The sequence below is a fragment of the Engystomops pustulosus genome, chromosome 1 (assembly GCF_040894005.1).
Source record: "Engystomops pustulosus chromosome 1, aEngPut4.maternal, whole genome shotgun sequence".
NCBI lineage: Eukaryota > Metazoa > Chordata > Amphibia > Anura > Leptodactylidae > Engystomops > Engystomops pustulosus.
The window spans coordinates 48,250,813-48,372,539 of NC_092411.1; the positions used below are offsets into that span (position 1 = coordinate 48,250,813).

Below are 121,727 nucleotides of genomic sequence, written 5' to 3' on the forward strand. Positions count from 1 at the left end.
GCTAAGGCGGTCCAGTCTTTGAAGGTCGGCTTACACTACAAGCACTGAAATTATGATATGTATCAATGTTTCTTTCTATTGTCAAGAATTGGAAAGTGTAATACAGAATAATGTTAGAAAATGACATTCTGATGAGTTGCAAAACCACGTACAGAATAAACAGCCATCAGCAGGGAAGGGCAATCCTTGACTACATTCAGGGCTAATCTATCAAGCATTAAAGCTATGCACTGCTGAAAACTATTTCTGCATTCTGCCAAGAAGAAAAGCAAACAGCCTATCTCATTGGCTAAAAATAAAACCCTTCCTTTAAGCGGCCTTACAGCAGGTCTCTGCATAATAAATGAGTAATGCATCTCTCTGTGGATTACTGTACATAACATTCTAATCATATCGCTCCAGGAACAGGACAAGCCTAAGGCACTGCTCCTCTGCTCCCTGACTGCAAGGTAAGGAAGCCGGGTTTCCTAAAACATAACATTATTATAGTAGCACAGTGTATTTCCGGTGGAGGTTAGTGCGGTGCATGTAGCAGAGCTGGCTATCATTGGGAAAACATCTTTCTGAATGAGTCTCAAGAGGGCAGCAGTTTTGAAATGTTTTTGCATGACACTTTAAAAAACATGTGTTGTATAGAGTTTGTGAAGGCAAAGAAAATCTAATGGACAACTTTTTTTAGCAGTTCTGATTTTGTCTTCAAAAACCTGAACAAGTTAACACAAACTAAGGGTAACTACACCCGTTGCAAACTACCTGCAGATTTTCCATGTTGCATTTCTGTGGGGTAAATACGCTGCATAATACGTTAGCATTGTAGTGCATGGGATTGATGATAATCCCACACACACACTTTGTGGAAATGGCACCTTCCGCTGTGGACCTGTTCCTTAATGGTGTGGACCCTGATGCATTGCAAAGTTATACTTTCCCCACTGCAAGATCACGCCTTCAGAAACAAGACAATTTCATCTGGTTTCTGATGCTTAGGGAAAGGATGCGGGATTATCACAAGGGGGAATCCCCACAACCATCTTGCAACGTGTACAGATACCCATAGCTTGCATCACTATTTCAGTGCACAGTAAAATATTACATTAAGCTCTACTACTGTTTTCTCTTTTTCTTGTCATCTATGTGAATTTAGATGTAGTGATAAATATTGGGAAGTAATTTATTTCCATGGCATGGTGATTGCTCACCTTTTCTGCTGTACAATGTCAATTTATGACTCCAAATACCAACAGTAGGGATGCTGGCCAAGGCAAAGGTTTCATGTACTGTGCCAATGTGATGTACAATGTAAAATAATGGCACATATAGATTAGGGGGAATTTATTACTGACTTTCTGACAGAAAACTGACTTTCCCATGCTGAGCCTGTTGCACCTCATTTATGAAGTGTTGGCACCACAATATTGGCGCTTTTCCGATACTTACATAGTTTTACTATAATTTGGTAAATTGATTAATGCCCCACATTGTGTGCAACCCATGGAAATAGACCCGTATGTTGGTCCAATCCCATGGACTGCACTGATTGCACAGGACTGGAGTCCTTGCATCATACAGAAATATAACGCAAGGAATCCTTGTCTTCTGGGTGAACTGTAGTTCCGATACTGTAAGAACTATTGCAAGGCTGGGGTCACATCTGTTGCATATACCCCTGCAATCTGGCACAACAAAAAACACCCAAAATTTGTGCAAACGTTATTCTGTGTCTCCCACACCTTCTAACATTTACATTGCAAAGAATGAAGGCCAAGGGTAAATATTACAGAAATATTTGACCACCAGATCAAATCATTAGGATTTTGAGGATTATTTGCAGCATGTGGTAGAGATATACAAAGACAGTACCGGCAAATGATTTTGTGTCTAAAAGTGCTTTAATCCTAATAAAATGAATACGTCTTATAACAACTATTAATACAACTGATTTTTAGGGCAAAGTTGTCCAGTGCCATTTAGCAATACATTCTCTACTCTTCTTAGGCTCAAGCTCACTGAAGGTAGATCCCCTAAAGAATATGTGCAAGCTCAGCCAATCTGGGGATGCATGTATATGAGGAATAGGAGGGGGAAACAGCTTTTTAAAAGAAATATACAATCAGGCATCTACCAAATGAGCAAGATCTGATGGTAGATTCCTGCTTCTGTTGTGATCCCTGAACTGTCTTTGGTTAATTCTTTTACCTAGTCTAACTAACTAAAATCTTTATCTTTCTGATATGCAAATTACTTTTGGAGACTACTGGGACATGTCTAAGCGCTGGAAGCTAAGGCTACTCCACACCCCAGTAGTGCTGTTCAGGCACATGCGCAGTAAATGCAGGCTCACCAGATTTTAGTAAGAGTAGTAGGAAGGATTAGCCAAGGAGAGTGTAATGATGATAATAGAAGCAGGATCCAGTTAGTAGATTCCTGATGGTAGATTTCCTATAATGTGTAGTTTGCTGACAATATTATTGATGAACTGTCATATTTAACAAACAAGTTGTTTGCAGAAATACAATACAAAGGTTGCGATGACAGCAATAAATGTGCATAGGCTGCTGACCTGCAGAATGTAAGGGATTAGTAATGTCAGCGTAGACACACGCCTTACCATGGAGACTGTTGTGTTTACACATTTATCAGTAGTCTTACTGGTCTTATATGAAACAGGCTAATAAAATCACTGCAATACTTTCACCTTTCAGAATCTATAGCCATGACAAGTAAATATTGAGAAGGAAGTAAAGTATTACTGCCATGAGTCACGTTCTTATCTCACAATGCAGATATTCTTCACCTGTAACCCGCCCATCCACACCCTCATCATTCTGTACAACCTTGTAGAGATTCCTTGTATCTTCAGGGTAAATTCACAAAGTGCATATAAATTTTCATTGGAAAGTACTGTAACCAGTTTTTAGGTGATACATGTTGAAAATACTATGTTTCCCTGTTTCGATGTAATGTCTAATATACAGTGTCAATGCACCCTGAGGTCGTGTTCACACTTAGCGTTTTGGATTCATTTCCATTGCATTTTGAAACGCTTTGCAAATGCATTCCAAAACATGTATTTATTTTGCCAAATGTGTTTGCAATGTGCGTCAAGGCACAATAAAAATGCTTCCAGAATGCACTGTTTTTTTTTTAATAATTTATTTCACAAGGTCCATTTTTTTGGCGCACAAATTGTTCAGGTTATTAGTGTGATTTTAGATTGTGTCGCAGGGCCTTAGTTATTTGGTGCATGATAGGGATTTTTATGCAGGGCCCCAACAGCCCTCTTGACTTTTGTAAGGTGAGTCCTAATTAACCCTTTCATGATTGAACATAAAAACTAAGACACACGTCAGTCTCTTAGTGTATGTCAAGATCTTCTCCCGTTTAATATCTCAAAATCATAATATCACAGACAGAAGAGTAGGCGTGAATAGTAAACTGTAAAGTTATTGGTCATCAGCACATTCTGGGGAAAAAAAATAATTAATTGTGCTCAGTTCTCAGAGACCTTGTACACAGATATTGTTTATACTAATTTCCTCTGCCAGAAGGAGATAAGTGGACTCCAGAATCATAATATCATGCAGCATCGAGGACAGACTGACTTCTCATTAAATGTCAAAGGGTATTAGCTGACAGGCGATCAAACAGGTTACATAAAATGAAGTTTGAATCATGACATTAACTGGACAGTGGTCAGGGAACATGGCCGCTGTATCTAAGATGGCGGACAGTAGTCAAGATGGCGTCCGAAACCATTGCGATCTCCTTAACAGTGCATAAAAGAAAATGTCTGAAATGACTCCCCATTAAAGAAGGTGTAATAGTACTTGGTAGACTTCCTTTTTGATGGTCATATTTTGCGCTATGAATTGCACCAAAAAAGTATTGGAAAAACTTGAAGTTCAGGAAAAGTGTCAGGATCAAATAGATGCACAACAAAAAAAGTTGTGAGTGTTGGAACAGAAGCTAATTGCTGGACATGTGCTAGCCATTGTTTCTACTGCTAGCATATCCCAGTCTCTTCTATGGACTCATGCCTATAGCAGAGGAATCCATGACCCCATGAATGGATTAAGACTGGGCTGTATGAATATTATAACCCGTACAAGTCTGGGATCACTTACTACATATGGTACTAGAATGAAGCTTCTTGGAGAATGGAGGATACGTCCCTTCTGTCTGCTTTCAATCTGTGCTTTCAAGATGTTTGGAGGACCTTCAATGGTCCTAAAATGGCTCTTGTGTACACGGTATTGAGAGCATTAACGTTTGTATGAGGATTTCGTAAGTGGAGGTCCTCCTCAGTATAGAAATTGATGGGTGTTTTGAGTGGCCCTGGGCATGCTGCCCAAACCGCCTGTATTATAATCCACTGCTGCATGGCCCTATGACCTTTGCAACAGCAGACTGCCCAAAATGCAAAAGATAGAGCAAGTCCTATTCCTGCACGAGTATGCATCCTGGGCAGTCTTTCTCAGCTGTCATTGGCATGTCAGCTTACCACACCCATCGATGACACACGGTAGGCAAACAACAATCCACAGGACCTTTGTTTGTATCCTATATTACAGCCCAATAAGGCTTCCTTAGGCGCCATGCACACGACCGTCGGGGGGACATATGTTTGTTCATAGGTCCCTCATAGACGGCAATGGCCGCATGGAGAGGTGCTGCACCGTACCGCTCACTACACAAGGGAAAACATAGCACATGTCCTATCTTTCTCTGTGTTAGGGCGTTGTGCGCCATGTATCTCTAGGGAGAGGGGAGGGGTCACCCATTCTCCTCTCCATGGCCCCGAACGTGTGCCCGCTCGGCTAAGGCATGTCGGTCACACATTCGTGTGCATGTGGCCTTACACTGTAAACTATTGTTTGCTGTGTATGTGTTATTCGTCAATGCACCATGGAAATGGTAAGAGACCTGGAAGGGGTATTGGAGGCAAGGGACACCATATGATTTTTTATCTTTATTCATAGTTTTTGCATCTTGTTTTTATTATTGGGGGGGGGGTTATAATAAGGGCTTATTCACATGGCCATCTGCGGGGACGTACATGCGGCCGCAAATTGGACGGCACATGAGTGGCACCGATCCGGGCTGCACACCGCAAAAAGATAGAGCATAGCATGTCCCGCTATTATCTATGGAGGAAGGAGGGGCCACATCCTCCTTCACTCCAGCACACGGTGGTAAGCCTGCACAGCGTGTGAATGTATCCTAACTTGTTTTGGAGCACCCGCTGACTTTAGACGTCAGAAACACCCAAAGAACCTAGGAAGAAGGGAGATGCGACCTAGCATTAGACCTAGTACAGGTCTGACAGGTGGTCATTCCCCCTCTTGTAGATGCCCCAGTTACAGGGGAAAACTTGTAAAAGAAAAAGAATAAAGTAAAATTAAAATGTATAACCTCATGGGGGACATAAAAAGTAAAAACACACATATCAAAAATTAACAAATACAGTATTCATAAAAATAGATTTGCACTTCCCCATATAATACAAAAAGTCCCCCGCTACACTACAAAAAACACTGCCATTGTCTTCCCATTTGCCCAAGACTATACATATTGGGGGTCATTTACTAAGGGCCCAAATCGTGTTTCTACAGTGATTTACCCAAATTTTTCCGTTTTGCGCCGATTTTCCCTGAATTGCCCCTGTTTTTTGGCACACACGATCGGATTGTGGTGCATTGGCGCCGGCATGCACGCGACGGAAATCGTGGGCGTGGACGAACGAAAACCTGACGGATTCGGGGAAACCGCCGCATTTTAAAAAAAAAAGTGTCGCTGGACACGCGCTTACCTGCACTCGGCCCGGCTTGGTGAACTTCAGTGCATTTCGATGAAGTTCAGCGCAGCAGCGACACCTGGTGGACGTCGGAGGAACTACCTTAGTGAATCACCGGAAGACCCGAATCCACCGCACAGAACGCGCAGCTGGATCGCGAATGGACCGTGTAAGTAAATCTGCCTCATTGTATATCAAAACAACCGTAACAAAGTAGGGAATTCATTGATAATAATCATTTTGAGCTCATTTGAAATTTTTAAAAAAATATGGACTATAAATGACAAAAAATACTTTTTTTCACTTTTAACCCCAAATAAAAATAAGGTAACAGGCAAAAAAAAAAAGTTAAAGTTACGAAAATTTGCTTAAAATGCCAGGTCACTAAAGCCTTTTCAGGCCGCATCACTATGGGGTTAACAGCGCAGATGGTGCCTGTTTTCTTATTGACATGTGATTCGTTGACATATAATCTTTTTGCTATATATGTTTGTGCAGTCTATAGTAGAGCATTACAACCATTTACAGGATGCCAGTTTCCTATTAATATGATACAAATGTGGTATTGCAACATGTCCACCAAGGCTTACTTACAATCCAGCTATGGTACAATCCAGCTATGGTACAATCCAGCTATGGTACAATCCAGCTATGGTACTCATGGATGTATCAGTCTTAGGCTGGTGTTAAAGGGAAGGACTGTGATGTTAAGCAGAAAGCCCAGGGACACTTGTGGAAACAGTAGTTCCTATATTGTCCAAACCAAAATTCAAAACGAAAATCATTAATTAAATGATACAGTACAGGCTAGGCTGTAGTAGTATTGGCTTTAAGTCAGCATGAGTGTTAAGTGATTAGCGCTACAGCCTTGCAGCTCTGGGGTCCTGGGTTCAAGTCCCATCCAGTTCAACATCTGCAAAGAGTTTGTATGTTCTCTCCACTTGTGCGTGGGTTTCCTCCGGTTTCCTCCCACACTTCAAAACTTACTGGTAGGTTGATTAGTTTGTGAGCCCCTTTGGGGACAGGGACTGATTTGATAAAAACTCTGTGTAGTGCTGCGTAATTATTATTATTATTTAAGTCCTGCTATTCTTCCGGTCTAGATGACTTTTTCAGGCTGGTGCCTGTGAAGTATCCCCTTAATTCTAGAGCTAAAACACTCTTCTTCAACCCTGCAGTGGTGGTCTGCAGGCTGGAACTCTGTCTTCTCTCTTACTCCACAAAATTTCTATCACCAACTTGCACTCAACAACAGCAGCCTGAACCATGGCAGAACCCATTTTATAAACTATGGAATACTTTCTCTAAAATGTTATGGGCTGCCAGCCAATGATACAATCTGTTTAATAACAGGTGACCTCCAACAGTAAACATTGTAAAAACCTATTAAAATATGTTAATTCACAAATACATAACATAAATACCAATACAGCTCAGATATATAACTACAAGGCTCTTCTAAGAATAAATACAGAAACAGGTTTTTTAGGCCCTGGACTACACGAAATGATTACCTCACTTTAAACCCACAGTAAATTCCTTTGAATCTCAGCAGACAAAGCCATGTACAGCTAAGATGGATGTATGATATAAGATATATATATATATTTACAAGCAATCTAAATTATAATTTATTCAGTATATGGAAATGGTTATGCCCTGCAATTGACTTCTGCAGTCATTTAAGAGAAATAAAGAATATAAGTGGAATAACCTTTCAGAACCTTTCAGAGTGGCTGGCTAATGCGGCCTTCGGCACGCTGTGGTCACGGTGCTTGGTATTGGGACCGGAGGACAGGCCTAGAGCCTGGCATGTCTTCAGCAAGAATATTGGAGGAGCCTGTGATGGTGAAGCAGCCTGATCCAGGGATCACACGGAGGCACATTGTGCAAATCAACTCACTGTTCTTTAATTTGAACTTGAACATCAGGCAACGGCCTAACGTCAACAGCAGGTTCAGCAGGCTGGAAAGCTGGTAGGAGACGGCTGGTCCAAGGGAAGGGTTGCTCATAGCTTGGTAGTAGCTGCAGGCTTGGCTGGGTAAGATGAAGCCAAGTCCGGAAAGTGGAACTCTGTTCTGGGGATTAGTCCCCTGACTTGCCCATGGTGTCAGGCAGCTGGCCTGAGACACCGCTGCTTCCTGGTAGTGCATCTGGATAGCAGCATTTGCAGGAGCTGCACACTGGACTTGTTTCTCAAATGCTGACCGAACCCTCAGACCATGTGTTCTCGCCCCCCAGAAGTTTTTACACTCCCGTAGTGAGGTGGCAGCACTCTCAATATCAGCTTCCAGCTTGCTTTACAGTAACAACACAGCATATCATTGGTTACAGACAATTTCCCTCCTAGGCAGTAGCTCCAGCTATAATTACAAAATTTTTTGGAGACCTAGTGAGGGGATCAGGTGATCAGTCTCCCTAGGCAGCTCCTAACATGGAAATGGCGCTATTTGCAACAACTACCCACCCTATGCATTGGCAGTGTTGTTGAATTTGCTTTTCAGCTGTGATTATTAGACCACTAGTTTGCACCATTTTCCTCCATCCTTTGTACTGCAGCTCTGCTTGTCCAAATGCTGAATATGAGCACCTTTCTACATGTTTGTTAATATATGAGAAATACAGTCACATTTCCATTTGTACGTTGCAGATTCGATTAAATATCCAGAATGAAATGGTGCTGGTGCCCGACCTATTAGTAACCTTTCCCAGGGATAGACAGTTGTTATGTTTTGCCTAAAAAGCAAAAGTGTAAAAGTGAAATACTCAAAGTGAGCCTGTCAAGTAGGCCCTTATCCCCATGACCACTTCTTCTAGCTACAACCTTAGCATTATCAGCGGACACTGCACTTTCGGTGAACTCTGTCGGACAGGTAAGTAAATATGCCCCAACTTAGTGACAGTCAGTGACATAACTAGAAGCTGATGGGCCCCAGTGCATATGGTTTATAGTTCTGTGTGATTTATAGAACCAGTCTTCTCATATGGGAAAGTGACATCTTATGGGCCCCTAGGCCTCTTGGACCTGGTTGCAACCTCACCCCCTGCACCCCCTAATGTTACACCCCACACCTCCTTAGTCACCATCGCCAAACCTGAACTGTTTAGACCAGGTCTGATTTGGTGGAGATTGTAACTATAGAGTCCTCCGGAAAAGTCTATATTACATACAGTGGTCCAGGCCATTCATAACATCACCCGCCTGCTGCCCACCCCACTCCCACAAAAAAACACAAAGAGTGGCAGAGATTGGGCTTGTTGTATGGCCTCTTTGCCAGTTTTCTGTCAGAAAGGGAATAATAAATGTGAGGCAATGTGTGAACGCAGCCTAATTATTCCTCTTATTAATTGATGATGGTGCCTATGCTTCCTCTTCTTTACTATTATATAGGGAGGAATAGGCCAGGAATTCATCACTGTCAATTAATTCTATGCTACAAACAGGGCATATAATATCAATCAAAGATCATGTACTATTTTTGTAACATATTAATGGTATAATAAAACTCCTACATCTGTTATAACATTCATTACTTTTCTTATTCAAAAACTTGTCTCCTTTACTCATCACAAAATATCATCTCAAAATAATGCAGAATTAGAGCAGGTCATTACCAAAACTACAGGTGCCAACTAAAGGTCTTTAAACACTGGTACTGTATATCAGAGGGCAGATTTGGGGCACTATAAACCTCTAGTATGGCCAGTGCAGTTTTCCAGTTACAGTTTTGCTATACTATTATGTTTTGTAACATGCCGAGTTTTGGACTGCTTAGAAATATTTGCCTAAGGGCCTGCTCCTCCCCTATCTTACTCTTTTGTGCGATTGGCTAGTGGTAAGACATACGTATTAGTAGTCAACTCAAGGAAAACATTCCAAATCTTGTTCTGAAGAGAAGGTAAGGATATTTTTGCTTTTGGATATTGTAGGATATGGTTTTCCATTTTACTTTTACATAATGTTGAATATGTTTTCCATGCCGTGCATGTATGGCAGCTTTTCTGTGTAACGTGTATTTGTACTTATGCAGGAACCTGAATGACAACTATTTGTCTTCTAGGTTTCGTTGTGCGAAATGTCATAGTGAAGAGCTGCTAGATGTTTTTCTGGGAGTAGGGAGCATGCACAATGGTGTATGTCATCAGTAGAGGGGGATGGAAAGCCATCAGGTTGGCACAGTTTTAGAAATGTGTATAGTTTTCAGGATACATGGAAACTGCAGTGAGCTACTACAGGTCAAAGAACAGGGAAACCTGTCAGAGCATAGTGACCACCAAGGAATACACTGCAGGAACTGTGCAGTAAATGGGGGGCATTTATCATTTGTGGCACGCAGGGCCTGTGTATTTGGCAGACGAATTGTGCTATAATTTACGCTTGATGTTAGATAGTGGAGCGAGGTGGAACGAATTGCCACAAGACCAAAAGGTTTTGAACTGTGAAGATGAAATTTAACTCTTATCTTTGTGTACCACCAATTCGCACCAAAAAAAAATTAAACAAAAAAAATATACATATATCTTTTAAACAAAATGTATCAATGTATAATATCTAAGACACTACATTCCTCAACACATGGATGGCTCTGTTCCAGTCAACCAGAACTGGTAGAGACTGATGGCATCTTTATCAGTTGATTTCATTGGCTCCATTTAAACAGGGGACACGTGAATTACAGTCTTCCAGACATGACCCGTTTGTCTTCATAGATTGTAAGCTCTTGAGAGCAATATCCTTGCTTCTATTGTTTGAACTGATGAATGTTCTAACATTCTGTTTATATATATATTTACAGTGGGGACATTCATTATTTTTGGTGCTAGATGTTCTTTTTTACCACCCAATTTTAGCAGTTATTTGCACTGGGAGAATATATATTGTGGCGCACGAACCTGCCATCAGGAAGGTCATTTTTAAAGGATGACAGGTATCATAAGCTTCTGGCAAGTTGATTAAAAAATACCTTTATCGTACATCTGAATAATTCCACTGCTTTTTAATTATTTCTTTAACATTAGCTGCTCCCTGCCAGCAGTAATTAGTGATTCCTGGAGAGGGGCGTTCTAATTATACAAGTCATCTTGTCCCCAATTTCTCCTCCCCCTCATTCTCACTCATTGCCCTCCCCCTCCCTTACCTCTTCCCTGCTACCTCCTCCCGCTTATGTCATCTCACCACCATAAGCAATTTCCACTTTAACTATCCCCCTATCCCCAGGACTCACCACACATTGCTGACAGGGAGCCAGATAATGTAAAAAAGCACGGGAATTATTTAGATGCACAACAAAGGCATTTTTGAAAATCAACTAGCCAAAGGCTTTTGGAACCTGTCATCATGTAAAAATGACCTTCCTGATAAAAGGTTCTCTTTATTATTTTTGGTGCATCATAAGAAGAACAAATAAGCATCGAAAATGTTGAACCACGTGTGGGGCGGAGCTAGTCACTGCACTGAAAGGCAGCTTAGACTGTGAACTCCATGTGTGAGAGGCTGGAAACCTGAAGCTACTTGGGCAGAACAGCCATAAACATGGTAAAATTAGGTGGCAGCGGTATGGGGAATAAGTATAGCCCAATACAATTGGAAAAAACTGAGGTTTCAGTAAGAAATCCTGGGAGAATGCCGATCTCAATTACCACAGGCCGAAATCTAAGATGGCGTCGACAAATCATGTGCATTCCGACACGGACGCCACTTGCTCGGCATCTCACAGACAGCCCTGAAAGTCATAATCACCTCAGCTCTATAGCCTATCATGAAAGAGCTAAATGAAATAAAGATAGAGGTGAGGCACATGGGGCACAGGGTAGAGGAGCTGGAGGCAGCCCAGGAGGAAATGACTGATTATGCTGAAGCTGTGATAGAGAAGCTGAAAGCAAAAGATGATCAGATCAACCAGGTCATACTAATGCTAGAAGATCAGGAAAATAGGAGTAGGAGGAAGAATATACGCCTCAAAGGTCTCCCGGAAAGCTGGGCCTCAGACGCACTACCTGCTATCATGAAACACATTTTCAGTCAGTTTATAGGAGAAGAGAAAGCGGCAAGAGTAACCATAGAAAGAGTGCACTTAAACCAAAGCCGTCCGCAACAGATCTACCACGTGATGTGATTTGCGGCCTATTGAGCTATATTGACACAGCGGCCATACTCCAAAAAGCCCGGGGAAAAGGCTTGCAATACGAGGGCGCCAAGCTGGTGATTTTTCAGGACCTAGCAGCTACGACCCTAGCCAAGCGCAGGGTGCTACAACCGCTACTAGCAAAGCTCAGGGAGCAAGGAGTCCCATACAAATTGCTATTCCCCTTTGGGCTTCACTTTGTGAAGGATGCGCAACAAGTGACCATTCGACATCCATGGGATTTAACCAAGGCGTGGAGATATCTGGCGGTGGACCCGATAGTAATCCCATCATGACTACCAGCAAACGACAACATTGAGCTTCTGCCGCTGAGATCTTCATCTCCATGGAAAACTGTGTAGCCTCCGAAGCCCCCAAGAGAACAGAGGAGTGCGACACACCATGAAGGTTCTCCCTTAAGTTTCAGTGAGCCCCAATATAAAACACTACTGTTTCTAATGTTCTATTGTATTATATTGCATAATGCTGTTATGCATATTGTTATGTGATATACATGAGGTTTCCAGCCTGAAAACTCATACACCTACTTCAACAAGATGGAAGTAGAGATCCCCCTCGCACTCCAGCGCCTAGGTGCAAGAAGGGTGGACCCCCGAAATTTAAGGGGTCAACACTATTCCTGAACCACCTCATACAACTGCGGATCATACCGCACTGGTTCTTTGTTACTTTTATTACATGTATATCCCCCCCCCCCCACCTCATCCCAACCTCTCCCCCTATCTCTCATCCGCCAGAATCTGCTCTGGAGATGTACACTACACTGGGCACGGTACTACCGTACTTAAAACCCTTCACATGACTAGTATAAAAGTTTGCACTTGGAATATCAAGGGGATGAACTCCCAGGGTAAGAGAACCCAGCTCCTGCTCCTATTAAGACAGTTGCAGACTGATGTAATTTCATTACAGGAGACACACTTTAGAGATAAGCACATTCCGTGCCTACCAAAAACGTTATTTGACAAATGGTACCACAGTAGTCACCCTACTTCTGCTTCCAAAGGGGCTACTATTGGTTTTCATAAGAATTTACCATTTACACACCGTGACTCCTAAGGTGACACAGAGGGCAGGATCATGCTTGTTAAAGGCCCTATTGGGGATCATATGTATAACTTTGTATCATTATATGCTCCGAACGAGGGACAAAGCATGTGGTTATGCAATACTCTAGATACTATTAAAATGTTCTCTGAGGGCACTCTCATAATAGGAGGTGGCTTAAACATTACATTGGACCGACTGACTGATTCCTCTACTGGACACTCTGCAGTATCCTTTAGTGCACTACGAAGGATTAAGATAGCATTACAAGATTCCCTGTTGATAGACACTTGGCATCTGCTTAATCCTACGTCCTCGAATTTCACCTTCCACTCGGGACCTCATGGTTCATACCAGAGGTTGGATTATATTTTCACACAATCTACAGGTATACATCAGGTTGTAGGTGTGATATCCATCTCGGACCATGTCCCTGTTTAAACAAGCACACTTGCTCATTAGAGACCGGACCTGGAGACTTAACAATACCCTATTAGAAGATGCATCCCTACTGGAGGAACTCAGTAATACAATGACGTTATCCTTTACAGACAACAAGGACTTAGTCAAAGATCCCTTGGTTCTGTTGGAGGGACTAAAAGTCCTCACTTGAGAGTAATTAATGAAAATGGGGGCCAGGGGACAGCTCATAACTGAGTTAGCAGTACTAAAGAGGTAACATAAAAAATCGCGAGGCCTAGCAACACAAAAATAAATGCTTAGGGTAATGGAATGTTTGAAAGACGCACTCAATATCCAAATTGCCAAGATCTACGCCAGAGCATAACACCGCTTCTACGCTCATGGAGACAAATGTAGCAAAATTATGTCCAGATTACTTAAGAAAGCACAAGCCAGAACTTATGTATCCTCACTTAACACTACCACTGGGTCAAAGGTGTCCAGTGCAGATGAGATAGCGCAAGTATTCCGCCAATACTATACGGGAACACTTGAAAGGTTCAATTATTTAGCCAATTTTAAGGTGAATTTAAATAAGTCCGAAATTTTAAACATTACTCTCACGCAGCATCTAGCGGTTAAACTAAAGCCGACATCCCCATTGGCATGGCGAGACGACCATATAAAAACTCTGGGCATCAAGTTACCCAGTGATATCAAAAAACTAAATGAACTAAACCTTTCCCCATTAGTAACAGAGTTAAAATAACTCCTAGATACGTATAACCTCCCCCATATTTCTTGGATGGGAAGGAAAGATGTTCTTAAAGCATACATACTTCCCATATTGATGCTACCAATCTTGATTCCCAACATATTTTTCACAGAAATACGGTAACTGTTTTCACATTATTTTTGGAGAGGAAAGAGACCCAGGCAGGCACACACACTTCTCACCCGCAAAAAATGGAGAGGCGGACTTGGCCTTCCTGATGTGCAAATGTACTATTTGGCTGCGCATGCTTCAAGGGTGGTAGAGCTCAAACAGCGAACAGATGAGGTGGACACATTGGCAACAACTTGGGGAACCACCAAGAGGTACCTCCAAAGTAGGGCATGAATACCCCCCTTCCCAATGGCATAGTCCTGTCTATGTTTAAAGTGTGGAATAATATTAACCACAAGCTTAAGATCTCACCGTACCCCTCACCATTGATGCCAGCTCCCATGACTGTGATGGACAAATGGATGGACACCCCAACTTGGTAGACAAAATACGAAGACGTGACTGTTAGGGAACTTTTACAGAAACTATACTCAATTACGGACAACGAACTTAAGGACAGAACACAGGGGCACAATTCATAAAACTACAACTCAGATCATCGTGTTGAGCTTTTGTTAAAATATTTGGGGCACCAAAGGAACACCCCCTTCTGGACATAGCGGTTGCGGTAGGGGCACCAAAAGCTCCAACGATATCTTATCTCTACGATAGCATAGGTACGGCTAAGGCTCCAGATCATCCTCTATATATTTCGTCTTGGGAGAAGGAGCTGGGGGTGACACTACGAGAAGGAGAAAATATGGATACTGAAACATCCCTATGGTTTTTCCCGATGTGTACGTCTTCAAGAAAATCACTTTAAGTTACTTGCACGATGGTATAAGACAGCAGACTTATTGCATAGATTGGGTCTGCATGAAAATGGGTATTGCTGGAGATGCGAAAAAGAAGTCGGAACACTCCAACATATCTGGTGGACATGCTCAAAATTCCAAGACTTTTGGAAAAAGGTGCAAGACATGATTAGCATGGTATGCTGCACTACCCTACTACACAATTGACTCTCCCACTGGTGTGTCTGGGGGTATCCACCTATCATCAACACGCTTAATCACCCACTTGATCTCAGCAGCAAAGGCTCTGATTCCCCTATATTGGAGGCAAACAGACCCTGTCCATCCCCTCATGGTAAGGAAAAGTTTCTCAGTTAGGACGAATGGAGGAACTCTCCAGCTGGTCTTCCCATACACACTCTCAAATCAGCAAGATATGGTCTTCTTGGAGATGGTACATGGAAGGAAAATCACCTCCTACCCCAAACAGTGCCAATTTAGGGGACCCCTAAGGTAAACTCAATCTTGCTACCCAACCCTCGAGCTAACACTTTGACCTAAGGGGAAGACACAGAGGTGGTGTGCTATAGACACTAGTGTGAAATTAATACAAGCGTAATATTAACACATAAAATGGATGAGAGATCAATGAACGGCTATAGGGAGCAGATGCAGCGTACTGCATCCCTCCCCACAGCCCCATTGAGCGCATACGTCTCTTGGCAGGAGGGACCCGGTGATGTCAATGTTAGGACAGTGACATTACTGGGGGAACACCCTGTTCACCAGCAGCAGCATGTACACCCTTCCCCCGCACATTAAAGGGCAGGGGCGGTCCCCAGGTGACATATCCCACTGTATAGATCCCACTGGCGGAATCCTCCTGACGTGTCCTTACAATGTATGGCACATAATGAGGTGTGAACTCAGTCTATGTATTATATGGTCTCAGACATTGGTCACCTGGTTCTGTATGTTTGAAAAAATTATTTGGTCAGCACAAACTTCACATGATTGTCCTTTCAGTAATGGGACCATCCTATTTGACCAAAGACGTGTCTTGTGTGACAGGTATTTGCTTTTCCTGTTTCACCATCTACAATGTTCATGAAGAAAAAGCTTATTGCCCTAACAAAACAGAATGTGGCTAAATCACCTAAAGGGAAATAGCTAACAAGGTATTGGGCATAGAGATGAAAATCTGCTTAACAAACCTGTCAAGCAACATTACACAAGTATACAATGCCCTTTCTCCTGACAAAAGCTGTAAAACTGTAACAAATCATATGCTATATACTAGGCAGGAGCTGATTAAGACTGTCATGGAACCTGGGTTGTATGACTATTACAGCCCCTACAAGTTTGGAATTCACTTCCTATTGGGGAATGGATGATGCCTCCTTTCTGCCTTCTTTCAGGCCTCTAATGCCTCTTGAGTGCATGTATATTAAGAGAACCTATGTATGAGGATTTTATGAGTGGAAGGTATTTCTGAGTATAAAATTTGGTTGGTGGTTTGGGTGGCAATGCCTGTGACCATGCCTGTGAGATGGTGCAGTTGATGCAAGGAGTCTCTTCTCCCATGCTCTGCCATGCACTATGAGAGAAGATCCAGACATTAGATCTGGATCCTATATCCCAGTGCACAGCGACCATGTGACGCCCCGCATCACCTGCACTGGTGGTGGCAGTGTGTACAGGTACATGCTGTTATAGAGATCAGTATCTTAAAGAGACAACGGCACAATTTATCAAGGAGGGAATACTTGGACTGAAGATCCCTGGCAGGAGTCCAATTATTCTGTCCCCAAAGGCAGCCCTGCAAGAAATTTCCATTTATATTACATCGCCAGCAGACATTTGAAATAGAGGGGTTTAACTTATGTAAAAGTTCATGGTACCATGTCATTAATATTTAATACTGATTTTCTACAGAGAGAGCTTTTCTACAGATAACCCTCCAAATAGAGACCGGTAACTCCCTACCTATCCAATGTTCCCATCTATGCATATACAAGTGTTCATGGTTATGGGGTATTCACAGTGTAAGAGAACTTTATAAATATCAGAATATGTTCATCGGATGCAGAGCGTTGCATCTATATTTTTTGACACTTTTACTGTGCAAAAGTTTTGCTATCAGGACTGGTTTACAATCCAAAGTTTTCCCTATGTGACAGTAAAAAGATGTATGTGCTGTATCTAGGGTGAATAAGGTTTTAATTTGATAAACAATGCTACATTTACTTCTTATTGACTTCCTAGACAGTGATTATGCAGCATGCTACAAGTTCCTGAAAAAAAGTATAATTGTGGTATCAAGAATCATGTTACTAAATTAAGTAGTGATAACGAATTCCAAATTCTGCTATTTGGCCAATTCTGCCATATTGATAGCTTAAATCAACTCCATCCAGGATGAGAACATTGTGAGTTAGCTGCAGCAGAATCAATGCCAGTTTACCCATAAGGATTTACATTAGCAGCAAAGCATGTTTTTTCCATAGACTTTGCTTTGAGTATCCCCAGCTTTTCAATAGTGTGGCCAATATGGTCACTCCATCCACATTGGTTTTTTAGAGGCAACCAATAGATATCACTTACTGCATTTTTTGGACTATAAGGCACACCGGATTATAAGGTGCACCATCAATAAATGGCTGCTAAAACCTCTAGGTTCATATACAAGGCACACCGGATTATAAGGCGCTCCTGATTATAAGGATGAATGACCAGCAGGTGGCAGACCTGTGCTCAGTTCAAGGCAGCTGTTGTCTCTAAGTATGGTTTACATATAAGGCGCACTGGACTATAAGACGCACCTTTAATTTCTGAAAAAATCAAAGGATTTTGTGCCTTATATTTTGAAAAATACGGTACCTTGGTACCTTGAATTCTACAACAGCCAGAGACTTGCCTAGATTTTAAGCATAACTTGCTTTAGATGAAATTATACTTATGGTAGATGCCATATCACTTGCCTGCAGGTAGCCTAAATCTTTCGGATCGAGACTCCTCCATCATAAACTGATTTGTAAAGAGCTATGGAATACGATGGTGCTATATATATAAATGCATATTATTATTTTTATTATTTTTGTGCAGCCCTGCATTTTTTTGTGTGCCTAAAAATGTGTAATTTATATGTCAGAAAAATGTAATCGATATTTCAATGAATTCCCCCAATTGTGTTTGTCATTGAGTATAAATAATTCCCATGTTTCTATTTTTGTGATGGTGCAAATGCTGTGCATTCTACACGGAGAAGGTAGGCAGCGCGTCACTTCCTAACTTTGTCCACTAAGTGGCAGCAAAGGACAATTTCACAAATAATACTTTACTTTTAAAATTTTTACAAAAAACTACAGTGAGGAACCTGCATCTTATGTTTCATGTGAGTGGGACTCTTGGGCACATCCACATGGCTTGTTTTAATATGGATTCTGATCTGAAACTCACATGAAATCAATGGAAATCTGTGTTGGTCTTTAGAGGGTATAGATTTGTTTCCATGCATACTTGAAATCCATGATGCAGATGTCCAAGTCATGGAAAAAAGTACCTATTTAAAGGGCCAGTTTGGGACCTACAATTAAAGGCCTACAAGTGCTGCAGTTTATAATCCTATTCATTTTACTGGGAGATGATCCAAAATAGCCCAAGCAGACTACTACACAGTGTATGAAGCTGTCTGCTTCTGGTTTCATACATTTATCAAATATCACCTGATCATTGTAAGGTCTAGGCATTGGATCTTCAGTTAATAAATAGGTAAAGCGTGTATAGTATAGTGGTCAGAACATATTACTGTAGATCAACTCCCATTTATTTAAAAGGGAGCTAAATTGCAGTGACTCTATTCTGCCACTATAAAGAGAATGGTGCTGTCTGATTCCTTTTACAGCTGTTTTGTGGGTTTGCTGGGTAAATTAACCCCTTCTGATGTGAAGGACATATACTATGCATTGGGTAGCACAGAAAAAAACCCTTTACAACATATTGGGGGTCATTTACTAAGGGGCCGATTCGCGGTTTCCCGACGTGTTCCCCGAATATTTCCGATTTGCGCCGATTTCCCCTGAATTGCCCTGGGGTTCTGGCGCACGCGATCGGATTGTGACGCATCAGCGCTGGCATGCACGGGACGGAAATCGGGGGCCGAACGAAAAGCCGATGGATTCGGAAAAACCGCCGCATTTAAAAAAAATAATGTGTTGCGGAGCTTGCACTTACCTTCACTAGGAATAGGCCGGTGAACTTGAGTGCGTTCCGATGCTCTTCAGCGCAGCAGCGCCACCTGGTGGACGTCGAAGGAACTGCCTTAATGAACCCCGGCCGGACCCGAATCCACTGCAGAGAACGTGCCGCTGGATCGCGAATGGACCGGGTAAGTAAATCTGCCCCAATATCTGTCAGGGCAATTTATTGTATTGTAGTGGATTATAATATAGGTGGTTTGGGTAATAGCCAAAGCCTTTTAGGAAGCCCACGGTCACCCAAATTTTATACTGAAAAGGACCTTTACCCATGAAATCCTCATACATCTGTTCCTGCTCTGAATACACATGTACACAAGAGCCATTTCAGGACTTTTGAAGGTCCTTCAAAGGTCCTGAAACTGTAGATTGAAAGTTCCTCAAATCTTTAAATGGTCAAAAACTCCTTTTGGACCCCCAAGTTACACTCCATGATGTCCATGTGTGTGGCACTACTCTTTCTGTTGGTAAAGCTTGTATCCCCCCCTCACCCCATCATGGTGACACTTGCCAGGCTTGTGTACACACTACAGCTCAGCGGCAGAGGGTGCCAGTCACACCAAGGAATGCTGTCCTATCTGTCTGACAGGTCTCCACAGCACTGTCACACCCTGCTCCATAGAGAAGGTATAGGGTTAAGCTACCATAACACTAGGTCGTGTCTATGTTTACATCTATCGCTTATTTCATAATTGCATTTAAAAAAACCGCTACGTGTGAACAGCGGTGTAATAAATCTGAGGTAAACAGCAGGCAGAGCCGTGACAGAGCCTGGGCAGAGGCAGCCCCTTGGCAGTAGGACAGCAGCAAACTAAGGAGGGGCCTCGGCTGTAGGAAAAGCTGCTTCATGCTGTAGGAAGTCTATGTCCTCTGACTTTTTTTGTGTATTTTGCTGCAGTTCACAGTGCGAGTGACGAGAAGAGCGGTCGGAGCTCTGTGCTGACATGCCAAACAAGGGGAAGAAGCCCGCCGGAGGTGCCAAGGGGGTAAGTGCAGAGCCTGAGGGCACTATGCAGGTAACGGGAGGGGGCAAGTACATGTTTCCACAGTCACAATGTTTGTACGGTTGAAAAAAGACATATGTCCATCAAGTTCAAGCACAGAGTGAGTGATAGAGCAGGGCGGCGGGCATCCCTGGGCGCTCCTCTCCTGCCCTGTGCTGCTCGGCAGGTCTACTATAGATATATATGTGTGTACAGTGCAGCCTGACACATGTGAGGGAGGGTGAGGAGGAGATGCTGCAGCTTGCAGGGTGTGGTGCTGCTGTCTACATTCTCTTATACTGAGTTAACCCCAAAACACAACCCTCCCCGTGTCATGAAGCAGAGGGCAGGGCTCTGCCCACATCACTCCCCTCAGCCAGAGGTGTCTGCTCACAACTTCTACCTTATTCTAAGGAGTGACCAGAAACTCTAACCATGGCATTTGCGAGCTGGTGGTACGCTACTGTGAGTACATTGTCCTGTGTGTGGGGGCAGCAGGTGTGCCATGCAGAGGGGCAGCACATAGTGGGCACCTCCCTTCCATGTAACAGGGAGGGCTCTGAATTCTTCTCCTGTCTCAGGGGAGCTCCATCCAAACTTCCCAAGCAGCTATGTGTTACATTGTATGCCAGTGTAATCCTGGACGCAACATGATACTAGTGGCTGGCACCCTCCTTGGCAAAGGCAGCTGGCAGCGTGGTGTTATGGGCCACGATTTACTGATTTAAAGGGGTCCTACAGACTGTGTTTATTTGCGGGGATTATCTTTAATGCTTTGTCCCTGGCATTTAGGAAATAGTGTATCCCCTTTAGCTCTGATCTGCTCACACCCATTTTTTATATGACATTTTAGGACACCAAAAAACGCCTTAAGGTGTACCACCGCCTTTATTTGTGAGATGTCTTTATATTTTGGGGCATTCATAAGCCAACCAATCATCACCAAGATAATAGGGCCTAGCTTTACTGTCACTTTAAGATTCAGTGTCTCTGAGTTTATCCTTGCTCTGCAAGACACAATACACATCAATGGATTCTCCTCAAAGAATCTGTGACTTCTCTCTGAACAGTTGAATGCAGTCTATTGTTCTCTGTTATCAACCATTTCAGGTGGGAAGAGAATAATGTACCACTAGAAATGTTTACTGACATGTGTGAATGTATAAGTGATTGTATTGATAAGATCTACTGTTGTAAGTGTCCGCTTAAGTTCCCCTGCTCCTTTAAGAAAAAGGTAACTCTTAAAATACCACTGACATTCTTCTTCTTTCTTATCAGATGTTTCAGTTTTGGTTTTAAAATGTCAACTTTTGGATCACGGTTGTATTTTGCAAAGACAACCCCTTTGTTTGAAATTCTGCATGTTAGTAGAATAATGTAGATAGTGATTTGTGACCATTGCTGGGAAATGTAGCATCTCATGACAGGCATACAGATAAGAGACCCACCTTGTAATGTGTCAGGGGTCTCAAAAAGCTGAGGGATCACAGACCTCCCCCTGTTATAGCCATAATTCCTGATTATGCTTTGAAAAATTTTATTTTTGTAATGAAATAGCCTCTTTATCTGATTCCTGTAAGGTCTATGACTCTTTATTAGGCCACATTATATTAGAGGTGCAAGGTCTCAAGCAAACTTTGTTTTGTCTGTGTGCAGGGCCGGTTCTAGACAAAGTGGGGCCCTGGGCAAAACTAAAAGTGGGGCCCCAAAATATAACTATTTTATGACCAGTCACAGTCAGTAAGAGGCTCCCTTTAGTATGGTAAAACAAACTGTAATTTTGAAGAATTTTATAGGAGATAGATCATATTGAGATTGATGGGCAGCACAGTGGCTCAGTGGTTAGCACTACAGCCTTGCAGCGCTGGTCAACATCTGCAAAGAGTTTGTATGTTCTCTCTGTGTCTGCGTGGGTTTCCTCTGGGTCCTCCAGGTTTTCTCCCACACTCCAAAAAATTACTGGTAGGTTGATTAGAATGTGAGGCCAGGGACCGATATTTTCTGAGAGCAGACACTTGCCCCATTTCCAAAATTGCATGAAAGAGTTTATAGACAGAGGCGCCTTCATGCAATTTTGAATCAAACTGAAACATTTAATAAAAAATATTTAAAAATTGACTTTGATGGCAAGAAATTTGTTCCAAACAGAAAATATTTACCTTTGCATCTCCTAAATGTAATAGATGGACATGTGTAGAGTTCACAAATGTGCCCTATTGATATGTTCACATAAATAAATCCACATAATATCATTAAAACTGTAATAACTAAATATCTGCTTTTCAGCTACAAATTTTAAGACAGTCACAACCTGCAAAATATAGCAATAAAACAGAATAAAAAGTAAAAGCGCCATAAAACCTATAGAATTATAAACCTATAGAATTATATAAACCTATAAAGCAGACAACCAGACGATGCATTTGGCAATTAACATTCAAAATTTCCTCTCAAATATGTAAAATCCAGAATAGTTATATAAAGAAAATATAATTTCCTACATTCACACTGCTGTTGCCCGTCCGTACCGTACCGTAGCGGGCAACGGCAGTGCATGGGGAGAGGAGGAGGAGGAGGTGAGCGCAGCAACTACTATCACAAAATAAAAGGCAATAAGAGAGAAAGTGTGTTCTTAGATAGTTCTGCATAGAGAAGGGTTAAAAACTTGAATATTAGTTGATATTATCCCTTCTCAAAATGTAGTAACATATAAAGTGAATATTTCCATTATCTGTGAGGTGCAGCAGCTCCTGTGTGCAGTGATTTCTCCCGCAGCCTGATGGCTAAGAATCTGGAGGGGGCTACATTTCGGGGGGCTGTATCTCTGGCTCTGTGAAACATAGAGCCTCACTTCTTTATTGCTATGAAAGAAGAGAGTCTCCTCTTTTATATGAATCTAAATTTGTGTTTCTAAGTGTCAGGAAAACGGAGATATTAACTGTTAAACTGCCATTGGGAGTGATTTTTATATATAAAAATGGCACCTGATATTCTCACTTTAAACCTGAATATCTCTGGATCCATAGCACCTAGAAACACAATTCAAGATTCATTTGAAAGAAGAGATTCTATTGCCTACCCATAGCGCCGGCCCTGTCTGTGTGATATCCGTTTTTTTAACTAATCGTACACTGACATATATGTATCAATGGACCCATGCACATGTATTTTTATGGATTCATGTGGCTATTGAAAACTCGGAGCAGGTCCCGTTCCTGCCCCTTTTTGTGGCAGTCTACAGAAGTTTATGGGAACATAAATAATGCAGATGCCAGATGGATGTCATCCGTATTTGTGGATCTGTTTTTGTAGATACATAACTTGGCAATGGATAACACACTGAGAAAATATTCACAAAATATTGACAAAGACAGCTTAATGTCAGTTATTCTTTTGAGATAGAAACCTATTGATCTGTGTCCTATGTGTTTCTTTATCACAGATGATGGTTCTGTAGGAAAGCATGTTCCATTTTTGTAGGCCCAACTAAAGAGCATTATTAGGTCTCTCACACTTCTACAAGTAGATGACACTTTTACACGGGAGTGATAAATATATATTTTTGTTAAAGCTTATTTGTTGTTGATGAAAAAATTCTACTTTTGTAAATGCATAAAATGCTTGGTAGCGGAGCTTATACTTAATGGGACAGATCTATCATTAGGCGAGGGCTTACTCCAATTTTTTTCAGTGTCTTAGGAGCTCTACCAGGGGCCTAACTACAAAGATAGCAGCCATAGCAGCTGCTACGGGGCCTGTAGGGTTAGGGGGCCTGGCCACCCGACTTATACACTAAAGAATGGAGGAAGTGCACCATTATTTACAGTGTATATGGTACTGTTTGTGTGTTTATACTGTACATATGTGTAAATATGGTGTGTATATATTAATATGATGTATATATACTATATGTGTGTGCATTTGATGTTATATATTGTATGTAAAAGTGTATAAATGTATATATCAGTGCATATATACTTGAGGAAGAGTGTATAAATGTGTGCATTAATGTGTGTGATTGTATAAATACTGTACATGTGTGTATACAGCTATCTATATTTTTTTAAGGGGGGTTAGGGGTCCCATTCAGGAGTCTGTTATGGGGCCTATTCCCTCCTATTTACGCCCCTGAGGTCTTATTTTAGTGGCTTAGACAGTTTTTTTTTTTAAGTGTTTTTATTTTAAAACATAAGCTGTTTAAAGAGGATTTGTAAAAATTTGGCGCTACAAGTTCCTATGTTTATTTTTTTGGCAGGAGTGGAGTGGATTTGTACCTTAATTTGTGACTTCATAAATCTGTCTGCCATATCTGGATTTACTTGATAAATCCTCAGTAACTTGTCTGAAGCAAAAAGTGGAGTAAAGTTTGTCAACTCTCAAAAAAAAACTTTAATGGTTGACCCTCTGGATTGATGGTAGAGATTGGCATTACTAACCATTTTTATGGTTATTTGTTCAGATTTATCATGGCAGAGGTGTTCAGCCTCTGGTAAGACCCTTTCAGGTGGGATCACAACCAAAGACAAGACAAAGTTTGTTAATAAATGATTTGTAAAGCGCTAAGGAATTTGATGGCGCTTTATAAATAAAGATTATTATTATTAAATTTACAACCCTGAAAGCTTACTATCAAATCCCAGCGTAGCCCTATCCTGAAGCGGATGGCTGCTATAAATAATCATTCTCTTATAATGTTTTTTAATTAGTTTGAGGACATAGCATTAAAGCCTTTGCCTATATTATGTAAAGTAAAGCGCTATGGAGATAAGTAGTTTTTAAAGTCATTAAATATAATTATAAAATTGCTAAACGCAATTATCATCAGCGTCATTTTACTGAGCGATTCTAATTTAAAGTGTAATATTATGAATAATTTTTTAATTATCAGGTCCCTCAGCGTCATCTTATTGGACGGTATGTTAAGACTTGAACTAATGAAGTTCTAGTGGCGGATCATCCAGTAGTAATAATTTGATGTTGGTTCTAGTTAAATGATATATTTGTTTAAAGGGGATGTTACAAATAATACACAAAATCAATAAATGAGAAGTTATGCATTTTTCCAATATACTGTATATGCTTGATTATAAACCGACCCGAGTATATGCCGAGACCCCTAATTTTACCACCAAAACTGGGAAAACATATTGACTCGAGTATAAGCCGAGGGTGTATTATACAGCTAGCCAGCCCCCATGTAATATACAGCCAACCCCTGTAGTATACAGTCAGCCCCCTGTAGTATACAGCCAGCCCCAAGTAGTATACAGTCAGCCCCATGTAGTATACAGACAGCTCCAAGTAGTATACAGTCAGCCCCATGTAGTATACAGTCAGCCCCAAGTAGTATACAGCCAGCCCCCATGTAGTTTACAGCCAGCCCCATATAGTATACGGCCAGCCCCCATATAGTATACAGCCAGACCCATATAGTATACAGCCAGCCCCCATATAGTATACAGCCAGCCCCCATATAGTATACATCTAGCCCCATATAGTATACAGCCAGCCCCCATGTAGTATACAACCAGCCCCAAGTAGTATACAGCCAGCCCCCATGTAGTTTACAGCCAGCCCCATATAGTATACGGCCAGCCCCCATATAGTATACAGCCAGACCCATATAGTATACAGCCAGACCCCATATAGTATACAGCCAGCCCCCATGTAGTATACAACCAGCCCCAAGTAGTATACATCTAGCCCCATATAGTATACAGCCAGCCCCCATGTAGTATACAACCAGCCCCAAGTAGTATACAGCCAGCCCCCATGTAGTTTACAGCCAGCCCCATATAGTATACGGCCAGCCCCCATATAGTATACAGCCAGACCCATATAGTATACAGCCAGCCCCCATGTAGTTTACAGCCAGCCCCATATAGTATACGGCCAGCCCCCATATAGTATACAGCCAGACCCATATAGTATACAGCCAGCCCCCATATAGTATACAGCCAGCCCCCATGTAGTATACAACCAGCCCCAAGTAGTATACAGCCAGCTCCCATATAGTATACAACCAGCCCCATGTAGTATACAGCCAGCCCCATATAGTATACAGCCATCCCCCATATAGTATACATCTAGCCCCATATAGTATACAGCCAGCCCCCATGTAGTATACAGCCAGCCCCAAGTAGTATACAGCCAGCCCCCATGTAGTATACAGCCAGCCCCCATGTAGTATACAGCCAGCCCCATATAGTATACAGCCAGCCCCCATATAGTATACATCTAGCCCCATATAGTATACAGCCAGCCCCCATATAGTATACAGCCAGCCCCCATGTAGTATACAGCCAGCCCCCATATAGTATACAGCCAGCCCCCATGTAAAATACAGCCAGCTCCCATGTAGTATACAGCCAGCCCCCATGTAGTTTACAGCCAGCCCCCATGTACTATACAGCCAGCCCCATGTAGTATACAGCCAGCCCCCATATAGTATACAGCCAGCCCCCTGCAAAGGGCATAAAAAAATTTAAAAAACGTAATACTCACCCTCTGGTGTCTGGATCATTGGCGGGAGAGGCTCCCGATCTTCGTGTGGTTCCCGGCAGCTCCTCTTCTCTCTTGTTTATTCGCTCTTTTCTTCTGATGACATCACAGCGGGGACGCCGCCGCATCATAGTGTGCACCCGCCAGCAGATCACATGGACGGAGCTGCCGGGAACCGCACCAAAGATCGGGAGCCTCGGGCCAAAGATCGGGACCCGCGCAAATGATCCGGACACCGGAGGGTGAGTATTAAGTTTTTTACTTTTTTAATTGACTTATAAGCCACGGTGAATTTTTTCAGCACATTTTTTGTGCTGAAAAACTCGGCTTATACACAAGTATATGGTACTTTCTGTATCAATCCCTTGTGGTTTTCTAGATCTCTACTTGCTGTCAATCTTAAGCAAGCTTCATTGTTTACTTCCTTTGGATAGGAAAAGTTAGACAATTTTCAAGTATAATTTCTTATTATAGTTTGCGATTTATCATAAGTGTCTGAGATCAGAACTGGTCTAGTTGTTCTAGTTGTTCAGAGCTCAGTTTTTATTTGACCACAACTGTTTATAAAATGAAAGCTGAGCTCTGCTTGGTTTTTATGGGTGACTAGAACAGTTCTGCTCTCAGAAACTTCTGACAAATCTCCCCCTAGATCTCTGCTTGATGTCATTTTATAGGGAGCTTCATGGTTTAATTCCTGTGGATATAATCGCTCCATGATTATGTGATGTCACACAGGTACACATCTCATTAATTTCACAGAAAGTAATCAGAGCTGTGTGATATAACAAGCCATGCACCTGTGTGACATCACATGACCATGGTGCGGTTTTATGCACAGGAAGTAAACAATGAAACTCCCTGTAGAATGACAGCAGACATTATTCTACAGAGAAATTATCCAGAATTATCTGAAATCTTTTTATCAAACAAATGATACATCCCCCTCCGGGGCCTAGCCTTTTCTTGGGGCCTGGAGGCAGCTGGGGCCCAGAATACCGGAGTGGCTGGCAATAGCGGCCTATGGCGCGCTGATGTCACGGTCACCGCATACCTCCCAACCGTCCCGTTTTTGACGCGACAGTCCCGTTTTTTGGGCTCTGTACACGCGTCACGGGTGGTTGGGAGAATGTCACGGATCCCCCCCCTCTCCCCCGCTTTGTCCCGCCTCCTCCTAGCCCCGTAGATAAGAGCTGCAGAGCAGCGGAAGCATCGGAGCCAGGAGGAGGCGGGACCAGCCCCTGCTACCTCCTCACATGATGAAGTCATGTGAGACTGTAGCTCCGCCCCCGTCTGGCCCCGCCCCCTCCGCGAGTTAAGTCGGAGCCCGGGAGAAGGAGGTAAGAACCTGAGAGGACCTGAGAGGACAGGGGGCTACAGGAAGAGGCACTGCAGGGCACTGTTGAAGGCTGCTGGGGGACAGGAGGAGGCTACTGGGGGACAGGAGGAGGCTACTGGGGGACAGTGGAGGCTAATGGGGGACAGGAGGAGGCTACTGGGGGGCAGTGAAGGCTGCTGGGGGACAGGAGGAGGCTACTGGGGGACAGTGGAGGCTACTGGGGGACAGTGAAGGCTACTGGGGGACAGGAGGAGGCTACTGGGGGACAGGAGGAGGCTACCGGGTGACAGTGGAGGCTACTGGGGGACAGGAGGAGGCTACTGAGGGGCAGTGAAGGCTGCTGGGGGACAGGAGGAGGCTACTGGGGGACAGTGGAGGCTACTGGGGGACAGTGGAGGCTACTGGGGGACAGTGAAGGCTGCTGGGGGACAGGAGGAGGCTACTGGGGGCAGTGAAGGCTGCTGGGGGACAGGAGGAGGCTACTGGGGGACAGGAGGAGGCTACTGGGGGACAGTGAAGGCTACTGGGGGACAGGAGGAGGCTACTGGGGGACAGGAGGAGGCTGCTGGGGGACAGGAGGAGGCTGCTGGGGACAGGAAGAGGCTTCTGGGGGACAGTGAAGGCTGCTGGGGGACAGGAGGAGGCTGCTGGGGGACAGGAGGAGGCTGCTGGGGGACAGGAGGAGTCTACTGGGGGACAGTGAAGGCTACTGGGGGACAGGAGGAGGCTGCTGGGGGACAGGAGGAGGCTGCTGGGGGACAGGAGGAGGCTGCTGGGGGACAGGAGGAGGCTACTGGGGGACAGGAGGAGGCTACTGGGGGACAGTGAAGGCTTCTGGTGGTCAGTGAAGGCTTCTGGGGGACAGGAGGAGGCTACTGGGGGACAGTGGAGGCTACTGGGGGGCAGTGAAGGCTGCTGGGGGACTAGAGGAGGCTACTGGGGGACAGTGAAGGCTACTGGGGGACAGGAGGAGGCTACTGGGGGACAGGAGGAGGCTACTGGGGGACAGGAGGAGGCTACTGGGGGACAGGAGGAGGCTGCTGGGGGACAGGAGGCGGCTACTGGGGGACAGTGAAGGCTGCTGGGGGACAGGAGGAGGCTGCTGGGGGACAGGAGGAGGCTGCTGGGGGACAGGAGGAGGCTGCTGGGGGACAGGAGGAAGCTAATGGGGGGACAGGTGAAGGCTGCTGGGGGACACCGGAGGAGGTTGCTGGAGGACACCGAAAGAGGCTGGAGGACAGGAGCTGCAGGAGGAATATGGAGGCCACAGGAGGAGGATGGAGGTCACAGGAGGAGGATGGAGGTCACAGGAGGAGGATGGAGGTCACAGGAGGAGGATGGTGGACATGAGCTACAGAAGGAGGATGGTGGACATGAGCTACAGAAGGAGGATGGAGAACAGGGAGATACAGGAGGTGCAGGAGCTACAAGAGGAAGCTGGAGGCCACAGGAGGAGGATGGAGGACAGGAGCTACAGAAGGAGGACAGGAGGAGGATGGAGGACAGGGGGGCACAGGAGGAGGATGGAGGACAGTAGGCTACAGGAGGAGGCTACAGGAGGAGGGAAGAAAGGACACTACAGGAGGAGGATGGAGGGCAGGAGGAGGATGGAGGACAGGAGGATACAGGAGGAGGATAGAGGACAGGAGGAGGATACAGGAGGAGGATGGAGGATACTGGAGAAGGATGGAGGACAGGAGGATACGGGAGGAGGATGGAGGATACTGTAGAAGGATGGAGGACAGGAGGAGGATGGAGGATACTGGAGGAGGATGGAGGACAGGAGGAGGATGGAGGATACTGGAGAAGGATGGAGGACAGGAGGAGGATGGAGGATACTGGAGAAGGATGGAGGACAGGAGGATACAGGAGGAGGATGGAGGATACTGGAGAAGGATTGAGGACAGGAGGATACAGGAGGAGGATGGAGGATACTGGAGAAGGATGGAGGACAGGAGGATACTGGAGAAGGATGGAGGACAGGAGGAGATGGAGGACAGGAGGAGATGGAGGACAGGAGGAGATGGAGGACAGGAGGAGATGGAGGACAGGAGGAGGATAGAGGACAGGAGGAGGGTGGAGGATACTGGAGAAGGATGGAGGACAGGAGGAGGATGGAGGATACTGGAGAAGGATGGAGGACAGGAGGATACAGGAGGAGGATGGAGGATACTGGAGAAGAATGGAGGACAGGAGGATACAGGAGGAGGATGGAGGACAGGAGGAGGATGGAGGATACTGGAGAAGGATGGAGGACAGGAGACCACAGGAGGAGGATACTGGAGAAGGATGGAGGACAGGAGGAGGATGGAGGATACTGGAGAAGGATGGAGGGCAGGAGGAGGATGGAGGACAGGAGGATACAGGAGGAGGATGGAGGATACTGGAGAAGGATGGAGGACAGGAGGATACTGGAGAAGGATGGAGGATACAGGAGGAGGATGGAGGACAGGAGGAGGATGGAGGATACTGGAGAAGGATGGAGGACAGGAGGCCACAGGAGGAGGATACTGGAGAAGGATGGAGGACAGGAGGAGGATGGAGGATACTGGAGAAGGATGGAGGACAGGAGGAGGATGGAGGATACAGGAGGAGGATGGAGGACAGGAGGATACAGGAGGAGGATAGAGGACAGGAGGAGGATACAGGAGGAGGATGGAGGATACTGGAGAAGGATGGAGGACAGGAGGATACGGGAGGAGGATGGAGGATACTGTAGAAGGATGGAGGACAGGAGGAGGATGGAGGATACTGGAGGAGGATGGAGGACAGGAGGAGGATGGAGGATACTGGAGAAGGATGGAGGACAGGAGGAGGATGGAGGATACTGGAGAAGGATGGAGGACAGGAGGATACAGGAGGAGGATGGAGGATACTGGAGAAGGATTGAGGACAGGAGGATACAGGAGGAGGATGGAGGATACTGGAGAAGGATGGAGGACAGGAGGATACTGGAGAAGGATGGAGGACAGGAGGAGATGGAGGACAGGAGGAGATGGAGGACAGGAGGAGATGGAGGACAGGAGGAGATGGAGGACAGGAGGAGATGGAGGACAGGAGGAGGATAGAGGACAGGAGGAGGGTGGAGGATACTGGAGAAGGATGGAGGACAGGAGGAGGATGGAGGATACTGGAGAAGGATGGAGGACAGGAGGATACAGGAGGAGGATGGAGGATACTGGAGAAGAATGGAGGACAGGAGGATACAGGAGGAGGATGGAGGACAGGAGGAGGATGGAGGATACTGGAGAAGGATGGAGGACAGGAGACCACAGGAGGAGGATACTGGAGAAGGATGGAGGACAGGAGGAGGATGGAGGATACTGGAGAAGGATGGAGGGCAGGAGGAGGATGGAGGACAGGAGGATACAGGAGGAGGATGGAGGATACTGGAGAAGGATGGAGGACAGGAGGATACTGGAGAAGGATGGAGGATACAGGAGGAGGATGGAGGACAGGAGGAGGATGGAGGATACTGGAGAAGGATGGAGGACAGGAGGCCACAGGAGGAGGATACTGGAGAAGGATGGAGGACAGGAGGAGGATGGAGGATACTGGAGAAGGATGGAGGACAGGAGGAGGATGGAGGATACAGGAGGAGGATGGAGGATACAGGAGGAGGACAGGAGGAGGATGGAGGACAGGAGGAGGATGGAGGACAGGAGGAGGATGGAGGACAGGAGGAGGATGAAGGACAGGAGGATACAGGAGGAGGATGGAGGATACAGGAGGAGGATGGAGGATACTGGAGGAGGATGGAGGATACTGGAGGAGGATGGAGGATACTGGAGAAGGATGGAGGACAGGAGGAGGATGGAGGATACTGGAGAAGGATGGAGGACAGGAGGATACAGGAGGAGGATGGAGGATACTGGAGAAGGATGGAGGACAGGAGGAGGATGGAGGACAGGAGGAGGATGGAGGACAGGAGGAGGATGGAGGATACTGGAGAAGGATGGAGGACAGGAGGATACTGGAGAAGGATGGAGGATACAGGAGGAGGATGGAGGATACAGGAGGAGGATGGAGGACAGGAGGAGGATGGAGGATACTGGAGAAGGATGGAGGACAGGAGGCCACAGGAGGAGGATACTGGAGAAGGATGGAGGACAGGAGGAGGATGGAGGATACTGGAGAAGGATGGAGGACAGGAGGATACAGGAGGAGGATGGAGGATACTGGAGAAGGATGGAGGACAGGAGGAGGATGGAGGATACTGGAGAAGGATGGAGGACAGGAGGAGGATGGATAACAGGAGGCCACAGAATGAGGAGGATAGAGAACTGGGACCACACCATGTGAGGAGGGGTGGGGGTAGGGGTACAGATAGGATTATGTATAAATTTGGGAGATTAAATAAAAGTGGAAAACCAAATATAAAGGGAGGATAAAATTAAAGAGGTGTTTTATATGTTGCAGAGTTGCATTAAGTGTAATTATACGGGTCCACGGGGGGTTGAAGGAAAAGTAAGGGGCATTGTTCTATGTGGGGACCATCAAGGTCAATATTATATTATGCTTGTGGGTGTGTCAATGGGCGTGGTTTAGAAAAAGGGGAGGGGCTTTTGTCCCTCTTTCTCTCGCCCAAAAGTTGGGAGGTATGGCTTGGGGACTGGAGAGCTGTCCTACAGTCTGGCAGGTCTCCAGCAGGTGCGTGTGCAAGAATAATGGAGGGATAGGCTGATGTACTGGTTTCTCCCTGGGGCAACCCCTGAGTGTCTGTAGGATGAGTTCCTGGGTGATGGTTGGGGAGCCTGTGATGGTAAGAAGCCGTATCCAGGGATTAGATGGAGGCAACAATGTGCAAATCAACTTACAGTTCTTTATTGAACATCAGGCAACGGCCAAACACGATAACACAGCAGATTCTGGTTAGTGGAGTGGTCAACGAGAGTGGTCTGCAGGAATGGTGCACCAGCCTGATACTAGATGCAGCCTGGGATAGTTGAGGTGGAGCTGTGTCCAAGTTGTGGAAGCTGCAGCTCTGGAGTCTACAGACTCGCCCTAGGTGTCAGGCAGTATGCCTAAGGCACTGGAAGTTCCTGGGATTAGTATCTGTGGCACCACTGAAGATGTGCTGCACTAAGACCATGTGCTTCCACCCAGCAGGGGTTTTTATACTCCCTCTGGTCAGGTGGTAACACCTCTCCAATCACACTCCAGCTGACAGATCATTGGCTAATCACATACACCAATTAACTGTTGCCTTTCCAGGCAGTATCTACAGCTGCAAATACACTAGGTCAGTGGTGGCGAACCTATGGCACGGGTGCCAGAGGTGGCACTCAGAGCCCTTTCTGTGGGTACTCACCAGACAGGAACAAGTCCACCAAATCTTCCTGCAGTCCCAGGCAACGTAAGAGATGCTGCTCTCCGCACTATTTTAAAGCGACAATTCATTGGCTGTTTGGAACTGTGAGAAAAGTGAGAAGGTGTGGACAGGGCTGCATTATCTTTGAAGCTCATCCTGGACACTTCATTCTTCCTCTACAGAGAGACCCTGGAGAGAAGCTACAATTATAGTCTGAATGTGCCCTCCTTCTTCCAACTGTATATGTGGCCTCCGGTGCTGATACGATTGAGAGATATGGAAGAACAGATAGCAATAAGTGGATTTTGGTTGTAGTTTGGGCACTCAGTCTCTAGAAGGTTCGCCATCACTGCACTAGGTTATCCTAGCATTAATGAGTTTCTCAGGCTCACCAGATAGATCCTGACATGACAGGGGTGTTGCAAAAACAAAATCTTTTACCGATGAAACTCAGTTGCTGTCTTTAGAGTGTGGCTCCTTTTTTAACATGCTGTGCGTTGTAATAGTCCCTTACATTATAGCAGCACGTTTAGATACTGCAGCAGTGCCCCACAGAATTAATAGGAAATCTACCATCAAAATCCTTCATGATAAACCTTACCCCTAGATCTAGGCACCGTGACTGTGGTAACCTTCTTATATTTGTTATCCAAGACCTTCTTCCTTATAAAAGCAACTTTTAAAATGATGTGCTCCTTACTACAGCTTCACAGGCTCCCCTCCCCCTACTCCCACGGCACTTCCCCCAATATAATCCCGCTGAGAAGAGGAAGTTTCAGCACACAATGAGAGGGGGGAAGTGCTTCTGTACACTGTAACAGCCTTTGAAGCTGCATTATTGAGTGGCTCTTTTAATACCACCCCCAGAGTCCGTCAGGCTAATCAACATAATTTTACAAAATTATTTTAGATAGAAGGAGGCCATGGATAACAATTATAAGAAGATTACCACAGTCACCATGCCTGTATTTATGAGTAAGTGCCCCTGTTTTATCATGATGGATTTTGTTGGTAGATATTTTTTAACAGGCTAAAGAAAATAATCTATCCTTTTTAAATTATTTGTAATAGACCTATTATTATTATTATTATTATTAACCATTATATCACCTGTGTCCCATGGAAATTGTCTCTTAAATTTCCTCCTCGAAACCACTACTACATTGTTGAGATTTTTTATAACTTTCGTACAAATAGCATTTTGCTCATGTAAAATTGAACTTTCATTTGGTGCGAGGGGGAGGGTTGTGTACATTTTTCTAATAAATGTCATTAATTCTCCTTAGTTTGTAAAGAAACAGAATGCTAAAAGCCCCTTAGTTACAATGATACTTCTACATTGCTATGGCAAATCTGTCTACAGGATTGAAGGGTCTTTTTCTCCTCTCTTCTCCTTTTTAGAGGAGTGAAAGTTAACCCTTCGTGCTCTCTCCCTGGCTGTTGTATGCTATGAGTACAAAATTAAAAGGGCATCTACCACCAGGATGAAAGACTGTATGCAAATGAGTCTGAGGGGCTCATTTGCATACATTCCTTCCAATTGGTGGTAGATGCCCTTTAAACATCAAGCTAAAAGTACAGGGATTAATCCTCCCTTCTCAGAGCTTTTTAAATACACACAGGGAGATGACGTGTGAGCTCATGCAGCCCCCATAGACACACTGCACAGGCTGGAATATGCATCTCTAAGGGAGGGAGTAGCTTGTTTTTTTTTTATTTGTTAATGAAATATATTAGAAAATATTCCCCATATCCCACACACACAATATTAAAAATGATCTCAAATGACGGTTACACTTTAAGTCCTAATTGTGGATGCTGAGAGGTGAATTTAGCCATAGAAACAACAGCCATGTGTATGTGCCGGTAAAAATGAATTTGTCTGTGTGCTATCTGTGGTATATATGGATAGAATGGAGGGCAGTGGACATTCTGATGAGTGTTGCAGTCAGACACCTATCCCCGGGGTAGGGGTTGTTTGTGGGAAATCTCATGTTCATGCACAAGAATTAGGTCAAGAACAAAGAGGTTGGGCATCAATATACAGCTATGGGTCTAAAAACTTCTTCCAAAAGCTGTAACTTGTCAGTGCAGGTAACATTGCAAAATAAGTGTTAATCATTTACATGGTATACTACTTCTTATGTTCAGTTTTAGATATTCTGAATTTATTGTCGGACCCTAAATCAAAGCTGTTATCTCTTCTATCTCCCTTAGAGAGCTGTAGTGCAGGTTTAATATCAGACTGCAGAGTACTGGTATCCATCTACCATGGCTCGGTTGTTTTTTCATCCAAATTAATAATAAAAATTCTCTATTTATATAGCGCACACAGATTACGCAGCGCTGCACAAAGCTTGTCAGATCAGTCCCTGTCCCCAATGGGGATCACAATCTAAACAACCTACCAATATGTTTTGGAGTGTGGGAGGAAACCGGAGGACACCCACGCAAACACGGAGAGAACATACAAACTCTTTGCAGATGTTGACCTGGGTATATAATAGGACCCCAGATCACTATTGTTCCAATTGATGGTGATTCACAATACGTTGATGACCTAGTCCTACAATGGGGGGCATTTGTCAATGGTGTTACAGAGTACGTTATTGTGGTGCATAGATTGTGCTGTCATTTTGCCTGGAATGTTAGTTTTTGGCCGAAAAGGATCTAAACCAACTCCACATTCATGAAGGTGATTTAGAAGTTGGTATTTGCTTTTTGCTGGTTTTAAGTTGACAGGAAAAGTGTTGGGAAAATAGTAGTGAAACACAGTTGTTCGTGTTGCACAGTTTGCCCCTTAAGGAGCTACTCATAAGACCGGTCCACACAGTCTTTGAAAAAGTCCACAGAAATAGAGAAAATAATTTCACTATGACCGGAGCTCCAAATATTCTTCTTCTCCCTCGTTATTCCATCTTAAAACATCGATGAACAGCACCAATCTTCAGTTTCTCCTGCTGAAAGTATGTCACCATTCAGACTAGCACCATCGCACTCTCATTCTCCTCCTTTAATTATATTTGTAGCTGGAAGAAAATATGCAGGCAGATGGTGTGGTACGTTCCAATAAAGTTAAAATTTATTTCAGTTCATCATACTCACAAAAATCCATCAAAAATGTGCATATCACAAATTCACATAAAGGGACACTAGCTTTCCTATCCACCCGACCCAGGGTTTCGCCGGCAAGGCTTCTTCCGGGGCGTTGCTAGCGTCTCAAACACCCGTCCCTTCTTTTATACATATTCCTAATCTACTATACATAAAACTTTATTTTCAACTAACATTATTTTATATACATTCAAAACCCCCATAAAATCAGTTTATACATGAGACTAATAATATATAGTGATTAATATTCTATTAGGTTCTCATCAGCAATGTTTTCACATTTGTGAAGGAAAAGTGTTGGAATTCAAAAGCTGCGGCCAAATTGACAAACAAAATTTTGTGAGTGTCGGAAAAGAAGCTAAATTGTGGCAAGGACATATAATAAAAAAAATGTTGCCACCAAAAAACTGTTGGAAAGTGAGGATTGGAAAGTGAAGAATGTTTAACTATATATTTCTCCTCTGTGATTTTGGTTTCACATTCTTGGGTAGTTCTAAAATGAGAGAGAAGTATGAGATCTGGATCTGCTCTTTCCACTGAGCAAAGATTATCAGTATTTTTTGGGGCTGACATGTGTTGTGAATATATTTTATACTGTACTAGTAAAATTTGAAGCGTTATATTTGGCACCAATATCAGTTTCAGACACCCCTGCATTATTCCTTCAATATGGTCCATGTAGCATCCACCCTTCCTAGATCAACTGTGGGTACTTTGAGCCGAACTTTACATCTTTGGGATCTGCGATGCTATGAGTGCCAACCTGACCTCAGGTCTACTGTTCTGTACTGAAATGATGCTGTGAGTAGGGGGCCATAGACTTATCGTCAGGATAATGTGGAACAGGATTTTTTTAACAAGCCCACCAGTTCTTACTTTGCCTAAGGCCTTATCCACACAACAAAATGCAGCGAGCTCACAACCCCATAGCCTTCTAATGTGCACGTTCATGGTGTGGTACATGCACTATGACTGTGCCGACTCTTTCAATCAGTCTATTTCAGGTGACATGGGTGGGGTGAGCAGAGCTCATCCAGGGAATAAATCTTACAATTGCCCATGGAAAAATAATATGAGCCTAAATGAGCTTAACATTATATTCATTCTTCTTATTTGGTTCTTTTTTGACTTTTAAAATTTTGTGAAGGAACCATTGGTAACTGTACCATTTTAAAGGGGTTGCCTGGGAATAATAATATATATATATGGCTGTGGGGGGAGGCGGCTGTAAAAATAATAAACCTCTTACTTTTCTCCGAGTTTGTGTTCAGCCGCAGTGTGACCACTGCCCAGTCTGTTTGTATACAGTAGTGGCAGCATTAAAGCTTATTTCCACACAAATGGAAAGGAATTGGTTAAACGTATCCTAAGGGGAGAGTGTTATTAGAATGTGGTGAGTGTATATAGAGGACCAAATGATATCACTGCAGGAGTATCACACCCTGTGGTCTTTAACTCTAGGAAGAACAGCAATTCTCATACTCATACAATATAAAAGAGACTATGAACTCAGCCTTTGACATCTGATGTTGCATTTAACCTAATAAATAGCTTATTTTTTTGGTAAAATTATGTCCAAATTGTTTCTGGCTACATTTGTTAATTATACATTCTATCCAGTTTATGACATATTAACATGTGCATTGTCTGTTTGTTATACACTCAGTGAAAACTTGTTCTATTTCATACAGAAAGACAGTAAGGTAGTACAGTGCAGCCACTCAGAAATACTACAGTAAAACAGTGTTTTGCTTTCAGGCGTGACCCTGGAATAGTTGATAACAGGGGATTTCTGTTTGGTTTCAGCACGGTGGTAAGAAAACAGATGGGACACCCAAGCCTACAGATAAGAAAAGCAGTGAAACAGCAGAGGTAAGTACACACCTCTTTCTTTTATAACAATATCTGTACTGGACTTAAAAAGCAGCGCTTCAGGAAATTGCTACTTTTGCTTCGGAAATACTTCTGTTAGCTGCGGGGGACCTCTGATGTGGGGCTGAGTATGAAGTTCCCTGGGGCTACTCTGCAGGCTTGCCAGCAAACTGTATTGTATCTAACCATAAAACCTAGAAGAATTCCATCTCATGAAAAATATGTATTCCCTCGAATATTTCAACATATAACTGATACTGAATATTTAGGAAATCTACAATCAAAATGAAGCATGATAAACCAGGGACACTTACTCAGAGATCCAGGCATTGTCACTGTAGTAATACTATTTGCTATCCATGGACTCCTTTCTTCTACAATTAAGTTTTATAATTATCCTAATGAGCTAGAATGGCTCCTGGGGGTGTTACCAGAGCCCAACAGTGCTGTAGCTCACAGGTTGTTAAACTGTCCAGGAACACTTCCCCCGCACTACTGTGCATTGGAACTTTCTCTGCTGCAGTGAAATTTCATTAAGCAGGGGGAGACAGTGTAATAGCCTGTGAAGCTGCAGCAAGGGGGCTCTGGTAACACCCCCAGAACCCCTCAGACTCATTAGCATAATTGTAAAAGTTCATTTAGAAGGAAGACAATGAATAATTATTATAAAATGATTACCACAGTCACAGTACTTGGATCTAAAAGAAATTGTCTCTGGTTGATTATGCTTGATTTAGATTTCCTTAATTCAAAACAAAAATATTAAATATATATATATATATATATACAATATATATATATATATAGTATATGTAAGTATATGAACAAAAAATGAATCCAAGATGAAAAAACTTCCCATTAACTACCAAGACTCACAAGTCTCCGTAACGGCAAGACTAAAATTCCTGGGAATGTGGGAGTAAGATTATTTAGGAGACTTGTGAGTTTTGGTGGGGTTTTACTATTACCATATTTTTTGACTATTGCTTGCCTCCTTAATATTTTATATTTTTCATTTGATTAAATATTCTGTAGCAAAATGTTGACACATTTGTGGAATACATTTATATATTTGTATAAGTTGCTGTTCTTGTAGGTTTGTAATTGTTCTGTTCTTGATTGATGTTTGTTGATGCATATATGTTCCTTTGTATTGTTTGTAGTCCAACGATTTATTATTGTGCATTATAGTTCTAATAAGTTGGGCACCAGGCCTCTGTATATCAGTCAGAATTCTTATGATAATATATAGGAGACGAGGTTAGTGGATATAGGAAGATAGTATATAAATTAAGCGGTTCTGTAGTGTTTAATAGAACATGAACACTTTATAAGTGTAACAAAGCAATAGATGTAGTCATGTTAAATGAAATGGACACGCTGAGAAGGAAACAGCCTGAAGTGTAGGAGTACTTGAGTATGGAGTAATGTTCTCCAGAATGTTTACAAGGCTTTGTCAAGGAGGATAGGGACATTTGCCATAACAGTCATATGTCCAAGTGATTTATAATTGTTACTACATTTTTATTGAATGATTCATCTTTTGCAGAAAATTTCTTATGGGGGGCGGATGCATTGTTTTAGATTTGGTTGGGGTTTGGAGCTGTTACCTGCAATCTGATCTGGTTGGGGTACCCTAGGCCGGCTGTCTCAATGATCTATAATCAAAACCTCACTCCATGTGGGAAAGGGAAGGCCCCTGATAAAGATGAGAAATCTGATTTCTAAACCTACCGTAATTTCACTATTGATTCCAGTATGTTTTGGAGTGTGGTAGGAAACCATGCAAACACGGAAAGAACATACAAACTCTTTGCAGATGTACACCTAGATGGGATTTGAACCCAGGACCCCAGCGCTGCAAGGCTGTAGTGCTAACCACTGAGTCACTGTGATGCCTGTTTTCACATTGGTGTAATATCTCATATCCTTTGTCTGTAATTAGTATTTTGCTTTAATTCTCTGCTCCGCTCACATCCTGTAGAACAATGTAAACATTCCAGGACAATGATGAAATCTGACACGACAAGACATAAACATTTTATATTCTATAAAGTACATACTTCGAATAGTGGGTTAAAGTACAATAGCACAAGCCAGTCATCATTGCTAACAGTAGTAGTGGTTAGATTGGCAACACCTCCCTTACTTTATATTAGTGGGAAGCAAATGGTGTAGATATATGTATAGATAGATATGTCTGCATCCAATAATGTCTGTGTGTATATGAATATATATATATATATATATATATATATATATATATATATATATATATATATACAGGGCATGGAACTTATACCTTGCATTTTAATTTCTTCATGTACAATAGATATTATATTTACAAACCTTCATGTGAGAGTCTCTTAAAGCATTTCTTTTACACAAGTATTTATACAAACTAGTACCATCGGTCTTCCCAGGCACACAGTGTCGGACTGGCATGTGTTGGGCCTACCAGAGGTGGTGATCTTGAGGGCCCACCCTTCAACCATAAAATACCATTAAAAAATCATATCATGTAGGATGTATCATCAAAAAGATCTAATAATCTATAGTATTGGAATCATCCTATATGAAATAGATCATAATATCCAATGATTACTCCATTATTGGGACCCATTATAAAGTGTTAGAACCTGGGGCCCACCGGAGGATTCTCTGATTCTCTGGTGGGCTAGCCCGACACTGCAGGTACATAACACATGGTGACTATATTTATAAAGGTTGAGTCCTTTAATTCAGAAGCGATTATTACAGTAAATCACCCCTGAAACATTTTAAGAAGAATATGGCAGCGATGAGTCCTGTATTACGAGGGTGTTTGTAGCCGTGTATATACACCTGGAATGCTGATATTCATCATTCCAATTCCGTCCGTAGCTTTTCTGCAGGTATCTTCCAGGGTTGTGCAAAACATTAACGCGACACACCCAAACTTCTGAAATGGGCAAGGTACACAGGCCTGTCACATACCAGTCACTCCACAAGAATTACCAGCGCAGGGATTTACTCACTTGTGTTATTGGAAATCCCTTTACTGAAACACATAGAGGGAAGATCTACAATTACAGTGATATGCAGACACATTACTATACACGCATGCATCATGATGGTGTATAATGATTTGGTTTTCCACACAGAATGTATTGCAAGAATCTTCTTAAAACCTTAGAAAAGGGAATTTGTGAGATCAGTAAGTTAGTAAAATACAAGGCAAACAAGTGTCACACTGTTATTTAATATAAACTCACTCAAAACTGGTTACAGAAAGTAACTTTAGTAAAACACAGAAAGCCTTGTTTTCACAATTCTTGTTTTCTCTTCTATACAGCTACAAACAAAACCTCCTTTCTGGTATATATGGTTTGTTCAGTTTCAGTGACATTAAAGGACATCTGTCACCAGATCAAGGATTGTAAATCAAGCACACTGACATACTGGTGTGAGCTCCCTCTGGTAGGATCTACTGTATTTTTAGCTTCTTATGCCCTTGTTTGTAACAAAAAAGGGCTTTAAAAATTATTCAAATGAGCCTGCGGTGCTCATTTGCACAATTGTAAAAGCCTTTTTTGTAAAAACCAGGGCATAAGGAGCTAAAAGAAGAGCAGATCCTACCAGAGGGGGCCCACACTAGTATGTCAGTGTGCTTGGTTTACAATCCTTGATCTGGTGATAGATGTCCTTTGATACGTTTTTTTGTCTGATATATATATATATCTCATGTCAGTCAGTCCTTTCACAATTCAGGACTTGCAATAAATTTTCTTTTTGCAAAACCAGAGAAGGAAAGATTTCTACATGACGGCACAGAGGTGCTGAGGCTGAATGACGTGAGCCCGTTTCATACAGAGGTGGGGTTTGCTGCATATTGCAGCAAAAACTAACTGCTAATACCCGCGATCGGTGCTAGCATGAGTATTAACCCTTCCGATGCTGCACATAGGCGGAGCCATCTTTCTTCCAGTCATCGCTCCCCATGAAATTTCCGGGGAGCGGCGATTGGTTGCCATGACAGCCTCGGGTCTCTGCAATTTTGCTACAGTTAGCCAGTAACTGTGTAAAAATGCCAGTAGTATTGCAGTACATGGTTGAAAAGATCAGCCCATCTAGGGTTAAAGTACCCCAGAGGTTGTAAAAAATAGTAAAAAAAATTATTATAAATAAATTAGCTACCTTTAAACCATTTTACATCACCTAAAATATTTTATAAAATTGATCACAAGGTTGCACAGTCCTCAAAATGGTAGCAATGAAAATGTTAGCTCATCTCAAGTTTTGCGCTGTATTTCACGGGATTATGGCGCACGCGATCGATTTTTGGCGCAATCGCGCCGAATTTCACGCGACAGAAATCGGGGGCGTGGCCACCGGACAACCCGAAGGATTCGGAAAAACCGCGGAATTTAAAAAGCCATTTGTGTCGCAAGATCAAGCACTCACATACACCAGAAAAAAGCAGGTGAACTCCGGCGGACCTCGGCGCAGCAGCGACACCTGGTAAATATTGGCGCACGGACCTTAGTGAATCCCGGCAGAACCCGAATCAGCGCCGGATAACCCGCCGCTGGATCGCGACTGGATCGGGTAAGTAAATGTGCCCCATTGTTTTTGAAAATTTTTGAAAATGTATTAAACACAATAAAACAATAAATAAATGACATTAAACAACAATAACGAACCAAAAAATAAAATGGACGTATCATTTGGAGTGCACTGTGAAAGTAGGAAAAACTGAGCCCACAAGAATATGACGCATTTGGAATTTTTTCCCAGCTTCCGAGTACATGTATGGCATAATAAAAAGCATCCCTGAGAAGTAAAATGAGCAGAAAATAAGCCCTCACACAGCTTTGTACACGGAAAAATGAAAAAGTTATAGATTTTTGAAGCTGAGATTGAAAAATGACCAAAAAAATGCTGCGTTCTTAAGGGGTTAATTTCTGATCGTTGCCTCCAAATACTGATCCAGGTTACTGACCAGAATACTGACCATGTGAAACTGTATTTTTCTTGTCTGCCCTCTTGTGGCAAGACCTGGAAACACACTGAGGCACATTTATTATTTGTGTTTTATTTTTTTGGCACGTGTGCTTTTTTCGAAACAGTGTTGAGTGTCGAGAAGGTAAAGCTGATCAGCTCCCTGTCTTACACAGCAGAAAGTGTCTGAAATGACTCTCCACATCTTCCATATTATAATAGTGCATGATATGGTAGCCATTTGATTGTATTCTATGAAATACAAGTAATTACCTTTTTGATATTAGTATTATTGATTTATAGAGCACCATTTATTCCATGTTGCTGTACAATCAGAAATGGGCTCAATGACATTACATAAAGACAAGAATAAATGCATGTCTGCAGTGATCAGGAGTTCAGTGGGAGAAGGACCCTGCCCATAAGGGCTCATAACCATATGGGAGGAAAGATGGAGACACAAGGTAAAGAGGTAAAGATCTGTTTACAAGATTATGTTCACACGTGGAGAATATGCTGCAGATATTAAAGGGGTTGTGCCTAATTATTCATAGGATTGGGGATAACCATTTGATCAGTGAGGGTTGGTCTGCTGGGACCCCTACCAATCACAAGAACGGGATCCCCAGCAATCTGTAGAACGGTGGTCTTGTTCTCACTAATTGATGTAGTGGTGGGTCAAGCATGTGTCCTGCTGCTCCATTTAGTATGAGAGTGTGAAAAAAATGCTGAGAACAGTGCTCAGCTGTCTTGAGCACTCACAGTCACTGTCTCTGAGAGTGACGTAGATAGTGGAGCACTGTACTCTGAAATTTCTGACACTCCCGTATTCATGAATGGAGTGGCAGGATTCATGCCGGCTTCTCTTGTATAGCAGGAGGCAGAGCACACTACAGACAGAGGCAATTCCTGGTCCAGTAGCAGCTGTTTATACACTTTTCTAAGGAGCGTGTAAAGGACACAGCAGCAGCACTACAAACAAGATAAGCTCTGGATCCAAGGGGAGGGGGAGGCATAGCAGTGCTGACTGTGTGTTTTATTAATTGAGGCAGCAAAACTAAGTGCATAATCGTGTCTTCTATCCATGAGCATTCGATGAGCGTAACTTTCAGAGAGCCGGCTCATGTTAAGCAGAGGAAGAAGGCGTTAATAATTAGGGAAAGTATGAGCGCCGAATGGCTTCTTTTTGAGTCATATGCTAATTAGCATAATTATATAACAAATTTTTTAAAGAATAATAAAGTTTTGTGCCTAACGAAAATAAGATCCTGCATATGAATTAAAACACTGATGTGCCCATGGCATCGCTGGGTTTTGATTGATTCCCCCCCCCCTGCTGTAATCCTACCTCCTGCTGCCAGCCAAGGAGCTTGGAGAGAGCAAAGCTCCGTTCGCTAAACCCCCCGGCCCTCTGATGTCACCGGCCAGCTCCCAGTTCCTCGTCTGGGAGAAGGAGGTAAGATTGCAGCAGGGGGTGGAAATAAATTAAAAACTGGAGATGTCGAGAGGCTGACGTCGCCTGAGTACCGCCGGCTCATTCACATTTAAGTAATTTCCGTGGCAAATGTGCCCTTTCTTTATTAACTAAAATTTTTTCCACTTAGTGCATAAAGAAATGAGCATGTAATGCTGGACATCTACCATCAGTCAAACAGTCGTTTAAACCGGCGATCTTCAACCGCCGGGCTGGAGCCCATAACCGGGCCATGGAACACCTGGTCCCAGGCCCCAGCCAAAAACTTTAAAAAAAATTGGTACTTTCCTCCGGCACTCCTTTTCATACCGCAGCTCCGACTGCATCTCTCCTCAGGTTCCGGGCAGAGGGACCCACTATGATGCAGCCCTAGCCTGAACCTAAGGAGTGATGAAGTCGGAGTCTTGGGGTGAAGAGGAGCACTGCTGGGGGCATTTCAATAGGGGGAAGCACTGCTGGGGGCACTTCATTGAGGGGGAGTACTGCTGGGGGCATTATATTGGGGAGCACTGTTGGGGGCATTTTATTAGGGGTGGGAGCACTGCTGGGGCATTTTTATGGGGGGGGGGAGCACTGCTCAGGCAATCTCATTAGTGGGGGGCACTGCTGGAGGCATTTCATTAATGGGCGAGCATTGTTCCGGGCATTTAATTGGGGGGGAAATTGAATTAGGGGTTGGGGGCACTGCTGGGGACTTTTCATTAGGGGGGCACTGCTGGGGACATTTTATGGGGTGGTTGGGGCAATTTGTATAATGGGGGAAGACTGGGGATATTGTGTCAAGGGGGCTCAGCTGGGGACATTTCATTGGGTGGGGGCTATGCTGGGGACATTTCATTGGGTGGAGGCTCTAATGGGGACATATGATTAGGTGGGGGGCTCTACTGGGGACAATTCCTTGGGTAGTGGACTCTGCTAGGGATGTTTCATTGGGTGTTGGGCTCTGCTATGGACATTTCATTGGGTGGGGGCTCTGCTAGGGACAATTCATTGAATGGGGCGTGCACATTGCATTTGGGGGAGCATTGTTGGGGACATTGCATTTGGGGGAGCACTGTTGGGGACATTGCATTTGGGGGAGCGCTGCTGGGTCCATTTCAATGAAAAGCCCAAAGACCAGGAGGTTGCTATAGATAGTGGTCTTTTTATCAAAACTTTAATAGATGGCTACAGAAAAAGGGGCACTGTAGAGGGGGAATGCAGGAAATGGGACATTACATGGGTTAGGGTTAGAAATTTAGTAATTGTGGGGCACACAATTTTATTTTTCTAATGACCATGATAAGAGTCCCTGGAATAAAAATTTAAGATGCAGTCGGTCCCCAGATACTAAAATCTTGGGGGACATTGCTTTCAACAAAAAAGCAAACCATGACAAAATTAACTGTGTAAGAATATACATTCTAGATATTCTCACATCACAACACTTGACACTGTGGTTGGTCTTGAAATCTGGTCAGTGCATGGTCCCTGATTCACAGACCAACCACAGTCATGTGCTTCTAGCTTTATTAAAAGACATCAGTTTAGTGATGGTAGATGTGTCCTAGTAAGAACGATGTTCCTCAGGACTTCTTTTAGTATAACTCTACTTCACCCGAGTGCCTAGGGAACCTAGTATTTTAATGTATGCACACCCCCATAGCGCTAGCGGACCCCGCAGTTCTGCCCCAGGGTAATTTGAATAGCATTTATAAGTCCATATTTCCGTAGACTTTGACCCGCCCTGTGACATTGTGTTGTAGCCTTGTTGGGCTGTAAAGGGACATCTCTGGTCTCTTCAGACAGGTGATTGGTATTAGTCTTGGGTGTTGTTTCTGCTTCCAGGATCTGTGTTTATGAGTGACATACCCTGACAATAGCTTAGGCCTCATGCACACAAACATTGCTGTTTTTTGACATCTAGTACACCCCCATTTATTTCTATAGTTTCCATAGCCCCATGTATATTGCATCCACTAGAGAAATGATAAATAAAGTCCTGTGTCTGCCCATGGTTGCGGCCTGGGCAGTCCTTGGCAGCTGACCTGTCATGCTGCTGACACTTGGGCCATAAACAATGGACCACGGGCCCAATATTGCACAGGTTCGTGTTCTGAAGGTCTCATACCTATGAAATGAACGAGTCTGACTCTGCAAGACAGACTCGTTCATCTCATGGGTATGAGACCTTCAGAATACGAACATCATAAGGTGCTGGGTCATATTATGATGACCAAAGTGCACAATTTCTATCCACACAGGTCATGTCTACCTACAGAACTACACTAATCGGCAAACTAGCTTTTTATAGTCTTCCAACTTGTAGTCTGATCCGATATTGCTGAAGCACGAGTGAGCAAGTGGTTGTAGAGCAGAGGCTATGCCGTATATAGTATCAGAGGAAGATGTGATAACAGCAGTAAATACAGAACTGCCTGGCAGCTGCATGCACGCTAATTCCTTATCTGCTCACTCCCATTTCTAAGCCTTAAGTCATAAGCTGCCCCTCTAGTATAAGTCTACAGACAGCAGTCTGATCAGTATTGGGCTTAAAAGGATGGTCAGTATTTCAAAAAGATAAATGTTTCTATTTGTAAAATATTTTTTTCTTAACTATATCACATCTTCATGACCATTGCTCAGTCATTCAATAGGAATTTGCAATATTAGTCCCAAAGGATATAACTCTTTCCATTTATCTCTTGGTTCAGAAAATCAACTTTGTTCTAGATCTACAGATGTAGATAAAGCTAAAAGACAATCTGATGTACGATATGAAATGTCCTTTTTAGAAATCTCCCGCAAAGTCAGGCATATTTGCATCTGTCTGCACAGCCCCACCAAGCGCATACGTGGCTCAGCAGGAAGTAGGACCTAGTGATGTCACTGTCCATATTAAGACAATGACATCAGTGGGGGACCATCAAGTTCATCTGCATCAGCAGCCAATCGCCAGCTGCTGCTGATGTACACTCCTCCCCTACATTGAGGGGTGAGGGATTGGACCCCGGGTGACGTATCCCACTGTATAGACATAAAGTGGGATACATCTGTGCCATACGTTGTAAGGACACATCAGGAGGATGAAAAATAATGTGGTGTGAACCCAGCCTAAGAAACCAGGTCTTTGTGTTAGATTGTATTACTGCGTACCGGCTTTCTTTGTTTGTATGTTTTGATACATTTGTAAAATAAAATAATAATAATTTTTTTAAAAGGATCTATTATGAAAAGCGAAACATGGCAGCTTTTTTGCTAAAACATCACCAGATCTATCCAGAGGTTGTGTTTGGCGTTGCACCTCAAGCTCTTTTAGATGAAGTCTAGTACTGTGCTGTATACTATATACCGTAAATGAGTTTTTTACTAAATTGTACTAACTTAAAGAATCACATAGTGAAAGCTGTAAAAATAGAGCACATGCAGAAAATGTCGAAAAAGGGCTGAGGAGTGAAGGGGTTAAGCTGCAAATACCTAAACTTGTTTTCAGTTTTTTTATTAAGGACAGGTGACATGTTCTTTCTACATTGTCATGTCTATGGTGTTATTAGGGTGTTTTTCAAAGAATGCAGACACAATAACGCTGAGCCATAACATACCTGTAAAATTGTGTCATTACAGACAACTCCAACGATAGACACCCAGAATTGCCAGTCAATAGTTTTATAATTATCTAGAAATTACCCACAACTTTTATTATTTGCAGGCATAAAAAGAAAAAAAAACTAATCACTGAGAAGAAATAAATGACAATTACAATCATCACAACTTTCCACATTGATGAATTTATAGCAATAGCTGTCGCTATAAATTCACAATATGGAAAGTTGTAGTGATTGAAATTGTCATTTATTTCTTCTCAGCAATTTGTTTTTGTGAACAAATGAAAGGAGTTTGGGAGCAGTGTTGGATTGGGATAGCTTGGGATCCACCAATGTACTGTTACATGCTAATATTATCTGATGTCTGTTGGCAAATTTGTAAAATATAATAAATATTCATTTTTTCAGTAGTAATTTGCTTTGGAACAGTTGCCTTGGAGTAATATGGTCAGGAACCTACTGTCTTGCTTTGAACTTTCGCGTTCTTAGCTTGGTCAACTAAATCAACGCTGTATATTGAATATCTGTATAAATTTGTGTTTGTGTACTGATGCACTAGTCTTGTAGGGACTGGGGCCTACCAAGCCCAAAAGCCCAACATTCACCTGTCCTAGCCTGTTGGGGTGCAAGTTTAGATCTTCAAAGTTAGCAATGCAAAAGTACATGGGACCTGGGGGGGGGGGGGAATGTCAAATTTAGGGGCAAAAGAGCCACGTATGCCACAGCAAAGTCTTTATCCATCTCTCATGTTAGCCCCAACTTAATTGTTGTTCAAGGAACCTGTCAGCAGAATTTGTCCTGTCAGTTTTTGTTGAGGTTCACAATGAAAAGACTTGTATTGCATTGTTTTTCTTTTATTTCTCTATCAAACCTACTACCAAAAATTCTAATGGGAACGAAACTGCAAGAAAAACTTTATTTCTCCTCTTTTGTACGCACAATTGTTTTGACTAAAAAACATGCTTCAAAACTGCAATGCAGGAAGCTGTGAACCCCTTAGGGGCCAGAAGTTCTGCTGTCAGCATCTAGTGAGTAATCTACCCTACAGGCAAGAACATCTACTCAATGTATGTCATGGAAGGTCATTGTTAGGTGTGACACAGTACATGTACAGTATACAGAGAAGACTCACCTTATTTCATAATACATATTAATTTCAGTTATCTAAATCTTGTATATATCAGCAGTTATACAATAATAGTTATTATTGGGATTTTTGATCATGAAAATAAATGTTACTGGCTCGGAGCAACATTTGTCTGAAGAGCTTTAACATTATCGGGAAACTGTGGGATCACAACTCTAAAACCTTCCAGGACTAGAGTTTGTATTATCTGGTAGGTATTCATGAAGTTATAAAGAGCAGATGAGTGGCTGGCTCATATGTTCTTGAACCTACGTTACACCGAAAAATCTACTTTATAAAATAAGTTATTGAACTGGAGGTGCTCAGGCCTACGTCAGCCGAGCGCCTCCTCGCCCCGTCCGCTAATAAATTATGCACGCCCCTTCATAAAAACTCATCCTTTGAACCTCCAGCAAGCGATGCAGACAGCCGGTGATGTCACCTGCTGTTTGCAAACGTCTCGGTCTCCGGCCGACCCATCTAATGTTTATAATGTTCATTTTTTGGTGTAACGGACATTCAAGGACATAAGAAAACCAGTTTACCCCTAAGGTAACGAGCATGACATTGGTGACAGTCTATCACCAGTAAATCTGGGATAAGGGAATTTCTAAGCACTACCGGGGCATTGAAACAAAGGATAAGCTAATCCCTTTCTCCCTCCCTCTCTGCTAGTGCTCGGCTCTTGGTTTGTGTACAGGGACTGCAGTGGTGACGATACCTCAGGGCATTAATGTTAGGAATAGTATAAGAGTTACCCTTGGTGTCCCGGGCTTTCTGCTGGTGGCTGGGCTGTGGTTAGGGATAGTATAAGAATTACCCCTGGTGTCCCGGGCTTCTGCTGGTGGCTGGGCTGTGGTTAGGGATAGTATAAGAGTTACCCCTGGTGTCCCAGGCTTTCTGCTGGTGGCTGGGCTGTGGTTAGGGATAGTATAAGAGTTACCCCTGGTGTCCCGGGCTTTCTGCTGGTGGCTGGGCTGTGGTTAGGGATAGTATAAGAGTTACCCCTGGTTTCCTGGGCTTTCTGCTGGTGGCTGGGCTGTGGTTAGAGACAGTATAAGAGTTACCCCTGGTTTCCAGGGCTTTTCTGCTGGTGGCTGGGCTGTGGTTAGGGATGAAAGTTTTCGCACTCCACACCAACCTTCTAATAAAGAAATGCTGAAAACCTTTATAAGAACTGATGAAAGTAACCCTACACTCTGACCTGAGAGCTGTCTCACACTAGGTTAGTCAGTGACTACAATACTGATCTGACACAGAAAGAAGTGGCATCTAGTAGCTCACAGGTGACTTGTCTTCTGCTTCACGTCCAGAATCATTGCAAAATGCCATTGTAGAATTTTCTGGCAGATGTGTTCAGGTCTGGAAAGCAGATCCCCCTCACTGCGCCCCTAAAAATACCACAGTTAGTCACCTGGATATCACATTGTCCCACACAGGGCTGCTAAAGAATCTACATAACAAAACCACTCTGTGACCCCAGCATATATCAAAAATGACATTGTTTTAATTACAATTTCTGTACTGGACCCCCTGGAATAATACACACACATACCCTCATAAGTTTTACACACTGGACCCCCTTATGTATCCTACATACTGGACCCGCTTATTAATTATACACATTGCCTACACCTGCATTTTACATAATGGGGCCCCCTCATTATACACACTGTCCCCCATCAATTTTAGCCCCCCCCCCAATTATTTTTCATTCTGGATCTCCACATTATCCACACTGCCCCTGCATGAATTGTACATACTGCCCCCCATGAATTTTACATAGGGCCACCTCATTATACACACTACCCCTGCATGAATTGTACATACTGCCCCCCATTAATTTTACATAAGGCCACCTCATCATACACACTGTGCCCCCCCCCCCCGTGAATTTTACATAGAGCCCTCACATCATACACTGAGTCCCCCCTGAATTCAACATTGGGCCCCCTCATTATAGACAATGGGGCACATTTACTTACCCGGTCCATTCGTGTTCCAGCGGCGGCTTCTCTGACGAGTGTTCGGGTCTTCCGGCGATTCATGGAGGTCCTGCGCCCGATGTCCACCAGGTGTCGCTGCTGCGCCGAAGTCCGCTGAGGTGCCCCGGAGTTCATCGTCTTCATCGTGGTGCATGTGAGTATGGCCCGTGCGACCAATTTTTTTTTTAATGCCAGCGCCGATGCACCACAAACCGATCACATGCGCCAAAATCCCGGGGCAATTCAGGGAAAATCGGCGCAAAACTGAAATATTCGGGTAACACGTCGGGAAAACGCGAATCGGGCCCTTAGTAAATGACCCCCAATGACTCGCCCCCTCATCATACACACTGATCCCTCCCAATGAATTTTACATAGAGCAATCTCATCATACACTGAGTCCTCCTCCCCATGAATTCTACATTGGGCCCCCTCATACACACTGGCCGCACCTACAGACTTTAAATAGGCCCCCTCATGTACACTGACCCCCCCTTCCAGACTTTATCATATCGTGACTGCGCCAGAGTGTGACGTGCGCCAGAAAGCACCCGCCATGTCACACTCACTGCCTCGCCTGCAATGATAGTACTCAAGTGCCTGTTTCCGTCCGCATCGAGTACTATTGCAGCCATTGGCAGGGGACTCCCATGGATCCGAATGGAGGCCCCTGCCATAGTGCCAGGTGTTGGGGCCCACCGGGGGATTCACCGACCCACCTATGGGCCAGACCAACCCTGGCACTATTTGTATTTAAGTTACCATACTGGCTCAATACAGTTACATGAAGTGCGGAAGAGCGCCACCTTCTGGGCTATAGGTATATAAGGACGTGATACTATTTTTACATCTGTGATGACCAGACATACAACATGTTTTTCATAGTAGGACTTGTCTCTTATGTGAAAGACTGTACTGCCCCCAGGGTACTTTGAGACTAGACTACCAATCATATGGTCAGGTTTAGCAAGTTCAGCAGCTAAATGCAAGCAGATATTTCTGTACCTGCTATAAATCAGTAATTATGATGATGAATGTTTTCAGGTGTGGCTGGGATTGGTTTTATGTATTTTAATAGATAGATAGATAGATAGATAGATACATAGATAGATAGATACATAGATAGATAGATAGATAGATAGATAGATAGATAGATAGATAGATAGATAGATAGATACATAGGTAGATACATAGATAGATACATAGATAGATACATAGATAGATAGATAGATAGATAGATAGATAGATACATAGGTAGATACATAGATAGATACATAGATAGATACATAGATACATAGATAGATAGATAGATAGATAGATACATAGGTAGATACATAGATAGATACATAGATAGATACATAGATAGATACATAGATAGATAGATAGATACATAGGTAGATACATAGATAGATACATGGATAGATACATAGATAGATACATAGATAGATACATAGATAGATACATAGATAGATAGATAGATACATAGGTAGATACATAGGTAGATACATGGATAGATACATGGATAGATACATAGATAGATACATAGATATATAGATAGATACATAGATATATAGAAAGACAAAGTTTAACTAGCACGATCAAATAATTCCAGCAAAAAATATATGATGGCAGGTGGACGCTATTCAGGGCCAGGTATAAGGTCCTCCATAGATAGTATACAAAAAATTATAACAGCACTCCAAAAAATAGAAAAAATATTCAGTGGATTTATAATCTATTATAATAAATCCACCGAATACTTTTTCTATTCTTTGATAGATTTTTTTTGCATTCTTGTACATTTCTTGTATAATATATATATATATATATATATATATATATATATATATATATATATATATATATATATATATATGCCTATGCCCATAGGATTGTTGTTAAAGATGCTACATTGATGACTTTACTTGGTATAGGCCATTAATTTACAATGGTGGCACACTCCCACTTATCAGCAGAACAATAAACTAGTGATGCTCATCGGAGGTGTTGCCATACAGCAGCTGATATCGAGAGTCATAAAAATGAATTTTCAACTGCTACCTCAGTTACTTACCTGTACGTCTATATTTTACTGCTAACCATACACTGTTTGTCCTATCATATGCTGTTACTTAACCTGTTTGATATACCTTTTTACAGAAAAGTTCAGCTCAGCTGCTACAGAACCTCTTAATACACACCTTAGCTGCTGCAGAATATCAGTATAAACACCTCAGCTGCTGCGGAAATACACACCTCAGCTGCAGCGGAGCCTCTTAATACACACCTCAGCTGCTGCAGAACATAACAATACAAATCTTCCCTGCTGCAGAGCCTCATAATACACACCTCAGCTGCTAGAGAGCCACATAATACATACCTCAGCTGCTGCAGAACCTCATAATACACACCTCAGTTACTGCATAACCTCTTAATACACACCTCAGCTGCTAGAGAGCCATATAATATACACCTCAGCTGCTGCAGAACATAACAATACAAATCTTCCCTGCTGCAGAGCCTCATAATACACACCTCAGCTGCTAGAGAGCCACATAATACATACCTCAGCTGCTGCAGAACCTCATAATACACACCTCAGTTACTGCATAACCTCTTAATACACACCTCAGCTGCTAGAGAGCCATATAATATACACCTCAGCTGCTGCAGAACCTCATAATACACACCTCAGTTACTGCATAACCTCTTAATACACACCTCAGCTGCTGGAGAGCCACATAATACACACCTCAGCTGCTGCAGAACCTCATAATACATACCTCAGCTGCTGCATAACCTCTTAATACACACCTCAGCTGCTAGAGAGCCATATAATACACACCTCAGCTGCTGCAGAACCTCATAATACACACCTCAGTTACTGCATATCCTCTTAATACATACCTCAGCTGCTAGAGAGCCACATAATACACACCTCAGCTGCTGCAGAACCTCATAATACACACCTCAGGTACTGCATAACCTCTTAATACACACCTCAGCTTCTGCATAAAAAACAGCCCTCATAAAAAAATGGAAAAATCAGCGGTAAGTGGTTAAAATGGCATTGCAATTTCTTTTTGCAAACAGTAGAGTTAGGATTTGGGGAGTACATACCAAAATCAGCTTGAAATATATATTGTGTGAACATGCCCTAAAGCAGTGATGGCTAAACTATGGCACTGGTGTCAGAGGTGGCACTCAGAGCCCTTTCTGTGGGCACCCAGGCCATCACCAGAGATGACTCCAGGCATCTTCCTGCAGTCCCAGACAGCCCAGGACTTGCTGTGCACAGAGCTATTTTAAAGTGACAGCTCAACATGGGACTATTTTATGCTTTATTGGTGTCCTCATGGTGCTGGTATCAATGAAAACTGTGACAGAGAAGGAAGTATAAATTACAAATTACATTTCTGTGCTGGCACTTTGCGATAAATAAGCGGGTCTATGTTGTAGTTTGGGCACTCGGCCTCTAAAAGGTTTGCCATCACTGCCCTAAAGTTTCCTGTCTAGCTGGGCGGTTGTTGGCCAATATTTGACATTTCCTTTATTATGTACTGTGCATGTACAATATATAACTGTGGATTTGTTGTACCAAACTAATGAACAAAAAATGTTATGTTTTTCAGAAAAAATATGGAACCACGAGTACCAGTACAAGTACCAGCACCAGCAGCAGTGCGGCAGCAGCTGGCAGTAGCAGGGTAAGGTTTTTACAGGTGGTCTTAGAGCTGGCAAAACTTCAATTGTGTGAAAAAAGTTCTGCATTACTGCAAACCCAGCTAATTTGTTGATGATTTAGTATCTAATAATATGTTTATATGTTCTCTGTTTGACAAGTGAAAATATGACTTGTTTTCTGTATTTGTGTTACTATTACATTAGTTATTATGACGTGCACGGTGTGTACAGCACATCAGAGGTTTCACACATCATCATGTACTCCGAGGGTTAAGTATCAGGAAAGAGTTAGTCACTCCTTTGGGTGGAGATTAAGGTTCTTACTGTTGCAGTTTGGGGATGGCCCTGTCATGTCATGTGTGCATGAGATTTGGGAAGAGCCTCATTACGTAGTGTGGAGTTGGCCAGCACACGGAAAAGAAATTCTGATGTGGGCGAATTGCATTGCAGGATATCATTGAGGACGCAGGGTTCACTCTCGAGTAATAAGGTAATTTTTTGGTTAATGCAGCACTGTCAGTATTGCTGAGTAAGCAGCTGACCTGAAAGTGGCAAAGTGACTTTTTGTTTTTGCAGAACTGATACAAGTTCATAGTGAATGTGTATGGGTGCGTACATTGTGTACCTATACAAAGTATCTATGAAGGTTTCCATCATACATATGGTATACAAAATGATATCCAGGTTCAGTGGCGGAGAACTTATAGTGACTGTACTTTTATTTGCAGGGTGTGGTGGTGTTATTTACTTGTGTCTACAGTACTGAACTGTGTAGAGAAGCCTCTGGCAAGGGCGAACTATGTGATAAAAGAATGTGGCTGTCACTTGTTTTAACAGAAATTTTAGGTACAGAGTATAAAATATAGTAAAGATTTAGCAAAATTGTTTCATTATCAATTGGAGGCAATTACTCATCATTCTTACTTACCATTGCCTTCCAAAGCATATTGTACTGTCATAGTACAATACCTGCCCCATCTTTTGTTTCTCTAGGAGATAAGTGGCGCTAGACATCTCTGCCAGCCATTTAACTCCCTGACCTTCTGACAACCCAATGTTATCTCAGGTCTGTGACTCAATGAGAAGTGAAAAAAGTGTTTACAGGATGCAGACGTGACCAGAGCAAACAATTCTCATGACATCTGATAAAACAATGAACCATAATGATGTGATAAATCTGTATACTAGGGCAGCATAGCTGTGCACTTGTCCCAAGTATCAGTTCATAACTTAAAGACAAATAGATGAATGACATATTCATGTTCATGTTCATTGCTTTATCTGTATGAGTGTGTGTATCCGGAGAATAGGCAATATCTTCTATCTGGGCCTAAGGCATTGGCTTTATGCTGTATATTGATTGCCAAAATATGTTTCAGTTATGTAGCAGCGAGTAGGAGTGTCAACCTGATGTTAAAAATATTATAACATAATAAAAATGATATGTATATATATATATTTATTGCCAAAAATTAAAGAAACCTACTGATTCACGTTGCAACTTTGCTCAGTCATCTACAATGCTGCACTGCTCTTGGATTTGTATCTGATGAGATGGTGAACCTTTCACAGACTGTGTGTCCAAATTACAACCCGAATCCAACTGATTTAGCGCAAAGTGGGATCACAGCAGTGAGCAGTAACTTATTGCTGGCTGCTCTGCTATAGTTATCAATTGTATTGGGATCCTGTGGTCACCAATACAATTGAAATAAAGAGGGGGGATTTGGATTATCATTGTAGCTCCAGGGCCTACCGAACAGGAACAATCACTGGGCCCAGAGCAGGTGGTCCAATGATAATCCAACCCTGTCCCTACTTTCTCACTCTTCCTGCAGTCCCAGGCAGCCTAGGATGTGACTCCTTAAACTCTTTAAAATAGAGTGTGGCACATTCTGGTGTGCCTGGGTCTAAGGAGGCCTTGAGTCTTGTCTGGCGAACTTTGTCCTGGGATGATGGCCTGGGTGCCCACTGAGAGGGCACTGAGTGCCTGAGGTTTGTCACCACTGCCATAGGGTGTGCATCTTCTCACAATCCATTTTTGGTTTCCATCAGGTACAGCAGTAACAATCTTCCCACATATACTTTCCATATAAAATAAATTAGACAAAAATTGACAATATCATGATGGAATTTTTCATAGCAGAGCAGTCCCCTGCACCTGAACATTGTTTTGGACATTCTATCAATGTCCAGCGCATGTTCTATGTATGGGCTCACACACATGGCTGTTATTTCCACCGATATGTGTGTGTTAGCTGATGGCCTGATCCACAAAACTCAGGGAAGGAGCCAATCTGAGAATTGCCTCTTTACTGCTGTTGTTGGACCTTACACGCTGCGGACACACAGGCCACAAACAACAGACCAGGGTCATGGTTTTAGTATTTGAAACACTGGAGCGGTGACAGATTTTAACTTATGTGCTGTATTTGGTACATTGATGCTACATAAAAAAAAGTTACAGATAAATGCTGACGTCCATCATATATGTTACACCTGACTCTGTAAACTAGACATTCTGATGAAGATGTTGCCTAAAGGTCAACTCTGCAATGATTTGCATGTCATCACCCACATCTCTTCCAGTGGACTGAGTGGGAAACAGTTCTGCTGATGTTGGTGATATTTTAAGTGTTAATACACACACATTGTATTTGGGATCGGCAGAGATGACCAAAGTTACACTGTATCATGGTTTATATGGTCACACTCTGAAATATAGTAGCAAGGTAAATACTGTATAGTAGAAAGGGCACAACAGCAACTTTGGACATCAAATGTGGTTGCAGACTTGTCCACTGTATGTCTGATTTGTCCACTGTTTGTAAATTCAGACTTGACAGATGCATTGACAGGACATACAGAAGGTTAAAATCAACATAACACAGTAGAACTATATGATAGGTACAGTATGTGCTGTACAGTGTATACTGCATCTGTTATGACTCTGGTGACTGTGTTAATAGACTGTTTTGACAGCTGTATGTAACATTTGATGAATGCAGGGAAGGGCCAAGCACCACAGGCAACAGAGAGAACGCACCCTAAACATGCGAATGGTAAATAGTAACACCAAGCAATGCACAGTCTATCCAAGTGATAGAGATAGGGTCACGTAAGCTGGAGATACAGTCTGATGCATGTAGAGAACAGCTAAACTATAGAGTTTAGCTGCTCTGTCCCAAATGTCTATTTCCCATTGCATTTACCAACATAATCTGCAGATCTCTACAGAAATTGTCTCCATTCCCATCAGCTGCTTTTACCCAGTTGGGATCACAATCTAATTTTCTCATCTTGGACACATTGTAGCAATAATTTAAAGAGGAAACTGGAGAAACCTAAGGAAACACAGACATAGAACATAGAAACTGTGTGCAGAATTTGGGCCTGGTAGATAATAGGATAATAGGACCCATTACACGGTGCCAGTCACCGAGCGGCTGAGCCTCCTCTTACAATGCAGCAAAGGTTTAGATAATAATACGGTCTCTCACCCAGGGTCAAATGCAATCTTTAGTACATTGATATATATGGTTTTGTTGTTTGACATCACTTACTCATCGGTTCCTCTGTATATCCTAAGCAGTTGTACATGGGACCCAGAGAAGAGGGGACCACCTCAAAATTCATTACTGTTAGAAAAGATAGCCTGCAGCAGATCCATGAGGAATGTCATAAACTGGTGCAGGGCGTAACTAGTGTACACCCCAGTGGTCAGTGGACTAACAGAGTTGGGTTTCATATGTAAAGGATAACATAGGCTTGTGCAATGTAAAAGGAGTGTATTGTTGGTTGTGTGTGTTTCCAATGTGTTTGTAGTGTCTGATACGTGAACCCCCATGATCTTTAAAAGATGACTCCCTGGTGGAGCAGTGGTAACAAATGTAGACTGTCTCTTCATGATGAATACTAGCATTACATCTAAGCACATGGGCCAGTATCTCCTTCTGTATATGTTCTATAATCGGTTCCATGATGCTCGCCCTGCCCAAAAGAGTGCTAGAAAGTGGACCAAAAACTTAGTCCCCAGTGTGAAACACTACCCTAATAAGCAATAATTACTATAGTACAGTGATGGTGAACCTGTCAGAGACTGAATGCCCAAACTACAACTAAAACCCACTTATATATTACCAAGTGTCAACACAGCAGTAACTTATTACTGCCTGCTCTGCCACATCTTTCAGTTGTATTGGCATCCTGAAGACATCAATATAGTATGAGGAGAAATTTAGATTTATTATTGTAGCTTTGCTCGAGGGTCCCCTGGAAAACAGGAAAAATTATAGGCCCAAAAGCAGAAGCTCCAGTAATAATCCAGCCCAATCTAAACCTCCTGCTGTCCCTGGCAGCCCACAATGTTTAAAATATTGCTGATTGTGGCACCTGCTGAGCAATGTGCAAGGGTCCTGTCAGGTGAATTATGTTCTGGGGCACCAGCCTAGGTGCCCACTTAAGTGTCACCTCTGGCACCCGTGCCATAGATTTGCCACCACTGCTATAGTGTAAAGAATAGACAAGTTAGTAATTAAAGTGCAATACACCTACACTTCAGAGTTAAACAGGGTAGTAAGGGACTAAAAAACTGTGGGATCAGCACTCACAGTTCGAGTAAAAACGTGGATATTCTTTATTGATTCAGGATAAAAAGCGCTAAAAGTACACAGCTATGAGAGTTATACAGTGTGATCTGACTTTTTCAGGCCTATTAAGGTCCTTAATCACAGATAACAGGAAGAGGGAATGTTAATGGCTGTATACTTTCAGTGCTTTTTATCCTGTATCAATAAAGAATATCCACCTTTTTACTCAAACTGTGAGTGCTGATCCAACAGTTTTTCGTTGCTAGCATACTGAGGAATGAAGAGGGCGTCTCTTGGTATTGTGCACCTGGGGTAGAGCGGATTCACACTTCTCAAGTGGACTAAGGTAGTAAGGAAGCCTAAAAAATTAAAGCCATTAAATCTTAAAGAAATCACCACATTTTGCAACCAATGCAACATACGAGGGCGGTTCAATAAGTACCCGTGTTTGACAACAGAGGCCGTTCCTGAGGGAAGTTGGTGTTATCATCGTGTGCTGCCAAATGATGGCAAAACAATAACTACAGACTGATTGATAGGTTAGTTAGGATTTGGCAGCCATTACGTGTTTCGGTAATTTGCTTTTTGTTTTTGGATGGGAAAAAATGCGAGGAGATAAAAGCAAAGTTGGATGCTGTTCATGGGGACACTTCGCCGTCTATGACCACAGTTAGATATTGGTTCAACGAATTTAAACGAGCATCCATTTTTGATGAGAAGCGACCAGGACGCCCGGCAGACGTGGTTACCAAGGAAATCATTCAAAAAGTCCACGACATGATACTCGCTGATCGACGAATGAAAGTGAGCGAAGTAGCAGAGGCCTTAGGTGTGTCGACCAGAATGGCATTTAATAATTTACATGATAAGTTGGTGATGAAAATATTGTCGGCTTGATGGGTGCTGCAATTCATCACAGTGGACAACAAGCGGATGCGGCTGTTAACTTCGAAGCAATGTTTGTAGCAATTTAAGCAAGATCCAAAGGAGTTTTTGCATCGAGTTGTCACCGTTGATGAAACCTGGATTCATCATTACACACTAGAAACTAAGCAATGATCAAAACAATGGATTTCTACAAATCTGCTCCAAAGAAGGCGAAGATGGTCCCATAGTCCGGAAAGGTCATGGCGTAGATTTTTTGTGATGCAAACGGCATGGATTTTTTTAGAAAAAGGAAGACCGATCACTGGACAATACTATAGTGAGTTATTGGACCACTTCGACAAAAAAATTAAAGGAGACGCGGCCGCATTTGGTGAAAAAGAAGGTGCTGGTGTTTCAAAACGATAACGCACCACCACATTCATCCGGAGTTGTCGCCGTCAAACTGCATGAATTGTGTTATGAATTGCTGCCGCACCCCCCGTATTCACCCGATCTGGCTCCCTGCGACTTTTTCTTGTTCCCTAACATGAAGAAATGGTTTGCAGGAGTAAGTCATCACCGAGACAGAGGCGTATTATGGAGAGTTCGACATATCCTATTTTTTGGAGAGGTTAAAAAAATGGCAGGAACGTTGGGAGAAGTGTATCTTTCTAAAGGGGGACTATGTTGAAAAATAAAAAAAAAATGTGAAAAAATGGTGTCTTCATTTCTCACACGGGTACTTATTGAACCGTCCTTGTAGATAGGGCAATGGATTCAGTATAAGCTGCACACTGTCAATTGTTTGGGTGTTATTAGGGTGTCCAATCTGTACCTGTACAGGTCTCATTGATGAAGCGACAGGACCCCGCAAAGTATGACATCACTGTATGAGATCACAATTATTGCATAATTGCTAGATGCTTTTCACTCCACCACTTACCAGTTACCTATAGAGTGTTACATGTAGCTGACTTGTGTTATATTCAGCTCAAGTGTCATCATTTAGAGCCAAGTATAGAACCAGTAATTATGTTATTTTCCAAGAAAGAAACCCACACAATGTTCAGATGCCATTTACCACATCAGTTGACATTTAGTTCCTTACTAAAAAAAAAAAGAAATAAATAAAAAATCTATTTAATGTGTGTATTTTTTACTGATCATCATTGCATAGATCAGCTTTATGTGCTTTTTGTGGTATATATTGACACTAACTATGACACCAGTATAAGGCTATAGGCACAGTGGCCACATCTGGCTTCAGTTTTGGCTTACATTTTTAGATTTTAGATTTTTAGTCTTGCGCAATGTAATGTGAAAGGTTCAGAAGGTATTATTTCTCTAGGGTAGGGACCTGGGCGGGGAGTGTTCTTAGACATATTTCCAGCAGTATCTTTCTCAGGTGTGGTTCAGCATTTTAAAAACTTTGGAGACCATTAATAAAAGTATGTTGTTTTCTGCTATATTCAGCAATTAAGAGATTAAGATTGCTATGGACTCAGGGCTATATGCCCCCCCCAAAAAAAAAGATTTGACACTTATTGTGCTGTGGAGTGTCCCATACACAGTGGCCCAAATGAGATTATATTATAATCTGCTACTGCCAATACCCTTCCCAAACTTACCCTCTTATTCATTGTCTCCCAGTTTATCTAAAACAATATCAGATGTCTTCAGGATCTTAATAGGCTTCTCAGTTCATCACATTTTTAGCCTCTTTTCAGTGTATACATCAGTAACATCCATCAGCCATTGTGTATGTGTTTTGATACTAGGAAAAATTATATAGTTTACTCATTTTAGCAGTCAGATGGATGCCAGAGAGACATCTCTTTTGCCTCTATCTGGACTTGATTAGCATGTACGGTATAGGATGTATAGTCGATAGATTGTAGATATGTATGGTCAATAGAGTCTTATCTAAAGAAGTGTTGTACAATAAAAGAAATCATCATTGTGGCCTACTTACCCCACCCATGTCCATAGGAACGGAGTAGCCACTCACCATGGGTCACCGCACTGTTGCTGTTCACACTAGACCTCTATGGATGCCTTGAGCTACATGTAATTGCTGCCCACAAATATGGCCTAACAACAAATCCAGGTTCCTACATTGCAACTCCTATAACTCTAGGAGTAATTTTCTTTGATTTGCTTGATTTTACAGTATTTCTAGTAGATAAGGATGTTGTCATGTGATGTTGGCTTCATGATACGAATGCACTTTCCTCTTATTTTGCAACAAGTATTTTCCGTAGGTGTGGCAAATATTAGGCCATTCATTTCTCCATCATACATTTTATCAACCAAAAATACAGTAGGTTAGTGGTGGCGAACCTATGGCACGGGTGCCAGAGGTGGCACTCGGAGCCCTTTCTGTGGGCACCCAGGTCTTCACCCCAACAGAGTTTGCCAGATCGGACTCAAGGCTTTCTCCCATGGTCCAATACAGCCCAGGACGTGCCAAGCTCAGCGCTATTTTAAAGCAACATCCTTGGCTGCCAGGACTACATGAGGAGCAAGAGATGGACAGAGATGGATTGTCATTTGAGCTCCTGCTCTGGGTCCCCTGATCCTTCCTCTTGAGGGGACCCTGGAGGGAAGCTACAATCCAAATTTCTCCATCTTTCTCTTGTATTGGTGAACTCAGGATCCCAATGCAATTAATACCTGTGATTCAGCAGGGATCAATAAGTTACCTAAATTGTCATGTTGGCACTTTGCGACATATAAGTGGGTTTTAGTTGTAGCTTGGGCACTCTGTCTCCAAAAGGTTCACCATCACTGCAGTAGTTGATCAACCAGTAAAATGAAAATGGCCCCTTTTACTACACAGAAAAGTATTCATTAGCATTTTCTCTGTTCAGGTCAGGTTAGGCCCAAATCCAGAGACTTCACTATTACAAGACACTGATAACATGTCACCCTTTTATGTTTGTCTGTTTTCATAGAAACCATTAACATTTAGCACACTATATACATGAATCAAATGGCTTATGTCTTGTTTGCCACATTTTTATATAGTGTGATGGAACAGAGAACTGAGAATAGGACATCTGTTCTGGATAAACGGGTGGTCTGATTTAAGTTGTTTTTTAATATTGTTTTTGCTTGGCATTTGCTTTTTGCTTCTGTCAATGCTCCATTGAGGTTTTTGGGACATCCTTCTTGCAGGACAACTTTGGCCTTGAGAACATAGGGTCACATATATTTATAAAATTCATATTAATAGCACCCACAGTGTACTGAGAACTTGGTATAACTATTAATTCAGTATTCATCACCATTGATACTACTACTCAAGTACTAAATATCAAGTACTTTTGTAGTTAGATGATCTTATGATATGACTGGGCTTGATGCCTGTAGTGATGATATTCCTTGAGTTTTTATATTACTCTGTTACACATGCCCCTAGTCATACACAGTGTCAGCTGTTAATAATAACATCTCTATTACTATATTCTGTGAGCACATATAGGTGTCTATTGTTCATCCACCAGCTGTTGCTTCCCTGAGTCAGTTCTGTTTTGTAATAAGATTCTCGAAAAACTTGTGTAATAACTTTGATTCCTTCCAAATGTGCTGCAATGTGAACTGTAGGCTAAATTAAAACTACTGAGACAATTCTCAGCTGTTTTATTAAAATCAAGTTGCATCTTTGTGACGTCTATTTTTCACTAATCCTCATAAGGTTAGGTTCATATCACTTGATACACATAGGTTTAACATATATGCCGCTAAATGTGTCCATGGACTCCATTTTGCCACTGTTGAGCTTGTCTCAACCAGCAGGAGACACCAGATGAAAAAAATTAGCAGGGTTCTTCCTGCTGGAGAGAACAGTATATGCTCATTGGAGGCCATAATAGCCTACAGGGGTCAGATGAAATTGTATGGCATCCATCTCCAGGCTCCGCTGAACGTACGCTCTGAGTGTTTCAATGTAACCATCCATATTAGGACTGATATATTACTAGGAGAGATCTAGAACATAGGCAGCACCCATTCACCATCCTGAGACCCCCACCGATCAGCAAGTTGGGCCCTTTCCTATGGAAATTGTTTCCTGGGAAAACTGTGGGTTCCAGTTACCGATTGCATATGTTTCCATAGAAACGTAAACGCAGCACTAGCGGTATGTGTGACTGCACAGAGGGCTAAAAACGAGATCTGAACCTGGCCTAAACTGTGTATGGTTATATAATATTACTGTGTTTACCTGATATACTAATATAAAAATATAAAATTGTAAAAAAAACCTAATAAACATAAACCGCGCTGTGTCTGTATGGAGCAGTATTTCATTGTAAAGCATAAAGAGGTGGCATATTCACCTTCTATTACTACCATAAGGCTCCATGCTAATATTTATAGCATTGCAATAACTATACAAGAATATCACAAGTATTAGGTGAATAGTAAAAGCAGTAAAATGGTCAAACCATTAGGTCCATGAAATCACTTGAAAAACTGGTTACATTTCTCACAGCACTTCTTGCATATGTCAATCAACGCTTAATGTCGAAAAACATGTTTTTACTTGTAGAAACTACAGATGCAATTGTACATTCCTGTATTTTGGAGGGGGTTTTTTGTTGCCCATTTTTGAGTGAAAAAATACCACAAGGAAAACCTCCTCTAGTTGTAAGTGATTTTTCTCATTCCATTTTTCTTCAGAATACACAGATCCTGCACAAACCTGTTTTGGATCTGGATGAATCCATCCTGTAAGTCTGGGCATTGACATAAGGTGCTCATCCAGGCGTTGTCTGATCTGACCTTCCCTAAACCATGTGCTTGGATCAACCACACATGCATCATGATGTATAGTTAGAGTTTAATAAAAACGAAAACTTTGTCCAAAACATATGCCGTAATAATTGTTGAAGAATTAAAGGGGTTTTACGAGACCAAGTAACAATAGTGAGGTGGCCAGGGGGGAGACTGCATAAAACAATAAACATGTACTTACCTCCTTGGTCCCCCCCGGTGTCCCGTGGCACGTTCTCTCCATGCCGTGCTCCTATTTGTTTACAGGGACACGGATGCTCAGCTCTTGCAGCTTTTAGACGGCCACTAGGGTATCCTTGTGCCCGATGCAGAGTTGGGAATAGTGTTGGCTGGGCAGCTGCATATGCTGAGCTTTTGTCCCTCTAAACAAACAGGGGCACGGCACAGAAAGACCGCACCACAGGACACTGGGAGGGACCTATGAGGTAGGTACATGTTTATTGTTTTATGCATTCTCCCCCGGCCACTTCAATATTTTCACTTGGTCTCGGAGAACCCCTTTAAAAGGAACCTGTCATCAGTTTTACATCATTACATCTAATGATAGGTTCCTAAATAGGTTTTCTTAATGTTTCCCTTTCAGTTTTTATTTTAAAAATCTATAGCTAAGATCTTTATAAAATCAAGTAGCTGGCACCTTGCCAGCAGACCTCACTGGGTCACAAGGGGGGTGTTTTATCTTCTCCAACATCTCCTTCAGGTCCCTCATTTCCCCCTCCCTCAGGAATGAGGGAGTTGAGGGAGACATTGGCAGAATCACAAAGTGGGGGTCATTTACTAAGGGCCCGAATCGCGTTTTACCGGCGGGTTACGCAAATATTTCCGTTTTGCAACTATTTTCCCTGTATTGCCCCAGGATTTTGGCGCACGCAAGCGGATTGTGGTGCATCGGCACCGCCATGCACGCGACGGAAATCGGGGGGGGGGCGTGGCCGAACGAAAACCGACGGATTCGGAAAAACCGCCGCATTTAAAAAAAAAAAGTGTCTCGGGACATGCGCTTACCTTCACCAAGTATAGGATCGTGAACTCCGGCGGGCCTCGGGGAACTTCAGCGCAGCAACGACACCTGGTGGACGTCGGAGGAACTGCCTTAGTGAATCGTTAGAAGACCCGAATCCACCGCAGAGAATGCGCCGCTGGATCGCGAATGGACCGGGTAAGTAAATCTGCCCCAGTGACTTCATGATGAGAAATTCCTGAGGGAGGGGGGATGAGGAAGCAGATGGAGATATTGGAGAAGAGTAAACACCCCCGTTTTGACTTGGTGAGTCTGCTGCCATGGTGACCGCTTCTTTTTAAAAAGTGCTATGGATTTTCACAATAAAAACTGAATGGGAAACAGAATAAAGACTTCTGTCATTAGATTTAATGGTGGAAACCTGATGACAGGTTCCCTTTAAGGAATTTACTCTAGAAATGATAATACCTATATAATAGATCTTTAATCTCAATTTCAGCTTTATTTGACTAGGAGCTATGCTGCAGCCCCTTGTATTACCACTACACAGAGAGTGATGGACACCAAGTCTAGAGTTGATAACATTGATTCTTAGGATAGATCATCAGTATTTGTAGTTTGAAAAACCCCTGTAAACACTGAGATTTTTAAATGTTCACTAACTTTTTAAGACACTGGGCATATATCAATAGTTCAAGTTAATACATGAGCAATCTAATTATATAGAGCAAAGTATCTCCTTCCCTAGTTACTTTGGCCCGTATCCCCCCTCCCTGTCTCCTCCACTCTGAAATCTATAAGGCCTTCATCTTTGTAGCTGGAGCTCAATGGGCTGTCCAATTACAACAAAGCTCTGCGCAGAAGAGGGAGGAGCAAAGAGTCACAGCAGCTACATCTCCACCCACCAGCACAGAGCAGAATACAGACAATTAAAAGTCCTATAATGAACAGATATCATTCACGTACACAAACTGGAATACTGACTTCTGCAAAGTTTTTGGAAAGATTAGCTATCTCATCATTTGTATTTGTATGTAGTAATTCCAGAATATTTCCTAACATCAGATTACAGGAAATATATCTAGATACATTTCCACCGCTGTTTTGACTAGTGTTGGAATTCCTTATTGTTTTCTGCGTACTCATGCACTTCCTTCTTTGAAATAGGAAGGAACCAAAACAAATCTAACAAATGTACATGCTCTATAGCAGTATTTCTTAAAGGAGTTTTCCATGGAGTAAAATAAGTTATAAAAGGGGCTCTATAGGGAACTTATAAAATAAAATAAAAAATTGCTATGGCCAGTTCACATCTCTGTTAGGTCTTCAGTCATTTCCTTCCGTTATTATAAGCCAAAACAAGGAGTGGTTGGACACACAGAACAGGTAAAAGTCTTTCCATTGCTCCTGTGTTTGAGCACTCCTGGTTTTGGTTCAAAATAACTGAAGCCCTGAAGGAGGTGTGAACTGGCCCTGAACTTTGCTGGTGTCTTCTTGGATACCAAAGGAAATGTAAGATGCTGCCTAGCCAATCAGTGGATGAGGCGGGTCACCACTCTTTTCAGACAGAATGCAATATTAGGAGCTGAAACTCCAGTGGACCACCCTGGCCAAACCCCCTCCTACTTGCGTTTTGGATGCGTTTAAAAACGCGATGAAAACAGCACCTGGGAAAGCGCCCTGAGACTGCATTCACTCATTGCATTAGCGAGTGGGCAGGGTTCAGGCCGATCGCATATGCTCTTATGCATTTCCATTGAAACGAATGTGGTCAGTAACAAACACATCTACACAATGCAAAACACAGGAAGGCCTTTATCAAATGTTTTTCAGTGATGCGTCTGATCTTATCGCATGTTTTAATATTGTGTTAACGCAAGGGTAACACTTGCGTTAACAGTTGTGCTTTGTAAACACAAATGTTGACAGCTGTTTAATTAGGCAAATCTCTCTTCAGATTTTGCAATGCATTTTGAAATGCATGCATTAAATGCAATATTTGACTGCACCCTCCTGAACAATCCTAAAAGCTAGATACAAGTTTCCAGACAAGGGGTGCAGTCACACATACTGCTGTGTTTATAAATGCAGAGCTAGCGTAGGGGGGCAGGCCCTTGCACAATTCTGCAGTAAAAGTGCACCAAAAAAATGGTGCACAGAGCAGTGCAGCACAATTCCCAAATCTGGCACCCCCTGTTCTTAGTAAATGGGCCCAATGGCTGCAGGCTCCCATCTGACCATCTGAATGAAGCCTAACCCAGTGTTGGGCTGAGCGTGCATGTCTATTGCTGTACGTAGAGGTAAGCATCATCCAGACATGTGGCCCCACTTATCTCCAGATTGAGAATGTGTGATTTTTGTTTCCCCTGTGTTATAGTCTAATAATATCGCAGGGCTGAGAGACAGCTGTATTAGACAGTGATGAATTACAGGCCATGCCGTAGATGTAATGTAGCTGATAAGAAGATGACGTGTTCACTATCCAGACTGTTAGCTCTGCTGCTTTGTGGACACTTCTGTTTGCATCAGAACTTTGGTCTGGAGACACATCAAGAGTTCACATTCCTGAGTTTTTTTTCCCCAGAGTTAAGAGAAAAAGCAGTGGAGTGCGGGCAGGGTGTGCCTGCAGGCCCGGACCTCCTCCCATGCAATCCGCATGGCATGAGTCACACAACTATTGTGTCAGTTGTTAGGCAACACCAGAATATTTTTCATCTAGAATATGTCACGCTGAACGGGGAAGGTACAAACTGCAGCTTCTGCTCATGTGCTCCTGTTTGTAAACACTGTGTAGCTTTTATTATTGACAAGTTGCAATATTTTTCTGATACAGTATAAAGGTTATGTGGGAAGGCCTCCTTCACCAGGTGTATTCAGCCCATTAAATAGGGAACATATATTGGCTTTATTTCTTGAACTGAACACAGCCTTGGGTCCTGGTCTCTTAGAATAATAGTCCAGTATTAGGGTGCTGTCACACATTAGCGTTTTTTAGCGTAATCGAAACGCATTGGGGTGGCCCGCGGCCGATCGCATATGCATTTGTATGCAAACACATACAATCGCCAATCAGCATCCTGTGTCTTGCATATACACAATACTACACATCGGTTGCTGATTGCCGATCGCATGCGTTTGGGCCTCCCCAGTGTGTTTTGATTTTGTTGCAAAATGGAATCAAAATGCTAATCTGTGACTGCACTCATAGGCCAGGCGCCATAGATGCCTATGGGGGATGTATATTGGTTGCATATCCGTCCCCACAAATGTAGTGTGAAGCAAAAAGCAGGTATGGAGTCTAATGAGTGAGAACATAGCACGGTAACTTAGTGATTCGCACGACAGCCTTGCAGCGCTAGGGACCTGGGTTCAAGTCCCAGGGTCAACATCTGCAAAGAGTTTGTATGTTCTCTCCGTGTCTGTGTGGGTTTCCTCCCACACTCCAAAACATACTGGTAGGTTGTTTAGATTGTGAGCCCCATGGGGACAGGGACTGATCTGACAAGCTCTGTACAGCGCTGTGTAATCTGTGTGCACTATATAAATAAAGGAATTATTATAATAGAGAGGCACTATTCTTGCTCTCTTTTAACTCCACATCAAAAACTGCATCTGAAAAGCTGAACGTGCGAATGCACCCTTATGCTAGCACTCTACCTCCCTTCCAGAAAGAAGCATTCTGTTATCATGTTTTCATTACAGAGCTGTAATGTGTAGCCATCACATAGCTAATATGTTACACCATGTGAATAGGGCCTCTGTTATATGCACTTGTGTTGTAGAAAGGTATGCGAACATGAAATCTTAGGGAATGAGAGTCAGAATTGATCCTGTTTGTGTTGGTGGTTGTTTAAGATTTGGATAACAGTCTTCTGGCAAAGTGTAGGATAGCCTGCTACATTACAGTAGTGCCACAACCACATATACAATCTTATGCCCTATGTGAGACTTGGGCTCTGTTCACATTTACATCTGTTTACTAGAATATTTACAAGAATATTCAGAACAAAATCAAGTAAAATGTAAACTTCGTTTGGAATCAACCCTCAGGGCACGTTCACACGTTGCGTTTTGGTCGCGTTTTCATTGTGTTTGAAACGCATATACAACAGCTGATGAGAGGTGATTTGCCTAATTACATTACCGTTTAAGTTTGTAAATACAATGTTAACGCATGCGTTTTGTAAATGGAAATGTTAACAGTGATGTAATTAGGCAAATCACCCCTCCTCAGCTGTTGTATATGGGTTTCAAATGCAGGTCAAAACGCAACATGTGAACGCGCCCTCAAATATTCCCAAAGTTGCTGACATTCTGTTTCAAGTGAAGTGACCTCACCCAGTCAGACTACATTTTTAAAGGGGTTTTCCTGGAATTCAAAGCCCTTTCAAGCTATTAGCTCTTATGTTTGATTTAATAAAGGGGATAAACTTCTCATGAACAGCTTTTTTTAAAAGCCGTGATATATGTAGTGTTGATAAAGACGTCTGATAAGTACATGAACCTCTGATCCGTGTTGATGTTTGGTCTGTAGAAGATCTATTTATAAATAGCCCATATTCCCGTGTATAATACAGATACAGACATAGATGTAGCAGTTTTATTTATTTTAGTACAAATTGTGTGTGTTTAGTAGATGAGTAAATATAGGGAAATTTATTGCTGCACATGATCTGTGTCCTTCATTCTACCTCTGGTGAACAATTCATTTCACAATGTTAACATATAGATTGACCGATATGACAGAAAACTATTGCCTAGTCTCTCTCTGCATATCTAGCCCCTTGTACTTATACAGTGCTCTTTGTGTGTGTCAGGCATGCAGTGGCAGTGTCTGTAATGACTGTGACATCTACAGATACAGCAAGTACTATCTGTATACTACTCGTTTTTATAATCACATTTCTGATAACCTTACTATTAGAACAGAGTACTATGCAAATATTGTAACATGCCATATTGTAATGGGCTATATCCATATCAGCAGTCATGCCTTTGGATCATTTCCTTTCCTTATTCTATCTATAACTTGTAAAATAGTTCTGCAGTCCTTGCAATTTTTATTTAAAAATGCCATTATAATTGGGGTAGACCTTCTGTTCAGTTTCAGTATTTAGTTTTCATTCATTATTCATTTCATCAAAACATGTAGAGCAGATGTAAAATACTGATGGGATTCAGCCTTGACAAAAGGCATGCTTTAATTTTTTACCTGTGTACTTTATACTATCCTACACAGAAGGTCAATACAGGTTAAAGATATGGCGGTCTACTTGCTCATCCATTTTCAGCATAGCTGTGAATTGAGGGAGCCCTAAGGGTTCCTTCAGATGGCCGGATTTGTGGTCATGATTTGGCTGCACCGATGGCAGCCGATCACGGTCACAATAGAAGTGCATGGCTCCTGGTTATGGCTTGGTGTGCACACACCGTATCGCCACACTGTAACCGAGTTGAATGGCCATGCAACTTGTCCTATAGTTTGCCAGATTTGTGGTGCTGCTGCTCGCCTATTGAGAGAGGAGGGGTGAAGAGCTCTCACACCTCCACCCTTCTCCTCCCGGGCCCTGTGCTGAATGCACCCTAAGGGTGTGTTCTCACGTTTTCGCCCCTGACAAATGACTAAGGCCACCTGGAGACACCATGTTCACTTAAACGAGAAGCAAACAACGGTCATGTGTACTGTTGTTTTGCATCCGATGTGTCATTGGCAGGATGAAAACAAAACCAGGAATAGGACCTGCTCTATCTATTATATCTCGGAGAGTCAGCTCATGCACAGGACCACAGTCTTATGCATGAACTTGTAGAGGTGAATGAGGATGTGTGCTTGCTGTAGAAAATACAACTAGCACACAACTTTTATTTTCCAATCTTGCGCCGGTAGCCTTGCAGGACAGGTGGTCCATGTAAGGACAACTGAAGAACCAGCAACAAGGTCATGACTGCCCTTGGCACAATCCTTTCTGCCTAGTCACACAGAAGGGCTACTGTACCACAACCTGCTGAAAAAACTAATGCCAGTGCTGCACATTGTATTAAGAGGAACCTTCGGAAAGCTGTGGCCATAGAGACCGATAGGTCTGCATAGATCCTGTACTCAAAGTAGGAAACTTTTATTGAACAACATTTTTTGCTTCGATATTCATGCATTGAAATTATAAATTAGCATTAATTCATAAAATCTATGCTGTTAAAAAATGTGATGCATAACTCTCCATTTTTGTGTAAATGATAATTGTGTTGGGGGTTCACATGAGTTATTGAAATGGGGGATGGTGACCATGACATGGAGCTTTGGGATGAATTTTCTATTAATAAATTAATTAGGAATATGGAGGATCTGATCAGGAACAAGTGTTTTGCTGATAAAAAATGCCAATCACTCTTTGCTCTTTCCCGTTCACGTCTAAATGGATCTCCGATCAGGAGAAACTCCTCCTTGCTGCACTTGAATTACGTTCCTAAATGCAGCCAGACTGGTGGAGTGCTATATCTGTTTAACTGCAAATATAGTGGGTTTCCATGTAGCCTCTGAGAAAAGGGCAAGGGCAGTGTCATAGAGCTGAGAAATGTAACATGTAGAGATTACACAGAGAAGTCAGAAAAACCATCTTTCTAATGCTGTGACCCCGCAATACAGTTCCTCATGTTGCGGTGACCCCAAACCATGCGATTTGCAGTAAAAATGCAATAAAATTGCGGCTCCGATGGCTTTAGGCGACCCCTGGTTTTGGTTGTTCAACCCGCGCTCAACTCACAGGTTGAGAACCACTGATCTAACGCAAACCAACTTCTCATGTTAGATGTGTCTATGCTGATTCTCTTCTGTCAGTTTAAGAAGATGTCTTCTGATCTTATTATGTTTCTTACCCTCTATAATTATAGCACAATTGTACCTTGGTCTCCTATTTATATATAAGCCCACAAAACCTCCTCATTATCACCCTAGATGACATCTACTTTTCATAATTTCACAACAAGAGAGAGTTTGCATCCAAGTAATTGTGTAGCTACATGGATCTTCACATGTGGTTCCACATTTGAAACCATATTAGAGAAGTGGTGACGGTTCATGCCCTTACTTCCCTTAAGAGGGCACAACATTTTATAAGTGTTGGGAATGTCCTGTACTTTATGAACTTGGAACAGGATCTGGAACTTTGAAGCACTCATTCATTTATACTTGTGCTTGATCACTGTCTGGGAAAAAATAGGACCATGAAGTAAGCACATCAATACTAGCTTACAGTGTACCCAACATAGCTTTTCAGGAAAATGTGTCATTAGAAAAGTTATTTCTGATCGTTGTGTGACTTCTATTCTGCATTTTTTTCCTATTTAATAATTAATAATAAATCCTTTATATAGTGCCAAAATATTCCACAGAGCTTGCCAAATCAGCCCCTGTCCTCAAGGGGCTCACAGTCTTATCAACCTACCAGTATGTTTTGGAGTGTGGGAGGAAAACAGAGGACCCGGAGGAAACCCACACAAACAAGGAGAGAACATACAAACTCTTTGCAGGTGTTGACCTTGATGGGACTTGAACCCAGGACACCAGCGCCGCAAGGCTGTAGTGCTAACCACTGAGCCACTGTGTAGACTTTATTGGCTCTTCTTAATTGTCACAAAGCTGCCTTGTGGAGACTAGTGCTATGTTGTCTCCCATGCAGTATACACATCTGCTCCTCTAACTCTCTCCATCAGCATCCTATAGGAAGTAATAAACATGACTCTTTTAAACTTCGCACTTGATGTGAGATAGAAAACTTACTGTAAGCTCCAGTTTCTGCTACTGTTTAACTCTTTCCCCTTACCGTTTCCACAGAATTCTTTGGGCTCATGTAATTTGATAGTTTTGTGAGCTCTCAATGTTTCAGGTAGCTGAAGAGAGGAGATTTCCATAATTACATCACTGTTAACATTTACAAAACGCACCAGTTAACACATATTAACACAGTTAACATGACTTTTGTGCACATGTTAAAAGTGTTATTCGTTTTATTAATACATGTGTGAAAGGGTGCTTCAAGAGCAATATAATAAGACAAATCTCCTGTCTACAGCTGTTGTATTGAGTTTGAAAACGCATAATATTTCTGAAGTTAAGATATTACAGGAAGGGGTTGGATCAAGAATAAAATCTGATTCACTTATTCTGTAAACATCTGCAAAATGACCATTTATAAAGAAGTACAGGAAATGCAACGTTATCATCTCTTTGCAAGGCTTTAGTTTGTTATTGTGTTACAGGAGTTTTATACCTGCATTCACATTTCCACTTTTTTTTTGTTACTTCGTAGAAATAGAATACCATAATGATGGCAATGCTCAATCTGTCATATGTCAGAGGCTACCTGCACAGAATGTAGAATTTAGCCGTTGTTTCTACAGATTGCATATGTCCTCATTCTCTTCTATGGGCTCATGCATGAGGCTATGGATTCCATGGCCCTGTGTATGAGCCGACTGCCTGAGATGCAAAATACAGAGCTGGTCCTTTTCATGCCCGAGTTTGCATCCCGGACAGTTTGCTTCTATTGTAATAGGCTGGTGAACATATGCCATACAAGAGGCAAACAATTCTGCATGTCAGTAATCTTATACTCATACCAAATATGTGTAATGTTCTTTTTTTCAAAATTTTAACTTTTAGGCAGAAAAAAATTACATTTTTTAAAAAGAGTACCTTTTTTGTGTATAGGCATTCTAAGGTCCATCATTTTTTTTTTAAATAGGTTTGATGAATACGAAGTCCAGCTTAAATACTGTAGATGTCTTGGCTCTTTTAGATTTGTAGAGAAACAGCTGTGTGAGAACATGTTAAAAATATCCTCCACAGTTTAGTACAAAATGGGCAGAAAATGACAATTTTGTATTTACTTTGTGAAATTAATAAAATGATGATAGTAATAAATATCAGTAATAGTGAATGAGAAGTTTATTGATTATTTAAGCTGTTACCTTTATGTTCTATAGGTACCAACATCACAAGACAGGACTATGAAACCAGCAGATACAAAGGTAAATTGAAGCTGTAGGGTATCTACAGTGTGTACAAAGCTACAATCACATCTTGTTTATTGTTTAACCTCCTCTAAGAGAAGCGGTCAAACCCATGTATGCCGTATTAAATGGGCAGAGCAGTGTATATTATGCTTGGTATTCATTGAGAGGAGATACCTATGGCACAGCTACCCCTCTCCATATCATAGTAGATAAGGTTGGAGAGAGATGTAGGCCCATCAAGTCCAACCTATAAATCCTACAGTGTTGATCCAGGCGAAGGCAAAAAAAAAACCCTACAAGGCTCATTCAAATTGGCCCAAATTATAGAAAAATTTCTTCCTGACCCATTATCCCTTGATCCACATCAAATTACCAAAATGTTTTGTTCCCATAACCTGTGATATATTTGTTCTCAAGAACGGCGTCCAGGGACATTTACAAAGTATCTGCCGCCACAAAATGATCAAGGCAGACTTTGGGTTGACTGAAGCAAGAAAGCTCCAGATACATCACCCGAAAGCCTTTGTTTAAATGAGCCTGTGAGATGTGTGAACATAGATTAAAGTGTAAAATAGAATATTATTGCATTATTAGTTAATGGGAACCTGTCACCAGATTTTGACCACCCTGAGTAACAATGCCTGCTGATAAAGGGTAATAAGTACTCCCTATATCACCTCAAATTAGCTGCCATTGAGGCCCTGTACCTTTATTACAGAAGTTTTTATTATATGCAAATTAGCTTTTGTGACTAATGTCTGGTGTTTGTGACTCTTCTCTCTCTCAAGCAGGCAGTGAATCACACCCCATTATTCTTACTAACAGCTCTGTATCACTTCAAATCACTGCTCTGCCTCCTTGTACTTGGGGATCGTCTGCTAATATTCAACTACAGACATATAAAGCTATATGTACAGTTGGGAAATATTGTTTTTTACACGGTGCCTTGTGTTAAATTCATGACATGTGACCAGTGACCTCATCGCAGGTCCTTTAGCCTTCTAAGAATAGCAAATTGTACACCATGTGTGCGATTAAAGGGGTTATCCAGGTGTTAAAAATTACTTAGGGCCGGGCTGGGGCGGGGTATTTAAAAATAATAAACGTGTACTTACTTCCTCCGGCGCCGCCGATGTCCCACGCCACGGATCGTTTGATCCGTGCCCCTGTTTGTTTACAGGGGCACAGAAGGCGCGCACAGGGAACTTCCGGCTGGCGATGTGGCCGGCTCCTCCCATCCATCCCTATCTCTCAGCGTTGTAAGCACTGGGAGATGTTGTCGGATGGGAGCTTCCGGCCAGCCCCTGTAAACAGACGAGGTAAGTAGATGCATATTATGTTTAAATAGCCCGCCCCAGCCCAGCCCTCAGTAATTTTCAACACCCGGATAACCCCTTTACACTACAGAGTTTTAATGCATGTATTGTTATGTGCAAAGTGTTGTGTGAAATTAGTCTGATAATCCAGCGTGCTCATGGCCAACACAATTATTATTCTGTTTAATTATTATTGGTTTATCGCAGGTCATCATCATGCAAATACAGGTTTCCTGCCAATGTCCTGCACAGAATAGATGCTAAATCTGTGTCTCTGATTTAGGCCTGAAGAAATGTGTGTATAGAGGCACATGAAGCAGTAACACTCCCCATAGCACCATATGCCGCCATATTGAAAAGCTAATGTCTACGCTAAGCATTGGTTGTACAGGCGAATGGCTCCATATTATAGTGTACACTTAGGAAATAATAACGTGCAAAAATATGAAAAATCTTTTGCATGTTACTAGATCAGCAGGAGTATGGTGCTATAATACTACAGAGAAGTAATACACTTACTATGCTTGTGGGTGTAGTCTACTGGGGAATGAATTGGCAAACCAGTATTACTGGATGAAGATGACATGTCCTATATTACTTTAAATTAATGTTTTTGACCTTTTATTCTGTAACACGACTCAAAACCCTCAAGACAAGATGCTAAAGACCTCTGAAAAGAATGAGGCTATCACATCCCAGCTAGTCAGCCTGTACACCAGTGTATACCAGCCCCAGTAACTGCTATACTGTATATATTAATATATAGTACATTCCAGAATTGTATTGATCCAGATTCTCTGATTATTTGATGTATATGGGTTGTACTTTACCTCCAACATCTGACACTGGTCTACAGAATTCATATGTAATAAATCTATGAGGAGTGTAGTGGAAACTCCGTGTATGACCAGCTGGCTCATCTTTGGTGATGCATTATCCAACCGTAATACTAAAATTAGTTATTTATCTTTACAGCCAAAGTCCACAACAAAGACTGAACCACCCAAACCTACACAAACAAGTGTGGTAAGTGCCATGAGGATAACCGTCCATCAGTACAGTATACTCGTAGCCATTGGTAACACAATGAACTATTCATAATGCAAATACACTGAGCCATGTCTGCCAGGGGATCTGATTTAGTTCAAGTTGTGCTATGTACTTTAAAGAGGTAGTCTCCTTATTAGAATATACTCTTACCTCTGCTCTACTTGGAGGTTTCTGATGACTTGATGACTTGCACTGTCCCATCACAGTCTTTCCTACACAGAGATGTCTTGTCCCCTCGCAGGGAGCAGGATCCCAGCTTCATGTATAGGACAGTTTAGTCAGAATAGGGAAGAAGCTGCCCAACTAATTGGGGCAGATACTACCAACTTCTTCCGAAGTATGTTATCTAACCTTTACATTTTTATCTTAATGTGAAAAAAGATGATAACTCCTGGGTGACAGGCCTGTCTTCTTTTTTTTTTTTCACCAATGTGACTGCATGAGGGCTTGTTTTTTTGGGACAATTTGTAGTCTTTAAGGGCACCATTACGAGATACATATATTTTATTGATAAACTTTTTTAAAAAAATACTTTTTTGGAAGGGGAAAAAATGCCATTACTGTTTCATATTTTTATCATTTGTAATTGGATTTATATGTGTGAATAATATAAAGAACTTATGTTCAGCAAAATGGCACGTATAAAAACTTGAGGTCTTGTTTATAATAAATAACGTGATGGTTATTAACTGTGGGAATATCAAGTGTTTTTTTAGTCTTCCAAACCATTTGGGAGCAATGGTTTACAGGCGGTCCCCTACTTAAGAACACTCGACTTACATACGACCCATAGTTACAAACGGACCTCTGGATATTAGTAATTTATTGTACTTTAGTCCTAGGCTACAATAATCAGCTGGAACAGTTATCACATGTGTCTGTAATGAAGCTTTAGTGTTAATATTGATTCTTATGACAACCCAACATTTTTAAAATCCAATTGTCACAGAGACCAAAAAAGTTATGGCTGGGATTACAATGATAAAATATACAGTTCCGACTTGCATACAAACTCAACTTAAGAACAAACCTACAGACCCTATCTTGTATGTAACCCGGGGACTGCCTGTATTTATAAATTTTTTTAAACATTATTACTTTTTTTTCATTTTTTTTTCTTTCTTGGTACCACTAGGCTTTAATATGTGAATATCTGATCAATTCCTCAAAACATTGCATTGAAATTGCAATGTATTATGGATGCAGGCCATCATTCTTCCACTATTACCTACCTAAGTGGTAAATGCTGTTCATAATCTTTTTCACCCAGGAGAAAAAAGAAGCGGGGGCACTGAAATTTTGGGGTTTTTGATGTTCCCTATTCTATGCATTTAGGATATGACCTATACAAGTAATCCTGTATCCATGGTATAGGGAATAACTATGTGACTGCCTGGAATATGTTCCCTGGGACTTAAATTACCACACCTGTATAAAATAATATGCTGCTTAACTTATTATTATAAGATTTCAGCAATGAAAAAGAACAATTTTGCACAGATCGGACCATGATCAGGCAGACATGATCCCTATTCTTGTGCTTGGTAGTCCTAGCGATCAGATACATTAAAGAGACTTTCCTATATATTAAATTTATGTAAAAAAATTTATAACAATAAATAAGGAAAGCCTTTTTAATAAAAAGAAACAAAACTTTTCCCATTTTAGATTAAAAGTATATCACCAAAACATGATTCTTTGTTCAGAATAAAATTTTGATTATACTATGAACATATGCAAACCCTTTAAATACATGTTGTCGTTTATTTCATTAATGATGCTGTCACTTTAAATCTGCTACCAGAGAGTTTAATTATAGATAGTTACTGATCCTGACCCAGTTTTTACGCATGAAACTAACATCAATGACGCAGCAGCTACAGAGGAGGCAAAACTTTACAGATGGTGAACTTGTAAATGTTTTAGAATGAATGGGATAGAGCATGTAATAGCTATAAATGAGGTTGTAGCATGGCTCCCTATGACAGTCATTGGCATTAACTAACATAACATCTTTTATATTCATCTTCTCTGTGAAAATATTTAATATTATGTGAAACGAATGTTCATTTTATTATAATAAACAACGCATGAGCTCTAGAACTCACAAAAGTGAGACAATAGGATTGGTCGCAGATGAGTATCTTTAGAAATGACACAGGTAAAGGTGTGTTCTTTCGTCAGAAATGGTCTTATTCATCCAAATAATTGCATGAATTGTGATGACTCAGGGATATACACATGGAAAAGACAAGGCGATGGGTGTCTCTAAAATAGTTTTGCTCTAGCATGATGACACACCTGAAGCCTACATGAATCATCCGTAGCCATCATAATATTAGGAAGCGCACCTCACAACAGTACCATAGTCAAGAAGCAAATTAGTTGTCCATTTATGTGGGACATTGTCCTCTGTTCCAGTCATGGAGGTGGGCAGTGAGGGGGGAGACTATTCACTGACTATGACGCTGCCTGAAGAGAATTCCCGAGGATGGGGTGAGGAGCAGGTGAGAGAGAAAGTGGCTTTGTGTGACTCATCTCTGCCACATCATTAGCCAATCCTCAGGAGGGACATATTCATGATTTCAGGCACACGATCTTAGTGAATCGCCACACACAGCATTATACACGCAAATAGCACTTTTAGTGCAGTTTCCAACTTCCTAAGTTAATGTGCCCCACTGTGTGTGTTTACATGGGGGTCACTGGTGACGGGTTTCCTTTAAGATTCTTTAAGATGCAGTGTTGAGTATTATGCATTGTTTTAGCGAAGATTATTAATCATACAAATTAATTTGGGCCTAACTTCATAAATTCTCTTTAAGCATAGTGCATTTTATTTAAAATATAAAATTGAAAAATTAGTCCTCTGTAGCCCTCATGAAAATGACTTTACCAATTTCAGTCACAAAGTCATATGTTCTATGAGGGTTGTTTATCATTAGGCGTCTCCTTGCGAGAGGCGATTCTGTGTCTGGCTTTCGTGCTCCGCTACTCGTCAGATTTATCAAAGAGGTGTTGGCCCTTAAATCTCTTAGCAGTGTCTGGGATTTTTTTAATTAAATATTCACAAAATAATCACAAATAGAGTAAAATAACTACAGCAGCACATACACTAGTGGCTGACGCCATTCCAATTAATCTTACAGGCAACAGAGCTCCAAAGTCAAACATACGGCATTGCACTACATTGGTTCCATGTTTAAGCCACTATTTATGCTTGGTAAAAGCTTTTTTATATCAAAAAGACAATGATTCTACCTATGTGTCTGTGTTTTATTAGTTTCATTAGAAACTGTCTCTGAGCTAGTTGGTTATTAATAATACTTATTATTTCAGCTACTACTGATATGTTTTTCAACCAAGTACCAAGCACTAGTAATTCTGTGACATCCTTGCTGCCTCTATTGTACTATAAGTAAAAATGCCAACAACTTACCTGGCACATAATATACAGTCGCACGGCAGAACTCATAAATCTACATTTGTAACAAATTTCCAACAGTTGTAATATTGTGTTTCCAAATATCATATTATGACTTGCTTTGTATGAAAATGTAATCTTGTAAATGTCTTTTCTGCTAGCCAAAGAGTACTACCACGTCAAAGAGCACTACCGCAACATCATCAACGGTAAAGCCCAGCACAGAAAAAGCCTCCACCAAACAAGACATAAAAGCAGCACCACAGAAACAGAAATCGGACTCCACAGTAAGTTTTAAAGAAAATCATCATAAAATCAACTTTTAAACTTGTGCTTATGACCCAGAAGGGCTCTGGGGGCATTAGTTTTGGGGGTTTGAAGTACAATAATGAAAATGTATCTAGTAATAAAAACAATCCAGAGATAACTAATATGTATAGTGTGGATGCATACCACACACCTATAACCTGCACAATACCTTTTCTGGTGGAAAACTCTTATATAAACTAGAGTATTTCTTAGGGTCTTGTGTAGTCTGAATTATCACTGATATATCTATATGTTGTATTTTAGAAACCATCAGGTGCTGCAAGTAAAGCGGCTGCTGCCTCTGTCGTTGCCACAAGTAAACCTAAAGATGTGGTGAGTATTAGTGATTCTTGGTTTTCCTGACCTTTTCCATATAAAATAAGAAGAAAACTGTTTGCAAGTAGGACTTTTCCCTTCACATCTTGCAGATTTCAGATTACACAAGTCTTTTTCTGGGACATTTATAGAAAAAGGAATTCTGTATTCTACGCTAGATTTGTTGTAGTAGGCTGTAGCGTTCTAGATTTGTTGTAGTGTACTGTAGCGTTCTAGATTTGCTGTAGTAGGCTGTAGCGTTCTAGATTTGCTGTAGTAGACTGTAGCGTTCTAGATTTGCTGTAGTAGACTGTAGCGTTCTAGATTTGCTGTAGTAGACTGTAGCGTTCTAGATTTGCTGTAGTAGACTGTAGCGTTCTAGATTTGCTGTAGTAGACTGTAGCGTTCTAGATTTGCTGTAGTAGACTGTAGCGTTCTAGATTTGCTGTAGTAGACTGTAGCGTTCTAGATTTGCTGTAGTAGACTGTAGCGTTCTAGATTTGCTGTAGTAGACTGTAGCGTTCTAGATTTGCTGTAGTAGACTAGTGTTCTAGATTTGCTGTAGTAGACTGTAGCGTTCTAGATTTGCTGTAGTAGGCTGTAGCGTTCTAGATTTGCTGTAGTAGGCTGTAGCGTTCTAGATTTGCTGTAGCAGGCTGTAGCGTTCTAGATTTGCTGTAGCAGACTGTAGTGTTCTAGATTTGCTGTAGCAGACTGTAGTGTTCTAGATTTGCTGTAGCAGACTGTAGTGTTCTAGATTTGCTGTAGCAGACTGTAGTGTTCTAGATTTGTTGTGTGTTTTAGACCTTTTTAAGGGAATCTGTCACCATGATTTACTTACCTGAACTTTTATGCTACATCATACGTTACATATGTCACACATACCTTTGATTCTATTTTCCAGCTGTTCCTTCCTTGACAAAACTTCAATTTAGAAATATGCTAATTCAGCTGAGGTGATTTGGGGTTACCTCAGGTCTCTGTCTCCACGTAACAACACCCCCTGCTACACTTCTACCACCCTGCGCCTTCTCGTATCCTTCCGCTTCTAGGTACCTCATTCCTGGGTCCAGCGAGATGTTGGCCTTGAGGTTCTCTGCACAGAAGGATCAGTTGGAAAATAAAATGTAAGGAAGGGCCATGTGAGCATACCCCCTACATAACATAGCTGCTAGTTATGGTAGGGAAATCATGCTGACAGATTCCTTTTAAGTACTAGTCAGAAAGTAATAAGGCCTCAGGCTTCAGACCTGGACTGACCTTCAGTCATATTTAGTATAGAAGTAAGATGTTTACATTTACACAAATAGGCTTTTTGACATTTTCTTCATTCAGATCTCAGTCAAGTTTTCCCCTTTGGTTCTTAGCTGGTCATAAAGACTGTGGCAAGGGATTTGTATAAGCACCACATGTTTAAAGCGTTCTTACATACAGATGAGGAGTAGCTTTACACAAACATACTATGCATTTGGCAGTCCCTATGGTGACCATAATACAAGGACTCTTCTGGTTCTAGTGATCTAAACGCACTACAGTTAATAGAGATGTTGTAGGACTAATACCTATAAAAGTATATATATAAATCTGACATCTGGCCCAGTAGTGATGATTGAAGGTGTCCAGGTGAAGATACCGGAAGATCTCACTGTTGTTATAAAAAGTAGTTTACTTTTATTAAAGGCTACACTTTCCGGCCTGCAACATGGTCCCTCGTCAGACATAAGGGGCATATGTATCATAATTCTGGTTTTGTCTTAGTTCCTTATTGATACGTCTGGCGTTTGGTCTATAGTGAATTTGTGACTTTTTGGAACAAAAGTAGCAAAAAGTCTCCAAAAGTTGCAATCTAATTTCGACGCCTGGTGAGGGGCAGCCTTAGATTTATGTCAAATTTTGGGACTTTTTTACTTTCACATTTGAATTCAGGTGATAACTTAGGGAACACTGCAGAAAACTAGACAAGCCAAAAGATTGCTATATGTACCCCATAAAGTCACATACAAACAAAGGGAATATAAATAGTGAAATAAATGGGGCCAACAGTGCCTGGCACACGCTCGCCTTGCAGTGCGTTCAAAGTGAACTTTGTGACTGTAATTCAGATGAGTTCCCCATATACAAGTAGCGCATACGGATCTATATACAATAACAGAAGAAGATGACGGCACTCACCGGTTCCAAAGGTAGAAATAACCGGTGAGTGCCGTCATCTTCTTCTGTTATTGTATATGGACTCTCTCTCTCACACACTGACAGAGCACCGCCGGAAAGTCCTACCGTGATCACATTTGCCCTAGCACACCATCCTAAGTTGCGGATTAAACTGTCAGCGATAGTATTGGGACTGTGCCCGCCAGATACACTCTCCTATTTTTACTGCATATGGATCTATCTTGAGTGCATAATTGTATGCGTAAAACAGGATTTAAAAACATTTTTGAAACTTCACACTGTGGGACACATTTACTGCGGGTCTGCGGACCGCATTTCCTTCTGGTTTCCTGTCAACTTCCGATTTGCACCGCATTTAACAAGGGTTTTTGGCACACTCGATCGGATTTGCGGGAAGAAGAAGGTGAACCCCAGCGGGGAAGCGACACATGCAGGATATTGGGCGCGCGATCTTGGTGAATTGCGCCGGACTTCTTCCTTGTCGGTCAGTCCGGATCGGGGATCACAACAGGACCGGGTAAGCAAATGTGCCCCTGTGTCTTTGGCGTGAGCTTCCTGGTGGCAGTAGGATGCCATCTGATCTAGAGAACCCGAAAATGGACTATTTGGGAGTCAAAAAGCCCAAAAGGAAGAGATGTCTATCAAGTATCCATATGTTAACATATGAGGGCTTGGTGTACTACAAAATGTTGGTGGATGTTAGATGTTAAATAAGATTTTTTTCTAAAATCATTATAGGTTAAAGAAGAGAAGAAAAGTGTGAGCACTGGTTCTGCTGCTGCTGCTGCATCCACCACGGTAAATTGCAAAAACTTTATCACAAATTTTTGATTTGGGGGCTGAAAATAAACTAACATATTATTATCATGTTCTCACTGTTGATACACATAGTAATACTTGCTACATCTAGTGAAAAGGAAAAAGTCTGCAGCTGGGAGTTTACGCTGCTGTCTTATATTTCTTGTATATTCATCATATATATATATATTCAGCATATGATATTTTATTTGTATGTTATTGATAAGAATATATTTTTTAAGGGTGACAAAGATGCCTTGGATCTATTAAGTGATTCTCTGGGGGGTCCAGACACTGTACCTGAGTCTCCAAAATTCACTGGTCCGGAGATTGCTGTACGTATAATCCAGATTTATTGTATTTTAAAATTAGCGTTTTTGTATTATAATAGAAAAAATGTAAAAAATGTTTTTTCTGAGGTTTAAATTGGGTGTTTTTCTTAAAGTTTACGGTAAATTTGTCCTAGCAGAATGTAAACCCTGGAGAATCTTGTGACTATGTAATGATCTGCATGGACTCTGTCTGCTGTCAGCAAGCAGCAGGAAGTTTTACATGACTAATGGGAGAGTTAACCAGAAGAGATAACCTTAGACCTGTATATTTATGTTGATAAAGAGGAATGTGTGAGACCAGTTGTACTGAAATCAGATGTTTAAATCCTTTTTTTTTAATTTTAAGGACACCCCAGCCACCTCCGAACATGTGGAAAAGTTGGGAGACAGAGACAGCACAATCCCTCCAGAATACAGGCATCTGCTGGATGTAAGTTCTGGTTTTGGCAAATTGTTTTGGGCCAGGATTCCTGTAAATTACTTTTAATAGAGAAACATTATCACTTTCCTTGTAGGGCAAAGGAGAGAAACCAGCACCACCTCCTCCAGAAGAAGCCAGAAAGGTAAATGTTAATTTAACCCAAACAGTAAAAATCTTAAAATCATTTTACTTACTTACAAAGGGCAGTATACCTTTTAAATTTGTTGTTTATTTATTTTGCTTAATTGTAGTATCGAAAGAAAATCTACCATAAAAATCCATCATGATAAACCAGGGACTCTTACTCCTAAATCCTGGTACCTTGACTATGATAATCTTCTTATATTTGTTATCCATGGCCGCCTTCCTTCTTAAAACAACTTTTATCAGGTCTGTGGGGGCGTTACTGGAGCCCCTCAGTGTTGCAGATTCACAGGCCGTTTCAATGAGCAGAATCTACCCATCCCCCTGCTTCATCCCTCCCTCCTCCCTCTGTCTGTACAGTATAAACTAACAGCAGCAGGAAGTTCAGGGGAACCAGAGACCTGCTCTTCTTATTGTAACAGCCTTTGAAGCAACAGCATTGAGGGGCTCTGGAAACGCCCACCAAAGTCCTTCATGCTGATAAGCATAATTATAAAAGGTTATTTTAGAAGGAAGGAGACCATGGATAACAAAAACAATAAGATTACCACAGTCTTACCTGGATCTATGAAAAAGGGCCCCCTGGTTTTTCATGCTGGATTTTGATTCTAATTAAGTTTCCTTTTATTTACATTTTGGCACATGAGCTCTTTGTATAAGGATTTATTGGAACTTTTATAGTATATTTCCCTGAGGTAGGTGTCATAGTTTAGGGTTTTACTCTGGAGATCATTTGGTTGACATCTTTTGTCTAATTTTTGGTGTACCAACTTTTTACACAGAAATAGTCTTATGTTTGACAGGTACACAATCCATTATTAAAGGAAATTTTGAAGCACATTGCTGTAATATAAAACTGCATCATGTACAGGCTGCTTGAGGTCCATTGTTCTGGATCTGTTCATATCATTTCTTTCCACGGTCCATTTTTCCTAAAAATTTACTTTAAAAAATAATGAGCCTGAGGAGCTCCGGGCTCGGCTGTCTCATAATTATCCAGAAAGTTTACTGCTTGCATGACGACTGTGCATGCACAGGAATTGCCATGAGCCCATGACATCACCTGCTCTATGGCTGGAAGAGAGGAGAAAGGAGATGGACAGTAAACTTGTTGGGGGTGTGAATAATTATGAGATGACTGAACCCGGAGGAACTCAAATAATGCCCCCAAGCAGGGCCAGCACCAGCACTGGGCATACTTGGGCAAGTGCCTGGGCCCAGAGCTGCTGGGGGGCCCACATAAGGCTGTACATAAGGGATTCATAAGGGTGAGGCGGGCTGTATCTAAAAAATACATAAAGGATTAGGGGGCTGTATATAAAATACCCATGAGGGGGCTGTTTGGGATGATAAACATGGGAATATTTTAGGAAACAGAAGACTGTTTAAGTTTCTGAATTTTTATTGCCACCATGGGAGTTCACTGCAAAGGGGCCTACTGACGCTCTGTCACCCAGGGTCCTACTGATACCTGGAGCCAACCCTGCCCCCAAGAGCATTTAGCATAATTTTTCGGAAAACTGGACTTTCCTTTCTGTGAATTATAACAAAGGGACCATATGCTGGTAAATTATCTTTAATAGTGGAAAAAATAGCACAGCTGCCCACATATTTATCTGCATACAGATCCTCCGTTCCACTACAGTTATTAATAGCAGAGTTTTTTGCTTTAGTAAAATTATATCTTTTCTTTTTTTATGACCAATATATTCAGCAACCCTGTAAATTTCCTTTTTTGCTGCTGTCTGTTATTACTTTGTATTATTATGAGCCATTATAACTGATACTGATCACTGATATTTACCTTATGCTCCTGAAGAGCTTGGGAGATGATGATCTTGTTGCAGCATTTTCCTCTGATTTTGTCAGCTCTCAAGCACCTCCTGAAGAAAAGAAACCGAAACTAGAAGAGGTAATGACATCCAACTATACTATTTATCTAATGTCTACTCTATCTAATCTAAAGCTATAGCCACTTATTTATAGTGTCATATTTAAGAGGTGAAGAGAGATTTTACCTCTGCTCACACAACAAATGTTCTGCATAGTGCCTCAGTGAGTGCTGCATTACAGGCGAATAACACATGGATCCATAAAGTGATCATCTACATGAGGTTTACAGTATATAAAATAAACTAAAGGTGGACATTTCTACAAATACAATGTAAATGTCTTTTTTGGCAGCCAAAGAGTTCTACCCCAAAATCGTCAACAGTACCATCCACCACAGAGAAAGTTACGACAAAGCAAGACCTAAAAGCTGCACCGCAGAAACAGAAATCAGATACCACAGTAAGTCTCAATATTGCCTCTTCTTTCCAAGTTTATAAAACATATTGCCGTATATACTCGAGTATAAGCAGAGACCCCTAATTTTACCACCAAAAACTGGGAAAACCTATTGAGTTGAATATAAGCCGAGGGTGGGAAATGCATTGGTCATAGCCTCCGGTATATAGCCAGCCAGCCCCCTGTAGTATATAGCCAGCCCCCTGTAGTATATAGCCAGCAAGCCCCCTGTAGTATATAGCCAGCAAGCCCCCTGTAGTATATAGCCAGCAAGCCCCCTGTAGTATATAGCCAGCAAGCCCCCTGTAGTATATAGCCAGCCAGCCCCCAGTAGTATGTAGCCAGCCCCCATGTAGTATACAGCCAGCCAACCCCCATGCAGTATACAGCCAGCCAGCCCCCATGTAGTATACAGCCAGCCAGCCCAGCACATAAAAAAAATGAACTTACAAACTCGTTTCGCGAGGGGTGATGAAGCCTACTTGGGAATATGTGATTTTTTTAAGTATGCATCTGTGCAATTTTTTCTGCTCTCAGCATTGACTCTAGCAGTGTAGCACTTTATTAGGTAACCTTCTGATAATATCACTGATATTCTCATTAGGTTATACAGGAGGAAAATCCACTTTGTTATATTTAATAAAATCATCTGTGCATACTATAGTTTTTGAAGTCCCAAGGTGGACAATAAAATATTTTCTATGTTGGTGTACTGCACCATAGAGGTGGATGTATGCAGGGGTGGTAAACTGTAAACATGTATTACCATATATACTCAAGTATAAGCCTAGTTTTTAAAAACCCTAACTCGGCTTATACTCGAGTCAATACTCACCTTTCCGACGTCCCCCGTAGGTCCTCTTCTGTCTCCCATGCTCCGGTGCCACCTTGGGTACTTCGGATCCTCTTCGGGTTCTTCTGCTCCTCTTCGGATAGTTCCATTCCTCTTCGGGTCCCCTCGCGATGCCAGTGGCTCACAAACAATGACGTCAGCAAGCGGCTGACGTTATTCTGTGTGACGGCCGAGCACGGAGACCCGAAGAGGAGCCGAAGATAAGTGGAAGAAACCGAAGAGTACCGAAAGACCCGAGGCGGCACTAGAGCATGGGAGACAGAAGAGGACCTACGGGGGGACGTCGGAAAGGTGAGTACAGTGTTATTTTCTTTTCCAACTACAGGGGCAGGCTGTATGCTACAGGGGCTGGGCAGGCTGTATGCTACAGGGGCTGGGCAGGATATATACTGGGAAGCTGTGACCAATGCATTTCCCACCCTCGGCTTATACTCGAGTCAATAGGTTTTCCCAGTTTTTTTTTTTTTTTTTTGTGGGTTTCGGCTTATATTAGGGTTGGCTTATATTTGAGTATATACGGTATTCTTTTAATACCCCTTGGTTGAATGCCCAGGTGAAGATGCTTATCATTTATCTCCTGTCTATATAGCTATCATCCATCTCTTATAAGTTCTCTATCTCTTATGTATATATCTGTTCTTCTAACCTTTATCTATCTAGCTTTTGTCTATCTAGCTTTATATCAATCGATAGATCGACTTATTTCTCATAGTCTGGGAGTTAAATGTGAGTGTAACAGTATACTTATGACCATGTGATATTTAATTTTTTCTTGTTTAATAAATTAGCCAAAATATCTACAGTTTTTTGTGTCTATATGGGGTGCAGAGTGCACATTAATGAGCAAAAAACAAGGACTTTTTTTGATCTTTCTAATTGGCTGCAATGAAACAAAGAGTGAAACATGTAAAGTGAATACTTTCTGTACCCGCTGCATGTGCTATGAAGTTTTATAAATGCGCTTGAAACATCTAAAACTCTGACTTTACATTTTGTTTGCTGAAGGTCCACTCTGGTGCTGTAGGTAAAGCAGCTGCTGTCCCTGTCGTTTCTACAAGTAAACCTAGAGATGAGGTGAGGATCAATAATTTTTCCTTTTCTTTCATCCTAATCTTTCCAGTTTGGAAGTAGCAAAAAGAAGTGTGTTCCACAAATAATTTTGTGATAATCCAGTTTTAAGATCAAAGGCTGGGGTGCAGTGAGTTTCAAGGGCAAATGAGATGGTATTTCCTTAAAGTGAACCTGTTACCAGGAATGTCATTTTTAGGTGGTGACCGCCTCCAATGCTCTATGCTATGCTGATTTTATAAATGTCATCATTCTGCCAGCAGTGTGTGTGGTGAGTCCTGGGGCAGGGAGGCAGCTGCAGCCTGTTTGTGCCTGTGTCCAAGTCTCCTCATACATTCTTCCTCCACTCCACTCAATTCGCCCCCCTCCTCATCGCACATAACAGGAAGTGGTAAGAGAGCTGGATGAGTGTGGAGAAGAGGAGGCTGAGGCACAAGCACACACAGACTCACTACAAGCTACTAGCAGCAAGCCAAGTAATGTGAAATGAAGTTTAATAAAGTAGTGAAATGGTTCAGAATGCTGACATAGGCATTGTTAAAACCAGCATAGCATAGGTTATTGGAATCTGTCACCAACTAACAATAACATTCCTGGTGATAGGTTCACTTTAAAATCTCTCATTTTGAAAAAAGAATATTTGGAAGAGACAGAACTATGCAGTAAATTACTGTAGAGAATTGCATGAAAAACAATATTGTACACACTTTAATTACTGGATCTGCCAAAATGTGCAGACGCAAAGAGAGACATTAAAGAAATGGCAATAGTGTATATGTATAGTGAGCCATGAATTGTGCAAGTTCTCCCACTTTAGAGAGGCCTGTAATTGACATTATATGTAGACCTCAACGATGAGAGACAAAAAGTAAAAACAAATCCAGAAAATCACATTGTCTGGTTTTTAAATAATCATTGCAAATGATGGTGAGTATTAAAAGAAAGGAAGCTACGAGGATCTGATCGCTGACAATGTCTTGGTAGGAGGATCAAAGGGGCTACTGGGGCATGGAGAAGCCGCACTGTGTAGCTTCAGCTCCGGCTACTCCAAAAAAGGGCTATCCTACTACACTTTAGATGAACCTGCCACCAGATATACCTTAATCGGTAGATCCGGGATGATAGGTTTCCTTGAAGTATGTGGTAAATAAAAAAAGTTCATCTTAGATGTCAAACCTTTTCTGTAAGTCTTCACTAGGCTGGAATACGCTGTTGCTGGTATGTTAGCTCATTCTTCCATGCAGAATTTCGCACCTAAGTGAAGTTGGCCCCCCCACCTTGTTCAAATCAAACAAAATTGGTGTCAAACGTTTGTGCTACGTTTGTGCTGGTTTGTGCAGCAGAAATTTTCGTTTGTGCCGCTATCGTTTTTAAGATTTTAATGAAAGTTTCCAGAGGTCATCAGATGTCAACCAGCCCCCCCACATTGCCCAAATCAAACAAAACTGGTTCCAAATAATTCTGCTACGTTTGTGCTGGTTTGTGCTGCGCAAATTTTTGTTTGTGCTGCTTTTGTTTTGAATTTATGAACAAAAAATTAAAGTTCAAAAGTTCAAGCAGCCCCCCCACATTAACGGAATCAAACAAAACTGGTGTCAAACATTAGTGCTACGTTTGTGCTGGTTTGTGCAGCAAAAATTTTCGTTTGTGCCGCTATCATTTTTAATATATTCATACTTTTTTGCAGAGGTCATCAGAGTTCATTTCTTCCAAAGTACAATGTGTTTGCTAGCTCCCCCTGGTGATCAAGCCAGGGAAGTGTCACTAGGTTTGTTTTTTACCAGTTCATCCTAAACACCTCAAACACCTGAACATACCTTAAAAATTATAGCGGCACAAACGAAAATTTTTTCTGCACAAACGTAGCACTAATGTTTGACACCAGTTTTGTTTGATTCCGTTAATGTGGGGGGGCTGCTTGAACTTTTGAACTTTCATTTTTTGTTCATATATTCAAAACAAAAGCAGCACAAACAAAAATTTGCGCAGCACAAACGTAGCAGAATTGTTCGGCACCAGTTTTGTTTGATTTGGGCAATGTGGGGGGGCTGGTTGACCTCTGATGACCTCTGGAAACTTTCATTAAAATCTCGAAAACGATAGCGGCACAAACAAAAATTTCTGCTGCACAAACCAGCACAAACGTAGCACAAACGTTTGACACCAATTTTGTTTGATTTGAACAAGGTGGGGGGGCCAACTTCCCTCAGGTGAATTTCGCTAGAACAGTCATGTTTTTCGGCAGTCACTGGACAACACCAACTTTCAACTCCCTCCAAAGGTTTTCAAAGCGGTTGAGATCTAGAGACTGGTTAGGCCACTCCATTGCCCTGGCGGTGTCATTGGGATCATTGTCATGCAGAAAGACCACGTTTCATCTTCACTGCCCTTGCTGATTGGAGGAGAATTGCACTCACAATATCATGATGGCCCCATTCATTCTTTTATGTACACGGATCAGTCAACCTGGAACCTGCAGAGGAACATTTCCAAAGGGCATGATGTTGTCACCCCCCATGCTTCACAAAAGGTCTGTGACAAATTGGTGGCAGCGGTGGGGTAAATTCATTTTGTCAGAGCATTCAGTGTTGGGATTAAGAAACTAACCCCTGCACTTAAGAACTAGTGGAATCCTTGCAAGGAGTACCCTAGTTTTACACGGACCAAATCAGTGCTGTTCCAAGACACACGTGCAAACAGTTCCCCTTCCCCGTTTTTCTTTTCTATCTTTTATTTGGCAAAGGTTGCAGTGATGGCAACCATCTACAAGAGACAGAGCAAGGAGGCTCTAGTCAACCTCTGTGAGCAGAGAGGTATCGACCCGGCTGACAAGTCCAAAGAGCTGCTGGTTTGTGCTTTGATGGAGCAAGATGCAGAGCAAGGATCTGGCATGGCTCAAGGGAGCCAAGATATGGACATTAATCCTGGAAGAGTTTCCCCTGAGGCTACCAACAGCAGGAGCCCTCAGGAAGTCATGGATGCGTCTCTACAAATGGCCCTACAGCAGCTAGGTGAATGTGAGCCTAGCCTGCGCCTGCAGCTTGTCCTTCAGTTTCATCAGGCGGCCGCAGTGCGAGAGAAGGAGAGGGCGGCCGCAGTGCGAGAGAAGGAGAGGGCGGCCGCAGTGCGAGAGAAGGAGAGGGCGGCCGCAGTGCGAGAGAAGGAGAGGGCGGCCGCAGTGCGAGAGAAGGAGAGGGCGGCCGCAGTGCGAGAGAAGGAGAGGGCGGCCGCAGTGCGAGAGAAGGAGAGGGCGGCCGCAGTGCGAGAGAAGGAGAGGGCGGCCGCAGTGCGAGAGAAGGAGAGGGCGGCCGCAGTGCGAGAGAAGGAGAGAGCGGCCGCAGTGCGAGAGAAGGAGAGAGCGGCCGCAGTGCGAGAGAAGGAGAGAGCGGCCGCAGTGCGAGAGAAGGAGAGAGCGGCCGCAGTGCGAGAGAAGGAGAGAGCGGCCGCAGTGCGAGAGAAGGAGAGAGCGGCCGCAGTGCGAGAGAAGGAGAGAGCGGCCGCAGTGCGAGAGAAGGAGAGAGCGGCCGCAGTGCGAGAGAAGGAGAGAGCGGCCGCAGAGCGCCAGGCTGATAGAGAATTCAGGCTGGAAATGGCGCGTATTGAAAGGGGTATCAATTCTGTGCAACCCTAATCCCAGGATGTAGACCCCAAAAGACCTCGTCAAGAACGTTTTCCAGTACTGGACAAGGATGGGGACTTGGACATTTTTCTGCGGTCTTTTGAAAAGACCTGCAGACAATACCATCTGCCCCGTGAGCAGTGGGCACAGTATTTAAGCCCAGGGCTAAGAGGCAAAGCCCTGGAAATATTTGCTGACCTTCCGCTTGAGCTTGATGAGGACTATGACGCTATAAAAGCTGCTTTGATTAAAAAGTACAACTTAACTCCAGAGGTGTACCGCAAGAGGTTCCGGAGCGTAAAGCGAGAACCAACTGACAGCTACGCTGATACAGTAGGCAACCTACGGACAACCTTTCTACACTGGACCCGAGGACTTTCTGTCAACAGCCGTGAGGACCTGGAGGATCTCATGATAAAAGATCAGTTTCTGCACGTTTGTCCTGTGGATGTACGACAGTTTGTTGGTGACAGGGAGAATAAAACTGCGGATGAAGCTGCTTAGATTGCAGACTCCTACACCGCCAACTGGATGCCTGAGGCCAAGATGGAAACTTCCCCCCAAAGGTCCTCCAGCTGGAAGGAGAAACAAGCCAGGACAACATCACAGCCTCCTGTCTCCAAAGTGGGTGAAAACGTTACACTGAGGGAGTCCATAAATCAGGGGGATATGCGCAAATGTTTTAATTGTAACAAAGTGGGTCATCTGAGGTCTGTGTGCCCAGAGAGAGGGGCAACTGTCTACTCTACAGTACCAGTAGTCATGCTGCTTTCTGGTGATATGGACAAGTTACAGCACCATATGCAGACTGTGATAGTGGGGGATAGAGTCACCCAGGGATTAAGAGACTCAGGGGCAAGTTATTCATTGGTTTGCCCTGAGGTTATAAACCCTAAGGATATCATTCCAGAAAAGACTTTGCCTGTGAAGGGGATAACCGGATGCCATCCAGGAGTTCCCGTTGCCAAGGTTTTTATGGACTGGGGTTCTGGTAGAGGTATCAGACAAGTGAGAGTGTCACAAGAATTTCCTGTGGATGTATTGTTGGGAAATGATTTGGGAAAAATGACAACTGTGTATGTGCCTGATGTACAACAATCATATGAGAAAATGGGCAGAAGCCCAAGGGGACTGATCTGGGAGGGAGGACAGGATAGCAAGAGCAAGGCTATGCCTGCTCCAGAACCAGAGGTGTCCCAGTATGAGGAAGCTACGAGGGAGGGGTTGGTGAATGGGCCCCCAGAGATAACCCTGCAGTCAGCAGATATGGTGCAGGGTGTGAGAGGCTGCCAAGATGGAGTATCTGAATCTGCACCTCAAAGTTCTAAGGTCCTGAGTGTGGATCTGGTGGAGGCCATTACTCAAGGAGAGGTCCTAGAGCAGATCAGAGGTGTCAAGATGAGTAAGTCTTGGAGCATGAGCCACAAAGATGCCTCTACTCAGACTGGGGAGATGCAGTGTGTCTATGAGCTAAAGACCGCGTGTACACTAGAACCAGTGCTGAGAGAGGAAACTGGGGTCCACAGTGAAGTTGGGTTCCCAGTGATGAGTGTTGCCAGTGCAGTTTAGGGGAGCGATCAGGAAGTGGAGCAGGAGCATAGGGACTCTCAGGAGAGCGTTCAGTCAGTGGTCCAACCTAAGCCCTGTAGTATCAATGGTAGAGGGAGGAACCCCAATAGCTGTACAGAAATAAAACCGAAACACAATTTAATTGGGAACAGTAGTCCTACACTTAACTACATTGGTATTTCATCCAGCAGGGAGAGGGTTAAACGTTTCACACTTGGGAGAGGGGACACAGAACTTAGGGTCCAGGCAGCTTTTATGACATCCTGGAGCTTTTACAGCCTGATAACCTCTGAACTGAAGACTGGTCTGTTCATACCCCAAAGGACATTTGGTCTCCCTACCTAACGTGACGAGGCTGCGGCGTCCTCACCGTGACAGTATTATTATAGTATCATGATATGCAAATACATTTTTTTTAAACGAGACAATGTGATTTTCTGGATGTTTTTTTACATTTTGTCTCTCATAGTTAAGGTCTACCTATGTTCTCAATTATAGGCCTCTCTCATCTTTTTTAGGCTGGTGCCACACACACCGCTTTGTCTGCGTTTGAAAACGCAAACACAGACAAAGCCGCGCCTACCTGCGATCGGGTTTTAAATTTACGCTTTTCAAATGCAGACAAAGCGGTGCGTGTGGCACCAGCCTAAGTGGGAGAACTTACACAATGTGTGGTTGACTAAATACTTTTTTCTCCCTCTGTACATGGGCTTATTGCAATAACCTAGTATGTGTTGAAAGTTAACTCCGGCTTTTATCAATCATTATAGACTATAAAAGAGAAGAAAACTGTGACCGTTCAACAGATTGCTGCTGTACCCGCCACGGTAAATGGTTAAACTTACTTCTGCCCTCTGCTGCTGAAGGCAAATGTTCCTGCTCCACCTAGTGGCCTTATTGTATTATTATGTAACATCATTGAGCTGCTCACTTATACTCCACAATACTTATACTCACTTGTTGCTCCACAATAGCAACAACTTGAGAGGAGTTGACATGATAAAGAGTTTCTCCTTTTTGCAGATATGTTCAGACATAAATGCTTGCAATCAGGAACATGCAACACTTGATTTGCTGATAGAAAATGCAAAACATGTGGTACTCGTTCAAGATTGCTACCATTTAGTTCTAAATACGTATGCGAGAGGCAGAAGCTCTACCCCGCTGTACTTAAATTGGTTAACTAAATGCAATTGAAGTGGGGCACATTTACTTACCTGTCCCGTCGCGATCCCCGAGGTGCGTTGTCCGACGAGGATTCAGAGCTGCATGTGTTGTTTCCCCGCTGAGGTCTGCCGGAGTTCACCTTCTTCTTCCCCGGTGCATGTAAGTGCATGGCTTGCGTCACAATTTTGAATGTTAAATCCCGCGCCTTGTCCGAATCCGTCGGACCGCACTCACCCCCCCTCCCCCCCCCCCGATTTGTGTTGCGTGAAAGTCAGCAATGATGCACCAAAATCCGATCGCGTGTGACAAAAAGCCCTTCTAAATGCGGCACACATCAGAACTTGTTGGATATTCCGATGATAGTGGGGTCTGCGGACCCTTAGTGAATAAGCCCCAGTGTATGAATATGGCCTAATACTGTGATCAGAAGAGCAGGCATCTCTATGAAGACAGGTAGGGATCAGGAATGTCACATGTAGTCACCTAAAATAATAGAAAACCAGCACCTTCTAACATTTATTTCTAATACAATAGCAATTATACACCATCTTTACTTATATCGTATATCTGTCATTGGAATGAGGATCAGTTATCTTATTTGTACCCCAAATTTATGAATAGAATGAATAGTACATTGTGTAAAAGTATGCATTAATGATATAATAATTTGGTCCGCATACAGCGGTCAGTCTTGGAAATATTCTTAAACAAATACTATTTTTTATTTATTTCTAGAAGAGTGAGAAAGATGAGGCTTTGGATCTATTAATCGATTCTCTAGGGGGTCCAGACACGGTACCGGAGTCTCCAAAATTCACCGGCCCAGAGATTGCTGTACGTATTTATTGTGCTGAGAGTTTTCTTTTATGACCACAAATATAGAAAATCGAATGCACTGCAGTGGATTACTTATGACTTGTATACAGGCAGTCCCGAGTTAAGTACGACATGGGGACTATAGGTTTGTACTTAAGTCGATTTTGTATGTAAGTTGGAACTATATATCCTGTAAATGTACAGTAACTTCAGACCCTTTTTTTTTGTTTTGTATGGCTACTGTGGACAGCGTATAGATAGAGAGTAACACTGTGCTAGTTAAGCTAAATTCACACTACGGTGCGGCGGGCTCACGGCAGCGCGGGGAGAGGAGGAGGAGGTGATTGCAGCTCACCCCCGCCCCTCTCCATAGGAAGTAATGGCGCACGGCGCCGTAATACGGGAAAATATAGGACATGTCCTATCTTTTCCCGGGCTATGGAGCGGTACGGTGCCACACGTGCGCGGCACAGTACCGCTCCCGTAGGGTGCCGTGAGCCCATAGAAGTTTATGGGGGACGTATATCGCCCGCATATATGTCGGCCGTATATACGTCCCCCATACTGTAGTGTGAATGGGATCACACATCGCAGCGGCTTTCACAAGCATAATGAAGATGCTGCAATGATTAACAGAGGCAGCGTCTTGCAGAGGAAAACTGAAGCTGCTGCACTTTAACAAAGAAGTGACATTACTGAGGGGCAATCTTTACTTTTCTTTCATTAGCACAGACAGTGGCTTCAGCGCTGTATCTTCCTGCAAGCAATTGCGTGTATCCAAGGACGCTTGCGCTGGTAACATCATGTATACCCGCAATCGCGTATGGCAGCGGCTTGCAGGAGGATACAGTGCTGAAGCCACTGCCTGCGCTAGATGAAAGAAAAGCTATAAAGATTTTGTGGGTACCTTGGATACCTGCAATCTTCCCAGGCAGCCACTTGTAGCGTGTTGCCGCCTGCGCTGCATGAGAGTCAAGCTGCGTGAACGGAGATTCCTGCAGACTTTCTGTGCTGGTGAAATCCCCGTTCGTAACTACGAGTTGTTCGCAAGTCGGAACGACGTAAGTCATGGAACTGCCTGTGCTCATTAATAAGATATATGTGTCACAGAAATCAGAAGTTTCCCTATGTTTATTTTTTAAGGACACTCCAGTCACCTCAGAACATTTGGAAAGGTTGGGAGACAGAGACAGCACAATCCCTCCAGAATACAGGCATCTGCTGGATGTAAGTTCTGGTTTTGGTGAAAGCTTTGGGTAAAGATTTGTGTCTTTGTTACTACAAAACATTGTTGTCTTCGTTATAGGGTAAAGGTGAAAAACCAGCTCCACCTCCCGCAGAAGAAGCCAGAAAGGTAAATGTCGGGGGTATATCCTGGAGACACCTTGACTCAATATTGTATTTTTAAATAATGGAAGAAAACTGGTTATAATTAAAAGACCTTTGTGTCTCTTTTGGAATAGATATACTGGTTTGGCTTTTAGGAAGCCTAATGACATGTTTCAGGACAAAAGTCATGCTTGGTGTTAAGGGGTCTGACTTACACAGTAGTCACACTATCCTAGCCTGGCCAGCGCATTTCCCAATTAAAGGTCCACAAAGTGTTTTTGATAGATGCAATTTTTGGCAGCCAGCAACAGAAGAGCTGAAGACACACGATGCGCACTGTAGTGTAAAAGCCCCTGTATTAGTGTATTGTGTGTCATTGTGAATTATAGTAACACTTGACACAGACTGTTCATAGCGCACAAGTTATTATTTGTAGGTTGCTGCAGCCTGTGAAGCACATGGTTTATCAATCTTATTAGATGTCTGTAAGAAACTATGTAGTAGATTATAATAAAATGTAACTGTATTGTATAATTGTGTGTTATTATAAGTGACACTGACCCTTGATAATTTTCTTGTGTTTCTGAAGAGCTTGGGAGATGATGATCTTGTTGCGGCATTTTCTTCTGATTTTGTCAGCTGTCAGGCGCCTCCCGATGAAAAGAAACCTAAACTAGAAGAGGTAACGGGACCAGTGGTGTAACTAGGAGAAATGGGGCCCCCCTTCCCACTTAAAGAATATACATATTAGTATACTCACACATGCGAGTTACAATCGCATATAAATACACTCATGTGCACACACAGCATATACACACATACATACAGTGCCATATGCAACACTCACATACAGTGCATAAAGACACCATATACACATCCCAGATACTGCATATATACATCACAGTATATGTTATATACATTTTATGCTGGACAATGTGCAGTACAATATAGATATAATGGTGCACATCCTACATTCTTTATTGTGTCAGGTCAGATGACGGGGCCCCTTGACGCTGAGGGCCCCATAGCGGCTTCTATGGCTGCTACCGCTGTAGTTACGCCCCTGAACAGGACATATCTTTGTTAACTCTGCACATATAACCCTGTAACTCCATACTATGAAGGTATAGCTGCCATATTATACAGTAAAACAGCATCTATATCAGTTTCTCATAACTTCTTTATTTTGTAATTCAAAAGGAACCTGACAGTAGGTATACAGAGGTAGTTATAGGGCCCAATGAACATCTTTGGGAAAGTCTGTATACGTAACACCTTTAAATTAGTTTTTTTTTCTCTGTCTCATTGGAACTTCTCTCTTCAGATGACAGATTAAAGCCCCATTCACATGGGCCGTGTGTGGATATATATCTGGCTGCAGTTTTCGGCCGGATATACGGCCCTCATAGAAGCCTATGGTGCCAGGGCAGAGAACGGTAATCACACACCGTGTGCTCACTGTAACATGCAATTGCTGCAAAAAAGATAGCTTGCTCTCTCTCCGGCCATGCGGCATTATTTCCTATGGAGTGGGGAGGGGTATTCAGCGCTCATGCCTCTTCCTCTCCAGTGCCCTGACGTGTTCTTTCCGGGGCTTCAGCCGGGCCAGCACAAGCCAGTGTGAATGTACCATTATCATCATACTCAAGATGCATTAGACAAATTTATTAAGACCTAAATTTAAGGAAAAATCCACTCCCTCCTGGTAATAGGGAAAACCTTGGAAGTTGTCCAGACATATTTGCAACTTTTGTGCTACTTTTTAACAGAACATGTTTTTTTTATTCAGAGATCCTGTTTAGTATTCAGCACCTCTCATGCAGCATCATTAGGTGAATCTATAGACTCATTTAAATTGTCTTCCAGATTCAGAAAAAAGAAGCAAAGCCAATATCGTCAGGACCGACTGCACCAACACAATCCAGCACCATGGTAAGGAGGTATAATAAACGTGGACAAGGTCCCTCCAGGTACCCACATCCTTTTATAGGAAACCAGGGGAAATAATGAGGTTTTACAACAACTCCTGTCCATCAGGGTGTGGGCTTGTAGAATATTGTTTTTGCAAGAATGTGTCCTGCAGTAGTGAAAACTTTCCAGGTCTTAGACGTATGTTGACTGATTTAGATATTTATTTTGATCGGTTAGGTCCTGCCTATCGTTGGCCAGGAATTATATTTACGAGGATTTCTAGTAGTCTAATAGTCTGTTAAGTAATAATCTAGTCAGGTCTATTTTACTCGTATTCCATTTTGTCATTTTAACATTTAAAATAATAATATAAGTACAAGAGCCGGTCGGTCTTTTGCGTTTTCATATGGATGAATGGAGCAGCTGTGTGCGTTGCTTGACCAACATGGGACATGGAACCAGGCTCTTGTGAAGTGTTGTGGTCTCACCAGTGGCTTCCCCTCTGATCAGGCACCTATACCCAATCCAATGTGTAGTTGTCATGTTTAAGACATGGTACAATCATTTTTAACTCTATATAATCTTAATTTAGACAATAGATTCAGGAAACACAATTGTAAACCAACATTGGAAATGCTCAGTTAAAAGAACTTCTGTACCTAATACAATTTAAAGGGAATCTGTCAGCAGTTTTAACCATACAAAGCTTCAGACAGTGCTGAGAACTGGCTCTGAAGATCTGTGCAACTATACATTTGTGTGTTGTTAGTAGCAGAGGACTGTAAAAGCAGGAAAATGTATGTTCAAGGATTGTAGCAGAGCGCTCTGGTGCACTGGAGTATGAGATGTCTTCACTGCTGCGCAGCCCCTCCCCCTGCTGTATCCGCTTCTATTTAAATACTCCCATCAACAGACCCCTCCCATCAGGGGTAGGGACTGTTGAGCAGTACCTTGAAGATATCTCACATACTATTGTGTGCCAAATCCTGCTACAATCCTGGAGTATTATTCACAGTCCTGCTGCTAGTAACTACACACCAGATCTACAGAGTTGCTACCTACCACAATCTTCAGCTTTGTATGCTCAAAACTGCGAATTGAGTTTCTTTAAAAGTTGTGTTTGCATACACAGAACATAACTTATACATATGGATCATATTAGCTCTCAGTGTAAGTCATCAGTATAGAGAGGTATAAAACACAAGCCCAAGTTACTTGACGCTGATCATCTTTGTTGTAGCTGAACATGCAAACATATCCACTTTATGTGCATTATTGATGCATTGTTTTCTACATTGTTTTCATGTATATGTTTTCTCCCTTGTTAATCTGAATCAGACATTGCTGTGATATCATTACTCAACAATAGACTCTCCAGGAGAAACATCTTGCAGTAAATTTCGCAATGTGAAGCCGCACCCTGTCTGAATCATCATATATAGACATAAGAAGACAGGAAAGACCTTCACAATCACATACTCCACACACTGATAACATCCAGGGCCTAGACGACTAGTCAGCAATGACAGATGACTTATATACATGTAACTGAATAGCCCTTATATATAGTTCCCACTTCTTGTATCAATGATCAAAACTCAAAAAGCACATGTGATAATGATAAAACTACTTTATTTAATTAATCAAGAAATTAAAAACGTCAGAAACCTACTATAATACAGGGTGAACAAACAACCCCCTCCCCAACTCCTGAATAGGATCAAAATAAGAGCTCATTCCAGACTCCCAAATCATGCAGGGTCCGGGAGTTACTGATGTGTCATACTACATTATGCCTCTGCACCGCTGGCTTCATGTGACTGGCACAAGGCTCTCTGTCACCTCCAGCAATAATCAAACTGTTCTTTTATTTTCTAGGCCTTATCAGACGAGGCATTAGATGAACTATTGGGCACTCTTGAAGGACCCCCCACCACCGAACCAGATTCTCCCCAATATACAGGCCCAGAAATAACAGTAAGATATTATTTTTCTATCATACTTGTGCATTGTAGCATAGTGTCATTTATATCGGAGAGTAAATTATTTCACTTACTATTGTGTGTTTTCAGTTGTTGTCTATATGCATCTTTCTCATAGATCTGTACCCACCATGGTGACAATATGATACCTGCTGTATCTGGTGGTGCCTGTTTTTAAATTTTACTCTTTATTTTGTGATTATTTTTGTGAAATAATCACAAAATAAAGAGTAAAATTTAAAAACAGGCACCGCCAGATACAGCAGGTATCATATTGTCACCATGGGAAAACTAAGCTCTTAAATACATCGGTGAACAGTAAGCTGAGCTATTGCCAAAATTAAAATTACAAAAAAAGGGGGGGCACTAACAAAAGTATGAATCAGACAAATTGACCACAGTCCATATTCCAAATCCATATGTGCAGTCGTGTACGAGCCAGGAATCGCAGCCACGTGGATTCTAAGGCTTAAATTGAGACGACAGCTATTCCTCCCAACATCCAACCATCGCTCACTTGGATTATTTCAGCCATGAATTTGCAATTGTAGAGGAAATTCTGCATTTTGTAGTGAATATTGAGATAAATAAGGATTGGTGAAAGTGTTGATGTATCCTAGCCAGATGCTATCACATCAAAACCCTTAGGAGAATGATTGTAGCACCAGTGACTGTGAGAAGAACCAGGCGAAGCATCTGAGGTGGTCTTTATCATGTCTAAAAAAATAACTATTTTGTTTGTCTGTGTTATGAAAGTCAGTGTGGCTTTATCTCGTTATCACATAAGAATAAGTACTTGTAACCTAACCAGTCACCACCTGTCCTTTTTCTATTAGGAAACCATCACAAAATCCTACCTAGAGGAACTTGGTAAGAGGGATTCCACAATCCCCCCAGAATACAGACACTTGTTAGATGTGAGTATACACTGTATTCATCCTATATATTTTTTTTATTGTACAATGTAATAAAGTTAAAATGTGAATAAATTTGTACAGCTTGGAAATTGAAGAAACATTGTAGGAACATTGAAGGGATACTTTTTTAATTTTTGGGGAGCATGTTATAGGGCAAGAGGGGATAAGCCAAAATAAAATTCCAGTCTTATATTTTATTAATTTAAATCTCTGTTCATTTTGGTGTCAATCATGTCACTGAACTTCTAAGCCCAAAATGAGGGTAAATTTAAAAGATTGCGCATAATCTCATAATGGCAAGCTCTTCCTGCTCCATATCATGCTACCCAGAGTAAGAACACTAAGTACAATGTGCTCTGCTTCTCAAGCCCTAAAATATGCTGCCTGCAGATAGGGCACTGTGTACGATCTGCTCAGCTCCTGCTGCTCTATACCATACTGGCTGCATATAGAACACTATATACAATCTGCTCAGCTACTGTTGCTCTATAACATGCTTCCTGTAGATCGACCACTAAGTACAATCTGCTCAGCTCTTTCTGCTCTATAACATGCTGCCTGTAGATAGACCACTATATACAATCTGCTCAGCTCCTTCTGCTCCGTAACATACTGCCTAGAGCTAGGACACTGTAGTATATACAATCTGCTCTATAACATGCTGTTTGCAGATAGGACACTATACACAATCCCCTTAGCTCCTCTTGCTCTATAACATGCTGCCTGCAGATAGGACACTATACACAATCTGCTTAGCTCCTCTTGCTCTATAACCTGCTGTCTGCAGATAGGACACTGTATACAATCTGCGCAGCTCCTCCTGCTCAGTAACATACTGCCTGAAGGTAGGACACTACAGTATATACAATCTGCTTAGCTTATCCTGCTTTATAACACACAGCCTTCTGGATACATGTCATTTTCTCAGGGATATTTTTCAATAAAACAACTATATTAACAATTTCATGTGAGATGAACACAACAACAGCAGGAATGTGACCATAACCTCAAGAAAGTTTTTAGGAATACGGTTTTTGATAATACTAAATTGTTGTCTTTTTTTGTAGGGAAAGGACCAGGAGGGTAAACCCCTACCACCTCCTGCTGTACAACCACCGGTAAGGTATTTACTACTGGCTCATCAGTGTTATCATCCGCTATACCATAGCACAGATAGCAATAAATGTGTTATTATTGAAGCTGCTCTCTTAATAGGAATAAATATTAATAATGTAAATGCCCCTTATATAACTGTGGCTATTTCTTAAAATATGTTCCCATTACTTTCAAAATTATTCCTGCAATATAAAATAAAATGACATTACTTATAAAATTATGTTCTGGCCATGTTAAGCCGTAATTGTTTGCCAGTGAATGTTCTGTATATAAGTATAGACTAGGACAGTGAAATGATTCAGCGTAAAGCTGTGACATATTAATAGTTTCTATAGGTGTACATAGTGCCAACATTTTACAATAAGGGAACCCGTAACACAATATCGAAAATCAAATTAGTGAAATCGTATCAGTTTTTGTTTATGATTTATTTTTATCTATGAATCTGCAGCCATTGAGTGACGCCAGTTTAGTGGATGAATTCTCTAAGGATTTTGAAAGCTGCATCTCTCCTGCTGCGACAACTACTCCTGCTCTTCAACCCAAGGTATGTGGCAGAAAGATTTGGGCTACCTGCAAATGAACATTGCAGCGGTCTGGCATCTGTTTTTTACGGATCCTCATAAGGTATAGTCTATATGAGTAATCTGTAAATAATAGCTGTTACGAGGACAAAGTTTTTTCTCACTTTCTTGATATGTGAAGTGTCATCAGCCAGACATTCCTGTCCATAAAATGGCTGCAGATGGAAGGTCATGTGATCTCTAAGTGTCCATGAGCAATCCCCCTGCCAGGGCCTTAAGATTGTATTCATGAAGGTAGATTGGTCATGGAAAGTTAAAGATCACTTGACCCTCCATCTGCAGCCACTTAATGGTCATGATTGTCTTACTGGAGGCTTCACCTTAATTATCAAGAAAGTGGGGCAGAACTTTTAATAAGTGTATATTAGTAAATTACCTAATACCCTGCTCCCCACACTTACACACACAAAACAGAAAACATTAAGTAAAGTGGCCAACCCCTTTAAAATAACAGTCGTGGGCACTGATCCATTACAAAATATTGCATATAGTTTTTGAATGGACAGCACATCCATTTCATGTGCATCTGCCCTTGGAGCTCTGGTACAGCGATGCCCAAAAAAAAGCTTATAAGCCCCAACATGGGTTTTTCTATGGGATAAAGTTTCATTTTATTGGACAATGTCAGAAAAAAGGTATACTTGTTATTCTCAGAGGCTACATATATAAATTAATAAAAAAGACCAGGATTTCTGCTGTTTAGGGTCAGTTCATACCTCAATATTTAGACACAATCAGACATAATTGTGTCTTGTCTATGCCTGGACCACTGGTACAAACCAATCTCCTCAAACCAGGGGATTAATAAAAGTCTTATCGTATCGTATAAACCTTCCAGTATACTTACATTGAAAAAACTTCCATATAAGAGAATATATGAAAATATAAAAAATTAGCAGCAGACCCAACCCATTCGTCCCTGCGTCCCTGTGGTCTGAGGCTGGGACTCTATAGTTAACACTTACTGTAGCACTTCTGATTTTGTGTCTTTCCTTGTGGTCTATTATCTTCTAATTCTGTGTTTTTATATAAATATAGTGATCATTTGGTGTGTACTGATGTACCTATCATGTGTATTTCAACCCTATATCCATCTCTTTGTGTCTTCAAAGGATGCTGCACAAGATAAACAAGCAAAGTCTGATGTTGTAGTCCCATCCGCAGCATCATCGGTACAAGCAGCCTCAGCTCCCTCTGTATGTATTCTCCAGGCCGGAATTTGTGTATATGTATTGTGTGTGTACTGTATATTTTATTCTCAGTGTTCATTCTTTTGTTATGCAAAAGTTACTCAACTGGTTTGTGGTACAAGCCATATTATCCCAAAGCAGTGTACCATCAACTTCACTCCATTTACAGAAACGGAGTCACTTTGCTGCAATGCATTAACGCTAAACTAAAAAGTGAACATCTGATCTGGCAGACATTTGGACATGCACCCCTCTTTTGTGTCAGATATTGGTTTAGGTGTGGAGCTGTCCACCAGGACAAGGATTTAAATGGGACAAAATGTTACTGTAATCATTTGTGAGTTGCGATGTTTTGAGCCATAAGTGAAGGATGAACATAAATAATAAACATACGGGGCAACATATTTTAAGGGCTGAAAATGCATTGGCCCTATTGCTTCCATTTGTCAATATATTGTCCTGTTTACATGGGGTGATGTGCTGCAGACAGTCCAGGAAAACTTCTAGTTTATTACACAAAGGGGGGGAACATTTACTAAGAACAGTACAGTTTGCCTGTGTAGTAGGGTGCACCAGATTCAGGATTTTTGGTGCCCTTTCTTCATGAATCTGGCACCCCCTGCACTGTCCCGACAGAGTGCACCACTTTTTTTTGGTGTACCTTTAAAATAAGGCTTGCATCACAATTCTGTTGAACTTTGTATCTTAAATCTGGTGCACGGTCCGACTGAGCACCGGAACGCCCCCCAATTTGCATGCATGATGCCTAGTGCAGCTGCACCACAAAAGTGGACACTTCTTAAATACCTGTGCAAGCAGTTTGCACCTAAAAGAATGCGCAAAGTCCAATGGAAACTGGTGCAAGGGCCTTAGTAAATGTGCCCCCATGTCTCAAATATTGTATTTCTAAAATAAATGATGTATCCAGTTTATTCTCTTGTTTCTGTTTTGTCACATTTTTGTCTTCCATTCTTCAGGCTGGTATGGAGAGTGCTTTGGATGAATTGATGGGTACTTTAGAAGGACCGGAGTTCAGTGTTCCAGAATCTCCAGTGTATACAGGTCCAGAAGTGACGGTAATTCAGAATCTTTTTTATTTTATCCATTTACCTTTAGTGACAAGGCAGTGTAGATTTTGCTTTGAGTTTTCCCAAATGTCTAAATAACCGTAGAAATGAGTGAGGTTACATGCATTTTTGTTTCAAAAGCTTTCACAAGCCCCCATGTATTTCAATGGGCTCATACACTAGGCATTGGTTTACACGGCCCTGTGTCTGAGCTGACTTCCTGAGCTACAATTATGTTTCTGCGCCATTTGTGCTATATTTATTATAGGTCGATGACAGAATTTAGCTTCTTTCCTGGCACAATTTTTTTTTGTTAGCTCAATTTGGGTACAGTTCTTCTATCCTAACACTTTTCCTGCAATTCTAGTTTCCCAGCATTTTTGTTGCATAAAAAGACCAAAAAAAACGGGTCTGCCAAATTCGGAACCCCTTATGAATATGAAGTGTCATTTCTACTGACAATGCGCCAAATACATTGAACCGTGCGGCACAATTTAAATATTTCTTTCTTTTTTAAATAAAACTTATTACATAGTGTTGGATTGAAAATGAAATAATACAAAATATTATTTTGTATTTCAAATTTATACCAAGTCCATGATTTTTCTTTATTTGTGACGATGCTCCAAGTACAATAAGCCGTGGACCACACTATATAAATACAGTGCAAAACACTGCTTTTGGGCGCCAAAAAGCAACACCTAGCGCCAGAAATAATAAATGATTCACATTGTAATAGATTTCATCTAATTTAAGATTCCCTTACAAAATTACCTGACAAGTAACTATTTCCCACAAGTGAAATGACGGAGCCCCCTATCTGATCAGTGGTATGGGGGATATGCTGGGACATTATGGGGCTGCAGAACCTTTACATTGCACCCTACTAATCAGATATCGATGGGTATTCTGAGGATAAACTATAGGAAAATCCTTATCTCACTACACACAGGGCCTGTAACAGCAACACATACAATCACCTACTGTTATCAGTATCCAAAGCAGGAGTTGTGTGCAGCTTTTCACAGGCAGCATTTCTTAGCTTGTAATCCATTACTGTATTGATACATTTCTGTATAACTTTCTACCACATTAATCAATATGCAAGTAAACACATATTTACTATATTTGTCTTCTGGTTATAGGAGACGAGTACAGCCACTTATATAGAAGAACTTGGGAAGAGAGACAGCTCAATCCCTCCAGCATACCGCCATCTCCTGGATGTAAGTGCAGAGGACTCAGTGCTGGTGTATGTTTGCAAATCAATTTTCCCCAATAGGATCAGATTGTAGTAAATTGCTAGACGAAAATTGTCACACCTCGTTTTTTGATGCGCTCAGCATACACATACATATATACTGGCAGATGGGGGCATAGTTTTTGCCTCCATCTGCACAGTATAAGTCGTATAACGTGCAAAAGACCAGATGGAAAAATTTAGCATTTTTCCATCCTGTTGAGCAATGTGTATTCTCAGCGTAGGCCATTTAAACTATAGGGGGGGAGGCGGATGCAGCAGTACTGCACCCTTCCCCGACCCCCACTGAATTCAGGGAGGTTCCCCACTAATGCCATATAATGGCCAATGGCTGCAGCTGATGTTTTCTCCTCCTATTTGCAAGGGGGAGGGGAGAAACAGTGGGACATATATCACTGCATAAGCATAAAGTGGGAGAAGTCTGTGCCCTACATTGTAAGGGCACGTCAGGGATCCTCCGGACGTGTGCCAAAAAGTAAAGGTGTAAACGCAGCCTAACAAGTTGTGATCTTGTCATAAAATATTACTATCTGATGATTGTGGAGTCTAAGTTTATGCTCTCAGTAAGTGTGTGCAGATTTCCATTGTAATCGACTTTTATTTTTCTAATTATTAAAGGGCAAAGAAGATGGGAAACCAGTACTCCCAAAACCTGAAGATAAGGTACTTCTTCATTTCTGAGTTCAGTCAACTATGAAGCCTTCTTGCTGGTGTCATAGAGATTACATTTACAATTTTACATTTCTTTTCCCCTTCATTTCAGCCAATGAGTGACAAAGAGTTGGTGGATGCCTTTGACTTGGAGTTTGCATGTCCCCAGTCTCCTGCTGCACAGCAGACACCTCCTGCCCAACCCAAAGTAAGTGACTGAACTCTGTATGTACTGTGTTCTAATTTAAAGAGCAATAAGCACATTATAAAACAAAAACCCTTTTAGGGTAATTTCTAAGTAAAAAGTTTTTAGATTTTTGTACATTTTTGCTCTCTTTTATAAATCAGGATGCTGCAAAAGTAAAAAAGACAGAAGTTGAAGCTGTGGTCAGCTCTTCGTCCTCGGCTCGCCAGGCTGCTCCTGCTCCTTCTGTAAGTAGTATCTGCTGCATAACCTACTGCTGTGTAAAAAAAAGTAACAGATTTTGTTTTTGTACAGAATTTAACTTTTTTGAAGATTTCAGGGTTATTCATGTGCTAAAAGGGCCTTGCTCTTCAAGAAAACATAAGCAAAGGATGTTACAGGGCCTCATTCTCTCTATCAGATACCCACCATACACACTGTATAGTTATGGCATAGCTTAGGTATATGGCAGCACTTGCAAAGATGGGAATGACCCTATAAACTAAAGCAACAAGCTCCCCATATAGATTACCATAACGTCACCTATGAGTAGAGCAGGATATTTTGTTTGTTTTGTAAGATAATTATTGGAAACTATACAAGGAGCCAGAATACACTATCTTTGTATTTCTATCTTTGTATTTCTATCTTTGTATTTCTATCTTTGTATTTCTATCTTTGTATTTCTATCTTTGTATTTCTATCTTTGTATTTCTATCTTTGTATTTCTATCTTTGTATTTCTATCTTTGTATTTCTATCTTTGTATTTCTATCTTTGTATTTCTATCTTTGTATTTCTATCTTTGTATTTCTATCTTTGTATTTCTATCTTTGTATTTCTATCTTTGTATTTATATTTTTGCAAATGACTACTGCAAAAGAAACATTTTTCCCATATAATGTAATTAAACCTTTTGACATGTTGCAGTTTTTTTGTTGTTAACAGGATTCTTCTTTATGACCCTACAGAAAACCCTCCCTCTCATAGAATAGTCTCTTTATAGAACATGTACTGTTCCTGAGATACTTTGATACTTTATTACAGTCAATTTTTAAAAAGTATCTTGAATGAGATTAGAACTTGAGATCCTTGGTATCAGAGGCAGCGATATAGTGCAGTAAGGTACAAGCTTTGCAGATTTCAAGCTAAGTGACACAAACATGTGCTGTACTTAGGCTGCGCACAAAGTGGTTAGTTTCTAGGTTCCTTGTGTCATCAGTGTGTATTTGGCTTCTGTGCCGTATGTTCGCAAAAATAGTCTGGAGAAAAAAAAATCTACAGCCGAACAAAAGTGGTGTATGGAAATATAACAATATATATCCATATCGCTACATATATCTCTACATGGCTATATCTCCATATGTTTTTATTAAATATCTGTATTATATGTTCCTATGGGGGATTGTATGCTAGAAATATACTCATTCAAATCCAAACTGAGACACATTGTAAAAAAAATGGAGGAGTGTGAGTGCTAAAAGGAGACTGTTCCTTGACTAAATAAGAAGGGAGGGCATTTCCTCCTGCGTCAGAGAGAAGTTTCCTGTAAGCCGACACAGGACAATTCTTTTTTTTTTCAAACAGATTTAATTACAATATATGAGAGAGTTTATGTGGTTAAATGTATTCATCATCTTATCTCCAACTGGTGTTTATTGCAGAAATCACCTGCAGGCAAAGTGGACCCACTTGATGCACTGGCTGGTACCCTGAGCAGTAGGAAAGAGGACCCAAAAGAAAAGAAACCTGCTGCAGATAAAATTAAGGTAATTGTGTGTGTGTTAACAGTAGAGATGAGCGAGCACTAAAATGCTCAAGTGCTCGTTACTCGGGTCAAACTTTTCCCGGTGCTCGAAGGCTTGTATCGAATAATGAACCCCATTGAAGTCATTGGGAGACTGGAGCATTTTTCACTGAAAGAACACATTGAAAGAACACAGTGAAGAACACATTGCAGGTGTTTCCATACATATGCAATGTGTTCTCCACACATATTGTTCTTCCCATACTATTGTGAAGAACACCGTTCGGCACTAATGTCTTCTCATAAGTTAGCAGATGTACGGAAACATCTGCAATGTGTTCTTCACTGTGTTCTTTCAATGTGTTCTTCACTTAAATGATCCTGTGTTCACTGTGTTCATTGTATTCTTCACTGTTCTTCACTGTGTTTCGTTAAGTAAATGCTTGATCTCGATCCGGCGAGATACTCGCTCATCTCTAGTTAACAGGTCTACTATAAATACAGTAATGTGTGATGCTTCTTTCTAAAGATGAAAAGAATGTAAAATTACCACCAACTTTTCACTATACTTTGCCGTCATACTTTGCATAGAACAGTTTTGCTCTCAGACACATGATAAATCTCTCAGAATTTAATAGAGCTTCTTACTTCCTTTTTTTTAGGAAAAAACTAGCAAGGAGAATAAAGAAAAGCTTGGTGAAGATGAAGAAACTATACCCCCTGATTACAGACTACATGAAGTTAAGGTATGCATTCTTGATTATTTCAATACATTTATAGGGGCTTGTACGCCTGAAATACGGGATAGAAGCCATGAAGTAGGCATGATTCCTGGTGCGTGGTCTGCAGCACAGCGGCCTGCGCATGTAGAAGCGCAGTCTAGGGCGCAGTTCTACGCCAGGTGAGACCAGACGTACAAGTGGCGCACTGGTGCAGTGCATCCCAGCTGTCTGCCCAGATTTATCAGGAGTCCAGAGCCGCAGCACACTCATAGTAGTACCTGGTAAGGCAGCCTAGTTGTACCTAATGTATGACCTATTGTCTATTGTATTCTAATAACAGGATAAAGATGGGAAGCCTCTTTTGCCAAAACCAGATGAAAAGCCCAAGGTGAGTTATTTGTTTTTGATGTTTTGTCGTATTTGGTTCATATTATATAGACAGATAATTATATCATACAGTCTTTTAACCTTGGAGACTTCAGATCGTTTGGCTACAATCCATTCCTAGTTCTCCAGTGTCAGGATGTCTTCTATCATTATAGTGTGTCTGCTTTTTGCTGGGACTGTAGATGATTTTCTCTTGGGTAGGCGTTTGTTTGTAAATGTTGCTAGGCAGAAGCTTTTTGTCCCTCTCCTCCTGCATGGGGCACCTGATACGATTTCCCATGTTCTGTAGTGTCACATTACAGCTGCTCTCCTATAACAAGCACTAGATTTCCCTTTGTATTGAGAGATTACGGCTCATCTTGTTTCTTTCTATTACATTACTATGGCCATGCAGGCAATGAGCGAGGATGAGCTGCTGGATGCCCTGACAGAAGGGTTTGACACTACTCCTGTCCCCGCACAATGCGCCCCATTACAGTCTTCTGCGGTAAGTTCTGTGTCACTGCCATTGACATCGCCTTGTTAATGCACACCCTGCCTGTTTATCAGAGTCCATCATGGCGGTCTTCTCTGGAGCACTTCGGAGCCAGTGCCTGATGACCGTGTAAACCAAAGTCTTGAAATTTTTCTACTTTCTGTTTTAGAAGGTACCTGGAAAGTCCCAATCTGCGGAAACTGTGTCCTGTTCTAAAGCTTCTGCAGTCCACTCCGCAGGGAAACCCTCTGCCTCTGTAAGTCCATAAATGAGCTGGTTTGGGCTTTCTCAGAAATGGGGTCATTTATTTCACTTTTGCGCTTTATATTTGTACATGGATTTCAAAGCATAAATACATTCAGAATCAGTAAAGTGTATATATTAATATGTTTTTTTAATAATCCTCTTCTAATGTACATAAGGAATTATGGTAAATCTAAGACAAAACTTTCACTCTCTGCACATATATAAGAATACTTCTTTAATGGGAACATGTCAGCAGTTTTAACAATCCAAAGCCCCTGACAGTGTTAGGTTGCTGCCCTAGAGATCTGTGTAAGCATCCTTTTAAGTGTGTTGTTACTTGCAGCAGAACTGTAAAAAAAAATGTGTTTATATTCCAGGATTGTAGCTGGAACACTCTGGTGCACTGGTATATAAGATCTTTTCACAGTACTGCTGTACAGCACCTTCCTCCCGAAAAAAAAGGTTGTATTATTCAAACAGAAGCTGCTACAGCAGAGGCTGAGCTGCAGCGCAGTAAAGAGATCTTACGCACCAAGTTCAGCTACAATCCTGGAATATAACACATTTTCCCAGTCTTGCTGCTTTTGACAACATACACAGAGGTATGGTAGCACAGAACTCCAGGACATCTATATAATACTATCTGTCAGCAGTTTTAACTATCCAAAGCTACAGATTTCCTCTGAAATATATGAAACTTAGAAATCCAAAGCAATAGCAAAATACTTTCTATCTTGTTATATGCAGATATCTGATGATGCCTTAGATCTACTCTCTGGTTCTCTGGGAGAAAGGCAGCCTGATCCAGATGAATACAAGCCTGTAGTGGACGTAATAAAGGTGAGTAATGTAACATACCAATTATGTCTGCTCAGCACCGTGCATACAGAATCTAGTCTGTCCATGTTATTTTATCCTGTCCTGTACTAGAGTCTTATTGCTCTTGCCACTAATTGCTAAAATAATTGAAAAAAAAAATTCTAAAATGTATGCATCCTTTCCTGAACAGAGTATGAAAACCAGTGGTCCAGGTTGTCTGACATATAGGTGTACAGGGAACAAATACTATAGATGTAATATGAAGTGTGTCTGAATTTACTTGTATACAATTATTGATCATACACATTGCAGTTTTAACTCCATGTTCTGGTAGGACAACGACTTCCAAGTCTGTTTTGTTCGCAACATCGATTTCATTATTGCAGAATACATTAAAAATTATGGGAACACCGAGTGGTAATGAATTGGAACATGCAGGCCAAAAAAAATTCTGTATATGAAGTTTGAGTAACCTGTAAAATATGGTTTATGTGCAGGAGAAAATGAAAGAAGAGTTTATTCATAAACCTGGAGAAACAGATGGCTCTATCCCACCGGAGTATAGGCACCTGCTGGATGGTAAAGAAGAGGTAGGTGTCTGTATATGTATGTGGCCTTTGTGGTATCTATATCCTTTATAGCTCTTACTAATTGTTCCTAAATATTTCTACTTACAGGGAAAACCTGCAAAGCCAGAAAGTGTAAAACCACAGGTAAACTAGTAGTATTATGTACTTTAAACTTTCCGATCTTTTCTTAGATGTTCCCAGAGGAGATAAGCGGTGTCTGGCAGCTGCTTATTCCCCTTTCTTTTGCACTTTCTCTGAAGAGGATATTCATGTACCGTATTTTTTGGACTATAAGGCGCACAAAAAATCCTTTGATTTTCTCGGTCTTTAAAGGGAACCTACCACCACGATTCTACCTATAAAGGTAGATCAGGTGGTAGGTGGATGAATGGGACGTGAGGATAGCCCTTTTTTGGGCTAATCCTCAAGTCCCGGCTATCTTTTAGAAAACTTTCATCCTGGGGTATGTAAATTTTTTTAAGCGGCTACTGGGGCGTGGAGTAGCCGCGACGTGTAGCCTGATGTCCGGCTACTCCACGCCCCAGTAGCCCCTTAAAAAAATTTACATACCCCAGGATTAAAGTTTTCTAAAAGATAGCAGAGACGTGAGGATTAGCCCAAAACAGGGCTATCCTCACTTCCCATTCATCCACCTACCACCCGATCTACCTTTATAGGTAGAATCATGGTGGTAGGTTCCCTTTAACACACCAAGAAAAAAAATACTCTGGGCCATTTGACAAGAGTGGAGGGTCACTCCTAGTTTATACATTATAGCGGATTTAACAAAGGAACCGTACAGGGGCAGAATAAGACTGCCATGGCTCCTGGGCTGTATGAATATTATAACCCCTACAAGTCTGGAATCATTCCCTACATATTGTACTAGAATCAGCTTCTCGGAGAATGGAGGATGCGTCCCTTCTGTCTGCTTTCCATCTGTGGTTTCAGGACCTTTGGAGGACTTTCAAAGGTCAAGAAATGGCTCTTGTTTACATGTGTATTGACAGCAGGAACAGATGTACCAGGATTTCATGGATGAAGGACCTTCTCAGTATAAAATTTGATGGGTGCTTTGGGTAGCCATGGGCCCCCTAGAAGGCTTGGGCCCGGGGATACCGCCTTTATTATTATCCACTACTGGAACTGTACTATGTAATTATGAGAAAGCAGTTTAATAATTCATCTCTGTTGCAGGACAAGATTGAGAAGAGTCCCTCAGTCCACAAAACAGAGACACCGGGGAAGGTTCCAGATTCATCAAAGGTATAAGAGATTAATAGTATTCTGACCACTGCTTATCTACAGAGTATCTGATGGCTCCGGGAGGTCACAGTTATTTTGCGTACTGCAAGAAATTGGAATTGCAACATCAGATAATATCTATAATCATCTTGAGGCCTCATGCACACGACTGTGAGCAGAGACAGGGCGCAAACAGGGGAATTGGCCGTTTGGGCCTGGTGGAGATGGGGTTAGGAGCGCTGGATAATGTATAGGCCACCATTTACGTCTCTGACTTGTTTTGTCGCACATTGCAAAAATGGCTGCTAACTCACGGCCGCCATTTACCGTTTTATGCATGAGGCTTTACACTACATTTTGATGCAATCTAAGAGTAATTTTCTTAGCAATTTTTGAAAGAATTCTTAGATTGATATCTCTGAAATGATTTGTTCAACTTTGCTATACCATTAAAGGAAATCTACGATCAAAATCAAGCATGATAAACCATGGAGACATGCTCCTGCACAGTATAACAGCCGCAAAGCTGCCTTTAGCTTAATTTTAAAAGTTGATTTTAAAAGGAAGGAGACCACAGATAAGATATATGAAGATTACAATAGTCCCAGTGGCTGGATTTATGAGTAAGTGCCCCTGGTTTATCATGCTCGATGAGGTGTGGCCATATAACCAGTTTTTTTTTTACAATAAAAGTGAAACTGGATTTACTGATGCACTGTTTTGTGTACTTGATGTACGGCATGTGCTCTTATGTCTATTGCTACCCTCTCTGCCCTGGCACTAGGCATTTCCAATATCTATATATTATTGCCAAGTCCATTATACCATACAACCCCCCCCCCCACCTGAGCTTCTAATAACTGCAGCACAATTTATTACAATAGCCTTGTGGTAGACTTGGGTTTGGCAGAGATGACCTGTCATTCTTGGTGAAATATAGGTTTTAGATAAAACTTGTATTCGCCATGGAGAATGTTTTGGAATTCTTTTGTTTTCCTTTTTTTCCTCCTTCCTCTCTGACATGTCATAAATAAATGGACAGCTGGGTGTTACCAGTTCATAGTGCAGATACTGTCCAGCCAATGCTTCTAGGGTCAGACTGTGTGGTTGCACACCCCTAGTGCCAAGTGCAATGGCTACTCCTCTATAGAAACAACATCATGTATAGGAGGTAGCGGACATATTGATGTAGCATTGTTTTCAAACTCAGCCATAGTGTTAGCAGACTTTAGCACACTTTCAAGATGGAAACAGCTGGGAAATCCCTCTTAGGTGTCATGTGTAACACTGACATTTCCAGTCTCCTGCAGAGGAACAATGTAATGAATATTTAATCACAGGCGACAATACAGGTCTCATGAATATATTTATTACTGCATAGATCACCTGGAGAGATCTTTGTCAGTAGGCTGCACCTTTATAGGTCACTAGTTAATTGTAGATGAATAAAGCTGTAATGTATTTACATGTATCACCATGTGGAGTTCTAAGAAGATGGGGAAGAATATGAGACCTTGTCCTTCTCGGATTGTCGGATAGCGAGTTATTACATTTCTACCCCCAAATATCTATGTCTGCATCTTCTAGAATGATCAGGAGTGACATGCCAAAGATTGTGGATGTCAGATAAAACATCCACAATCAGATGAGAATGGATCTGGCCTCATAAATTAGAATAATCTGGATGGCCAATTAATCTGTACAAAGTTGTCCTGGCTTTCCCCCTACTACAGATGTCAGGAGTATCACGAAAATATTCAAATATGTTTTGTAGGATGGGGTAAGGATAATGTTGCCTCCATTGTAAGGCAGTCCCCTTAACATCAAGCATGACTTTCTGGAAGCCTAATGACATGATACGAGATAAAAGCTAAACCAGTATATCTATTCCATATGGAACAGATTCCCCACTATAGACAGCGCTGCTTCAGTGTGGTTGCATCTCTTCAGTACAGTTTAGGGAACTGGTCATGCTGAGTGAAAGGCTTTTTAATAGAACCAGGAAGTTACAGAGACTTTGCCAAACTATGGCATCATCTTATTAGGCTTCTTGAAAGCCATGCTTGATGTTAAGGGAGCTGTCATACAAGGTAGCCAAAAGAGGCAGTGTTTACCTTATCCCATCCTGGAAAACCTATTTACATATTTCCCACAATACCCCAGTGGAGTGTCAATCACTGTAAGTCTCCATCCACCTGCAAGGCGGCCTTAATTGGCAAAGTCTCCCCTCTGCTCCCTTAGCACTTCTGTAATCTCACTTCAGCAGAGGAATTTTCAGCACACAGTGGAAGGGGAGTAACTTCTCCTGCACAGTGTAACAGCCTGTGAATATGCGACACAGAGGAGCTCTTTTAACAACCACCAGAAACCCTTGTGACTTATTAGCATAGTTTTAAAGGAGGACATGGATAACAAATAAAAAATGATTGATTACCACAGTCACAGTGTCAGGATCATGGAGTATGTGTCCCTGGTTTATCATACTTGATTATGATGGTGGATTTCCTAGGGGATATATTCCAGCACATAGTCGCCCCTTTCCATGGTGGTTTGTACTGTAGACATCGATATGTTAGATTTTAGCTTTCCGAGAATACTAGCTGCAAGTTGTCCTGTGATCATCCTATTTTTGGACAACCTTATCATACACAACCTTATCATTGTTGTTGTTATTATTAGAGGTATTTCTTTGTTTGTACAAGAAATAAAAGGAAAAAGGCTTTCATTACCACCATGTGATGTCTTTAGTACAATATAATATGAAGCTACTAACAAATATATAATTAACCCTGTTCTTCTGTCTTTGATCTAGTCCACAAGTCAAAAGTCCTTGGAAAAACCTAGTGCTCAGAAGACCAGCAAAAGCTAGACCACTGGTGAGACATAACAGGAATTAAATGTATATAAATGCCAGAGGATAAAGGGATGGCAGGCTGAAATGTGCGGCTTACAGGGGAGTCTAACAGACAAATCTGCTTTTGATTATCAAAGAATTGGATAGAAATCCAAGGCTAAAACTTAGACCATGTCCATGGACTTGTGTGTGGATGTACACCCATTTTAATGCAATCCAAAGATATTTTTTTGTGGAATTCATGAAAATAATGAACATATTGTCATTTCATTTAACATTTTTCCTGTCTCACGTGAATATATAAAGCATCCCATTAGCTTGCATGAACAGTGTAAATGTGTGAACATTGCCTACATTGTTTCATATAGATACTCCACAATGGCCTTTATCAAATGGAATTATATAGACCTTGTGTGCCTGAGCTTCATCTCTTATCATATTATATGGACCCTGCCGTGACAGGATACATTATCAAAGGGCAAATTATAGCCAAAGATGTAAGCCGTATAGTGCTCCCACCTACACAAGTACATCATGGTGTCCTCCATCGCTCTGCTTAGATTCATTTTCTTCTTGAAAATCACACATCTTTTCTCAGTGAAAATCGTTGGATAAAAATTTGGTCAGAGATCAGTCCGAGTGCTACGCAAGAATACTTTTTTTTTTTTTCGTAGCACAAAATGATCTCTTGTCTGTATCAGATTCTCTCAGCTACTTCCTGGAAATTTGCGCAGGAAAAGCTTACCGCACTAGTCAGCTATTTTTTTTTTTTCACACAGCCATGCACTTCAATGGGGACATTCAAAGTAGGACATGCTGTACTTTTGATGCAACGGAGCTGCACAGCAAAAAAAAAAAAAAAAAAAAATGTAAAAAGATCCATTGGACAGCTGCGGGTCACAGTTTTGTGCAAGTCGAATGATGCGATGATGGATCGCAATGGACTTGCACAAGAAAACCGCTGGTCAGCAAGGCGTCTTATCCAGCAAAGTTTGATGCAGTTAGTTGATTTGTTGAACTGAAATCTGCGCATCAGTTCAGTTCACAACTTGGTCATAGAAAACCATCTTAAAACTTCATGCACACAAACGTCACCACTTGACTGTATAGGCTCGTGCACACAGGCGTGGATTCCACGTGCAAATAAGGTGCAAGAAAAAGACTCGGTAGAGGTCCTAAAAGAGCACAGGGAATGGAAAATAAAAGATAAATGACCCCCAAGGTATCGCAATCCCTTGTTTGTGACATAAGCCTATTCAGGGCCGGCGCCAGCACTGAGTATACCTGGGCATGTGCCGAGGGCCCAGGACTGTTGGGGGCCCACATAAGGAATCCATGGGGGTGAACGGGCTATATCTGATGAATCCATAGGGGATGAGAGGGGGGCTTTATCATACCAGGCCCCTCATGGTTATTTTATATAATCTAGGGTTTATTTTAGGGAACTGGAGACTTTTTATTGCTGCCACATGAGTTCACTTCAAAGGGACCCACTGAGGCTCTATCGCCCAGGGGCCTACTGAAACCTGGAGCAAACCCTAACTAGCAAATATACATCCCTACTGTTTATATACAGTGCTCCCACATCGCAGACTGTAGGAATAACTAACGCCTGCTCCTTATCTTCTTGTACTAAACAGACGGATTCTGCATCTGGAAGAGGACTGCCTAGGAAGAACAAGGACTGATGCAAGCACAGGCCTCCCACACTGTACCCTTCCCTAGACCCTGTTCTGTTTATGGAAGCGCTAAATGAGTTAATTTTTCTTCTATGCAAAATCTGTTTGTTTTTTTTCCGGTTCTTTGAGGGGCAAAGCTTCTATAGTTGTAATGAAATGTCTCATGTAAAATAACATAAGGCCGCGACCTTTGCACATATTTTCCACATAGAATGCGTGAGTTTGAGAACGTGTGAGGTTACAGAGAAACGTGTATGTGACTGTATACATGGCGAGAAGATGGCCTGGGTCATATAGTTTTATTGGTGTTACATATTGATCAGTATATACGTGAAGAATACATCATGTTTACAAGAACTGTGCCTTTTTTACTCGCCAATCCCCTGTTCTTGATGCACATAACATGTAATGGGGCTTCTCTGGCTGGACATAGAATAAAATGTTATATATTTTCAGGAGATGGATGCACTGATTCCAAATAAATTGATTTGATATGGATAGTACATAGAAATACTGGTGCAGAGGAATAGATTTTAGTTTTTTTTACTGGATGTGTGTCACTGGACGTGATATAAGGGCTGTTTTGCTTAAAACTTATAACTGTGGAACACTATCAGAAATAAAGTTTCATGAAAACTTGATTCTTGGTCTGGATTGTCTCTTTGTCTCTGTGTTTTAGGAGAAGACTTGGGTATTCGGTGAATAAAGGTCTAAAAAAAACATTTGGCGTGTCATAAATAAAAATATATCACAGACACAAAGAACCAGAAGCGCTCCTGAGTGCTGTGCCTAGTCAGTGCTAGACCTCTGCACGGTGGTCTGTATCTATGAAGGTCAATAGGGAACACTTATCAAGGTTTATGGGCAGTTTTTGGGCATACCAGCCTTGAAATAATCACAATTTCCGGCACACTGCCAGGAATGGCGACTATTTATGCCTTTTACGATGCGCTATTTTGGTATGAAGGAGGTAATTCCTGCCCTGCACCCGAGCTCCAGGACTGAATGGCTGATGGTAATAGAGCACTTCTCTGCCAGACAGGACCTACTACCAGGAACATCATGAATCCGGAGCCGAGTGTATGATAAAATCCCCCCAAAAGAACTTGGACACAACCAAAGAAACAGAGGGTTAGTGCCCACTTTGATGATGTGAAGGGAATATTAGACCATTACAGATGAGCTGTCCTTGTCTGCTTGTGGACAGTTCTGTTTCTCTGTGTATTGGTCAGTTACCGGTGACCAGTTCCCATTAATATGAACAGGAGCCAAACTGGCTGATAAGGTAAAAACATGAGGCTTCACTTTACATATCAAGAAAGCAGTGTAGAATTTTAAATGTATATTGGTAAATTACCCGATATTCTACCCATCCCCCCCCCCAGACACACACATACAAAAAACATGAGGTAAGATGGCCAATACCTTTAATGACTTTCACACACGGAAACCAGTAACAACCAAAAAGATAGAAGGCAAATATCTATTTTTGAGATCCTGTCTTAATCATTAGGGTCATGAAAAAAGGAACATCTCATGTTTAAATGTCACCTAACATATTGTATTATTTATAGCTAATTCAGACAACTTAAATAAATAGTCAACTTTGAAGGACAGTATTTGATATGGTCCAGAATAATTATGTGTTCAGTGTCAGTTTTTTGATATTTTGCTTGAGAAACCAGAATTT

At 41.8% G+C, this 121,727-nt stretch overlaps 1 protein-coding gene across 5 annotated transcripts; it reads left to right on the top strand.

Annotated features, from left to right (window-relative positions):
* Positions 1–330: 330 nt before the first annotated feature.
* Positions 331–120,678, top strand: CAST (calpastatin). Of its 5 annotated transcripts, none has more exons than XM_072139879.1 (42): positions 331–449; positions 20,164–20,251; positions 38,317–38,382; positions 55,164–55,238; positions 75,412–75,456; positions 77,733–77,783; positions 81,393–81,518; positions 81,805–81,873; positions 84,766–84,825; positions 85,068–85,160; positions 85,504–85,587; positions 85,673–85,720; positions 87,542–87,634; positions 87,907–88,014; positions 89,870–89,938; positions 95,891–95,947; positions 97,023–97,121; positions 98,247–98,330; positions 98,410–98,457; positions 99,022–99,114; positions 100,299–100,364; positions 102,222–102,320; positions 103,162–103,242; positions 104,310–104,360; positions 104,810–104,905; positions 106,055–106,138; positions 107,110–107,208; positions 108,345–108,425; positions 109,079–109,123; positions 109,224–109,319; positions 109,460–109,543; positions 110,959–111,063; positions 111,704–111,787; positions 112,104–112,151; positions 112,545–112,637; positions 112,795–112,881; positions 113,619–113,711; positions 114,188–114,280; positions 114,368–114,403; positions 115,457–115,525; positions 118,317–118,380; positions 119,999–120,678. In XM_072139879.1, the coding sequence occupies exons 2-41, from the start codon at positions 20,210–20,212 to the stop codon at positions 118,371–118,373; spliced, it is 3,057 nt and encodes a 1,018-aa protein (XP_071995980.1). In that variant the 5' UTR covers positions 331–449; positions 20,164–20,209; the 3' UTR covers positions 118,374–118,380; positions 119,999–120,678. The 5 variants fall into 5 exon arrangements, with proteins under 5 accessions (XP_071995980.1, XP_071995990.1, XP_071995997.1 ...); XM_072139889.1 differs by lacking the exon at positions 331–449 and adding an exon at positions 9,675–9,693; XM_072139896.1 differs by lacking the exon at positions 331–449 and having other exon boundaries at positions 20,071–20,251; positions 97,026–97,121.
* The last annotated feature ends 1,049 nt before the right edge of the window (positions 120,679–121,727 follow it).

Excerpts from the sequence above, each read along its gene's own strand:
- CAST (XM_072139879.1), top strand. The coding sequence starts at position 20,210 with ATGCCAAACAAGGGGAAGAAGCCCGCCGGAGGTGCCAAGGGG. Across the intron at positions 20,252-38,316 it reads CCGCCGGAGGTGCCAAGGGG|CACGGTGGTAAGAAAACAGA; the intron begins GTAAGTGCAGAG and ends GTTTGGTTTCAG. Across the intron at positions 114,281-114,367 it reads TGCTGGATGGTAAAGAAGAG|GGAAAACCTGCAAAGCCAGA; the intron begins GTAGGTGTCTGT and ends TTCTACTTACAG.